This window comes from Pyrus communis, chromosome 16 (genome assembly GCF_041283825.1).
Source record: "Pyrus communis isolate YQ-2024b chromosome 16, ASM4128382v1, whole genome shotgun sequence".
Lineage (NCBI taxonomy): Eukaryota > Viridiplantae > Streptophyta > Magnoliopsida > Rosales > Rosaceae > Pyrus > Pyrus communis.
Window position 1 is genome coordinate 3329468 of NC_142580.1, and position 133390 is coordinate 3462857.

Here is a 133390-nt window from a genome sequence, read left to right on the forward strand (position 1 = left end):
TTACAAGTTACTGCTATCCCCATACAGCTCATACTAACTGAACTAATAAAACCGGAAAAGACTTCACATACGCCCCCCATGGAGGATGCTAGAAACTTTCTTTAGCGAGGCAACCTTAATCTCTAGTTACGAATATTTTTTTTGTGATAGTAAAATATCTTCTTTAATTTCATTGCATTTTTTTCTTCACATTTCATGAAGTCAAATTGAAGGCATTTTTTTCATAATGATCGCTTATTACTATATGTATTATTTGAAAATTTCAACTGATCAATAGAAGGAGCATGAATCATATGGCAAATATGTTCTCGGGCCCTTTGGTAAGCATCGTGATTTTTACTTTGCACAAATCTTAAGTGGAGGCAGCTACTCTCAGTGAGCCTTAGCTACATCAGTCCTTGTACGTCCTTGCAAGGGATACTACCGTAACATCCCGGACCAATGATACAAAGTCTGGAAAACTGCCAAAACCCTAGACTCCAACATTCAAGCAGGCTTCAATGTTGAGGAAGATAAAAAAAGGCAACAGAAAAACTAACGTCTGTAAATAAATTGTAATAAACATCAGGTCTGATCCACAGAATCAATCTAAGAATGCAAAGACAACAACAAATTAAGCATCCTGAATACAATAGGCATAGCGAACCTAGGCTTTTGTGTGCTGCATCACGAGAAACGACACTCGAACATGAACCGAAACACTAATCCAAGACAAATTTCAGACATTCTACGGTTACCATTATCAGGCCGTCGCTGACAGGTAATTTATTCATAAATCAGAAAAATGACGACCGTCCTAAGCTTCACGATGGCATTCAATAATCTTCTTCCTCTTCTTCCTCTCTCCAGCAGCCCTTGAGAGTTGATCGAGGAGAACTGCAGCGCTCCGTCTTCAGGAACCTATGGTAGACAATGGCTCCACCCAGTCCAAGCTCTTCGTGGCTGCTCTCTTCGCGACAGTATCCCTTCAAATCCACGGAACAATGTTGCTGGAGTGACTTGCTAGCAACATTGGAGTGCACAGCTAGGGAGAACTCTTTCGGTTGGAAACAAACCAATACCCTCTCAACCAACTGGTTCAGGTTTACATCTTTCAGATCATATCCAGCGGTTTCAAAACTCGCATAACTGAAGCCATCTTCTGGTGTGACGTGAATGGTCGAAATTGCAGCTCCTTCGATGGAGTTCATGGAATACCCACAGGGGTCAAACTCGAAATCGCAAATGTCCGAATCTGGAAGGATCTTTCGGATACCAGATTCGGTTGTCATCGCTGTGGCTGAGCTCGATTGGGTTTTGTAGAATACAGAAGCCTTTCCCCTGTCCAAACCAGTCATGCACATTTCGAGTGTGTACACAGGTTCGACCAAGCTTGCTGATTCGGCAGTCGCCGAATATACATGCCATTTCTGAGGTCCGTCTGACCTGCCCATCACGTACGCCCTGCTTCCTGACCCAAGCTTCCCGAAGTAGCTGTCAAGGACCGAAACTTCTTCTGAGAAGCTACGATGAGGGTATGTCTGTGCTCCTGGAAAAATGAAACTCCCACGAGTGTACTTCACAGATCTCACAGCAAGGGAAATGGTTTCAGCCAACTGAAGGACAGTCGGGATCACACGGAGCAACTTGGTTGTGCCACAAGTTTTGATGATCATCTTGTATGGATGAATAAAGAGGCTCGACTCAGAAAGAACATACGAGTCAACATCGTCATTCGACAATGACGAGACGATAGTGCACTCAGCTTGGTCAAGAAATTCATCTATCTGAGCTTTGGACAGAGACCGAAGACCCCTTCCTTCAGGGTCGAGAAAGATACTCGGCTCGAAAAATGTTATTTCTAGCCTCTTTTCATAACCTTCAAATCCAATAGCAGAACCCTCCATGGCCATACTGACTAACACGAGCGCTTACAGTTGCAAGAAGATCACAGAATCCAAAGCAGATTGCAGTTGCAAAGAGATGACAGTCGCAAAAGAGAGAAGAGAGGAAGATGTCGATTGAAGAAAACGGAAATAAACACCTAGGAAAGCAATAAAACTGATGAACCACGCCTCGTGGTTAAAAATCCAATTTAGGAATATCAGGATGGTTTGCGAGCGCACTGCACAAACATAGAAGCAGAAAGTTAGCATTTTTCATGTACAATTTAACCAGCTAGAAGGAATTCATACCCCAACTCTACAGCACAATAGCATACATAACAATACTAGTGAACCAACACTCACGTTGGAGTAGGCAGCCGATCTGAACTTCTTGATTCCACCGTTGGGTCGGATGTCTTCGATGCTGTAGCCGAGAGGTGCTTCGTAGAATAAGGATGATTTACTAATACTACTACTACTACTAGACTTTTTACCACCTTTGGACTCCATTAAATCATTCAGTTCTTCCTGTTCATATCAAACCAATAAAGATATCAGTAACCAGAAACAAAAGCACAGAAATTTCTTAACGTCAAAGCACGCAGAGCATGAAATCTATATCTTAAAGCTCAGAATCGAATTATTCTTGCAATAAACATACCACATTAGCCAAAAATTATAAAATTTATACTTTTAGCAATTATAAACTATAAATTAGACAGCAAAAAAGGGGCAAAATCTGGTAAAATTATTGTTTTCTTTACAAAATCATCATCATCATGAACAAATTTAACCCTATAATTACAGGCTTAATTCAACATATAATTATATACATATACAGATTATCAAAGCTTCGTCATTTTCCATTCAAACAACATATTCTAATCATCAAAACATAATTTTATGTAAAAAGCAACAAATTCAGAGAAAAAACAATGATTTCACTTACAAATATCCGAAATTGTTAGGCACTCTTCAGAGGACCGGACGATAGCTACCGACCTTCACGGAAACCCTAAGATTCGGGAATCGACACCAGAATTGAACGAGCCGGCGGACGGCGAGGTAATTGAGATCTCAAATCGATTTGGTACCGGATTGGAACGAAAACCCTAGGGATTTTGATTGCTGCTTTTGCTTAATCGGCCGTTTTGTTTTTCTGAAAACCAGACAGGTGTGGGGCTTATTTATAGGTGACGTGAGAGGGCTTCGACGATATGCCCACTGCGTGATAGTGGAAAGACGATACTAGCCCTACCTTGTAGAGGCTGCTGTGATAGGCTGGCGAGGAGGTTTCGTGGAAACCGCTGGGCCTTTGAAGGAGAAAAACCGATTCACGGTCATGCGTTATACACTCTTATTTATGGCTTTTTAAACGTCATAAAACAAATAAAAAATTTCTCACTTTATTATTTTGAAGTTTCGTCAAAATTATGGTTTGATTTTTAATTGCCATTTTGATACTTTCGTTAGTTTAGTCGTCAATTTTTCTGTTAATGTGCCAGGATTGTTGCTCATTAATATGATTTTTTTAGTTTTTTCGTCTCACTTTTGTACCTAAAGTTATATTTTACTCTGAAATTCATCATTCCGTTAACCTATACGTCATAAGCTCTATTAAAGCATAACGTGATACTTAACTAAACGATGATTGTACAAAAACGTGACACTGTAAGAATAGAAAAGTGGTTTGCAAAAATAATTTCTCTTACAAAATTATAACATTGTAAGTTATATCTAGGGAAGGCTTGTGCAAAGAGTCCAATACAACAATTTCTATTAAAATTAATTTTCGGTGGCTCAAATCTGTCGTTATGTTGTTTTTTTAAGGTCGTATTAATGGTTAATTTCATCAAGGTGCATAGAATTCTACATTAAATTTGACCGTGAATACTTTTTAGTCTTTTATTATCTTGAACCGGTTAGGACCCAAAAAAAAAAGATATCTCTGAACCGGCAAAAGTTGAGGATTTTGGGAATCGAGTTTGAATAGACGAAAAAGGACAAAAGACAGAGAGAGAATCAGATTCGCGTGGGAAGGCTCAATGTCCAGTAGCCAGATTTAGATTTGTAGGGGTACTTTTGTAACGACTGGATTTGTCTGTGGTGTGGACTGATTTAAACGGAGCCTCAAACCTTCTGACACGTGTTCGATTTCTGCAGCCTGTATCTTTTTCTCCTTTTTATTTATTTATTTTCCTTTTCCTCGGATAGCTACTTTCATTTCTGTCCACTAGTATTTGTCGTGCATGCCAACTTGTCTATTATTTGTAATATTTTTTTATGCTTATTTTTCTCCAATAATTAATATTTCTTTAAAAAAATAATTACTATTTCTTTAATAATTTTTTGAGTCCCTCAGTACTACAGTTTTGTAGTATTCTTTTTCACTTGGAAGTGAGAGATCTTAGATTCGAATCTCGTATATGGTGAATTCGATACCAAATTAGGCTGCACATTTTGTGCCTTAGCCGAACTTCTTCTCCCCTTAGTATAAGAATATCGATGTACTGAAAAAAAATAACTTCTTGAAATAATAGCCACCGGATAATGGGTTTTTTCTCTGCGATTTCAACAACTTACAGAAACTAATTTTCGACAAAATTAAAAAGATGTCGCACCAAAAGTTCCTTATTAACACTTTTATAAGCGGTATGTGGTGAATTCAGTAGCGGAGCCAGCATGGGGTCATTGGTTGTCCTTGATCCCAATAACTTTAAAAACTCTATGTATATTTGGTTGTATATTGTATTTAACCCCAACAAACAACTAAGGCAACCTAAATTACGACCTCCTCATCCTACTTCTTCTATTTTCTTCTGTCATATTTGTCTTCATTTTCTCTCTTCTTGTATGAAATGTTTTAGTTGAAAAGCTTTGAAAGTCTTCAACATTACTCCACAGTATCCTACATCCACCCTCGACAAGCATTTACAAGTAATAGTAGTTGTCGGCATATGTTGACATAAAATTTTGGCATATGCTGGCAGGAATTCGTAAGTGCCTATTATGTGCTCGACAAAATAATCCCATAAAGTTTTTTGGTTGATATTATAATCCTATCATTTGAAGATCCTAACTACGCCACTGATTGTCCTATTAGATGTGACGGTATTTTCAACTTGTTGCTGTGTGGAAATAAACTTTTCTCCTCATTTGTAAAAATTAACGAGGGAGAAAATGACAAGAAAGTAAGATCGAATCGATGAGGAATTCCTGCACGTGCTTATACAAATTTGTGTGAGATGTGGATTTGTTTATTGCATCCAACGCAGAGTGAGCTCATGTGTTTTGTCTACATATATTTGACCGCGCAAATTAGTGACACTAATTGATTTCTCCATTATATTTTAATCTAATTAGGTGTTGTTATGCATACTTCATCTAAATCAAGAAAAATGATGTTCTTGTTTTTAGGACTCCGGCAGCTCTATCCTAATCAGTTAATTATATATAATTAGTTTGAATTATTAGGCTTAATTAGAGATAGGAGAGGTTTGAAGCATGGAAAAAATCCATAACTTATTGTCTTGATTTTGGCATGCATGATATGTGCTAGCAATACAGTTCAGTACAAGTAGTTGGACAAAATAATGTAAGTATCCTCAAGTGTTAAAATACAATTAGTTAGACAAAATAATGTTAAGTATCTAATTACTTATATTATGACACTTGATGTACCGAATTATATTTATGTTACACTCAAAAATTTCTCACACGACACGACTGGGAACGCATGATTTGAAGGCATATAAGATGGGGCTATGGAGCAATGCATTATTTTGAGGTTGGTTGTGGGCCTTGGCCTCTTAGTGTTCTTGCATTTGGGCCCTTCTGTTTCTGCATCTTCTTGGGCAGTGACGCTCAAGTCTGTTGGTTCATTGGGCATCGAGCTTGAAACCTGAAGTTTGAAGTTGGACCAGTGCATTCTAATCGAGTTTAAATTTCTCTCACTCAAAACTTTATGTGACTTCTGCGTGCGTTATTTACTTGAGTGACACATGTTTTTTTGACGTAATTTATCTATAGTTTTAGAATTTTTATTGAAGAGATATGTTGAAAACTTAATATTGTTAAGTGAGATTTAAATGAATGATCATGTGTCAACAAACGAGATATATCACAGAGAATTTTGGATGCAAAAAATTTGAACTCATTTTAATCTACTAATAACTGAAGGAGAATCATATTCTATAACTTTCTATGCAAGTGGAGGAGAATATTCCCAGCAAAAGTGCACAGCGGACTTCACACGCACTTCACAATCTTACTTTTTTCCATCTTCCTACTTGCCAAGCCGTGTTTAAGGAAAAAATTGTCTACTGCATACTGCATACGCGACGCGGATTCGTTGCTTTAGTACAAGTTTAATTAGTAAATTAATAAAGTTAAATTACGTGACGTGTGCTATAAGAACAAACGAAATTACACCAGCTTCGCTTTTTCTCAAAACTTGTAAGATTATTTGCCAATGACATGGTGAGATGGAGACTTGCGTCTTTTAATTAGAATTGCGAGGTGTAGACGTAACAAGTTTCAAATTAAAGTAGGTTAACCAAATGGGGCCCAAAAGGAGGAGGCAACGTACTTAGGAAGGTGCGGATCTTGGGGAGAATATGTTGACATCCTCCTATCATCAACAAGAAGATATTTTTTGGGTTTTAATTTTGTAGATAACGAATTTAATGTTAATTTATTTTCATTTTTTAGCGTGAATATATTGTTATATATAAAAATAGTGTTTATTTGATCATTGACCACATAAAAAATCCTCATTTTCTCTTTGGTTTTCTCTATTCAATGGCTTAAAAAACAATACTCAGGAGTCAAAGTGCACAAGAATAAGGGAGAAGCGTGCCATTCTATTTCAAATGTATACGTTAATATAAAAAATGAACTCATAAACTAGGTGTAGTACGCAATTTTTTTATAGTGCGTTGGAGTACAAGATTGTCCGATTTTCGATCGAAAGCATAAAAATCAAGATTTAACAAATAAAAAGTTTCAAGGTGTTCTGTATTTTGAAACACCATAGAATTTTTAAAAACAATGTTACATGTGATGTTAGTGACGTGATATCCGCATAATTTGGGTTACAAGAGAGATTTGTCATTGTGCCGAAAACATAGCTTAATATATTAAATGTCATAACACAAGTGATTGTAGACTTAAAAAGCAAAAAATTCAATTATTTGTATCATGACATTTGATATACGAAATGTACTTCTCGCACACTGAAAAATTTATCCCGTTGCAGAGAGCTTTTTTTAAAGTGATTTTTGAGCTATGAGAATCTTGACTAGAACCCCACGTCTTAGGTTCCCACATCTCCCAAAAGTATTGAAGAAATAAACGGGGTGAGGAGAAACAGCTCATCACTGACACGACCCGACCACACCTCCACGCTCAGACCACGGTTGGCGTTGGAGCCACTCGGTCACTGCCGACGATCACAGATTCGCACCGCCTTATGATCCTTCCTATAAAAATTTGATTAAAAAAAGGTCACTTTACCCAGAAAAAATCTACATTTTCCCCTTTTCTCTTTTGTTTCCGGCCAGCCGCTCATTTGCAGAACAACTCCCTTTCTCTGTTGAACCAACGATCTCAAGTTTCAAACAGGTAAACATTTTTTTTTTAAATTTAAATTTAGATTTTGTTTGTTCTTCTCGCGTTTCTCTGATCTGCTTCATTTGTCTGATTTGCAATTGATTTTGTGAATTTAGATCCGTGCATCATATATATCTACCATCCCATCCTCCCATTTTTTTGGGTACTTAATTTTATTCACAAAGTTTAGAGCTTTGAATGTTTTCTTTCTGTTTTGGAGAAAATATCTACTGGGTTGTATTCTTTCATTGTTTCTGCATTCTGGGCATTACCTAGGTGAGATGATTAATGTGTTGAATCACAAAAATTTGAATTTGGATTTTCATGTTGATCCAATTATCTTGGGGGCAAGTTTACAAGCATGTATGATTGTATTCAGTGATGGGTTTGTTCAGATGCGTGGATTGAGTTATTTCAGTTTGTTTTGATAGCAGGTTGGTTGTACTGAGGCTTATTTGGATTTTGTTTCGAAGCGAAAAATCGAAGCTTTATTTGGAAGAGATGGGGTATATTGGGGCACATGGTGTGGCTGCTTTGCATAAATACAAGTACAGTGGCGTGGATCACTCTTACACTGCCAAATATGTCTTGCAACCCTTTTGGAGTAGCTTCGTTAAAATCTTTCCTCTTTGGATGCCGTAAGTTTCTTAATCTTCTTCTATGATTTTATTGATTACTGAGTGTTATGATTGACTGAAGTTAAATTTATATACTCTTCTCTTTGGCTTTAATTGGTGGGTAAGGTCATGAGTTTTCTGGTGTTATAAGCGCTTATGTTTTGTTCTCGAATTTAGGTGCATAAGTTTTCTGTTTTAGTAGTTTCTGCTGAGTTTATCTTGGATTTATGTTATTCACTAGTCTACGTTTGATACATTTATTTTAAGAAAACTTCCAAATAGACAAGGCTGACAAGCAAACATTTGTAGTTTGCACGTCGAGTTCGAGATCTTTAGCTGACTTACTTCATGTAAATTTACAAACCCAGCGATATGCAGCTCTATTTTGCTTAGAAGATGTATACTTCCTTTAGTTGATATTGCGGACTTACAAGAATGAAAATTCATAGCATTTATTTTTCTGAGACTAGATAATCTCTCCTTAACTGATTATGATTTTTAACATCACCTGTTTGTGATTTTTGCTGATGTTTGCTAACGTTTTTCCTTTTTTCCTTGGTTTCTTCCCACGCTTCCGTTTCTGACTTTTTCTTCAGGCCCAACATGGTAGAGTGACCTTTACTCCAAACTATGCTTAATCATTTTTTGAAACTGTTGCCTTTTCATTGATGATTATGCTTTATTTTTTGCCAGATAACTTTAACAGGATTCATGTTCTTGCTCACATCCGCTCTGCTTGGCTATGTGAGTGGTTTTTTCTTATCATCTTTTAATTTTCTGCTGTTAGGTTTTCCTGTTTATAATGCTAATCTTTTAACTCAAGCTTCACATTTAGTTTTAAAAATGTTCACATTTATCTTTTACTCGGGTTACGGTGTGCATGATGCTTAAAATGGGAATGTTATTACTTAGTAAGCTTCCCATGAATTTGTGTTATGTGTTTTTCCCAGATATATTCACCACGACTGGATTCAGCTCCTCCTAGATGGGTTAATTTCACTCATGGATTGCTACTTTTCTTATACCAGGTTTGCTTAAATACATCCAAGCAGAGTTGCCTTTGATTTTTCTGCGGTGTCCTCTTTATTGTTACACATTGCTATTCTATTTCTATCTTCATTGTCTCATTTTCTATCACTTTCCTGTTTGACCTTTTTCACAAAAATCTTAGACCTTTGATGCCGTTGATGGGAAACAAGCAAGACGGACAAATTCGTCAAGTCCACTGGGGGAACTTTTTGACCATGGTAATGCACTGCTATCATGTTTTTTTTTTTTTTTTTTTTTAATTCCTTCTTCTATTGCCTTTGTACATTCACAATTGAATATTGATGATTTATATTCTGGCGGATCTCAATGAATTGCAGGTTGTGATGCCCTTGCCTGTGCGGTATGTGTCTTCGTCTTTTCTGGTCATTTGGTACCCTGGAATTCAAGTTTCTCTTTCATGTTTTATATGTGTTTGTTTAGTTCGAAGCATTGGCCTTTGGAAGTACTGCGATGTGTGGAAGATCTACTTTCTGGTTCTGGGTGATTTCAGCTGTTCCATTTTACTTTGCTACTTGGGAGTCGTAAGTTGTCCAGCTGAGTTTGATTTTGTTATTAGTCATTCGGGAATATACCAACTTTTTTTTTTCTTGGGGAAAGGAGTGGGGGAGTGGGTTGATTCGATATGCTAGCATATAAGTTTGTTCACTCCATGACCCTGCAAAGAATATTTCATATGCAAAAATAGAATGTGTTCTGATTTATGACTTTGTTGATCCAGTTACTTTACCAATACCCTAATCCTTCCTGCTGTTAATGGACCCACGGAGGGTCTAATGCTGATATATTTTGCCCATTTTTTCACAGCTATCGTTGGTAAACTCCTAATTTCATTCTGCTACTCAACTTGTATGTACAGCTTGAAGATAACTTCTAAACCAATATCTAAAAACTCTTCTTTTCTCTAAGTACATTTATTTCTTTACATTTTCAGGTTCTGAGTGGTGGGCTCTACAATTTGGAAAGTCTTTGCCTTTTCTGAGTTGGGTCCCCGTTCTTAGTGGTAAGGCTGAGCCTAATTTAATTGATACCATACAAGTGATATTTGGCATCAAACACTACATTTTGCGAGACTTCACTGCATGCTATATTTCCATATTTAATTTGCAGTACCTATCTATATAGAGCTCAATGTCTCTTTGAAATGTATGCGGTTTGATTACCTTTTTTATATTTGTTGTGGATGACTATTTCTTTGGCTGCTTCACAACATATACTACTTCCATTGCAGTTGGTCTGAAATTTAATTCCTTTTTTTTTACTTCAGAAATCCCAACATACAAAGCTGTGTTGTATCTAATGATAGCTTTTGCTGTCATCCCAACGCTCACATTCAAGTATGTAATTTTCTGTTCCCTAATTTTTTGAAATTTGAGTCTAACTTTCTCATGTGTAATAATTCTTTCTGTTTTTTCTATTATAACTTAATCCTGAGCTCTTAATACATGTATCATGACTTTTTCAAAGTTTACCACTTCCCCAAACTATTCATGTGTCAGAGGCTCGGAGATCACGTATAAACTTAAGAATAGTCCTTTGAAGGCCATTAGACACTTGGACCTTATGTTGGATTATGCTTGTGTGCAGTGTGTCCAATGTTCATAAGGTTGTTCAAGCAAGGAAAGCAAGTATGCTATTGGCACTGGCAATGGTATTGCTTTTTTCTTTTGGATTTTATGTTAGCTCTAGACACTTGATTGGCCTAATAATGGGTGTTTCATGTTGTTTCCTCTCAGATTTACCCTTTTGTAGTCCTTTTGGTAGGAGTTTTGGCATGGTATGTCTTTATACTTTGCATCCACCCCCGTTTTTTTCCCTTAAAATTCTTGCTATTGTTTTATTTCTTTTAAAAAATGGTTGCAAAGTAGTAATAATTTATTTGCAGGGGTTACTTGTCACCAGCTGACATTATGGGGAACTATCCACATTTAGTCGTTCTGGGAAGTGGGCTTGCTTTTGGGTACCTTGTGGTAAGATATCCGTGTTTGTTTTTAACTGTATCTTTTGAAAGTGTGGTTTGTCCATCTCGAATGTAATTGCTTACTATCGGTGCTGTGAGTGTGCTAGATTTCCAATGTCGTTCTAAGGGGTTTTGTAGACAACCAAATTGTTTATTCTACCATTGTTGTTGAAAGGAAAGCTCTGTTTTGGCAGGGAAGATTGATTCTTGCGCACTTGTGTGATGAGCCAAAGGGTTTGAAAACTGGAATGTGCATGGTATGTAACAATCCCAAAACTGCTGGAAATTTACGGTCTGTTGAGTGTGTTATTCTGGAAACGCTGAAATAGCAGCATCATATTTCTCAGAATTGGTTAATATCGACAACTTCTGCATGGTTTTTTTTTATAATTCAAGACCAGATTATATTACCAACTTCAATATTTATTATTCTGTGCAGTCATTGTTGTATCTTCCATTTGCCATTGCAAATGCACTCACAGCTAAACTGAACGATGGGTATGTTGTATTTGATATAATGTCGTGAGCTCTTTAAGTAAAAACGTGATTCTTCTGTTCTTGATAGTCTAGATGTTTCTGATTTCTTGAACTTCTGTGTACCTTTTTGTTGCAGAGTTCCTTTGGTTGATGAGAGCTTGGTTCTTCTTGGTTACTGTGCATTTACAGGTATGGCAATTTGTTATGAAGGTCCGCGTATTGGAAATACATGACACACTACCATTTTTATGGATGTAGTACGTACTTACGAATTTCATTACATGGCACCATGCCTCATGGCTGAATTTCACTTTTTTTTCTGAATGCAGCGACGCTCTATCTTCACTTTGCAACGTCAGTCGTTCACGAGATCACAACAGCCTTGGGAATCTATTGCTTTAGGTGAGAATGTGTGTTTCATTCAAAATCGAAGCATGTTACTCACCAAGTCCAAATAATTTTTTGACCAATACAGCCTGAAATTTGATTGAGCAGTGTTCTGTGCTCATTCTTTCACCTAGACGACAGTTTGCTTCTGTTCACCGAGTTTTGTTCCTTTTCTTTGGAGTGCCAATTGATACCGTACTTTTGATCCTAACTTGCGGTTTCTTGTTGAATTACAGGATAACTAGGAAGGAAGCTTGAGTGATGCTGGTGTCAACTTTAGGGTACCTTTTATTCTCGGTTCATGTATTGTTACGATAAATATAACATTAGAAATACTGACATTGCATCCATTTTCTCCTTTCTCGACGTCTTTTTCAATTTTTGTTTCAGCCCTGCGGGCTAAGTCGAGAATGATGCAGCTCGAGCGAGGTTTCTCGTCGGTATAATTTTGCTAAGATGAGCGCATAGAGTGATTAAAATCCATTTCAATTCATTCTTGCTGTTGTATAAGATTACGTTTTGTTTCTTTCCGAATAGAGTTACCGATTTAGGCATATTTTCTCTTCGCTTTGATGCATCATTTGAAATTTATGCAAGTACCAAGTTTGAGCATCCGATGGTGTCCGCTTTTTCTTCTCTTTCACCTCCGTCTATTCGATGATAACAAAGGGAAAAAAGTCGCAAAATGCGAGCAGTGGCTATCGACGTTTGCCTGTTTTCGATACAAAACGTAGTTTTATGTTTACATGACAGGAATGTAATCAAACAATGACGACTAATGTGACGATACGTGATACTGAATCTTCGCCACGGTCTCACTTACAGAAACGAAACCAAAGTTGCGGTTTTTTTTCCGACCTATAACATATGGGAAGTCAAATTATATAGCCTTCTCCAGCCATCTTGGCAATCGTAACGATGCTTTCATCCCGAGCCTCGTAAGGAACACGGAATACAATAGGTGGAGCAAGAACATGAAGGATCCGCTATTAATAAACACCTGTTACAAATATAAAGCCTTAATACTTCAGGATATAAAGAGCGTGCGTGTGCGAGAGAGAGAGAGAGAGAGAGAGATACCAGAGTACCAAATAAGGCATAAATCGCTTCCATTGACGGGACTGAATAGATGCCCGATGCAGTAAATATGAATGTTAGGGAAGCATGAATGTTTATAGTGATCTGCAAGCAAACCAAATCACAAACAAAAAACATATCAAATCTCGGTACTGCATAAAACGAATATCAAACAAAGGATAATTAATTACCAAAGCAAGTATGTTTTCACTTATCAAGAATGACAATATCAAGACATACCCTACAGCACCCAGTGATCGAACCTGCACACATAATAAAACTGTTACCATCAACTAAAGCGCTTTAACTGGTTAAGAGACAACCACTGCTTCGAACAGATTCAATGAACTTTGGGGGATAAGGGAGAAAACATTACAATTGTGCACAAGAAAATTGAAAGACACCAGTTTGCTCCTAACCTGAGAAATTGAAACATAACAGTTAAAACTGAAGTAGACTCACTGTAAAACCGTGATGTCAAAAAAGTAATCCGTAGCCACTGCGTAAACTAATTTGAATCACTTCATACCTCCATAAACTTCCCATTGTAAAACCAACCAAACCGTGCTTTAGCTGCACAAGATAATTAATTAGCATGTTAAGTGCAAATCATACGGTTCTCACCAAAATTTTTAAGAAAAAAAAGTTCAAAGTAAAAGCGACAGTGGCTAGAACAACAATGAACTAGCCAGTCCACCTTGGTCAATCGGTATGGATCACTAATCTGGAATGGTTTGAGAACTATGAAATTATCTCAGCTATTCTATGAGAGGAGAGATTCCCAAGTATTAAGAAGCAACTTTTTTGAACACGAAGAATCAGAAAATTGTCATACATACTAATTCACAATAATGAGAACAACAACAGGACAGATAGCACGCTCACCAAATAGGTTAAAGCTTTCACCGGACCAGACAAGACTAGCAATAGCATAGTTGTTGCAACCTAACACGATCAGAAAACAATGGCAATTATGTAATGAAAACACCACATCAATCTCTAAGTTTAAACATGGTGGGTCATTGATGATCACAAACCATAGTTTTTCTTCCAGTAGCGATGCCCCACCTCATTGAGGTGATCACTATCGGCAGCGAGAAGAAGCAGCCAAAGTAATCCTGCACGAAAACCAAACCTTTTTAAGATAACCTATACTAGAATGCATAACCTCTCGTTAGCCCTATGCCTCTTAGGCTCTTATCATTACGTCTTCCACCACTAGCAGGCGTTTTCCGAAAACATCACAGATAATCACAGCGAAGTTCTTGCATAACCCAACATGAGTACACTAGTTACACACTCAAATTCATACCAAAAACAAAAGAAATTGAAAAATTAACTTATGAGGATTTAAACGTTAGAACCAAATAGCTATCATACAGTTCAAAACTTGTTTTTGTATATCTCTGCAACCAATCAAAGATTGAAACAATGTAGCCTAATACCAACTGAAGAACTACAAATATGAAAAGGCTGCTCCTTTATAACGCAAGAACAGTAACAAAAACACCATAGATTACAAAATCTACAAAATTAAAACTGTTAATTTGGGTTTTTCTCTAAATTATCAGAAAGCCAAATTTCAGTCCAACCCAACGAACCTCAATTGCGAGAGAATTGCTGAGGAAGTACACCAGGCCAGTGAGAGCAGCAAACATGGAGCACTCCACCAACGCTAACGTCTTCTTATAAACGACGCCGTCCGGCGACAAGTCTTCGAGCTCGGTCGAAATTTCAGTGCTTTCTTCCTCATTTCTACAAAGCGACGACGTTTGGATTCCTGCTGCCCTGAGAAATTTGCAGGGGGGGTTGGATAGCAAAATTGGGGAAGACGAAAAGGGGTTCGGCTTGGGGGAAAATTTGACAGTTTGAGAGGTGGGAGAGAGAGAGTGGAGAGGGGTAGTTTGGGAAATGAGGAAAGGTGGGGGGAGGTGGTGGACTTGCAGAGGAATCATGGAGATGGAGGTCACAGAGAGAGAAGCTCGAGAGCGGGAGAGAAGCTTTAGATTGGGCTTAATGGGCCGTCAAAATTTTGGGCTGGTTTAGTCCGGTTTGGGTGTGAATCTTTTATATTTATTTTAAGGGTTCTATGAGCGTTGTGCACCCCATAATTTGATCAATGCACTCATTACCTTATTGCACTGATTTAATAATTTAAAAAATCTTGTAACAAAAAAATAATTTACAGAAATCAAAGAGATTAAATAATAGAAGGAGCAATATAATTTTTTGGACATTGTATGATTTGTATCTCAATCATTGGATTCTTGATGAATTAGATATTGTAGTTTTACACAGTAACATTAGCTGAAAATGTGGTATGAATAATATTATTCATTTCACACGAGCTGAAAATTCTTTTCAAACAAAACATTAAAAAAAATTGTTCAAATTGAATGTTAAAAAATTATTAAATCTTTGCTTTGTTGGATGTGGGGCGCACAGGAAAGGATATAATTAATAACGAGGATTTTTCGAGGTAAGTCGGAGTGGTTTTGAATGAAGATAAAATGAGAGATAATAGGTTAAGGCTTTTGGGCATGTGAACTGAAGACCTACAAATGATTTGATTAGAAAATACGACTATGAGACGAAGTCTCTGGACAAACAGGGTAGACGAAGATATAGGAAGACTTGGAAATAGACTTTAAGAAAAGGTATGAGCACTTGGAACTAATGGAAGACTTGACGTAAAATCGAGCGTAATGTTGTTCTAGAATTTATATAATCGACGTCAATTAGTAAGATAAGACTTGATTATTGTTGTTGTTGTAGACTCTTTTTCCTTTTTATGAAAAATGAAAATTTATAAAAAGGAAATTTGGGTACAACGTTCAAGCTAAGCATTGAATAATTAGGAAAAGCTTGGGCAAAAGCACATGGGAAAGAAAGTGCATGTCAGACAAGAAGCATGTTTCTATAAAATCTGCAGGTAAAATTTGTACCTAATCATAGGCGTATTCAAAACAAAAGCAATCTTATGATCCCAAAACATCATTAATTTGCAGCACAACAAAATAATTATTCGAGGCAGCAGAGCAATGGAAAACATCATGATTACCACAATTCCAACATTCTCTTGTTTTTTGTTAAATTAAATTAAAGAAAACATTCTTTTGGTATATAATTGTTTGTGTCCCAATCCTTGCAAGGGGATCTGCATGCCTTGGGCGTGCGACCTTTGCTATTATTTCCACCTCCATTTTTCTTTCTGCTATTGGTTTTGTTAGAGAGAGGAGAAATAACATTGGAACGGGATGTGAGTGTGACAGTATCTAAAATCAATTATGTGATATATATGGCTAAAATTTATCATGTGTCGTCAAGTGTTTTATTTTACTTATATAACATCGAGTGATTGTTTTAGAATATTGCTCCTTTTTTGTAACATAACATTTAGGTGGAGGAGAAGCTACCCCATCCTGGGGCTAGGACGTAACACAAGCCTTTTTTAGGACTTAGAGAGGGGGTCTTGGCCCCTTTTTTTATTTTTACAGATCGCCAACTAAGATGGATTGTCAGCAAAGTGACTCGAACCTAGGTTTTGGTCTACCGAAGAAAATGATCCTTACCAACTCAATCATCCCTTGTTGGTTAACATTGCTCTATTTTTTAACATTCTAGTTGCATGTAAAATTTTCTCCAACTCAAGTGTAGGATTAAGTTCAACAAAAGTAAGACACGCAATTTGACTTAATGAAGTTGTTTTCTCCGTCTTCCATTTGTTGTTTTCTTTCTGTTTTCTTGTGTGCTTCAAATTTAGGTAGGACTAAAAGGGATTTGTACCTAACTCATATTCCAATTCCATGTCAAATCATTTTCTAACAGTTAATCAGATGGAGATTGAAGCTTAACCAACTTTATTGGACTTCTCCATAATTAGACTCAAATTCCAGGTTTGAAATGCAACATAAATTATAAAAAATTTCGTGCTTGTGACAATATGTCCCGCAAGAGGCACTAATTAAGTGAAATTTATTTTCACTAATTAAGTGCAACATAAATTATTTTCACTAATTAAGTGAAAATAAGCTTCTTTATTTATTTTTTATTTTTTATTTTTATGAAAATTGAGTGTCGCTAGACTAAATTATCATAATTATTATTTGTAGGATAAAATTTTGAGTAAAGTTCTAGACCATGTTATCCGTAGATCAAATCTTACAAAAGTGTAATACTTATATTTACTAGGTTTAGCGCTTATACTAAAAGTTTATCACCACATAAACACAAACAGACGATGAAGATCGATCCAAGGAGGAACACGACAAATTCTGATCACATACGATGATGCCACATGTAAAAGGTTGTGATGATGAAATAGTATGAATGTGAGTTTACACACAAAAAAGGGTCCCGCGATTATGTTCATGAGTTGTGAAGAGACGTGAATGTGAATCTCAGCTACTCCAACCCTCCACGGCACGTCAAACCCCATTTCATTTGCTTCTGTTTTTCATTGTTTGTTTGATGCATACACAAACCGGAATCACAAAAAATAACTTGTGAAAAACGAATTTACTGTCATATAATATTTTAGTTTAGTAAACAAGAAGTCAAAATGACCATAAATCGGTTTTATAGAATTCATCTTATAACACTCGGGTGTGAATCCATCTTGAGGCAAAGTTGATCAACTGACCCACACAAGCTGAGAAATCTTACATGAAAAGGTGGGTGTTGCCCTTTGAACCTTGAAGGTTATCTTCCAACTGCTCTACGAATTGCCTCTATGAGCTTGGAGAGAGCACTGCTAGTCTCATGCTTCTATGTGTGTTGCTATGTGCATTTGTTGATATACTCACTCGGCATATGTTGATATTTGTTGGTATGCTTGCTTAAAAGCTATTGACATTAGTCGACGTACCCATTCTAAAGTTTTTATCATCTATCGATAAGCGTGCAATATGACTTGACAAATAACTTCAGCTTTCCAAAGCTCGATGCAATATTAATTTGCATGCTATTTCGTCAAAATTTTTGATGCGGCTTTCTTACTAACCCCCAATAATATTTCCTGATTCCGCCGCCCATTACAATCAAACGTGACTGATGCAACCATTATAGTCGGCATTCAACGTATGGCTTTGCGACTTTGAAGCCTAACCAGGTTTTAGAGCGTAGCATGCTTCGCATCAGCATGGATGCTAATGCAGCCTAACGTATCATTGTCGTTTATTTTTGTAGTAAATGGTGTCAACGACATAGGTAGAGTTGTCGGTGGTACACGTGGGCAACATCCACAAGAAAAAGACATGGGAGGAGATTGTGTCTTGATGAATGATTGTAGAATGTCAAAAGCATGCGGACAAATGAGTATGCGTGCTTCACTCATGTTCCACTCTCACTTCTCTTATGGAATAAACAAATTTACCATCAATTTAATTAGTATGGCACTATGATTTATACAATTGAGTAATATTACGACCAGTCGTTAATTAGTGTCACATCTCACATCAACACTCAATAGATAAGATTGATTCACACGCGAGAATATTATCTTAATATAATTTATAATGGAGTTTCTAGTTGCACTCACACATAAATAATTTTTTACTGTCAAATGCATGTGAAATCCATAATGCATCAAACACGAATAAACGTAAGTACGTGACACAATCCTCCAGTATAATTTACCAGTTAATTGAAAAACAGGTAAATCTTGCACCAATAAAGGAGAGGGGGGGGTATGAAAACCTTGAGGGAAAAAAAGAAGTTGACGAAACAGATTGAAAAGCTTGATGGATTTATAGACCTTATGATCTATAGACTTTACTTGCAATAAGAAGCATGGCTATATATCTATAATTTTATATGTCGAGTGAAGAACGGTGGCTTTGGTGGGTCTGGTAAAGCACTGAACTGATGGTATAAACAGGATTGAAATCCTTTTCGAATTTTGCACTATGGAACTCGCGAATCAAATAATTCGGATCGTTCAATTTAAATTTTGTGGTTCCTCTTTTAAATTGTCTGTATTGCTCGAATCGTGGGCCTCTAGAGTGTGAGATCCGAAGAGAATCTTATAAGGTATTAGCAAATGCACGCAGAAACAGTAGAAATTTATGAAAAAGTAACTTCACTGATTTTACTCGAGTTTGCTGTAAAATTCACTTCCCTACACAATAATGCCTGCAGGGGGGGCTTTAGTGCTTTTCTTGCATCACTCCTTTTTCTTCCCTCCCACTGTTTTTCAGGAAAGCAAAACGTAAAGTTGACGCCTCCTACTCCCTCCCATCTATCAATTCAATCCAATTCAATTTCCCATTCAATCACTCCAAAAATCTCACAGCCATTCTTGGTTTACTTGAACTTCCCAAAAAACCCTCCTCACCATTCTTTCAAATTCAAGTCCCGCATAGCTTTTTGGAGCTGGCATTCGATCTTTCTTCAAAATCCCATCAAAATTTTATATTTTTCTCACATACCCTTTTTCTTTTGAAGCTTTATCTTCTCAGAGATCGAAGCTTTATTATTGTTCCTTGAAGTGGCGGAGAAGCCATGAAAGAGAGAGGCAAAGCTGTGGAAACAGCTCACGACAATATCGACATGGAGTACTACTCTTCGTCCGAAATGCCGTGTCGAAGACACCCAAATTCGTCTTCCGTGGGGATATGCGCATTCTGTCTAAAAGATCGTCTACTCCAGCTGGTCTGCTCCGACTGTGGCGAGCAGCGCCTCTCCTCCTGCTCCTGCTCCGCCGTCTCGTCAAACCGCAACTCCACCGTGGAGGTTGGCAGCGTCGGCAGAGTCTCGTTTCTGATCGAGAACGAAAAGCACGAGTCTTTACAAAAACCCAACAAAACCCAAGAGAAAGAAGACGTCGTGGTGCTCCGGAGAAGCAGCAGCAGCTGCGTCGAGATCAAGAAAAGTAATTTTTGGAGATTTGGGAGGTTTTTTCGGAAGAAGAGATCGGAAAAAGATGGTGGGAATACGAGTGTTGGTGGGTTTGATGAGAAAAGTGAGATGTGGCTGGTGGATCATATGGGGGTGTCGAGATCAAGGTCTCTCTGCAGTTTCAGAGGTGGGGCACTCTTAGGATCGGAGGACGGCGGGGAACATTTGATGGTTTCCGCCGCCAGGAGCTCCATTTCTGCTGCGAGAAGCTCGAGCGTTACTACTGCCGGAATGGTTCTGGATTCTGGAAGAAAGAGTGGATTTAGTGAAGGGAGAAAGAGTGGATTTAGTGAAGGTAGAAAGAGTGGGTTTAGTGAGGGGAGAAAGAGTGGATTCAGTGAAGGGAGAAGGAGCGGATTTAGTGAAGCGGAGCCGAGAAAAAGCGGTTTCGATGGTGAGAAGAAAGATGAAGTTGTAGGGTTTACCGGGGCAACGAAACGCGTTTTTTCGCTGAAGGAGAGTGATTTCGGTATGGATGAATCGGGGTTTATCGATTTGAAGCTCGATTACGCGGCGGATTCGAAGCCGGAGTTTTCTGGCATGAGGATGAGGAGCATTGCAGATGGAGAGACTGTTTTTGGGAGCATGAGAAGGAGTGAGTTTGTGGGAGGTGAATGTGATGAGGGATCATTTGGTATTTACAGGCATGGTGGTTCTTGTAGATTGACAGTGGATGAGAGGGGGATAAAGAGGGGGAGGAAAAGTTTGAAGGGATGGAGGTGGATTTTCAGGCATCATCCAAGCTGGGGAAGTAGTAGGAAGAAAGATGAAGATTTAATGTTCAAAACTTAACTGTGTCTTTCTGTGCTTTACAAAAATAATGTTTGTTCGTTTGATTTTCTTGAAGCCCTCCATTTGTAGTTAGTCACTAGTTACACATTTACTGCCAAGATTTTCCCCTTTGTATTTATGTTGATGTTGGTGAATGCTAAAAGGATGTAGCTCATACTAAATGAGACATTGCAGAAGTCGGTTAGGTCAGTCCGTCGAGACAGGTAGTCCGTCTCATCCTCATTCATTACATACCGCCTTGTCCAAAGATAAATTAGGTTTGCAGAACATAAAAACAAAGAAAGAAAGCAAAGGTCTTGTAAATTTTCAGCTTATATTGATGCTGCTTTACTGATTAAATGGTATTAATTACTTCAGATCAGAGTGTTTTGAAATATTTATGTGTAGACCGAGTAGGTTTCAGAAATGCATATATTTGCCTGGATCTTATAAAGTTGTAACCTTTGGAATTTCAGGGACACCAAAAAGAGCATGTCCCCTTTTCTTTTTCTCCATTTATCAATAAAGGATGGTTGGCCCAAGATAAAATGCATAGCCAGAGAAAGAAGAGATTGTCTTTTTTCAACTTTTTGATGGATGCAACCAGGACTTGCTGTAATCAGACAGGGACTAGTCACTGGTCCTCATGCGAAGTTGAATGTTGGGTCACACTTGCATAAGATCCATTGTTTTGCTTTGGAAGCAACAACGGAGTCTTGTAGTTGAAGAATTTGGGTTGGGCTGTTTGACCACCTAGCTTGTCGACTCTCTTACAAAAGAATGGCTCTCAAGGGTCCAGCACTTAAACGTCTAGACGAGGCGGAGGCAGGCTTAGGTTTTTTTTCTTTAAAATTATGAAATTTGTTATATAATATATAAATAAATATTTATTCATGTTTAAAAAAAAATAAAATAAAACATAATCGTATTAGGATACATAAATTACAAAATATAATACAAAATAAAAGTTATAAATTTTTTGTTTAAGTGAAAGTCGCAAGTTAGGCGGAAGCCTAGATAGATCTAGGCGCTATTTCTTAGTTTTTAAACGCTTAAGAATTTATCGTGACCGTGTTGAGCCGCCTAGCGCCTAAAGGCTTAGGTAGGAATTTTTAGACCATTCATGCAACTTTTGATGCATACAGATTAGCTGGATGGTTGAATTGCCTACTGAGAACTAGTCCGACACACCCCACAAAAGAATGACCTTACTGTATTGGGGTACTGTTCAACCTTATGCAAATACAATTTTTAACGCACACGAATTAACTGGATGATCCAATTGTCCTACTAAAGAATTTCTCATCCTGTAAACGTTGAACTTTTATTGTTTAATCTCTTCTAAGAAAATTCTTGAGTCCAACTTCCGGACCACATAACTCGTAGAACACACCTTACGAAAGATACTCGACCTCACACGTTTGTTTCTACTACCATGTAAGGGATGCCGCAAGCAAAAAGCCTTCCTCACAAAAGAACATGCCCAATTCCGGAAAAGGGTCCGGCCCACTTTCGGAAAAGAATCCTCGCCGGATCCTTTTTTAAAGAATTCAATGATCGTGATCGTTCATCGTATATCGTGCGATCAGTTTTCATTATGTACTATTTATATTTAATTTTAAATTTTAAATTTTAAAATGATTTCTGACCGCACGATATACGATAAACGATTACGATCATATGATTTCTATGATCCTTAAAAAAAAATCCGGAAAAGATTCTCTAACCCCAATTTCAACCCACAACAACACCCTTGGCTGCATGCGTTACACGCCTCATCTTATCAAGAACGGAGATTTTCTCACCTAATAATAATTGTCAACATTCAATGGATAAATAAAATATTCAAATAATAATCAAACAAACATTGACCAAGTCAAATGCTAGAAGTCGTTTACCCTCCAAGACAAACTTATAAAGCACAAGAAACCATTTCCCTTTTTTTTCAAAAACAAAGAGAAAAATCAGACTGAAATTTCTGGAAAATGTATGTGACAAGGCGTCTGTCGATGTACAAAAAGTCTCCTGCTGATCTCTCACTGCCTCCGCCGGAGGGTCCAAACTCCGGCATTCTTGTCATCAAAGACGAAGAAACGACATGCTGTTTCGGGTTATCGAATATCGATACGATTAAAGAGCTGCCTCTCCCTCAGAACAAGAGCCTTGAGCTTTACTATGCCGTTGGGTTTTATCCCAACAGAGAGCTTCAGTTCCACAGTGTTTTCTTCATCCCAGTTCTTGGTCAGCCCCTGTCTTCCAACCGCTACTATGCAGTATATCCATTTGGGAAGGATAGAGGGTAAGTTTTTTTTATTCGAGCGATATTCTAATTAATGTAATTTAAATTACTGTAAGATGAATTCGAACACGACTGGAGAAGGATAGTAGAGGATATATCATAACATTTCGTTTCTAAAAAGACACATTCTTGGTCGACACACTGCCTTTGCTAATTGACGTAATGAGGGAGAGTTATAACTTATAGCATGATTTTGTTTTGCAGGGAAGGGTACACAAGCGCAAGCGAGTATTCCATGGACATGGAAACATGCTGCTTCGACAGCTGCACCAACGATGTACTACCGCAACGTTTTGATCCCAATAACATGTATCAGCAATACAAGATTAATCTTCACAAAAAGGTTATCAATATTTCAGGTGGTTTTGTGGCCAGATCAATGGCTAAAGATGGGTTCCCTCCGGAGGCATTGTGGAGGAGAGGGTGGAAACTCACAAGCTCAACATCGCCCGGATTTGAACTAGGTGATGCACCGGGCCTAGACACCGCCCTACGTGCCCGTCTCCCGGATTTTAATTTCCCACTAAAGAATGTGGTTGTAGGGAAATGGTACTGTCCATTCATGTTTGTTAAGGAAGGGACACCGCAAACGTTGATAGACATAAGGAACAGATCAATGTACTATGAAATGACACTTGAGCAGAGGTGGGAAGAAGTATTTGTGAAGGATCATAATTTTCAGTGTGGTGAAGGCAATGCTGCGGGTGTGGATTTTGTTGTGCAAAGCGAAGTGGTTATGGTTGGAGGGAGGGAAGGCAGGTGTGATGAGAAAAATGTGGGGGATGATGGGTTGGTGTTGTATAGGAGTTTGAACAATGTTGGGCGAGAGACAAGGGTAGGGGTGAGTGTAGCAATTTATGAGAGGATGAAGTGGGAGCAAGGGAGGGTTGGGTGGGTGGGGGGAGAAGAAGGGACAGTGAGAGTTGAGAGGGTTGAGGACTATGGAGGGGTGGGTGAGTGGAAGAAGTTGGGATTTTTTGTATTGGTTGAGAGGTTTGCTTTGAAGAGAATGGATGGGAACTTGGTTTTTAGTCATGATTTCAGGCACACTCATCAGATTAGGACTAAATGGGAATGAAATTTTGTCTTTTTTTTTGTGTTCTACATATGCTATTTTTGTATCAAATTTCAGATTTTGCATCCCAAACAAATTTTCAGATGGGGTATTTGAACATTGTTCTAGCTTATGGACTTAGTATGCCTTTTGAAGTACTTTTTTGATTTATGAAAGTGTAAATTTACTTGTATATTACAAACCCATTGATCTAAGAAACGCATTTGAGGAATGTTCACATAATTTTGATCAATGTTGTTTACAATGTCCCATGTTCACACAAAGTGTACATTTACTTATGATCTAATATACAAAAGTAGATAAAAAAAATTTGTCCGACAGTTGAATCAAGTGGACTATTCTACACACTCGCACAAGTCTAAGGTCATCATATTAGAGTATGTACCTACATAGAGTTAAGTGGTACTTAAATATAGAGGATTTCACCTTGTGAGTAGATTAGACAGTTCACGTGATCCGACTATCGGAAACAAAAATTTCTCCTAAAACTGAGCCTGATTCTTAGTTCGAAGCCAGATTTGTTACATCGTCATATAGTTCAAAATCAAGAATTCATATGGAAATTTCTTATTGACTAATAATTGTAAGAAAATTCTTGAATTCCTTGCAGTCATAGACTCATATATGACTCATATGGGGCCCAAACGGGCCAACCCCACGAGCCTTGGGTGCAAGTGTTACACCTACACGCCTCAGCTTTACTATGACAACCACATATTGTCAAATCTTATCAAGAAGGGCGATTGTCTCACCTAATAATTGACAACATTCAACACATAAATAAAATATTCAAATAATAGTCAACAAGAGCAGCAAACAATTGACCAAGTCAGATTCCACAAGTCAGTTTACCCTCAAAGACAAACTTACAAGAAACCATATCCTTTTTTTTATCTCAAGAACCGAGAGAAAAATCCGAGTGAAAATTTTTCTCATTGCCACCGCCGGAGGGTGCAAATTCCGGCATCATCCCAGATGGAGTGCCAAAACAATAATTTGTTAGTGTAAAGTACTATAATTGAGAACAATGTTTGACTACTCAAATATGAGTAGGAACTTCTACTCATAATTCTTTGTGTTTGAATTACAAAATTTTGTGTCTATGATCAGAACCGTTCATATTACAAATCACTTTGAAAAGACCATCTCTGCGAAAAAAAAAAAAAAAAAAAAAACTAAGATCGTTTAATCAATCTATTGTAGAAAATATATAGACGGTTTGTAATACTTTTACCAGTTTCGTTCATTTATTTTAAAATAATTAAATAACTAAACAACCTTAATTTAAATTTATTTTTTGCATAGGCAATTATAATATGTACAATTTCGATCATATACACAATGTTTTTTAAATACGAAACAAACAATTTTAAATAGAAACTTAAAAAAAAAAAAAAAAATACAGTAGAATAGTTGCAAGTCATTATTATAATTATTTTTCTGATAGCTATAGTTTTTTTGTTTTTTGGTCCGATGGTTTAATCTTATCTTTGATTTGGTCGTGTATGGACCCAAGCAGAGAGTCAGAAATTGACAATTTGCAACAGAGATATGTTATCCACACATCTTATTTTACTTTTCTCATACATTTTGATAATTTCTGTCTGTTAATCTCTTTTAATTTATCCGATCTGATGATCGAAAATTAAAAAGATATGTGAAAAGTAAAATGAAATGTGTGAATATCACATCCCTTTACAGTAAATGCCAGTAAGGTTCGTACACTTCTCAATCACTCTAAGCTGGAAAAAGTCTTCGGCACAATGTGTGTGGGTCCTCTATCGTTTGTAGCACCTTCTTAGAAGGGTGCATTGAGCCTTTAAGTAACAGTACTTATCTATACGAGGATGACTTCCGTTACCGTGACACATGCCAACAATACAAAGGTGTGTGTAACTTTGTGTTCGTAAAGTTGACACAAAATATCATAATAATATTATAATCGTATCATATAAGTAGTTATTCTCTATATACCACTAATTTTTCAAATATTCTCAGCAGCAAACAGTTTTCTGAATTACAGTCACCTAAACCATAACTAGGAGTTTACGTGGCTAGGACTCTAGGTAAGTTCTCAGGAAGTTTCTGACTTCGTGAATTCTATAAATTAAAAGTCTGCAAGCAAGTAATTTCATCAAAGCAATTTGAAAGTGAGCCAGTCTTTCTTTCCTTAAACAGTTGTCTTCTTTAATTTGGTCACAAAAATGTATGTGACAAAGCCTCTGTCTGTGTGTAGAAGATCTCCTCCATCACTGTCTCTACCACCGGAGGGGCCAAATTCTGGTTATCTTGTACTCCATGACGACGATTCAGTTGAGATAAACTGTTGCGGATGCGAAGATGACCGCGTCAACGGCCTGCCTTTCCCTCAGAACAAGGATCTAAGAGTTAGATATAACTCAGATGGCGATGATGTTGCATTCATTCCCGTGATTAATCAGCCCTTGTCTTCCAATCGATACCATGCCATACTTCGAAGAGGGCGCCATAAAGGGTATGCATATAAATTAGATTTTGATCAGTCCTTCATGTAATTAATTTTCACATAACGGTGTTACTGTCGCGTACGAAGTTGTACATTAAACATTGATACTGAGAATTTAATTTGCAGGGAAGCATGCACAAATACGAGGGAAGAGGACACGGATATTGGCTGTTGCGGAGGTAAGAGTATTCCAGATGCTAAACCAAGGCCATTGAATCCGTCAGACATATATCAACAAATTGAGATAGTTCAAAGGGGGAGCGACCGCAGTGAGTTTTTTGCCAAGTCTGTTGATCCAGATGGTTTTCCTCCTTACTTCTTGAGGAGGAAAGGGTGGCGCGTGGGAATGAGCAAGCCGCGTCGTTACGAATTAGGTGAAGCCTCGGGACTCAACTCCTCGCTACGAGCAAGCCTTCCCGGGTTTGAGTTTCCATTATCACATGATTGCTCTGAAGTTGTGTGCGTTGGCAAGTGGTATTGTCCTTTCATGTTTGTCAAGGAAGGAGGGGTGAAGTTGAAGGACCAAATGAAATATTCTATGTACTACGAAATTAAACTTGAGCAAAGATGGGAAAAGATTTTCGACAGCGTTAATGAGGACGCTGGAAGCAAAAAAAATCCTGCTGTGTTTGTGGATGCTTTTGTTCAAAGGGAGGTGGTCTTTGTGGGTGGAAATGAGGCTGTTTGGGATGAAAGAAATGCGGATCCGGGTGCGGGTGACATGTTCATGTGGTTTAAAAGTTTTGATGGCGCGGGACGAGAAACAAGTGTGGCATTGAGCATGAAAGTCGTAGAGAGAGTGAAATGGGAGCAAGAAAGAGTTGGATGGGTTGGCGGGGATGAAAGGAAAGTGAGGGTGGAGAGAGTGGAAGAGTTTGGGGGGACGGGTGGTGGCGGGTGGAAGAGATTTAGTTGTTATGTGTTGGTAGAGAGGTTTGTACTGAAGAGAATGTCTACGACTGGAAGCGCAGCGGTACTACTCGCATATGATTTCAAGCACACTCACCAGATTAGGAGCAAATGGGAATGACAGAAATTTGTTTACTCCATGACTGGAAAGAATGGACGGGAAGTTTGCTACATGTACTGATCATCACATTTGGTATCGAAATATCCACTTTGTCCTGTTTTCGTGTACAGACTATCATCGTTTTAGGTGCGTTCGTCTCCACTGGTGAATGGAGACTTGCGTATAGTTTTAATGGATTGCAGTACTCTTCTTTTATAATGTTTCTTGACAAAATCATGAGCAGTGTATAAATAAGGAGTGTTCCCATTATAATGTCTTCAATCTCAGGTGTAGCACAAAACTACAAGGGAATACATACAATGTATAGATGTACAATGTCTCTACGTATGGATAGAGACTCATTGAAAACTACAAAGGAATACATACAATAACTACAATGGCTAGAAAAGGAATACCTACAACGGCTCGGTTGAATGGCTAGAATATGAACAATAAATATTATTTAGCACAGGGAAAGAACACAACACCTTTGCAGATCAATCTATGGCATGGACAGAGCAATCTTCGCTTCAGTTGTCTCAAAATTCAAGCCCACACAAGTTCGAGGTCCCAGTCCAAACGTTATGAATGCGCCTACGTTATTGTTAGTTGCTTTCAAAACCCCTCCTGCGAATCTGTCTGGTTTGGACAGGTGGACATCTTGCCCCCATATTTGAGGATCTTTTCTTTTTTTTTGGAGAACTGGAAATGTGTCATAACCAGGGCAAAGATGCCAAGAGTACATAATGAGGCCTACAACGAGGCAAGCAACATAAATTAAAACCGGGTAATGCAAGGGGGATGAAGGAAACAAACGCTGCAAGCAAAGCTAAACGCGTCACCCCTTCCATTACCATAACCAAATTAAGGAGGGTAGGGTAGTCCATCATTACATAAAACATGAACCAATGAAGATGGGAGCCTATCGACCCAAGTAAGGTCACACGTCTCCACACCTCTTCACGACGCCAAGTGGTGCGCCGCCATATTGGCTGATCTTGGAGTCCAAGACCAGCGACAGTCTTGAAAGGATACCCCAAGCAACTTGCACCTCGTCAGCGTTGGAAAAGCCTCCCACCTGCCATTTGAAATCTTACCCTTAAGACAAGGAATTGAATCAAGGGAGTCAGATTCAATCACCACATGTTTCATACCCAAAGTAACACCCAACTCTGGTGAAGTGCAATGGTCGAGACAACCAATTCGAGATTAGCAGGAATGATGAGCTTTCCCGGTTTAACTTCCCTTTCAGCTTTCCTTATAAGAGAAACCGGAGGGGTATATAACCTCAGAGATTCATTGATGATCATGGTCATCTGCATGGAAATGGAAAATAGATAACATAATCAAATTTTCAAACATGTTGTCACAGCGAAAAAAAACAATACCTGTTCTTGATATTCTTACGGTTCTCATTTTGGAAATGCCATCGTGATGTGGAGTTTGTTTGCCAAATAATTGTATGACCTCCTTCCTGGCTTCCTCTTGCCAACCCGCATGGAGCGCCAGAAGTAAGACAGTCCAAGCTAGTGGTTTCTTGTCCAGCAAAGTAAATCGTCATGAACCGAACCGTACGGTTTTAATAATAAATTTATGAAAACCTGCACCGAACCGAACGGTCGAAATTTTCCGATTCAGATTTCGGTTTGAGATGGAATCAGGCCGAACCGAACCCTGCTCCCCTATGTGTGCTTATAAAGAATCAGGAGTGTCCGTCGGTTTAAAACCAATGGGATACAGCGGATCCGCATCCGATCAAATGTTATGATAACTTCATACATCAATTTGGACTTTTGGATGATGCTTGTTAGAAGTTATAAAGATCAATAATAATATGGTTATGATAATTTTCATGAGCATGACAGGATTGTACGCAGAGGAAATTTTATTGATAACGAAAAAAGAAATTACACTTAGTTAGGAAGGACATAAATCTTAACTCTCATTAAACAAGACAACAAAAAAGAATATGATAAACCTTATCCCTCTAGAAACGAAAACAAGAAAGATACGAAAAAAAAAAGAAAAAAGAGAAGACATAAAACCTAACCCCTCTAAAATAAAACCTACAGGTGTTCTTCATGTTTGTACGTTGATAGCATGTTTTTCGAAGATTTTTACAATCGTGCGCTTTGGATTATGTATAAGTTGCACTAACTATAATCTACATTCAAATCCACAAGCATTAATACACCAAGCAGTACAAGAATTATGGGCAATTCTGGTCTTTGTAGTTCAAAGTGAGCGTATAGCACTAACTGAATTCCGTGTTGTGGACGAACGATAAGATACACAAAGGGCAAGTGAGGGAACTTATTGAGAATGAGTCCTATGTTAATGAGATGAGGGACTTTGCTTGGGCTTACAAGTAGTTGAGTTTCTCTCCATATTGCTAATTAGTTTTATGATGGAACCTCAAATTTATTTATGGTATTAGAGCAAGTTGTCCCACGTGTGAAGCCAAATAGCCACACTCGCTCCACGTCATCCTTTGTATTGTCCGCGTGTTAGGCTTGAAAACTCGTCACACGTGAGGGGTGTGTTGAGAGGAAAAAACTCGCCACACGTTATGGGGCGTGTTGAAAGGGAATCCTACATTGATAAGACGAATGACCTTGTATGAGCTTATAAGAGGTTGAGCTACTCTCTATAGTGGCAATTAGTTTTATGGTGGAACCCTAACTTTCTTTACATAGATTGATAAATATCATGTTGAGAGTGTGTATCCCACCTTGAAAATTAAAGGACCTTGCATGTGTTTATAAAGAATCGGGTGAGGAGTGTACGTTGGTTTAGAACCAATGGGATACGGCAGATCTGCATTTGGATTTTTTTTTGGGTAAAAGTTTGACTGTAGCAAAGCTACAGACAAACTCCCTCAACTTTTATTAAAACAAGCCCAAAATTATAAGCAAACCAAAGGTCATACTTACAACTATACACAACCAAAAAAGGGCCAAAACCAAAAGAAAACCAGAAATAGGGCCCAACAATGGTGAAGCCCAAAAAACACACAACTGTCGAGAAACTTCTATTGAAATCTCCATCACCGACAGAGATCCAGACTAGCCAGCTGAAGCGCCATCCACCACAAAGTATCGTCACCGCAGACACCACCGCCAACCCATAACAACAACCCGATCATAGCCATTAACAAGAGATAGTCAGCACCAAAGAGGGATTAGCCAACTACCAGGAAGAAGCTCGGGGAAACCCACGAGCAACACTGTCGAAAACGATAGATAGCAAGAAGAATGTGGTGGTGTTGGAAGCACCTGAGTCAAGAAAAAAAATCCCAACTCTACACACGAACTCAAGGGGAAAAGAGGTTGAAGATCGGACTGAGGGAGAGATGGGGAGAGGGATACCGACGGAAATAGAACAGGACAGGCTAGAGAGAAAATTGGGGAGAAACATCAGGAGAAGCGAAAAAAAAAAAAAGAAGAAAAGAGGAAAGTGGACACAGTAGAGAAGGGGAAAAGAGGAGAAAACAAAAGAAAGAGAAAAAGGGCAACCGACTCCAACCAAAACTAGAGTCGGCGCCAGAAATGGTGGGCAAGATGGAAACCCTCACAAAAAGGGGGGAACGACTCTCACGGAAGGAGAGATTTTGGACTTTTGGATGGTTCTTGTTCGAAGTTATGAAGATCAATAATGTAATACTATGGTTATGACAATTTCCATGAGCATGACAGGATTGTCTGCAGTTGCCGGCCACTTCCATATGTTCTACATAAACAATCATTCCTCATGATCTTTTTTTTTTGGAAAGCCTCGATACAAGAGAAATTTTATTGATGACAAATTATACTTAATTAGAGAGACATAACTTTATTCTTCATAAAATGAGACAACAAAAACAAAATACACAAAAAAGAAGGGGGGCAGAAACTTACCCCTCTAGAAATGAAAATAAGAAAAATACCAAGAAAAAAAAAAGGACATGAAACCTAACCCCTGTAAAACCATTCTAAAGGTGTTCTTCATGATCTTACTTGATAGCATGTTTTTCGAAGATGCTTACAATCATGCGCTTTGGATTATGTATAAGTTGCACTAACTATAAGCTACATTCAAATCCACAGGCATTAATACACCAAGCAGTACAAGAATTATTGGTAATTCTGGTCTTCGTAGTTCAAAGTGAGCGTAGCACTACCTGAATCCCGTGTTGTGGCCGAACGGTAAGATACACAAAGGGCATGTGAACATAACCCGGGGAAAGGGTGAATGTGTATCGTTGAAGAATCATTGACAGAGTAAGCTTTGCTTGAATGGTGGCAAAGTTCAAACCCACACAACTTCGAGGTCCCATTCCAAAGGGTAAGAATGCGCCGGCGTGGTTGTTAGTTGCATTAGCAACCCCCTCCGAGAATCGTTCTGGTTTGAAAACGTGCACATCTTGTCCCCAGATTTGAGGATCATGATGAAGTGCTAGAGGTGAGATAATCAATTCAAGATTTGCAGGTACAATAACCTCTCCCAGTCTGACTTTCCTTCCGACTTTTCTCGGAAGAGAAACAACAGGGGAATATAACCTTAGAGACTCATTGATGATCATACTCATCTGCATGAATCAAAATGAAAATTTGACAACGAATCGGGATTTCGAACTTAATCGAAGAAATATTTCTGCCACTCGGACAAGCAGGATTTAATTGCGTTTTGAGTTTCTCACCGTTTTTAGTTTTGCAATGCCATCAGGATTTGGAGTTTGCTTGCCAAACAATTGCATGACCTCCTTTCTTGCTTCCTCTTGCCAATCCGTATGGAGTGCGAGAAGAAAGACAGTCCAACCAAGCAAAGTATTAACAGTTTCCTGTCCAGCAACGTAAAACGTCTTGCACTCATCAACCAAATTGTCCACCGAAATCCTCTGTTTGTCATTGGCATCGTGATGAGCTTTTACAAGTAATCCAAGAAAATCACTCCCATAGCTGTCGTCGTCTCCAGCAATTGCCTTATCTTCTCTTTTCTTAACAATCTCTATGATGGAGTCGCGAACTTCTTTTTCCAGTTTCTCAGATTCGATCTCATCGCTAGTTTTGAATAACTTACTGCAATATTGATCGAAACACTGAACATGAGAACATAATTAAACCTCCAAAATTCTTGTTGTGAATACTTCACTGCTGTGCAACAGATGGGTGAACAATCAAAGTAGAATGAATAAACGTTAAACGCTATTTGCGATTTAGTTAAAAAGAAAGTTACCTGATGAAAGGAACCCTGACTTTGTAAGCATTTTTGTATATTAGGAAGCCCAGCTTCATCAACTTATCGAAAATGTCCTTTCCTTCTATATAGCTACTGCCAAACGCTGTTTTAGAAATCACTTCTGAAGTCAACAATCTAAACTCTTCAAACACCTCCATCTCCTTTCCTTCATAATTTTTCCACCTTTCTAGCATCGTCTCAGCACTCGCTATCATTGCTGGAGCCATACCCTAATTTAAATATAAAAAAATACCATCATGCTGTTAGCAGATTTAGCTTCGATTTGCTATTCTTCTATTTAAACAGTCGACACAGATATTACTATATAGTACTCTTCTCAATAAACTATCATAACTGTATAAACTTACTTTTAAGCTCTCTCCATTGAAGCCATGAGTGGCCAACTTTCGCAATTTTGACCATTTTTCAACTTCGATTGTTGTCACAAGGCCATCTCCTATGAACTTCCTCACAAAGCTTAAGGGATCTTGTTTCGGATAAGCTCTCTCTTTGTTATTCAGAATCTCTTTGCACAACTCGGGTTCCGTAATGACCAATTGACCCTGAGAACCGTGCCATTCAAGATAGGTCTTCCCTGTTGATAAGAAGACCAAAATTCATCTCGAAACTAAGAATACAGAGCAATAGTTAACTAATCGAGATTGCTAGTTACCGTATAACTTGGTCCAAGTGTGGATGTGCGGTTGAGCCACAGAGAGAATATCATGTGAGAAATTTTTCGGCCTGCTTGTAACTTCATTGATCATCTTGGTGACTTGTTTGGTGTTTCCATGGATAAGTTTGTACGGCGGTCCTTTGATTCCTTGTGAAGCCATCAGCTTCTGTATGCGCTTCGGAGTCCACCATAGCTTGTGGATGAGAACTAAGATAAGGAGCACACATAGAAAGCTAGAAAAAGTTACCATTAGGCCTCCCAAAGAACTCATTTTTTAGCTGTATCTCTGAACCTAATGAGGAGGTTTCAGTTCTCCCAAAAAAAAAAAAAAAAAATGAGGAGGTTTCAACACCTCTCGGTTTTAAGGTTTTCTGGCCTTTGTTGTTAGCTTTTGTTTGTTAGTTCTCATGCTAGTTTAGACCTATGATGCCATTTGTTGGAATTTTGGTTGTTAGTTGTGATAACCTTTCTAGGTTCATTATTATCCCCCATTAACATTACCGATATTGTTTTTAACTTAATTACCTATCGCTAGGTTTGAGATTTTATTTTAAAAGGTCTCGGTAAGATTATGAATTAAATTTCCCATATATAAGTTATACTGTATATTGTCATATGCTAGACGTGAGATTCTTTTTTTTAACACGCCCCCTCACGAGTGACCCTAATCTAGAGTCGTAAGGGAAACCAATACCCACATTGGAAACTTGTTAGGTCATTATACCAGCGGCTAACGTCAATTCGAGAGCACGGTCGGTCTCTCTGAACCTAATGACGAGGTTTCAACACCTTGCAATTGTAAGGTTTTCTGGCCTTTGTTGTTAGCTTTTGATTGTTAGTTGATATGCTAGTTTAGACGTAGGGTCCCATTTGTTGGAATTTTGATTGTTAGTTGTGATAACCATTTTAGGTTCTATCACGATCCACCACTAACATTATTGATATTGTTCCATGCTTAATTACCTATCGCTTGGTATGATGTTTTATCTTAAAAGAACTCGTTAATATTATGGGTGAAATTTCCTATATGTAAGTGGTGTAAACTTGCAAGTGCACAAGATAGTCGTAATATAGCGTTTTGCAAGTCCAAGTATTGTTCCCACGAGGATTCTAATTCAATCTCCAATTTGATAAACTAAACCAAATCTAATTATATTAAAGACACACAAACCCAAAAATATAAAATATAAACCCAAACAACTAGACTCGATCTTAATTAATAAATCAATCAAAGATGTGAAGAGTTTGTTGTGATGATTTTATAAACAAATAAAAACAGAACCATAAATAAAAATAAAAATAAAAATTAAAGAGAAGAAAACGTTGTGTTTTAAAGCAAGTGATGAAAAAGTCTAGGGATTCAAAATCAACCACAGGCAATCTAGTTTAGGTTTCAATGCATTCAATGGATCTTTCGATTCTTTAGATGATAATTCCCGTATCCAAGTCCTTGTCAGGCACATTAGACCATAGTTTTCCTTATGTGAATGATTCTCTTCTAGTTCAGGCAGATGTCGTATATCCTAATATGTAATCTATCCTGGTTAAGGCATAAATTCATCAAATAGGACTTTTACGCTTTAGAAAACAAGGGAACCAAGCAAACCATTATTCTTTGTCAAGCAACAATGTAATTTACCACACTTAACCACAAGAAGCTAATTGAATTATATTGCTAGTTCAGCCTCAAATTCATCTTACAATCTTACTAGATGCAAAGTCCTAAGGTGATCAATCAAAGAACATTTATTAAAGCACTTGAGTTTGATTTCCCTCTCTTATCATCGTTTGTAATGGTATAAAAGAACGAAAACGTAAGAAACGATTATTATACACAGCGAAATTAAGGATGCTTGCTTGCTTTCGTGTAATTAACGATGCTTGAAATTATGTTTCCTAGTTTACAAACGATGATAAGAGAAATTAAGGATGCTTGCTTGCTTTCGTGTAATTAACGATGTTTGAAATTATGTTTCCTAGTTTACATTAAGCATCCTTGAGAAATTAACGATGAAATTAAGTAACTTGATGTAATTTCTGTTGGCACATCACTCTGAAATTAAGGATGGTTTCTTGTGATTAAAATTCAGGATGATGTGCCAACAGAAATTACATCAAGTTACTTGTCTAATTACTCTAATGGTGATCAAGCATTAAGTAAATTAGATATTTTAAATATGATGATTAATAATTCAAAGCAAGCATGCATCCATTCATGAGCAAATTAATAAAAATCACATATTCATGCTAAGGCTCGTGGCCTCCCCCTAGCAACAGGAAATTAGTTACGTAAAATCCTATATATTATTAAGAAGAAAATGATTGAAAACAACTATAAAATAAAGTTGAATCGTCAAAAGCTCTCTAAGTCGAGTTCTCCAAAGTATTGCATGTGAACTCTAATGGCTAATTAGCCTTATTTATATTACTACTACAAGTAAAATACTTCTTAGAAAAAAAACTAGGAAACAAAATAAGTTAAAGTAAACTAGGAAACATAATCCTAATCAATTATGAGAAATATGTCCATCCATAGATGTTTTGTGCAGAATGGCCCATCGTCATAAACATCATCTTGGATGCCAAAAAGCTCAAAAAAGTCCAAAACATCACTTTGACATCTTCGCACTCTGATCCTTTATTTATTCGCTATAAAATTATAAATTAACGGCTCATCATAAAAATCTGAAACTTTGACATGAACATTTTGAAGGACTCACGAATATCCTCCAATTGGAATCACTTAATACAAATGAACAAGATGCCACTTTTGTCCCAAGCTTCTTCTTACTCGTCTGAATAGTTACTACAATCCAAAGAGAAATCATCACCAATGACATTGCAATACATGGTTGCTTTCAAAGTGTTAAAAGTGGTTTCAGATAACTAAAAGGTCGCTTCTAACAATATTTGGCATAAAAGCATAAAAGTGATTCTAGAAATAGTTGGATTTTAACAAGAAGTTTAAACTTGTTTGCAAGAAAAGCGCTTCTAGACTGCTAGCATAAGCGATTATGAATATAAGTGCTTTCTTTTACTAGCATCAAATGCATTCAATATGACTTTGTGCTTAACCACAGTCATATATGACTCCAATTTTTATGATGCAACGGAGAGAAATCGAGTAAAATATAAATCAAAAGTTACAACATTTTATGTGCACTCGCATTGGAAGATATAGCCTAACATGCATTCAAATTCAAAGTCAAATTTGAATGAACAAACGAAACAAACGCGAAATGCAATGCAATCAGTATTAATATGGCAGTTTCCGATGCTTGTATTATATTTTGCTCGACTCTTGAAATTCCTCAGGTCATTAATAAATAAAAAATAATGCACTATATATGAGAATAATAATCTGTATTAATTCTACAAATACAATTACATGCATATATACAAAAATGGGAGCGAAAGAAAGCTGGGAAAGTTCAAGCCCTAGCTCTATGAACGAGAATAAGGAGGGAAATGAGAACAATGTGGCTGGTCTTGTTGAAATAGTCGTAGTTTTGGCTCTCGCTGCGTACGGTGCATCCGATGTTATTGTTTCGTGTTTGAGCCAACGAAGACGATGAACGCTCCGGGGAGGGACTTCCGATTCTTTTGGGGATTATTGAGCGCGACCCTTCTGCTTATTTTAGGGACCTGCGCAAGTAGCAAGTGGAAATATGAATAAACATTTGTAGAAATGGTGGACAGTCCTGCTTATGTTTTGTTGATACATTGTTATGTTGTATTTTCTCTGTCTCTAATCTGAATTAAGCGTTAAATCTTGGAGATCGTTGAATCATTCAAACTCATCAAATAAATGGACAGTTCATCATGAATATATTACTTGGTACTTACACCGTTTACTGAAACATGGTTATTAATATTATAGAAAACTAGAATTTAATCCCTAAATAAGATGAAGTTTAGAAAAATGTCTTATACAAAATTAAAAATTGATTTTAGTCTCTAGAATCCATTTAATTCCAACATATGTATTCAATGTCTCTTTTTTATTGGATAATTTTATAAATTTTAATTTTAATTCTCATTATGGTAAGTATCTTATATAAGAAAATATTTTCGTAGAGATTTTTCAGTACACTTATGTTTTTGCATATTTTTTATGTGTCACTAATTCATTACAGTATATTTAGGTAGGAACATTTTGGTACACTAGGTTAGTATAATATGTTTAGATACAAACATTTCAGTACATTAGTTTAGTATAATATATTTAGGTACCGACATTTCAGTACACTAGTTTAGTATCATATAGTTAGGTATGGAATTTTCAGTACACTTATGTTTTTGCATATTTTTTATGTGCCACTAGTTCACTACAATATATTTAGATACGGATATTTCGGTACACTAATTTAGTAAAATATATTATGATACAGACGTTTAGGTACACTAATTAGAGGAAGTTAAATAAAATTAATGAATTAAAATGTGTATAATAATAAATTTAAAATTTAATGCAATGACATTAAATAAGATATCTATAAAACAAAAATATAATATGAGTTTGAATTAAGTACACATTAAGAGACTAAAATCAATATACAATCTGATACCAGATTTTTATTAAATTTTAATCGTCTTAAAAGATTAAAGTTCAAAAATACAATTCTCGACTTGCCAATCTATTTGTTTACTAACACATGGAATTGAAAAAATTTAGCTTGTTAGTTACTAGCACGTGGATCAGGAATTTGAACCAATTCGAAGGCTCGTTGTTTGCATATTCATTTGTTCTTTTCATTTTCATTCCCAGATTCTAAATTTCTCTTGTTTCAAATAAGTAAACAGTGCAAAATATTATTCTTAAAGGTGCGAACGAGATAAACCATCCATAGATGTAGGTTTTAAAGTGTAAATAAGGTGTTGAAGGAATATTGAATGAGGTTGCATGAAAGCATGTCGAAAACATTGTCAAGATACAAAATTCTGGATGAATTTCTAAACATCGAGCAACCGATATAGTTCCAACCAAAATTGGATACAAATTTTTTACTATGAATACATTTATAATAACCTAAACGTTGCACAAAATTTGCACCATAGAAACTGCCTTCATCTGTCTCCCTTAACGTCTGCGATGCAAGGCCGCCATACCTGCAATCAGTGAGCGAGCGAGTGAATTCCCGAAGCACCAACATTAGTAATCTATTACCTAAAAAACGTAACGGGAAAAAAAAATATCAGAAATGCTGCTAATATTGCCAAAATATTACCTTGACCTTGAAGGCAAAAGTCATGAGAAGGTACTACGCAACCAAAACAACCAAACTCATCGCCTTCTCTTCTTGCCTTTGCCTTTGCCTAATTGCCCAGACTTCATAGCGTGTTCTTGTTCTTGTAGGAAAAGTCGTACCTTTCCATATTTCTCAGCTTTTTCTTCTTCCATCAGCGCCTTATCCCTCGCCTTCACCTCGTACAGGAAAGAATTATCCTTACGCAGTTCACGAATAGCCCCTTTAGCTTCTTGCTTCAAAAGTTTCTTCATCTTTCTTCTCTCGGCTCGTTCCCGATCTGGATCATAGTCTCTGCCCTTAACAAAGCTGCATAACAAAATATCATTCAGCGGTTACTCCAGCAATACGTTCAAGCACTACCCAACATAATAACATTATGACAATTGGGTACGGGAGGTAAAGATAAATTACTTCTCCTCAAATTTCGGATTGAGCATTTTGATAGCCACTGGCTTTTGCTTCCGCATCTGAAGTGGTTGCCGCAGAATGTGATGTTTATCTGCTTTTGTCTTAATCAGTTCAGCAACATCTTTCAATCTGTCTGTTAATACTTGTGGCATATTCTCCTGTTCTGCCACTTCAAGCAACAAGACTGAAATTGGCAAAAATATTTCGGGAAAAGAACTGAATCCTTCGTAAATGATGACAAACTCACGTAGAGTTTCAATCACCGTAACCAGCACACTAGCCCTGAAAATTAAAAGTTCCAACTTTTAAAGTCGTAAGACCATATGCAAACTTTACAGTATTGTTATTACACAATTAGAATTACAAAAGCAATAATCTGGTGGTGGCAAATATCAAGTTGGACCAATTTTGAGGATCATTTATAAACAGCAAAACTGAACAGTCTGCATAAACCCTAAACAACATACATCATGTGGGCACTTCCACAATGTATCATTGAGTAGAGTAACCATTTCCTAACCTGAAATTGTCAGAGCTGAAAAAAGAGGAGTCCTCCGGCAGGTCCACTATTGTGAGAAAATTCAGAGGATCGACCTGACCTACGGATGCATGTATACATAAAAGAGGCCTGATTGCTTTTAATTCCATAAGATGACAAAACTGCAAGAAAACAAAGAGAGGATTGTTACTTCACCATATAACTGTAAATTAATTTCCTTCCGATGACAATAAAAACATAAGGTGCCGCCAAATATAAAAAAATTACGTTACAAGGTACAGTCATACCTGAGAATTTTGACTTGCCATTGGCTTTCTGTCTTTAGCTGCCATCAACAATGTTGTAAGAAACATGACTGCTTCAGGACAGAACTTCCGAGATTGTTTGGTGATCTACATAATACATTAATTAAAAGAAAGAACTGGGAATTGAAACTGTTGGACAGAACAGTAAATCAACCAATTCATATAACTACGAAATACATACACTGAGAAGCATAGAGCACAAGAAAGAACCAACTGCAGTATCACGACCAGACACGATAGGACAACGAGCCAGATATTCACACATCAACAGTGTTGCTGGAGTCATGACCACATGACGAAAATCAGAGCATGGAAATATCAAGGACCAAAGCCTCAGAAGAAATAATGTCTTTGAAGAAGGCCAACAACTCTTTTCTGTAAAAACAAAACAATGACAAGAAGTCATCACCTTAGCAAGAGCAAACTTGTCACTATGCTACCAAATAAACAAAAAGCTAAAGATTTCAATTTGGATTACCTGGGTTCTTAACTGTCTCACTAAATTCTGTCCGAGCCCGTAAAATTCTCTCACGAGCACAAATTGCAGCGAAGTATGGAGTCTCCATACTCATCTCAATCAATGGCTTAACCAAAAAATTTAACAACTCCATATTCAGTGGCTTTTTATTTGCTAATATGGCAAAATACTGCAGAAGTACACCATAAAATACCTGGAAAATGGCAGAAACACTCATGAGTACTTGGCAAATATAATTAAAACCGAAGATGTACATCTTCACTTGACTTTTTTCTTGAATTAGGTCAGATATTAAATCCGACAGTACAGAATTGTTTTTATTTGACACATAATTTCAAAACTCATTTCCAAACATAGAAGCAACAAACAGTTTCATACTTGCATTTTCTTCCGGTTTTCTGCTGCAAGCTTGATTGCATTGCTTTTCCGGATTCGATTGATAATCAAGACAATGTCAGCATTAGAAAGATTATCCACCAATACACCTAATTCTTCGAAGCTTTTTGGAGCTTCAATTAGGTATGGGAGGTCTGATTGAGTAGAAGGTCGTTTACCGTGCTGAGATATTTTCTTGGCATCTAAAAAATCACCCTCTTTTTTACCGGCTTCAGCAGCATCAACTTTTTTCATTTTTTTCAGCTTTCTTGGTTCCATCTCTTCTTCGTCAGCATCATCATCCTCTTCATGTGCTTCAGACCCATCTTCTTCTTCTTCCTCCTCATCCAAATCATTTCCAAGATTATCATCATCACTTTGTTCCCAGTCCTTCATAAATAGACTCTTTTCACCTAGATTAATATCTTTATCAGATCCTTCACTGTCATCCTCAGGACTTTCTGAATCCTCAGAAGCGTCGCCTTCTTCACTCTCAGAATCACTAGCATCATTTCTTTCTAGAATCTCATCAACCCAACCCTTTTTAATCCGTGGCTCTTCATCAAGTGAGAAGGAATCACCAAGATCGTCTCCAGATATGGGTCTTGGCTTCTGGTTGGATGGTTTCTCAGCATCTTCATTGTCATCGTCGCTATTGATGTCAGTGGCAAGCATCCTCTTCTGTCTCTCTTCCTGAATTGTGACCCAAATTCCAGTGAGCGTTCAATTTCATGCTAAAAAGGTACAAATGAGATACAACATTCAATTTCTGAGTTTTTTGTTCCACTAAGTAAAGGGCATGTTTACTTATCACGAATGGACATCCTAGGTATGGGTATCATTCCCAACATATCTTGTGTTTACTAACACACAAGGAGATAAAAAAAAAAGAGGGTCCCCATGTCAACCATGTATGGAATCATCAAAGAGGGTTGTTTAGATCATACCTGAACAACCAGGTATCATTCCCATTCACGACTTCTCCCAATTAAACATGCCCAAAAGGAAATGGAAAGCCTAACGTTCAAAAAGTTGAATATAATACATTTTGTTGTTACAGCACTAGAATCAAATTGTACTAGAGATGACACCAGTTAACACACACACACACACACACACACACACACACACACACACACACACACACACACACACATATATATATATATATATATATATATATATATCAAATGAAGGATATATCTTAGTGGCCAAAAGCATATACACTGCATATGCCAACACTCTACTATTATTTACTAATATGGACTGATAATATTGCAAATGACTTAAAAATTTGCACTATTCCTTGATCATGAGGAAGGAACTACAATCATGTATGTACCAGTGCTTCTAATTTGGACATAAATTGATACCAGAACATTGAACTTATTAGCAACAATATAAATCCTCAACTTAAAGCAAAGGCAGGTGCATTGGCATATCAATTAGCATGCACATGACATGCATGAATGCAAAAAAATTCATAAATTGTAACAAAATAAGATACCTCTAAATGCTCAAGCTGCTCTCTCTCCTCTTGTGCTATCTCTTCAGGTGTCTTTGTCCTGTCTGAGGGTTGAGCACGGCTAACCATGACTAGGTTGCCAAAAGTTTTGAAATACGAGCGGGATTTTTCCTGCCAAATCCAGAAAACTACATTATTTTCCAAGGCTATACTAAGTTAAACATTTAGAACTACAGCTTCACACAATATATGTACAGAAAACACACAAAATACAAAGGATTAAATTAAAAATCGAAAATTGGAAACAATATAAAGTGGGCCCATGACACACAAATTGTAAATATCAAGGAATTAAAAAAAATCTTAAATAAAAGAAAAAAATTAGGAAAAAGAAAACCAAACCGTAGAAGTTAGAAACCAATGAAGGACCTTCATGGAAATACCTGTTCAGAAAGCTCATCCTTCTTTGAATGCTCATTCGGAATCTTCATCTCTGGTTCAGCAATTTGTAACAGTTTGGAGGGCACTATAGATGTGAAAGATTTGTCCAATTCTTGCCTAAAATCTTCTAGTTCTTCCTTATCTTTTGCTCTTTCTGCCTGGAATGGATCAAAGGAAAAACAAAGGAAATCATAACTAAAAAAAAAAAGGTTTCCAGAAACGCATGTAACCATTATCATCAAACAAGTTAATGCCATAAAGAATTAGAACCCCACCCTATAATATTTGTCTTTTGCCATAACCTCCTTCATTACTTCCTTCTTGCTTTTAGGTCTCTGTAGTATGAAAGCAATGAAACAAATTAGGATCATTTATAAGGGGAGAGAGAGAGAGAGAGAGAGAGATAAAAGAATAGATTATAGAGGGAGAAACAAGAAACAGAATTACTTTAAAACTACAATGACTTTCTAAATTCTAAAGGGAATTAACTCCTCTAGTAAGTCTGAACATGGTGAAACATCATACAAAGAGCCAAGTAGCGAAGCAAAAATGGTAATTGAAGCGATCAAGAAATGTAAATTAAAATCCTGAAATACAGGTACAATACCTAAACTCTAACAAACAATTTTTTGTATGTGTATATCTAAAACAATCTTGAATTAGGATATCACACAGCAAAATTCAGATAGCAGAAAAGGCCTCACATTTTCCTCTCCTTCCATTAGATCACCGTCCATTTGATCAGTCATGGCTAATCTTTCTGCAGAGAACAAGGTAGGCACCATTAGTGCAATTAGCATAATCCTAACAATCAATCACCAAATCATAGGGAGATGCACATGTTTCCTACAACGTAAAATCACTGAAAAAACTTTGGTTAACATCAAAGTCTGCTATCATTTTGTGGGTTTTTACTTTCCTTTACTCCATATGAGCAAGAGTTCCTTCGGATACTTGTGAGACAACAATAAAGCCTAGTCCAGAAAATAATACTAAGTATGAGCCAGAATTGTCCAACTCAGCCATCAACCGCACGTACTTCTCTCCAAACATTACAGTGGAAAATCATGGACATGTCAATAGCCAAATATCAATTGCTCACTGAACCCTGACTGATGCATTCTAAATCTAACTTGCACAAATGAAACGAAAACCCTACTGGACAAACAAACAACACAGACAGAAGTATCTCTATCCATACTCTTAGTTTTAGTGGTTTCTGTGCCGTCGTCTTCATCTTCAGGCAGCCCATCATCCTCAAAATCATCCCTTTCAGATAATGCACCAAGACTTTGAAATTCAAAGTCGTCTTCTTCTCCATCTGATAAGTTATACTTGCTTTTCTTGTTCGTCTTCAACTATTTAAGAAAATGAAGAGAATAACAAAATGAGAAACGAAACACCTTAGTAACAAATTACCCATGATTCCATGAATTAAACTGAATAAAGTTCTGGAATAGAGTTTATAATTGCATATAAAGCTCGAGAAAAGTAAAGGAAATTTAGATATCATATGTTAGATATGTACATTTTAATGAGGTAAGCTTTGTACAATGAACTACAACTGTTTACTATTTCCCTATATTTCCTGGTAACCAAACAGAAAACAAAGCTGACCCCAAACAATGGCAGAAATTCAGAAAATGAACTTACTTGACGCTCGCGCTGCGCACGCCGAATGGCCTTATCGAACTCGTCCAGCTCGTCATTATGCTCCCCAATTCGCTTATCAACAAAGACCGAAGCTTTATTACTCTGCTCGTACTCCTTCAGCAGCGTATTCTTCCTCTGAGCCACCAAAACATAAATAAATCAATAAAATCACAAAATATGAATTAAATTCAGCAAGGGAGTGACGCAATTCAGTACCTTTTCAATGGCGAGAGAGCGGGAGAGGCCAACTCGGCGCTCTTCGCCTTTGCGCTTTTTGCCGAGAATGTCGAATTTCCTCCGGGACCAAATGGTTTCGAAGGGGTTAGGTTTTGGGGGGGCCTGGTGCTTCATGGCGACGGCGTTCGGACCCAACTTATTCTTCTTCTTCTTCGCCGCCGCCGCCGTCTCATGGTTGTGATTGGTGTCAGCTCTGCCGGGTTTTGGTGATTTGGCCTCAAAAGGGTTGGGTTTCGAGACGGATTTCTGGTGATGTCTCTCCTTGTGTTTCGCCATTGGGGACTGGTGTGAGCAGAGAGGAGATGGCGGTGGTTTAGGGTTTAAGCATTCGAGGAAGAAGGAGGCGGGGCTTAGGGTTTTGAGGGAAGTTTTGTTTGTCGGTTGGAATATGGGAATTTGAGACTGACGGGCCGGGTTGGGAACAAATCGAATCTGAGTCGGGTGTGGGTTGATTCGTTTGAGCCCGCCTCACTTATCTGTGGATTGTTTGTTAAACATTGCTTTTGATGAATGGTAATTAACATTTGTTTTCTCCATAAACAATTGTGGTGTAGGAGACTGGACTTAGGGTTTCTAATAAAACTACGGGATATAATATGAGTGGACGACAAAATTAATATATCATAGACCTATAAAATATAATTTTAATAAATAAATTCACGTGTTATAACATAAATAAATCGATAATATTAAAATAAGTAGTACCAAAAACATATTGACTAAGTTCACCAGATTAATATATAGATAATTTGAATTTTCTCTATATGGTGGTTTCCAATATAAAATAAGCTTGCAAGGGAAGGTATATGAATCAGAAGAGTTATTTCATGTTTCCATGTTGGAATTGTAGATGGAAGATGGAAAGTATACAGAAATCGCTCCTAAACCCTGACAAAGCTTTGAGAAGGCGCAGCAGATGAAGGGCCCTGTGTCTTAGAACTGACCTGCAGCATATATTTCAGGTCTATATCGGACTGAAATAAGTGGCATCTCTTCAAAGAAAAGATATAGGGCCTATCAGCAAGCTTCTTTAATTTATGCCCTTTTCCATTTTCTAAGCATGACCGCCTGCTCGGGCTTTACCAGAGGGCAACCATTCTTTGTCCTTCCATGCATATCATCTTTTTCTTTTTCCCATATATATATATATATATATATATATATATATGTATGTATGTATGTATGTATATATGTGCAAACTATCTGATCATAATCATACTTACACCCATATAATTTGAAGATTTGAAAACATCCATTGCAATACTATTGATTATTTCCGTCAACTTCGTCAATTTTTCTAATAAATACGAATGTAAAATAAGAAATTTCGTCGCCTTCTAGATCCCATGTATGTCACCAATCATGTCCTAACTAAGGGAATATGTCCCAAAGATGCTTTAGTGTGAGGTTAGCTAGGCCTTTAGGTCCTTTACTGATACTAGAGGTATGAAACTTAATAAAAGGAGTCGGGGGACTCCACTGTCTCTCCAAAGCAATAACAGACTATTGGCCAGAATAATTGCAGTAACACTTTTTTCATTCACAACCACCCTTTTATTTACAAACAGACGCAGAAACAATCATAATTTGCATGCAGTGAGATTAGACTATCATATATATATATGCTCTTGTCTTGGACTCTTAATGACTTAATTAGGCCAATAGCCAGAAATCTTTCTGGCGCTTTGTAGTAATCAAATACCCTCCAACCTTCCTGCTTTTCCTCCTCACAGCAACTGCCATGCAACTGGCATTTTGTATACAGTACTCCACCACACCGCCGCTGCCGCCGCCGACCCGGTTGCCGGCCCACATCATCAGCAGATGCCATGTAGTAGACTTCTTTTTCTGCCCCAGAACAAGCAGTCCCACTTCTTGTTTCTTTGCCTCTTCCAGTATTGTTGGACCTTTCTCCTTATTCCCTTCCACCACCACTGCAACCTCAATTTCTACCTCTGGTCTCTTCAACTGACACATGTTCCTCAAAGAGTGGACAAGTGCATAAGCCCTTGGAGATGGAGCTCTCTCCTTGCTGGCCTCCTCACCTTTAGCTGTAATAAAATAAGTAAGACATTATCATAAATTTTACATAATTTGTGTGTTTCTTACAAAAGTAATCTTAAATCGGGCCTTAAGTCATATATACTTTACTCAAAATATCAAATTAGAGTTCCATAAAAGGGAATTGTTATTAAAACGTCAAAATAGTCATTATGCACCTGTTTGCATTAAAAATGAAAAACAAACGAGCAAAAGACGACGAGTACAAAAATACTATTTTAGAGTACTAATTAATAACAATTCTTTATGAAAACCGACAAATTAATAAAACAAAAATAAAATGTCCAACCTTGTTTTGAGTTTGAAGATTTGGTGACATGAAGCAGCACAATTTTATCCTGGCTTTGCACAGTGTGAGAGAGAGCCCATTGGATGGCTGCTTTGGCTTCAAGGCTGGAATCAACCACAATCATGATTTTCCGAGCTATTATCAACCCAGCTTTTTTAGGGTTCTCATCACCACCACCACCAGCTGCTTTCACTTTCTCTTCTTCTCCAACATTCCCAGAATCCTCAAATTTTCCATCACTACTTTTTTTAGCGACATCTGAAACATCTGGCTTGGACTGTATCGGTGGTGAACGAACCCTCACGTGTGGCCTAATCCTGTTTAGGCAGAAATTAGGCAATTTTGTGCCTATTTTCCCCATTTTTCCTGAGATGAAACTCAATGGCTTTGAGATGCCTATAATTCTTATATATATAAAGAGGACTGAAGCTGAACAAATTTCTAGATGTTGGTCTGGGGGCCATGGTGTTAATTTTATTTCTGCTTTGCGTTTGCTTTATTAGTCTTTTTATTTTTTTTTATTTTTATTTTTTGCCGTGTAATCATGTTTGTTCGTTGTTTCTTCTTTTTTTACCCCCTTTGTGGGTGCTATTTCTGAACGTGCTTCTCATGAAGCTGTAGGGCCATGCAAGGCTATGTGGCATGTTAGGGTAATCAATTTATTTTTCAAAGCAAAATAAAAAATACTATAAAAAAATAACAATATATTGCTCACATATCGACAATTTTAGTAACAAATAATATATCATGATGAATATTTATTTCTTTAATTCATATAAATGATTAAACAACGTCTGATTTGATTGATTTTTTGTAGATGAATAAATATCACTATAGAATATTTTTTGTAGATAAATATCAAGAACTCTACTGTGTTAGGTGAGATGTTGTTTATATAATTTTTGTGGGGTTTAATTTTCATTTTTGTATTCCTAGTAGTGCTGGCATCCTCTTAGAGCAATTATTAATGTAAGATATATCGAAATTCAGATAAGAAAATTATAACTTTGTGCAGAAAGGCTTTTAGTTATGCATTATGTATCTGCATAAACAACTAGCGTGGCTCAAACGCAACCAAAATCATCATTGTGAGAGAAATCAAATTTTACACACAAATCCAATAATTTTTCACGCATTAAAAAAGGTTTATAAATCATTGAGCATGAAAGCTCAACTGCAGTTCATACTTTAGCATAAAATTTTCAGAAATTACAGTGGGATTTCTTGAGGTTGGTCTATATTTGATGCTGACTATAATTACATGCATGTATGGATAGAACTATATGACTCATGAATCATGATGATTAATAACAGGTTTTATAATTTTCGGCTAACTGTAGAAAAAATTGCACTGGTTAGAAGTTTTGGTTACAGCGAGATCATGCTCAATACGTAATGCATATCGAGCTACGACATGATAAAACAAGTTAATGGTTGTGCTTGAAAACAAATTTTGTTTGTTAAAGTGCTAAATCTTTCATTAATTAGGATGCTAAACCACTTTACAGAAAGAAAGGACGTGCCAACCTCCATTTTGACTTCCAATCTCAAAACAGCCAAACAGTACAGACTTGTGAAAGAAAAAGGGTTTTCTGCATGTCTTATCAAAGAAAAGTGGCCAAACATAATCCTGTTTAAGGCAATTAAGCGAGTAATGTTGACTTGTCACTTCACAAATTTGTTGATTCAACTTTGAGTAGGTTAAAGCTCCGATTAGTTCACATTTGTCGACATTTTTCAACAACGATAACGTGTTACGTAGTATTACAAATTTACAGTCACATAAAAGTTTCTCATCACAGGAGTTTCAGTCATCACACAAAATATGGTATTTTATGGTCACTGAACTGTTGTAAAACACGCGTCTCCTTCCTATTTCTTGACTAATTTTGTGACATTTGTCTTGGCACTTAATCGGAATTAACACTGTTAAGTTCCATTATAACATAACAGAAAAGGAAAATAATAATCTTATTAGATCCTCTATGCAAATTGACCGCACCAACGACGATTTTGATTTAGATGGTTTGTCCGCCAATTGCGAGCGCACGCCACCAAGACCGCCCACCCTGCTGATCTCTTTCAATCTCAACATGTGGGTTTGCATCACTAGCAATCTTCGCATTATTGTTAATCTCTTTCTCGAAAACTTTGGAAAGATTGGAAAACTTTGGATTCAGATCTGAAGTTGCAATTGCCTAAAATTGTAGAATTTGAGTCTCTAAGACTCTAATGATATCCATCATTTTTTAAGGTAAACAATAATAGTGAAAATTGGTGTTGTACTAGAATCAACCTGGGACCGCAGCAATGAACGGAGGAAGAAGCGTTCGCTGAAATGTATACAGAAGCCGATAGAATGATGGGATTATCATTATTTTTTATTTCAGTTATGTTTTAATGGGCTTAACAGTGTTAATTCTCTATTAAATTTCAAGACAGGTGTCACAAAATTAACGAGACATGCATGGAGAAGACATGTATTTTGGGGGAAACGCATCTTCGCCGGATCATTTTCCTAGAAATCTTAGGTATTATGTAATCGTGATCGTTCATCGTATATCGTGCGATCAGAAATTATTTCTAAATTTAAATTTTAAAATTAAATATCAATAGTACCTAACGAAAACTGACCGCATGATATACGATCAACAATCATGCTCACAAGATCCCAACAAAAAAGAATTCGACGAGAATCCTTTTCCGTATTTTGGGGACATCATCCTCTTGGTAGTTCTCTCACACACATTTTTTTTACAAGTAAACGGTTAAAATTTAATTTGGTAATTCTCTTGCACACATTTTTTTTTTTGCAAGTAAACGGTTAAAATTTAATTAGATATTTAGATAAATCTCCACCATTCATTACTGTTGAATATTGAGCAGGAGAGAATAGCTCGTTATTCTTATCATGTGCCAATTCGGCCTGCCCTCAGTTGGTTGCGCCCATATCGTAACAGGCTTCAAAGTAGGTTGCAAAAACAGTTGGGCTTCAGCCTGAACCAAAAACCAAAGAGAGACTTGCATAGGAAGATTCGATGTCAGCAACCAAAGCCCACAAGAAATCTTACCTCTTTTGTTTTCTGAGTCTGTGACCTTTTTTTTTGGAACTTTAACAAAAAACTTTTAGTACTATTCATTTTAACCGAAAATTATATTTTTACATTAAAAAGTCAATTCTGGTACTATTCACTTTACTTTTTATTTTGTCATTATGGTTTAAACTCAAAGTTTTCAAGTCATTTTCTTTATTTTATTTATTTATTTTTCTGGTAAAAGAAAACTTTGACCTTTTAAGTCCTATTTTAAGCACAACTCTTTTTACCGCTTCTTTCATTTTTGTTTTTAGAAATAATAGCGTTAGTGAGGGGAATTTATCAATAATAGCAAAAAATTCACTTTTAATTTCAAAAATATCATTTTTTATAAAAACTTTCAATTGTATTTAAAATCTCATTTAAATAGACACAAATACACTTAATTAAAGTGGATAATGATCCAGCCAGAACTGCTGCATACAATTTGCATCAAAACTACGGAAGCAATTATTTTCAACTACAAAAGCAATTTGAATAAAAACTACATAAGCAATTATGTTAAAGTTACATTAGGTAATTTACATAATAACTACATTGCATAAACACTTGAGAAAAAATAAAAATGTACCCAAATACATACAGACCCATAGCAAAGAACCACAACTCAACGACATTTAAGTCTTATCTATTTCTCTCCCAAAAATCAACGAAACCAAAGAACCAAAAAAAGATACCGACAGAAATATGGAATAAATTAAAAAATAAAAAGAAAACGTAGATGAGGGAAAATGAAAAAAAATTAACCATCTACACTTACTGTCGTTTAGGGCTACAAAAGTCTCCACTAGCCGCGATGCCTCCACCATGGCTCCACTATTTCTTAGATTTTGCCGTCAGAAATTCATCTAATAGGTTTTGATTTTTTTAGTTTATTGGATTTTAAAGTTTTAGGGTATTTGTGTCTATTTAAGTGAAATTTTGAATATATTTGAAATTTTTTATAAAAACTGGCATTTTTGAAATTAGAGACTAATATTTGGCTATATTTGATAAATACTTATATTGTTAAATGTTAAGAGAGGAACTCTTTAGAGATTGAATCACATCAAAATACATAAATATTATTGTTTTCTACCGCAACGCTTTTTTAATGTTGTTTTCTGTTTGGTTATGTGGAATTTTTTAATTGTGGACAGAGAGTGAAGCCTGTCTTATAGTCTTTAAACTCTCACTCATTCAATACTATATTCCTTTTAAATAAATTAGGTGATTTTTTTTAGAACAATTTAATCTTTCAATGGCGTTTCTTTTCTACTTTTTTTGCCTCTTAAATATTTAATATTTGATTTCCTAAGTTTTGTGGCGTTTTCTTTTCTCTACTTTTATTGTTGCAATCATCATCTTGATATGATTTTTTTTCCCTTTTTTGTAATGATCAATGCAGGCTGGGGACTGGTTAAGCTGATTCAAAAACTGAAGGCGTGGCATAGGTTCTGATTGTTCTTGCTCCAAATCAGAAGATCCTATAGAAAAAAACGTTGACAATGCCAATATAGTGATGTGGGCTTCATTCATAACTTGTACAACAAAGTTTATTACTTTCCGTAATTCGTTAATTCTATCGGCCTCCTTGCGACTTGCAACTTGTTGGCTTTATGGTATAATCAAACATTCAAAGGTCTTAATAAGTTCAATTGACATCTTAATATTTCTGAGTTTCTATGCGTCTTATGATTTATCTCGGTTGAATCCATTGAATCAAGTAATGAAATCTGATAATCATCTAATTAATATCTATTTTTAGATTGAGAAATAGAGACCACCAATCAGCAATTGGAGAAGAGATTATTCATCAATTCATCTAATTAGGTTGCAGAAGCATCTTCAATACCCAATGGGGCACCTCAGATTGCACAATCTGGCACTACTACTGTTCAAGTCCAAGTTGTCCAGCCCCCTCCACGCAAGAGGGACTAAATGAAGGGTTAATATTTAATAAATCAAAACCCTAACGAGTCCTTAAAGAAGTCATCATCTGGAAAAGAAGCCACAGGACTTACTTATATCTATGATTTCTTAGAATGTGACGACGAATGTCCCACATGCTTGGAAGATGATAATTAATTCAGTGAAATCTGGTTCCTTGTGGCAGAATATTAGTGAAATATATGTGTTTAGCCTTTTATTATCTGACTTTAGGATATAATTATCTATGCTGAGGGTTCCTCTATTTTTTGTAACGACTGCAGAATACACAACTGAGAATCTAAAGACAACCATGGAGTGTTCTCACCATTACCACCTTTCTTGTATTTCTGAATGGATGGAGAGAAGCTCAACCTGCCCAATTTGCACGTTAAGAGTAACCCTAATTCAGAAAGTGCCTAATATAGGGTAGTGGTAGAATCTCTTTGGTCCATAACTTGCCCAAGTGAAAATTATTGTCCAAAACATACCTAAAATATTTGGATTTTGAAACTTCTTCCAACTAAATTTAATCCAATCGGCAAACTTTGTGTTGCATCAGACCGTCGAAAAATTGATTTTCTAGGTGATGATATTTAGTGAAACGTCTTGAGACTCAACAGAAAAGTAGAGCCTTTTTTGGTCACCCAATCATGTAGATGCATATTGAAAGGCTGGTCACCGTTGTGTGTTAGATTCTTTTATTTATATATGCTCCTTGAACTAATCCCTTGTTCGATTCCTTTTGTGCAATTCTTTCTTCTTGAAAGAGTGAGGCTGTAAGTATTCTATAAGTTTCCGGCTTAAAGTATTTGTCCAATTGAGCAATGAGTTATTACATCAGTTACTGTTTCTCATGAATCTTGTTGTTTATTTTTCCTTTCATGTGCATACTTACATTACATGTATCTTAATCAAGCATTAAACTCCGAAACCCTAAACGAAAAAAGAAAAATCCTAAATTCTTCCGAAGTCACCTCAGTTATAGATACCAAAATCCTAATTTAATAAATGCTTTTTATCCAAAATAATTTATCAGATTGGCATAACTCCTCACTTTGGTCACTGAGATTTAAAATCGATAGAATTAGTTCCAGAGATTGTCTACCATCAATCATTTTGGTCATTCGTGACAAATTTCTATTAAATTGAAGAAACCATCCGTTCAAATGAAGGAATTGATTTGACAAAAATATCTTTAATTTAATGGAGATTTCTCAGAGAAGAGACAAATAGATAAGAGTTTAGCTCGCACATAGAGTTTGAAATCGATACAGACAGAGAGTTTAGTTCACACATTTACTCAATATTTCTCAGGTTTTTGGCATGAATATAAATAGATTTACAGAACACTTTAAAAGTTCAATTCCTCATATATTGATGGCTGCAACATACCTAAAGCAGTACGTTCAGGGTTGGTCCAAATTTACCAAGAAACCAGAAATTTAATACAGAAATAGCACACATATGTAGTTTTGTTTTCTTTCCATTTAATTCTTCCACCTTTTTCTACCGATTGATCATCAAGCAGCAAAGCATCCGAGATGGCATTCATATAATGGTTCCAGAGTCAGGTCCAGCTGGTTCCTCCTCACTTGAAGGAATTCATCTTGCTGCGTCCCCCTGCATATCATATCGTATGCATTGCATAAAAACAAGTTAATTAGGGTTGATACCAAGTTAATTAACTTTCTTAACTGATTCATCAATACTGCTTCGTAAAACATATTTTATATAACAATATTAACATACTAAGAGCATCTCCCTTATGTGTAGCATTCATACATCTCTTATTGGCTGAAAGCTCTCCAATAATTTAGTGAGGATTTAATACTCATCTTGACCTGCAGATTTAAATTACATTTTTTTTTTTACAAGATGAAATTTACATCTTCCATTTAGAGCAAAAACCACATTTCGATTTCCCAAAAATGTAAATGGAATGTAAATGTGATTTTTACATCTCAAAATTGCATCTTTCCATTGGAATTGCTCTGCTAATAAATAAATGAAAACTTTAAAAAGACAAATTAACAGGCCCCTAGAATTAAGAATTTTACGTGGGAAGAATAATCACCCATTGTTTAGACATGGAAGTGGCTGTGGAAGCAGGTCAAGGCCATGGTTCTGCTGCTCCCAGTTTTGAACCTGGGGCTGAGCTGCAGCCTTCTCCTTCTCCTTTATCTATTTCCAAAATTTATATGAATTAAAAACAGAAAAACGAAAAGAAAAATTATCACGTCAAAAACCATCCAAGTTAAAGCCAAATATAAGCCCCAGACCACACCCTAGCTGACTCAGTGATAAAATAGTACAAGCATATTATTACCTTCTTTGCTAGCAAGTTATTTTCCTCCTGTATCGCCTTTCTCTGTCACAACGCACAAGATCAAAAACATTTGAATGAGCTACCGAACATATATCATCCACAGTACCCTTTCTCTTTCTCTCGCAGTCTAAACGTATTTACAACAGAAAAAAGAAAAAAAAATGCTATAGGTGCCCTTACCTTTCTCTGAAGCTCAGAGATGGATTCATGCATGAGTTGGTTCTGAAAGAAATTAAGAGAATACTTTAGTGTCATCAAACTCAAAATTAGTCTAGTGTAAGTACAAATGCACAATTAATAGAGAGCGATTCTCATTAGTTGGCATATGTGAGTACGTACTTTTCTTAATCGAATTTGTTTAAGAGCGGTGTCAAGCTGTTGCTCCAAATTTTGGATTTCCTTGAGATTCAAGGAATCCAGGTCTTCTCCTAAATAGTGCCTATGGTTTCTTTGCAAAACCTCAACCTTAGCCTTTAGTCTGGAATATTCAAAGGTCCAGTTACCCTGCGCTTCATGAAATTTTTCGAGTAATTAGTTATAACACTATCAAAATAAGGCGTAGCAGTTAATTAGTATTCGGAGATTGATGGCATGGCATGGCAAACCTGTGACTCAAAATCTGGTTCGACTAGCTGTCTTTCGGCGTAAGAGTATCTTTCATAGCGTTCGAGGATTTGCTCCATGCTGTACATGCATGATCAGCAATATCAAACATATGAAAAGTAGTAAATAGTATCTAGATAGAAGAATGCAATCTGCTCCTCTATCAAAAAAAAAACCACATCTTAATGAATTGATTGATTAATAATTTGATTGAAGTTATGAAACACTTTGAATGGAGTATATTCATATGATTAAGAAAATTAATCATGATCATCATCACATGAAATAATGTTGATTAAATTACAATCAATGCCGGGCAGTACAAACCTTGGAGTTGCAATAGTCTTGCACTTTTTATTCTTGTTTTCGGTTTACAGTCGAGCAAGCAACTCGCATGCATGTCATCTCTAACAGGTTCCTATACTACTACAGATGTGAGTGCGTGTGCGTATGTAAATATAATCAACTTGGAGACTGTTAATAACTTAATATATAGCTATATGTACATAATTAGCAAAGATACTGTTATGTATAGGACAAGTTAACCTATGTGATGGTCGCCTAGCTTCAAATAATTTGAGCTTCTGTTGAAGACTGTATTATTTAAATAAATATCTGAGATTTACTACACCAGGATTCTTGTTTTCTGGGTTTTCCTTTCATTTCACTTCAGATATTCTATAATTAAACCACAATATTCAAACTATATTATGTACTTGGTCTGTGCCATCGCCTTCGCTTTCTCTCAGGGGTATTATATATTATATATGTTAGTGGATATTCTCCTGCAGGGATTCTACTTGCTGCTGCTTGCACTCCTCGTTTGATGTTTTTACTTTTGCTGACAAAATTTTTTCTGCTTACTCATTACCATATATTCTAGAATCCATTAATTTAATTTAATATCACTAACAAAGATCAGAATTAGTAGTGATATATTATACTATAGCAAATCGCTCCTTAATCAAGCAGGTAAGTTTAATCTCTTCACAATTATTAGGTTCAATTTAGTACGAAAAACTATCAAATAAGTACCGATCAACATGTTTCTTTTGTCAGACGCAACCATTAAATTTTAGACACGAGTAATTTTTCCAAAAAAAGAAAAGCACAAGAGAAGTACGCCTAGCTATTTTATAATTACAAAATACTTTATATCAAATCAGCACCGCTTTCATCGATCTTCTAATTACCTTGCAGGAACGACATCTCAGTTGACCAGCATCAGATTATGACAAATTAACAACTCCAGTTACTTCATCTACAGTCAAATTATAGTTAACAGAGTTCTACCTTAGCACAACTCAGGGTTAACCATGGACCAAATTATAAGATCACATGTGTATAGTACAACCCTAATTACAAGTTTGTAGTAAAAGAAAACAAAACAAAAATATGCGAAAACAGAAAACAAAACAGACTAACAAAGCAAGGTGTATGAATTTTTTTTAGCTAGGTTTAACTCGATCTCTCAAGCAACGTTTCTAAATCCTTTTACTTTCTTATAGATACAAATTTCTCGCGTACCTTCGAAATTTTCGGAAAATAAAAATTAGTTTTTTTTTCTTTGGTGGAAATTTTAGCTTGGTTTTAGTAAATAAAATTCGAGAGGAGGAGATATAATGAATTAAGAAATCGTATACCATGAATCTGTGGCGTACTCAAAGAGCTTGCCCTTGTTGGAGAAGACAATCAAAGCAACCTGAGCATCACACAAGACAGAGATCTCATGAGCCTTTTTCAGCAGCCCAGTTCTTCTTTTGGAGAAAGTCACCTGCCTGTTGATCTTGTTCTCTATGCGCTTTAGCTGAACTCTACCTCTCCCCATGATTAAATACTTATGGACTCTCAGTTGCCACTCAACTCTTTCAACTGCTTGTTCTCTGATTTTCTTTCTCAAAAAACCCAAACAACCAAAAAAGAAAGACAACCCAGAAACTGAAATACTAAGCTGTGCTATTTATATGCAAAAAGAAAGAAATACAGTTATAAATTAATGGATTTCTTCTTCTAGCCAAATATCTGAACGTGTCTGAGAAAGTGTATGTGCTAGTAGCTGTCTGTACACACATTTGATTTGATGATAGATAAAGCGGTTTTGTGAATACAAGTGGTTTTGGGAAAACCGGTGGGATTTCTAAGGAAGTGTTGTCGATTTCTGATTGGTTGAGGTACACTATGTAGTCGTTTTCTCTCTTTCCAACAGGGCTAGTAATTGGAACCACAATTTTATTTTTCTTTCACACTGGTGCAGATCGCTACTTACTGGCTTCTATTCGGACTCAAAGAGTCTCAGGCATGCATTGTACGGACGGCCTTCAGCATTACCATTGCCTTATTGCTTGACGCGTAACCAGTGAACGTACGTACGCACAGTGCCACATTTTATCCAGTGAAAATTACTGTGATTCAACCCCATTATCTAGGGCTAAATTTATTATTTAATAATCTATGGTTAAAATTTTAAACCAAAACGATTGGAGCAGAAAAACCGTTTCTAGGTTAAAACCTAAATTTAATGGGCTAAATATTTTTAGATTTTAGGTCAGGGTTGGAGATGGTCTTAGTACATGGGAGGTTGAAAAATTGTTTGTTTTTGGCCAGAGGAATTATACTGCTCGTTGGTGTCCCACATTTCAACAATGTGTTCATGATCTTTGTCCAAAAAAAAAAACAATGTGTTCATGATCAGTTTGACACGAAGACAATATTTAGTTGTTGATCTCTATCTCCTTTACGGTTTATATTATTCAAGATATTGATATACACTGTTATAGTCTCTTATGAACTGAAAATAATTAAGCTAACTCATTTTTCCTACATAAAATGAGGAGGGGATCATTTGGTTACCATATTGTTAGTAAAATATATGTATTCATGTCATGTTAACATCGTGTTATATATATATATATATGAATAATAAAGAGCTGAAGGAAGTTGAGACTATTTTTGTTATTTTTGTTAGAAGTGTTTTTATTAAAAACATGTATAATATTATTATAAAAAAAATCCTAGTGCGGAAGAATGATATGTTTTTGTCTAGAAAAAACTTTTATAACCTACAAATATTAACGTTTTCCTTCAAATGTAATAAAAAATAAATAAAAAGATACGTTTTTTATTGTCAGAAAGGACTTTTAGCCATTTTAAAAGCAATTTTAGATTCTCAATTAAGTTTTAGTTAATTATTTGTTTAGTAATCTCAAACAGATTTTAAGATGTGCCGTCTCTTTCTAAGTGATCATCACTTCGCTTTTAACATTTATCTTATCTTATTTTCTTACGTAGTTCATCTAGCATGACTATCTCGACCCACAAAAAAAAATAAAAAATAAAAAATCTAGAATAATTATATGGGGTTCAAAATTGTTTCCCTAACCAAAGCATAATAGGGAGGACGCACCAACCGGGCATCCATTAGTAGTAATAGAGTTGTAATTGAATGATTCAATTGGACCCCAACCACCCTGCAAATTGAAAAGAGTCCGCCGTTTATGGCCATGTCATAACCACCAACTATAAGTATGGCTTTACATCTTCGCCGTCCTCCACCACAATTCTGAAACCCATCACGATCTCTCATCAAATTTTAAACATCCTTTTACATCTCTTGGACACCCCAACAGTGAGTTATGCTCTTTCTTTTCATCGTCTTCATCTTTGTCCAAACACAAGATCATACATATTTAGATTTTGTTGTTTACTACTTGGAAATAACTTCTTTTTTTCTTTTTTTTTTAAGATTCAGCAATTTATTATGTGCATGATCTCATAGTAGTAGACAAGTTTATATATTTATATTATATAATATATCCCCCAATTTAGTACAATTGAGTAATTTTCACCATCCCCTTCATCCATGCCACAAATAGGCAAAGACGGCATGACACACGCCGCAGCGATGATTAGATGTTGCCATGCGTTCGCTCATTTGGTAATACAAAGGAATTTTATAGGACACAACAATCGTGATGAATTACGGTAAGTGTTCAATTGTGTGATCAGCCTCACAAAAATCACACAAGCATTTCATACCCATTGGTAATAGGTAAAGTGAAAGGGCTAAAGGAAATTTTTAGGGCACAACTTTCCTGATGAACATTAGTAGGGCACAAGTGTTCAATTGTTTGATCTGTCTCACAAACACCACACAAGCGTTTTATACTACTCATTGGTAAAAGGTAAAATACAAATGAAATTTTTAGGGCACAACAGTCGTGATGAGTTCTTGTGCGTTAGTCTCACGAATGAATGAACCCTTCTATAACATTAAACGATATGAGGTAGCAAATTATTAATAAGTGAAACAACACATGATGTTCACCACTTTACTCTTTGATTGATGCATGATTCCTCTAAATTCAGAGCATCCAACCAGGGATGAATCCCCGACGACTTTGTTCCGAGGACGTTGCTACATTCACCTCATCATTTGTTACTGCTGGAGTACTGTAGCTGTAATAGTTAATGACCACTTTAGATGACAGCTAAAAAAATTAAGGCAACTGAATTTTATTAATTAACGTTGCCGAAAAATTTATACGCTTGACAAAAATCTCTATAGACAAAAATCACTATAAGATATATGGTTACCCGATCTGCAATGTATTGTTGAATTGCAAATGCCCAGGGAATCCCTCTAATTGAGCAGCCTGGTGATTGCTATTCCATGATCGTTGAAGGCCAGCAGTACTTTCTTCCAACTGCAGAACACGAAAATTTACACCCCAAATTGACCAAATCAGTTATCTGAAAAACTTATTAAATGGAATAATTAACAAGATTCAAGAATCCGTATGAAGAAACAGTTAGATAATAACGTACAGTTATTAAAAGAAAGGCCTCGATCGTTTGCTGTTAGCGATTGGATTGGAATGAATAATTACTATATTCAAGGCACATTGAAGGAAGGAATGAAAGATAGTGTCCAACTTGAAGATGGAATATGACTCGTGAAGTAAACTTATATATTTCAATCCCCAAAATGGTAGGATTAGAAAACATATGTCATTCATATCTAATCTCCTTATTACCCCTAATATGAAAAATCATTCACCTTTACTTTCAATATCCCTTGAGTTTTATAAGTTAACCAATCCATTTCAATCCTAAGAACCAAACGAGCGCAATAGTGCTTTGCATTACTATAGTTATACAACTAAGGATAGGAAATCTATATGATGAGGACTATATTAGATTTTGCCTTGAAATGTTGTAATCAATGAATAGCTAATTAAGATGTATTATACAGCATGATGAATTTCCATTGCATGAAAAACAAAAATGAATAATGGTCAAATAGCTGAGAATGCAGCAGTAGTTTGGTATTACGTACCTTCCTTCTCAGTCCAGTGTTTGCTTCCAGCAGCATTTCTTCCTGCACAATTAATTCTTAAAAGATTTGGTAACTTATATACACACATATATTATGTGTATACATACATACATATATATATATATATATGTTGTTTGCAAAATACTTACTTTCCTCTGAAGCTCAGAAATCTGAACATGCATAAATTGGGTCTGCGAACAAATGAAATGTAAATCGAGATTCTCTGTTAAGATTTCTTTTAACTAACTCCCCATCTTTTTCACGCTTATGGAACAAATTATGAATACCTTAGTGCACCTGATTTTCTTCAATGACATATCGAGTTGATTCTCAAGCTGCTGAAGCTCCTTCATGCCTAAATGAACCAAATCTTCCCCAAGAAGATGTCTAAAAACATGCCAAGTAAAAGTTTTCATGAGCAAAATCTTTGCATTTGTCATGCGATCATTAAACATACTGTCTAATTTTATCTACAAAAGTTCTAGTGCAAATGTATCGCTATATACATATATGTGTGTGTGCAATATATATCATCGATATACGTAATACCTCTGCGTGCGTTGTAGGGCCTCTACTTTCGTTTTTAGCTTCAAGTAGTCTTGGTATCTACTCTGCTTGTGAACATGCATGGCACAAGTTCACCTAATGTCAAAAATCCGTAGGGCAGGATTTTGTGAAAGAAATTCCATTACCAATAACATAAAACTTAAACCAACCCACGAATTTGTCCCTAACAGATTGAGAATAATTGAATAATGGATAATATAGGTTGCTTTACCCAACTTATGTCATTGCAGGTAATAGATGTATCCATCTTAATTAAAGCTAATTACAAATGAGAAACTATCGGTAACCTGTTCGTCCTCAGCAGATTGACTTGCTCCCAGTTCTCCATAAGTGCATCTTTGATACCTCTCAAGCGTCTTCGCCAAGCTGAAATGAAAGCAAAGCAACAATTATAGGACAGTGATCAGAATGCAAATTCAAAAGAGAAAAGAGCGCATGCATTTTGCACTGATTCAAATGCCAGTAGAGAAAAGCCCAAAAGCATGCAACAAAATCTGGGAGCAAGACATTTTAATTAATTTTGTAGTTCCAAGTTTTTTTAATCACAATTGATATTACTACTCTAAACCACATAAATAATAGGGAAACATTTAAACCAGGGACGCAGTGAGTTGAAGAGGAAGACATTTCCACCAATTCACAACCTTGGCAATTTTGTAGTTCCAAACTTAAGAACAAATTAAAGGGATCAAACGGCCATATGATTTAGGGATCAAACGGTCATATGATTTCAAATTTGAGTGATTTTGATATAGATGATCTTTAAGGGAAAACCTAAAAGATAGACGGTTATATCATAGAAATATATTATGGAGTTGACCCTAAGAAAGGGTGCCAAAAAATGTATGTCCCCCCATCCTAACCTCTGTGTGTGTGTGTGTGGGAATGCATATAAACGATCTTCAAATGTATACATTTGGATCCAGAAATGATTTCCAATTCGAATTATTTTATGTATGGATGAGCTTCAAATGAAGCTTAAGAAACTGAATAGTTTCAATAACTAAGTTTATACAGTGGAGAAGCCCATGTAGGAATGCAAATATTGATGCAAGGTGCGGCTACACCTATATATTTATTGAGATTGTCATAACTTCTCACTTTAGTCACTGAGATTTAAAACCAATAGAATTAGTCTCTGAGATTGTCCAACGTCAATCATTTTGGTCCTTATGTGAAAAATCTCTGTTAAACTGAAGAAACCACCAGTTCAATGAGAAGGGTTGATTTGACAAAAATACCCTTAATTTAACAGAGATTTTTCATAGAATGACTAAAATAATTGACAATTTGATTTTAAATCTGAGGGATCAAAATGAGGAGTTAAGCCAATCTTAAGGACCATTTTGGATAAATAACCTTAAATATAGCTGGAAATGTGGATTGCAAAGTATTTAATGAAGGTATTTGAAATATATTACAGGATCACTACAAAGACATAAACAGTAGATTTGCAAGATAGAGATTCTCGGCCTCCCTTCCAATAAAATCAGATAAGCTCTCCCTCTAACCACAAACCCTAACTTTGCCAACCTTTAGTCACCGGTCCCTTGCTTAGGCTTGGACCGGCGGCAACCCCTCCTACCTCCTTCTAGCATCCCCCTCTTCCTCGTCTTTTCACCCCTTGCTTCCTACCCCCCCCCCATCCTCTTGCTGCGACCCACACATTTTTTTCCTTTCTTTCCGTGCCCCCGACCCATTCCTCTCACTGCTTTCTCTTTTTTCTCTGTTCCTTGGTCTGCCCAACGCCTTTTCCCCTCACTCTTCTGTGCGCAACCCGTTTTCATGGCTTTGTTGTGATCCTCTGACCCACTTCCCCAATTTTATTGCCATACAGGGCTTCTCCCTTGTTTAGGGCTTAGATCTGCAATTTTGGGTTGGTCTTTAGGTTGTTTTTGTGGGTATTTGACTTGCTTTTTTAGGTTTTTTCCTTTTCTTACTTGGTTTGTGGCGGTCATGCCTACCAGAAGTTTTATTTATTCGAGTTCGTGTAGCTTCTGTTTCTTAGGTGAGGTTGCACATGGAGCGTTCCCGGCAGCGGCTTCCTGGGCACCCGCAGTGATGATGTGCATATTTGCTAGCAAAATTTTCTCTCGGTTGTTTGGACTTCCTGAGGGCTCTGCCCTTGGAACTACATTTACCATCCATGTCGTTGCCACTATTTCTTGCCATAACTGCGACCTACACCGTTACGAGGAATTTCTGGCGGCTCTTGGTGCTATCATGTTTTATGCAGGTTTTTAGTTGTGGTGGCGTTCCGACTACTTTTGTGGCTCTGGCTGGATCCCTTCCACCCCACCCTCTGAGTTTGTCTCGTCTACAGCTGGCCTCGCACACCTTCTAACATTTCTGCACGTGCCTCTTCCTCTGTTACCCATGCCTACTGCTAAATTCCAGTTGCATCTCCATTGTGGACATGTCACCTTGTTCTTTTGTTTTTTTAGTATAGTTTTTATTATTGGTATGTGTTGCTTCAGTAAGTGGTTTGTGTCGCTTCTGTAATTTTGTAGCCTTACTGTCTCACGATGGTTTTGGTGCTTGGTATGTCACGTCTTGTCTACGGGACATATCAATCTCGGGATTCCTCGTTCTAATGGTGTGATTTGTGTGATGGCCGTATAGGGGTTTAAAATTATTTGTAATTTGTGCCTATTACCTCCAGATCAAGAAATTGATCACTGGAGCATATGTACCCATCTGGCATCTTTGTAAGTGGATGGTTATGGTAATGAAATTCTATCGTTTCTGTCCACAAAAAAAAAAAAAAAAAAAAAAAAAAACAATAGATTTGCAAATGACCGCAAGTAGCTCTCAACCACAATGGTGGAGAGGAGAGTTGCCCTTGCATCACGACGTGGGTTCAAACCCCGTTGACTTTCTGATCTAACATCTGATCTAATAAATCTATCGTTTGACAAAAAAAAAAAAAAAAAATTTGCATATGACCCCCTCCTAATCATTGTATCCACTAATTTAAAGTCCCTCCATTTAGTTTTTTATAGTGCATTTCTAGTTATATTTAGCCTAACTTCCTACTCCTCGTCCGAACATAACCTTGAGGTATTATAATTATTGCCAATTATAGTTAAGACATACATTCAAATATGATTCTACACAACCAGTAGCTCTGATTATGATGTATGATAACATAAGATGTCTGAGTATTTGGCAAGAAATGAATTCCCTTAATAAGTTGAAGAGTACTTAAAGAATTTATAACCTAGATTACTATATATTGAGGTGAACAATTTTGAAGGATTATATTTAGCAATGGACTTGCACCAGTTAAATTTTTTTTACAAAAAATAAAAAATAAAATTGATCATATCCATCCTATCATATTTTTAGTTATTTAATTACGACCTTCTAAATTAAGTACTGATTTAAAGATATGATAATACATCTAACGAATTTTAGTGCAATTTTACAACAAGCCTTCCCCTATGATTGTATGAGTGAAAGTTAAATCTCATGAAAAATGAAGAACTCATCTCAAATTCGACAATGAAAAAGAGCATAAGCAAACAATTCCTCTATTAATTCACCCTTTCCCTCCCCAAATATGCATCCAAATCCACTAAAATTTAATTTCCAAGGAATATATTTCCCACATATATATTATATTATAATATATTGTATATATTCAGAAAATAGAGATATTTACCTAGGGCCGCTGGAGAACTCAGAGAGCTTTCCACGGGTGGAGAAGACGATGAGAGCAACCTCAGCATCACAAAGAACTGAGAGCTCGTACGCCTTCTTTAGCAGCCCTTTCCTTCTTTTTGCAAATGTTACCTGTCGATTTATCTTATTCTCGATCCTCTTCAGCTCCACCTTCCCTCTTCCCATTCTTCTTTCAACTGGTAATAATATTTAAAATATATTTCAGTAATATTTTATGTTTTGTGTATATATAAAATTATAGCTAGTATGGTACTAGGTTTTCCTTTTTAATATTCGCATTCTTTAGGGTAAGCTAAGTTAGGCTTTTGAGAGAGAGAGAGAGAGAGAGAGAGAACTTTTTGAGGAACTACCTTGTTGGGTGTTCCTTTAGCTCAACAGAGGAAAGAATCAAAGAATAAGCAGGAGTGTACTATGTCCTGTTGGATGTTATATATTTTCCCTTCTCATTCACGACCGATGGAGTGTTGCTTTCTTTCTTTTTTCAGTTTTCTTTTGGAAGATGAAGTACTAAGGTCATTCATAATTTAAATGTTTATTACATAAAAATGTGACAGCAATGTCTAGCTCCATCTTAGAAATTACCAACTTTAGGAGTTTTACGTGTCGGTGAGGAGAAATTTTGGAGTCTGGCATCCGGACCACGTGTTTGTGCGACCCCAGACACAATAAAGCCAACATACCCCACGCCTTGACAGTGAGGCTCACCACTACACCATGTAAAGATCTCACACCACCCTACCTCTGAGTCCCGGACAGAATAATTTCTCATGGATGAGAGAATGGCTTGGGAACCAGTCAAACCAAAGCTAACTCAAACTTCACCAAAAAACTTATCTACATAACCATCTCTTAAAATTCAACTCAAGTCACTTAGATCAATTTTTTGGTGAAGTTTGAGTTAGCTTTGGTTTGACTGGGTCCCAAGCCATTCTCTCATCCATGAGAAATTATTTCGTCCGAGACTCAGAGGTAGGGTGGTGTGAGAGGGGAGTGAGATCATTACATGGTGTAGTGGTCCAACTAAAACTCATCGGTGATATTGGTGGTGGACCTTTATGAGCCTTAGAAGTTTATCATGGTATTATAGCAGACTATTTTTCAATACGTCCTTGGCCCGATTTATTGAGCTCTAATTTTCCCTCCTTAAGTTCGGCTTTCGAAAAATTGCGCTAGCTCTATTTTAAAGATATTGAATGACTGGACATTGAAAAATTACGTTGGCTCTAGTCCTTAAATGATGACTGGTTTCTCGAAAAGTTTGGTTAACTCCAGCATAATGACTTGACCATTTCTCGATAGGGGAATTGGTTTCTCTTGTGATCCCATGTGGGGCCACTCGTGAGGGGTGTATTGAAGAATAAGATTTCACATCGTTCATATGACAAAATAATATACAAGTAATATATGAGAGTTTCTACCTCTAATATCACCGAGACCTTTTGTGATGTAACCCAACACATAGTAATAAATGATTAAGTTGAAATAATATCGGTGATATTGGTGATGAAATTGCATGGGTCTATAAAGTTTATCAGGTGTTCCATTTGTAAGAATGCTAAAACAATAATGGTACATATATATACACAAAATACTGGTACCTCAAAGAGTTTTTGTCACCGTTAACAAAACTAACGCCTCTTTATTCAATAAAAAAATGAATAGTAAAGTGAGATACAACTGATGAGTACAGGGGTGTGCTATCCACACATTCTTTTTTACTTCTCATACACCTCTTTTTACTTACCACACACCTCATAATAATTTCTGTCATTTGATCTTCTTCAATTCATCTAATCTGACGATCAAAAATTAAAAAAGTGTGTTAAGAATGTATAAATATCACATCCCAATAGAATAAAGTGAAATTTCATATATTGTACTGCGCATAGCAAAAAATAATCCTAATTAACTTGTCGAGGTTTCCCTGTACTTCTAGAAGACTCAAAACTCCACTAAAGCACTTGTTCTCCATGATGTGATTAAGGATAGTTTGCTTCCTTCTGCATTTTATATTTACACACACACACACATACGTGTGTGGTCTAATCTTGGATTAAGATCTACCATCTCGGTCTGATTTTTTTTGGCTTGGTATTGTTACCAGAACATATGAAGTTAACAGAAGATTTGATGCAAAATCGAGCATAGTGACTTTTTATGATTTATACAACAAAACTCACTTAGTTGGATAATGCTTTGTTGTTGTTTTTTTAAGGAAAGTGTTATTCACACACCTATTTTTACCTCACCACACATCCTTATTAATTTTTTGTCATTAATCTTTTTAGTTCATTCGATAGGATAGCCGGAAATTGAAAAAAAATATGTAAGAAGTAAAAATAAATATGTAAATAATACTACCCTTTAAACTTAGCAAAATGTTATTGGCACTCCAAACTTTCTATATTTAGAAAGAAAAATACACTTTTTAGAAGTGTAAAATGAGATTTTTAATGTGTCAATAACACTTTACCATATAAACCCCTGAAAATATGATCTCGAATTTGTAATTTGGTTGAACTGTTACTTTAATCCAAAAGGCGTTGGTTTTTTATTTTCTTTGAGGGACCCACACTATTCAGATATGATCAAAATACACAATTTTGAGTCGTCGGAAAACTAACGGTGAGATCTTAAAAATAAGGATCTAATAGATATTCATAATTTTGTATAAAACTCATATCATTATAGTATATACTATTGTAGTCAAACTCCAAAATATAAGAATACTAAATTAAAAAAAAAAACTATATATGACGCGGTTGGACATCGTAAACATGTTGTCATTATAAACAAGGATGGTGCTATAACACACTCATTTTTTCTCTCACATACCTTTTTTTAATTTTTATCTTGATTTTTAGAAGTACATGAGAGATAAAATGGAATGTGTGGATAACACAACCCTAAACTAAATACATGAGGAACACTTTTTTTTTTTGAACAAATGATATTATCTAACTAAGGGGAGGAAGATAGGTTTAGCCTCACAATTAGCTAGTAATAATGTGGTTCAAATTCGCTTTTAACTCACTTAAAAGCACCCATAATATGTAAATGGGATCGGGGATTGTCATGTAAGGTCATCTTCAACCGACCCGACCAAATGGTCGTATGGTTAAAAATGGTTCTGAATGACACGAAAACCGTCTCCAACCAAAGACTAGGCCAAAGGGTTTGTGGGCCCCATCAGGCCCAAACCCTAAATCAGGCCAGCATGCTGGCCATTTCCAGCCAGCCAGCCCTCCAGCTCAACCCATTTGAATGTCAACGGCTACCTGGCATCAACATGACGCCAGCCAGCAGCGGCTAGCTAACGTCATGCTACCATCAGGTTACCGTTGGAATTTGAACTTTTTTTTTGCACAAATTAAAAAAAAAAATCTAAATTCTTTTCCTATAAATACCGACACTATTCCTACAACATTGAAAGCTGAAGATAAGAAGCGCCATGTAGATAAGAATCCTATCTAAAATATGCACAACCAATTATATCTCGACACGTGGCATTCGAAATCCTATCTGAAAAATTATTAAGATTACATAAAGATAAGAAATCTGGAGAGTTACTTTAGCGATACATGTCACTCGAAATCCTATCCGAAAAATTATTGAGATTACATAAAGATAAGAAATCAGGAGAGTTACTCATGTTAGCGACACGTGTTACTCGAAATTCTGTCCAAAAAATTATTGAGATTATATAAAGATAAAAAATACGGAAGCTTTTTGTGACATCCCACATCGCCCAGGGGAGTGATCCTTAAATGTATATTCCCGTCCCTACCTAGCACGAGGCCTTTTGGAAGCTCACTTTTGGACAGTAACAATTCAATAATTTATTTCTCTTCTTTGAACTGTTGACATCCTTTCATAGTCCTAAAGCACTCATACTTAAGTTCCTAAAGCATCTCAAATCCAATACACTTAAATCAACATATTGTATTATGTGTTCTTGCATGAACGTCTCTTTTATGAACTAAATGTTCATAAACTAAATTGAACCTGTAGTTTCAAATTTAGTGCCTTTGAAACCCGAAGTTATCATAAAACAAATACACCCATGTAAACCTAACGTTTTTCATGAAAACCATATCTTAGAACTCGAATGTTCAAACTTTGATGCTTCTATGATCGACCCAGTTTGGTCTCGATCTATTGAATTAATTAAATGTGACATGCAGTCCAAATCTGACAATTAGGAACGCTTAAATAAAGGATGATATTTGAAACGACCATGAAGCATGAGAACATTCTTCATGATGCATGAACCCCCTACATTTATATTTACCTTCCGATATATATATATATATATATATATATATATTGAAGCCCAAGGGAGTGATCCTTATATGTATATTCTCATCTCTACCTAGCACGAGACCTTTTGAGAGCTCACTGGCTTTGGGTTCCGTAGGAACTCCGAAGTTAAGCGAGAAGGGGCCTAGAGCAATTCCATGATGGGTGATCTACTGGGAAGTTGCTCGTGAGTTTCCAAAAACAAAACTGTGAGAGAATGGTAAGCCCAAAGCAGACAATATCGTGTTTCAGTGGTGGAGCGGGCCTGGGAAGTGATTCGCCCCGGGCCGAGATGTGATACTTTTCATTTGGGGACAAGTGGCACTCAAAATATGTTTAAAAATATTATTTTAATATGGTAGTTTAATTTAATTAACCATATTAATTTAATTAAAATAATAAATTATATTTGGCATATAATCCTTTGATCCTCTCATTTGAATATAGTATAAAATATAATTTAACAATATTTATTAAAATATAATTTCTTGCAGAACTATCATTTAATCTTCCTTCGATTGGAAATAACCTAAGCGATACACATCAAACGGACTCATGGACTGGAATGGACTGGCCTTATCCACCCAGAGGACCCAGACCCAATGACTAGACCACCTTAACACGTGTCAGACGCTGAATCACCAATGGTACCCAATTTTGAACAATTTGTACTACAATTATTGAAATTTGAACTGAATTGGGCCGTATAAACATAATTTTAAAGTGGTTTAAGCTCCTTTGAGCCGAACGGACCCAAATGTCTTTAGTTCATAAAAAGATGGCCCAATATCTCTAGTAGAAAAATAAATATGGGTGCAAGATGACTACTTTATATTCCTATTAACCATTTTTTTAACCACCTTTAATCAACATTTGTTTCATTAAAGTGATTTCGAAAGAGGGAGAAATCGAACTTAGAACATTAGGTGAAGAGGTGAATATTCTTAACCATTTGAACTATATGTTCTCTGAATTTTTTATCATCGAGACTTAATATTAACTTGTGCATATATGGCCAAAACGCAAAAAAAAAAAAAAAAAAAAAAAAAACTTGGAGTTTATCTACAATGCCTATATGGCCGACATCATTTTCAATTTGTACAAGAGGACACCAGGTGCTTCTCTAAGTCATGTTGCCCAAACCAAGCTAGGAGACACGAATGACGTCTTTGTTGGGAATGGTCAGCAATTTTGTTATTCAAAGTGACATATCAGAGCAATGTCTTTCCAAGCGACAAGAGGGTTGGAATTTTGATAATATAATGCATATACTTTTTAGGTGGTTGAACACTATGTGTGTAGTTACCATGACCACGTATTTGAGGGATCCCCTTCCGTGAGGGATCTTTTAAATAAGTTTATTGGACGGATTTTGTGTGAGACTCATTTCATATTGTAGTTCGACAATTTAATCATTTATTTTTTAGGTCTTTCTTCAAATGTCATTTTTACCAAAAATAAATCCTAAATCCGATACAATTTGACCGTTGGATTAAATAATGAGTCATATTGGTGTTTATTTGAATAACTGAATTCATTTATTTTCTTCACTGCAATTGAATATCTTAATAATTTTAGATTTCTCTGAACTTTTGGAAGGAAGATCTACGAATGATGTACTAAAATATTGACGGTTTAAATCATTGAAAAAAGTTACGAAATAAGCTACCAAAGTGTCTCTTAAATAAAATTATTTGCGGAATCCCTCAATGGAATGAGACTATATATATCATTCTGTGAGATATCTTGAATAATTTTGTTTGCACGATATTTTCTAGTGTATATTTCGTAATTTTTTCAATGATTCGAAAAATTTATATTTTAGTTTATCATTTGTAAATCCCTTTTGTAAAAAATTAAATAAATTCAAACCCATTACAACATTCAAATAAATGAATACGGTTTTCAAAGAAACATTAAGGGTGGGTTTGTTGCACTGGACTATCTCGGACTGGATTAGCTTCAGGGACTAAGCTAGACTGGCTTAGACTAAACTAAGTTGGACTGATTTAGTGAAGCGTTTGATGCTGTGTCAAACTAAAAAGCAGGACTCATATATTATATTACTTAATCTATATTTAAAATATTTTATTATTCATTTAATCTATATATACTAATATTTTATTATTAAATTATCTTTTTCCTTTCTAGAATCATCTTCCATCTTTTTATTCTGGTCAAACTCTTAGTTATCTTCCTTCTCATTTTTTTCCTCCGGCCACTGCATCCCTCCCCTCTCCCCTTTCTCTGCCCTTCTCTGTACCACTGTCTCTTTCCCCTTTCTCTTTTCTGTCCCGTTTCACCTCCATTCATTGACTCCTATCCATTTTTCTCCTATTGACTTCAAATTAGTCTGGCATTCTTCTTTTTCTTCAAATTATGAAACTTGGTATTTATTTTGTTTCACCTGAAACGGCTTGACACATGAGCTACGGGATAGCGGATGGATATGAAATTGTGGAGATTGTTTTCGGATTCTAAGTCCTTGAGGTCAAGATCGTTATCTTTATTTTCTAAGTCTGATTCGAGTTCAATTGACGAAAATGGAGAACCCAATTTAGCATATCGAATCAACTGTTCCTTTGTGAAGCAAATAGGGGAAATCTGGGTTGTGGGTTCGTCATGGAGCAAGTAGGGAGTTGGGTTGTGGGTTCGTCGGCGTGAAGGCAGAATTTTGGTGACTGGGTTTGCGGGACGTTGGTGACTGGGTTCCTATAGCTTAGCACGATGAGGAGAGAGGGAAAGAGTGTGGTGGTCTGGTAGTGTGATTTCGGAGTGAGGATAGAAAGCTAGCAACGCAAGCAATAGCAGAGAGAGATCTTAGCAGTCCCTTGGTTATTGGGGGGTCTTGCTAAGACCTCTTAGCGAAGGGTTTTGTCTATGCGAATCCCCTTTAGTCTCATTAATGTTAATCCCAACACGGAACAAACAAGGTATTGGACTAATAGTTAGTCGAGTCTAGTCTAGTCCCACTTAGTGAGGGCAAACAAACGTCCCTAAAATGTCTATCATTAAATCTAATAGTCATATGGTTTTATAGAGCAAGCAAACATAAAAAAATACACGCTAGATCATTGGGGTAAATTGTAGAGTAGGCCTTATAAGAACCCTCAGTTGAAGTTCTATGTGTGCTGAGTTCTTCTTGCCATATAACTGTTAGATTAAATGATAGACAACTAGTAGAAATGATCACTTTTTGACATTTGGTTCTAGAAATGATTATATGTCGTTATGTCATTATGTCGTCGTTGTATGATCAATATGTCATCGTTATTAAAAATAATCATTTATACATCTAAACGTCAAAAAATGATTATTCCTACGAATTGTCCTAAATTCGTTCATCTACAGTATTTTAAAGATTCAAGTTGTTGGGTTCATTGCACTTCCCACAATTCTTATCTTATCTAATTATCTCTTTATCTTCTCCAACAAAACTTGTAATTGGGTATAGCCCAGATTGATTTTGATTTTGAGAGGAGAATATTGCTTGCCAGCAATGAGACTTGTGGACACTATGGCCTGTAGGGTGAGAAATGGGGGACATTTTAGGGTTCTGTCCCACGCTGTCTTAGCAACTCAACACAAGGTTTTGTTTAGTGGGGACATCAATTGGGCCTTTGTTCCCCTATAATCTCAAAACTCTAAACCTTGTTAATGGGTATTTTAATTAATGTATTGGGGTGGATCATCTTAAGAAAGCCTTAATATTTGCACTAGTTTTGAACTTTGAGGTTTTTCCACCATATATTGGTGTATGGGATATGATCCGGTGTTTGAATTTTGAGGTTCTTCTATTATAGATTGTCAAAATTCTACCATGCAAATCTAACCATCCAATGCAATGGATGGCAAATTTTTTATGACTTGGACTGCAAGTCACACACCATATGCAAGTTTACTGAAAAATAATTTATCCTCATCATCTTTGTGTCGTTAGATTGTAAATCAAACATTGATAGCGTCAATTCTTGTCTAAATGTTTGCCTTGATTCACAGTATGGCATGGCAAGAAGTAAGCAAACTTGATATTCTACTGGTACCTGATATAGGTGATTCAAACTTTCAAAGTCTCTAGTGAAAGGGGCAGAAGAGAGCTGAAACATAGGGCAAGAGATAGAGATGGGACTGATGGGAAACGATGACCATGATAGGTAACTTTTAGAATGCATGGTGCACAATAAAAGAAAGCTACAAAACATGTTGAGGATGAATCTATCAGATTATGCAGGATTGGCTAAGAGGGAATGCAGACGCAGCTATTGTACGAGTCACGACAAGCATATTGTCTGCTACTTTATGACCCATTTGGCAGTACAGCATTCATGCTGATCCTAACAGTCGGCCTAACATGCCATACTTGAGTTGGCTAGACCAATCAAATTTGAGTTTCACTTGATGTAGGACAACGGACCTCAGATATGAGGCAAATAGAAGTTACAAGTCCTCCTGGAAAATGCAGAAAATTAACTTATCTAGTAGTGGAAAATGACTTTAGATTTATCATGCATGATGCAACCACGTACCATGGCGAGATAAGTGAATCCATTGATATTGTGCATATCATTTTGAAAAATGATATTCGCCCTTCTTTTTTTTTCTTATGTACATTTTGTGTTTAAATAAAAGGAAAACTAATAAAAAGGGTTTGAAAACTTTGAGTTTTAACGATAAGGACAAAATAAAGGGTAAAGTGAATATACCAATATTGACTTTTTAATGTAAAAATGTGGTTTTTCGTTAAATTTTCCTTAAATAAACCCGGCCCGTGTGAAAAAGAATTTGGGTGTGTTTAAATCATTTCTGTTATTTTTTTCAAGTAACTGGATGAGGTTTAGTTACTTTCAATATGGGACTTATGAGTTCGACTATGGTGCACAAGGATGGAGGCAGCTAATGCCTACTGGGGATTGCTGCCCTCACTGAAGTTTTGTGTAGAGAAAAAGAATCACGATGCTCACTGAACTTAAATTTATCGTATTTAAATACTTTAATTGATTAGTTGAAATTTTCAAAAAATATGAATAATAAGTTATTATTGTGAAAATATGTCCACAAGTTGATTTAATGAAATTTAAAACGAAAAAGAAGAGCAATCAAATTATTGAAGAAATTTTGGTATCATAATTTTTTTTTTTTTTTTTTGCTCAAGTATAACTGGAAGTTAAGATTGCCCCTACTAAATAACGTTTTCTAGCTCCGCCCCTGATTTGGCATCAGAAATAATGACATAGTGGCCGTCCATAGGATAAATTTTCCATTGTGAACAGAATACGAGTGGTGCACCACATGTTTTTGTATAAGTGGTGGGAAATTTTATTTTTTAAGTTATTAATTTTTTAACATACATATCTTACACGTGATGTACCATCCCTTATACCAATCTGAAAAATCTCTCCATCCGTAGAACTAAACTTTTTATTCGCTGCCAAAGATGTTTATAGTGGGACCAGATAAGAGAGAAACAATCATAAAAATAAAGAGGAGTTTGTGATCCTCAATTTTCATGATTACCCTACCGATTCTTTTGCCACCGTTAATTTTACACTTAATTTGGGCTTTTTTTTTCATGCAACCTACCTTTTTATTTTATTTTAAAAATAAGAATCTATACACTGAAATAGTTGGAAAATAAATGGAAGTGGGTGTGGCAGCTTCGTATTCCCCCTAAATTGAAATGTTTTATGTGGAAGACATTGCATCGTGCACTTCCCACGATGGCAGCTCTTTACAATCGGAAATCTGCGCCTTCACTGCTTTGCCCTTTATGTCATTCACATGAGGAGTCTGTTGAACATTTGTTTCTTCTATGTCCATGGGTGAAAGCTATTTGATTTGGGGGTGCTTTAACATATCGAGTTAATCCTCCGGAAATTACATCGTGGGGTACTTGGCTTTTGGCTGTTCTACAGAATCATGTTCTTTCCAAGAATGACTTGATGCGGGTTCTTTCTCTCATTGCATTTTCTTGTTGGCACATTTGGAAAGCATGGTGTCGTTTCCTTTACCAACATAAAGCTATCAATTCGTTTCAGGTCCTCTTTGCTATTTCCACCAGTGTGGCGGCTTTCCTTGATGCGAGGTAGGTTTCCTCTAGTTGATAGGGACGACACCTATCTCATAGCGAGGGACAAGTTAGGTGGGTGCCGCCAACTCTTCCCTATGTAAAAATAAATGTTGATGCCAGTTGGGATGTTGCTACGGGCAATAGATATGCAGGGGCAGTGGTGCGGGATTTTTTGGGGAATTTCTTGGCAACTCGTTGCACCAAACTTAGAGCAACTTGCGTGGATTCTGCGGAAGCCTTGGATGTGCAGAATGGTTGTGACTTGGGTATCTCTTTGGGTCTCACTCATGTGATTGTTGAATCGAATTCTCACAACACTATATCCTTTTTGCAGGGTTCAATTTCTGAGGGCAGGTGGGAGGCTTTTCCTATTTTAGCGAAGTGTGTGAAGCTTGGAGAAGCCTTTCATGTATGTCACTGGTCTTAAATTCCAAGATCAGCCAATTTGGCGGCTGACCATTTGGCGTCGCGAAGGTGTGTGGAGATGTGTGATGTGTCTTGGGTGGATAGGCCCCCATCTTCATTTGTGCATGTTTTAAATAAGGATGGCTTACCTTGTCCGCCTTAATTTGTGAGGGAGGTGCCAGGGGAGACACTTTGAGCCTTGCTTTTGAGTGTCAGGTAGTCTAACCCCTGTACTTCCTGGTTGTATTTGGGGATTGCTGTTGTTTGGCTTTCATTGTACTTTTGGGCATTGCCTGGTTAATCTAGCTCTGTTTGCCAAAATAAAAAAAATAAAAAAATACGTATTGAACTTGTTATTCACAAATATTCGAATTTAATCCATCACATTTATAAATGAAGAGAAATATCTCTAAACCGTACTAGTCAATGATATTGGTGGCATACTAGTCAAATTTAAGACATCACAATTAAGTAAATTGCCTAAGTCAGCTTGTCAGTCAAATTTCATATTTTTTGGGATCCCTAAGGGCTAAAACACTATTGGTGACATACTAGTCAACAACAACAATAACAAAGTTTTATCGCACTAAGTGCGGTCGGCTATATAAATTCTAAAATGCCAATGCGCTCAGTTTTGTGCCAAATTTTCCGTTAGCTCCAAGTATTTCATGTTTTTCTTAAAATCTTTTTCCAACTCTTCCTTGGTCTTCCTCTACCCCTTTTGCCCTGAGCTTTGAGTAATGTTATTCATACCATGTTTTTATACCATATTTCTATACCACCTTAGGTGGCATCTGATGTGGATAGCCACATCATTTGAAAAATTTGCAAAACCCAAGGAAAGGAATGAGAAAGACTCCTCATATACCACAATCATAATTTAATTAACTAGTTTTTCTTAATTATTAGTTTATTAAATAATGAACTAAATTTAAAAATCTGATTAATTCAAATGATGTGGTTGTCCACATCAAATGTCACCTAAGGTGGTATGAAAATGTGGTACAAAAATATGGTATGAATAACATTACTCTTGAGCTTCTGTCTTCTATTCGCTTCTTTTAATTAAACCATACTAGGAATCTCTCATATTTCTTATCAACATCCTATAATTTGGGTTGATTAATTAAACCCTAAATTGATCTTACTTAATAAATGGAACCATGAAGATCATCCTTGGAACTTGGACGCGTGAGAGCTTGAAAATCTTCTAGGTAATTGATACGTCAAAGTTAGTGTTAATCGTTAGATATTGACATCATGCAGAATGCAAACCAAGGTACGTACGTGTGTGTATTAAAGCATCTCCAAAAGAGATGTCAAAATTCTAGGTGGAATGACACTGTGTATATTTGATATTAAAAGTCTCTCCAACCGAAATGTTATTTGCTAACTGGATTTGAAAACTTAGTGATTTGATGTCAAATTTATTTTTAATTCATTTTAATAGTGGGTCTCTTATTCCACTAACATTTCAACCAATAAAAATTTTATTTCAACATTTTTTTAATAATTACAATCATTTAAAGCTCTATTTAAATAATAAAATAACATTTGACAATTCGGTTAGAGAATTACAAAATTTGAAATAAAGCTTCTGATTGCCACATCAGTCATCAATTGTAATTTCTTAGGTCCTCTCATATTTCTTATCAACATCCTATAATTTGGGTTGATTAATTAAACCCTAAATTGATTTACTTAATAAATGGAACCGTGAAGATCATCCTTGGAACTTGGAAGCATGAGAGCTTGAAAATCTTCTAGGTAATTGATACGCCAAAGTTGGTGTTAATCGTTAGATATTGACATCATGCAGAATGCAAACCAAGGTACGTACGTGTGTGTATTAGGTCCGTAAACATGCACGCGTGCTCGCACCCACACGCACACTGCCGGGATGCCCCAAACACCAAGGAATGGGAGATTGTGTGCGTTTTTCTCTTTTAATGGGCGGGCCAAATCAACTGACTAAACCGAGGGGCTCCAAAAGAGAAAAGTAAAAGATGAAAGTTGTGCTGAGTGTCTACTTCTTTAGGCATTAAAATTTAAAAGACCTCTCCCTCAATTCTTCTTTTCTCCCTGGTGGGACTTGGACAATAGATTTTTCTGATAGAGACACAAACAACTTCTTTGGATACTTCCCTTCGTTTTCCATAGAAATCCAAAGAAAAGTTTGTCTAGTCATTTTGAGTTACAGGTTTATCCACTGAGATGATATGTATCTGCCACAATTTAGACAAAGATCACATCACCCTAGTGCATTGGATTGTCGTTGTGCATGCTTTCTAAGAAGAGTAGTGGTAGCGATTATTCACGCACATGTGATTTATAAGCAAAGTATTGTAAGAATTATTCGTGCACTGACTCATGTGCGCATGCGTAATAACCGCACATACATAATATTCTTCTTATAGTGGCAAAGTTGAGACTGATCAACCAACTAATCCTTAGTTGATTATACTGACACTGTTTCGTATAGTTTCTAAACCAACTTCTATTAGGAGGCATTAGGGTTCAAATTCCAATCCTTGTAACTATTTTCTCTGAAAGTAAAACCAAGACTCCTCTAAAGAGGAGGAGGCAGACAGATATTAGAAAGCCATATAAATGAGAGGAGGCAGCAAAATATTACTGGGCCATAGAAAAATCTAAGCGCGTCAAAAATTACTTGGCCAACAATAAACTTTCGTTTTATTTTATTAAGGAGTGACTTCCAAGCTCACAAAAGTTTGGTGGCATCTACCAAATTCTCCAAACCTATGATGATATGCACAAAAAAGTCAGCAAACACTACATGCCTATAGTCCCCATAGGCCATGGCCAACACCCCACTTGAGAGCCAATTCCCCATCTCCTCATCCTAAAGATTAGAAGCCCTAGAATCCAAGGAAACACAGGTCTTCGCCCTTCCCCACCATCCCTAGCGCAAACTCCTCTGGTTTTAATTAAATCACCAAAGACTGATCATAAGGATGAATTTTAACGAAAATGTTACTCTTACTACATATTTATATCATTATTTGTACTATTTTTCTAATAAAGATAGGATCCACATATACTAGTGGACTCTACTTTTATTATTAGAGATATGATACAAATGATGGTAATATGTAATAAATGTAGCGTTGAAAACACTCAATAAAAATGACCTGTCTATACCATTAAAAACACACATGATATTTCATACTAGTAATACAATGTCATGAGTTTTAAATTTCTCACATAACATTATATTATTAATTTGGAAAAACGTCAACTTAGTGCCCTCATTTCATATAAGTCATTGTCCATTCCAAAACCTCCAAATAGAGAGTTGAAATGCATATTTATATAGACTAAAAAGCACATGAATTGTTGAATATTTTAAAGAAAAACTAATGAAAATGGCTTGAAAACTTTGAGTTTTAATGATAAAGATAAAATAAAGGGTAAAGTGAATAGTACCATGATTAACTTTTTAGTGTAAAAATATGATTTTTCGTTAAAATGAACAATACCGTGAACTTTTCGTTAAAACTCCCTTATTTTAAAGCCAGCTTCCCCACTACTATCAATCATTTCAAACCCATCAATCTCTCCACAATCTCACAAAACCCTCCTTTTATGCTAACATCTCACAACTACTTCCCTCCCCATAAATACCTTCAACACCAGTCACAAATTCAAACAAGCATTACCTGCAAACCAAAAAAACCCCATATTTTCAAATTTTCATAATACCATAAACTCAATTTCAAAATTTCACAGGTCTCAAACATGTCTATTATTAGTACAGGGGTGCTCTCGGCAGACCCTGGAGCTGATAAGATACACAAGAAATCGTTCCACCACAGGAACGACTCCGGGGAGCTCGATGTTTTCGAAGCTGCAAGGTACTTCTCAGGATACATTGAAGCTCCCAGCAGCCATAACAACAACAACAACAACAACAACAGCAACAGCAACACTTCGGCATTTTCGCAGAGGATGATGAAAGAAGACAGATCGTCATGGAGAGGAGGCAGAATCAGCCTTGATATGCCTATAAGACACATGCTCCATCATCCTCAGCAAAACCCTAATCACCGTAACCACGTGGTGGTGGAAAAGCAAAACAACATCAAAGACAAGAAATACAAGCAGCCGAGCTCTCCAGGCGGGAGACTAGCCAGCTTCTTAAATTCTCTATTCAACCAATCAGCATCCAAGAAGAAGAAGTCAAAATCCAGCGCCACGCAGTCCATGAAAGACGAGGAAGAGAGCCCAGGTGGAAGACGGAGGAGGAGGAGCAGCATTAGTCATTTTCGAAGCTCGAGCACCACGGATGCCAAGTCCCTGTATTCCTCATCGAGTTCAGGGTTTCGAACACCTCCTCCTTATAGCCATGTACAAACGGCAGCCTCCAAGAGCTACAAAGATTTGAGAAGCTATTCGGATAATCACAAGCAGCAATATCAACAGCAGCAGCAGCAAGCGGTTTCTTTATCGAAGTACAATACGAACTTCGATGAGAAAAGATCATCAAACAAAGAACTGACTTGGTTGGATCATGAGAAGTTCAAATTATCGGAGAAGTATAAGATTAGTTCCGAGCTAGATCACAAGGGTTTGCTCAAAAGGCTAAGTGAGGTTGTTGACGACGAGGAGGAAGATGAAGGTGCAGAGAGTGATTCGAGCTCTGATCTTTTCGAGCTGCAGAATTATGACCTGGGTTTTTACTCGAGCGGCTTGCCTGTGTACGAAACTACAAATGTGGACAACATCAAGATCAGATCAGGAACACCAATTTCCAATGCTTCGTCCTAAACCCTAAATTTGTGTTAGATATTATTGGATTATGCATATGTGGTTGAGAAAGGAAATTTTAATTAAATTTTAATTAAATTTCAATTAAATTTCCTACAATTTTCTTTTTAATTACTCTCATATTAAACTTCCATTGGCCTTTTTTTCTATGTATGTACAGTTGAGAATGTTTCTGCTTTTACTTTACTTTTGGCGATATATATTAAGATTTTTAGTATGCTTCGACATATCCTAGTTTTTGCTACTTTTTTACTGTTAGATTCTTATATTTCATGACTAATATCTAAGGGCTAGAAATCTATAAGATCCACTAGAATATATTTAAAAAATTTGGCATAGATCAGCATTGGTCACAAATGTTTATGTGGAGTGCTGGAAAATCAGAAGCCTCAGAAGTGCAGCAGTTTTGGTGGGGCTTGACTAGATTAGATTGTGCCATGCCGATTTCGATGATCAGAATTTTATATGAGATGTTCCACTACTAGATTCATGGAGAAACAACGCATCATAACTCACACCATGTGAAGTTCATTCCTATTACTTTTCATTATCACTTTGTACAAAGAAGCGCAATCATGTTTATTGTTAATTATTTTCGTGTGGGTTCACAGCTCTGCATGTTTGATATGTGCATGTAAATATTTTAGTTTTGATTTTAAAAATTTGGAAATATAATCGCTTAAGCAGTTTCTCAATGCTTGAATCTTCTTCAAGTGGTCAAAATTGACTAGCCTCTTCGCGCAAAGCTCGAACCACCCTCAACCCCCCTCGGGTTGTTGAAATTCTAAAACTCTGTAAAAGTTCCACATGTCCAGAGTTTGGCTGGTTTCTAAAATTCTCCATAAATATACAAAGTATATATTGTTAAGATTTGCACAAGCTGTGTATAACTATTTCTGGAATATGAGATCTAAACTTTGGATTCAATGGGAGCAAGAAAGAAGAAAGAGAGAGTGCTGCAAAATGGGCTCAATACTGCAACATTCTAACCGTTGCAGCTGACTGCTCAGATTTCGTCCCATCAGCATGTTTTACATCAATCTTCATGACCATTCAAGTCATAAGCCATGACACATGAAATTACAGGGTATATAAGCTCTGCAACATGAAAATTGATCTAAGCCTTTCGCTTGGCATATGAGAACAAGTGACTACAATCAAAATATGTTACACAAGAAGACAAATACCAATTAAGTTAACTTATTTACAATAAATTAGTAAAGCAATTTAACTCTTAACATATATTTTGTTTAGTATAAGTGTACGTTCACTATATATGTTTAAAACCATCAACTTGATACAAAAATTTATTTAGACCATGAATTATTTACACTAAAGAATAAGAAAAAAAACTGAACTTACATACACGGAGATTAAACATGAACACCCTCATGTCACATATTTCACTTTAACATACATGCGGGACATAGAATGGATAGTAAATTGATTTTGATTTCATGGAGGTATGGGAAAAAGCATTAAAGTTTAATAAGATCCTTACTGCGGGAACATTTTCTTCTATCTTTTGTCAGACTCACGCTCGAATAATTAAGATAAGATGTTGATATACATAATCAAATTCACTTCTGTCTAATCAAATAATCAACAGTAAAAGGCAATTAATTAAGCCTCACACTATTTTCTCAGCATAACGACATCTAGATTCTAGAAAAAGCCAAATTAACGCCCTTTTAAGATCAGTTGAGGACAATTATTCAACACTAATACAGCCAAAAGTACTTTTTTATATTTTTCCTTTATATTTTATTATTTTCTTGGTGCTGAGGCAGCAAGCGCATATTTTATGATCCAAATGGTTAATTTGCAATTAAGATTTAAAAGCAGCCCTAACAGGTTAAATTAAGAGTATTGTTATACTTCTCTCAATTTTTGATCGTTGGATCGAATAAATTGAAGATGATTAATAGAAAAAAATTAATACAAGGGTAGAGAATGCAAAAATGATTATGTGAACAATAATATTCTAATTTAAACCACTGAGGGCAAGTCAACTGTGACTAGCTGGGGGCAAGGTAATGTCAATTTGGAGAAGGATATGTCTCCCATCTACCCACCGAAGCAGGTGAACCGGTGTATTGGCCTTTCACTGGCTCATCCCTTGATGCGTCTAGCTAACTTAAAAGACAATTAATCAAGCCATGATTTGCCAAATTCGAAGGCTGCATCACATACTCGTAGGAGAGAAACTTTGGGACAACTCTTAAATGGGATGGTATTAAGTAAAAAAAAATACAAAGAGTTTTATATATTTGTGAGAAGTGTCCTGCACATGGCGCAGTTCGGCATCCTTACTCATGTTTTAAAAAGTATGTTCGTGTCAACAATATAATTTTTTGTTGTAGAATCTGGTTGACCCATGTTATGAGTACAATATACACAAAAAGATATATCCTTAATTATAATGCAGTTTCTCTCATACTTGTATCTGTATAAATGTGTGAACACAACGCATGTTGAAGAAAGTATTAAAATTGGAGCTTGGGATTGATCATGAATCATGGCCCTTTTGGATATAGCCTTTAAGAAAGAATGAGGACTGAAAAATGATTCATAGGCAACGAAAATGCTTATTAAAGGGCAAATGATGCATGGGGCACCAAAAGGTCCCAACCAAAGCATGTAACTGTAACTACCAGAGTGAGTGGAAGGAGGGCCCATACTTATTACTCAAATAAATCAAATGTTACACTAATGATAAACATCTTGCTTTCCCTTGTACCCAATCAATTCTCCTTTCTTTTGTAAAAGGCATCTGCAAAGTAAGAACCCAAGCTCCCCATAACCACTTCACAATAATGGCATTATCCCAGTATCAAATCCATGCTGGCTCCACTTTTTGAACCTTCCCATACACAATTAAATGCGAGAGAAACTTACGGATAACGTGTTACTTACATATTTTTCTCTCTCGATCTCTCATCACGAACGGTTAGCAGATAAGATGTTACTCAAAAGGACAGGAAGAAAGAATGTAGAGGCATGAACAGAAGACCAAGCACATGAGCCTCCAGAAAACTTAACCCAGCTAGCTAGCTAGCTACATATTCCATATATATAAAGTTTCAAGATGCATTAGAATCTTTTGATCGTTGTGTGTTTTTCCAACCACTTCTGGTAAACTAAAGCAATGACAGTCGACATTGTTAATTTATTTCCACATGTGGAAGGTTCCTCAAGGCTCCAGCCAGCTACAAATGTTTTGATATCCATAGCCAGTTACAAGCACACATGCAATATCTTGAGTGCTCAAAAGACATGCCATCTTTTGGAACTATAGGTCAGGAGAATTGAAAGAGTTTGATAGTTTGTCTAGCTATCTTATGACTGAGACATTGCAACTGCAGACATAATATCAGGTGTGAATTTAAATATGAAGACCCACTGTAATTGATTTTTGGCCTCAAACTCAAATTATGTACAACAATTTGTATTAATCGTAGCAAACAAGATAGAATGATCATTCAAAATTTGACATCACGTAATGAGCGAGACACTCATGTTATATCACATCACCGGATAAATTATTGTTGGGAAATCTGAATGCACTAACATTTATTGTATTTAGATAGTATCCAATTATTTTAATTAAAAAACTGATCGTTATCTAACCGAATAGCCCAAAAAATTTCAAAAATCAAAGAAAATAATACAACCACAACCCATTATCTGAAACTAAAGAGAAAAATTAATTAAAAATACTTCACTGACCTGGGTCCTGGCCATCACAGCCTTTGTGCATTCCAGATAGCATCAACTGCTCTCCTTTCCTGATCTTCCTCATAGCCCAAATTGCCCCACAATATACGGTCATTCCCTTCTGTTCCAAGTTCCAACACATCATACTTATCCATGAAGGTAGGGCACGGCCACCCATTAGTTCAAATGTTCAGTGACAAAATTAGGATTTTACCAAAATTAGGGTTTGATAGAAAAGAAAGGTTCGATTTTGTTTTTATCTTTTTCACAGGGGACTTATCACGGACGCCGAAGAGAGATGGATAACTGTCCCGACCTAATGTACCATATATGAAAAAAATAGGCTATGTTACCTGAGCTTTTGGGCACGCGCAAATTCTACCCACAAATTTGTGTTAATATGTCGTGGCAAGTATGCTAAAACAGAGCCGGTAACCTTAACAACTACATCCATGAGGTATCGTTTGGTATGTAGACGGGACGGGGCGCGACGGAACGGAACGGGACGGGACGGGACGGGACGGAACGGAACGGAGCGGGAGCAAAGATGCCTTCGGATGGAAACAAGGAGGAAGAAGAAGGAGACGGAGATGTTATAATTTTGTGTTCCATGGATGTGGAACGAGTCGTTTCAGGGGGGGTGAGGCGGAACGAAAATTCACCCAAAACTCATCCTGTGGAACAGCTCGTTCCACCCGTTTTAGGCGCACCAAACGTGGGACGGAACGCCTTGTCCCACTCTATTTCGTCCCGTCCCACGTACCAAACGGTACCTGAAGCTCGCATTCGTATAAGGAGTTTCAAACTTTTTTAGCTTTCCGCTACATTAATTCCTTGGGGTTAACACATTCTTTTTTTAATGGGAAAGTCTCTGTGTGTGTCGGGTAAGAAGGCACATTGGATGAAAGCATGTAAATATGCAATGGAGTTATCACTTTTTCATGCAGGCCGGATGGTTACTGGGTTTTTAGTGAAGTCCAAGTGTGTATGGATGTAAGCTTTTTAGTCACAGAAATTGGGCTGAGTAATCCTCTCTAGTCTTGGCCCGTGCGACTACGCACTCTCCCAAAACCACATGAAAATTTGCCAATTAGGCCTTTGTGACACATGTTTGGAGTCCTTGACATAATGCCATCACAATGTTCACTAGTACCTCTTTCTCCCCACAAAATCAAACCGGCCTCTCATCATATAAGAAACATCATCTTTTTGCCACAAACAAATTAGGGTTCGTGTAACAGTACTTTTAAAATGAATAAAAACGTTTTTAATAAAAATAATTTTAGAACCAATTCTTAGTAAAATGATAAGTGAATTCTGAAAAAATATTTTATTACTTCATGCAAAAAACACATAACTGATGATTCTTACAGAAAGCATTTTTAAGTGCTTTTAGATACCAAAACATTTTCAGCCATTTCAAAGTAGTTCCAAACAAACCCTTACACACTACAAACATGTTCAAATCAAATGTTCCAAATGACAATTAAGAGGGGTGTATAAAAAATAAAAATGAGCGTTTGGATAGCACTACTGTATGAGTTAATCTAACTATTTTTGTTGTTTGATTTTATTTTGTATGTGTGTGAATAGCACTACCGTATGAGTTACTCTTTCTATTTTTGTTGTTAAATTTTTATTTAAATGTACAAAATAAAATTTAACAAATAAAAAACTTGAGGCAATTATAGATCATAGGGAGCAATTCTGATTGGTCAATAAAAATATGTTTCAATGTGATTTCTTTTTTATTTTTCCTTTGTTTAGTCAATTTATCATGATAAGTGAAGAGGGATAAAGTCATCTTGTGTTGATTATTTTCTAAATGTAAATTTTCTAATTCTAAATGTGAAAAAGGAATTAATTAATTAATCAAATTTTGTAAAGCTTCATGAAGTGCTTTATACACTCTATATGCTCCAATGCGGAAGAGGATCCTTTTCGGATCTAATTTGTGGGGATTTTAAGAATTCTCATATCCTACCCATTTATCGTACATCGTACGGATAATTTCTGTTAAATACTTTTTGTATTTAATTTTAAATATAAAAAAAAATAAAATAATTTTTAATTACACGATATACAATAAATAATTAAAACATAGAAATCTTTAAGATCTCTATAAAGTAGATCCTATGAAATCCAATTCCCTCCTATGCATCGAAACATTTGTAAAAATATCAGCGTACACACCTAACACATGAAAAATAAAGGGGTGTAATATCCAAACATCTCATTTTACTTCTCACACACGTTTTTAATTTTCGACCGTCGAATCGGATGAATTGAAGAAGATCAATGGACAGAAATTATTAAGGAGTATACAAAAAATAAAATGAAATGTGTGGATAGCACAATTCAAAACAAAATATTTGTGCTTTGGTCATTTTCAAAGTTTAGTTCATATTCGTTTCGAGTCCCATGTTCCAGCTTTTCCAGACTGAAAGGGACACGCGTCACATATCCACAGCATAACACGATGGTTTTCTGTCTTATCTTTTGATTCTTATCCCGTCACCGTCTGTCAACCTCACAGTAAGCTACACGGTAAAAATGTTAGAAGAAGCTACTTTTTGTAAACAGTAAAATCTTGACATAAGCAATCATTAATTGCCTCATCTAATTTAGAAGATTAAGAGGCATTCGTAGGTGAGAAATGTAGATTTTCTCAAAACGAGATATTTTACAAATTCTTTGTCATATAATATTTTAATGTTAATTTGTGTTTTCTAATTTTTTGTTATATAATACTTTAGATTTTCTAATTTGTTGTCATATAATACTTTAGCTTTTCTACTTTTTCTTCCGACATTCAATCTATCATTGTCACTTGATGTCCTTCCGACATTCTTCACGTGACAATGACGATTGAATGTCAGAAGAAAAATTAGAAAATCTAACGTTAAGGAAGAATTCGGCTAATTAAAAGAGTTTAGGAGTGTAATTAACTAAAATTAAAGTTTAAGAGAAAAATTAACAGCACCTTAGAGGGTGGTCCCCCTTTCTCGCATAAAAGCAATCAGAATTCAAATATGCCGCGTTTTACTAGGAAGGATCAAACTCAAGAGATAAATTAATGAATATCTCCAAGATTAATTACAACCTTCAGTGAGTCATGTTAGTTTTGACTAATCAACCTTCAAAAGAAGTTGATATTTTGATTATTTGACAAATGATTAAGTGCCACACACCGTCTTTTGTTAATGATAGACTATTCATTAAAATACATCAAATATAAGTGATCGAGCATTCTTTGATTGTTAAGGGATCACGAAAATTAGTAAAAAAAATTCAAGTGATAAGGATAATATTTTTGGATTAGTTAATTTATAATGCATATACAATCTTCGATTTCCTTAATTTAATTAAAAAGTCTAATTAGAAAATATTGATTTCATGATTGAAGGAATTGATTTCATGATCGGACATGTCCAATAAATAATTTTTTAATAAAAAGACATGTCCAATAATGCTATAATATATTGTTTGTCGGTGCGAAAAAACATTATGTGTCACACCTTAAGATGTCCCATGTGAATGTGGACAAAGAGGCACCAATTGCATAGAGATAGAGAGGCATGCTTGGCAACATCAGACTGTCCCCCATCAAATGGTTCACCAATTCATAGATGAAATGGGTCACATCGCCACTTGCCAACAAATATGTTATGTATCTAAAATTATAATTCAATACCAATAGAGCCACATCCCTTAGCATTTACCAACACTTTGTATAGTTTTGTAAATGAGGTTCCTCTTCGGATTCTTTTTGTAGGAATCTTAAGTATCTTCATATTTTAATCGTTCATCGTATATCGTGTGGTTAATTTTTGTTAAGTATTATTTGTGTTTAATTTTAAATAAACAGATTAAAATGATCTCTAACTGCACGATGTACGATGAATAATTGAGATGTGAAGATCCCTAAAATCCCTACAATTTGAATCTAGATGGAATCCAAATCCAGGCAAACTAGCTATTCAATTTATATAGATACAAAGCCGATATACCTTTATTTTGACACCAAAAACCTAATTATGTTGTTGCTCACCTCTCTCATGTCTCTCTCCCATCAATTGAATTAGTACTAGTCGAAGAAATGGAAATTCTAGCATTTGGTTGATGATAAATGTGAAATGAAAAAAAAAAAAACAAGAGGGATTGTTGTTGGGAATGAAATTCAGTTATTTGGACTTATTTTCACAAAAAAATAGAGAGATGAATTGATATAAATAACCAATTCGATAATGAAGTTATCGACAATGAGATCAAATCTATGGAACTTACTACAATACTTACATATTCAATACAATCATCATTTGACGGTCATATATAATTCATATGAAAATATATGCATATATATTTGATACAATCACTATCTAACTGTTGAGATGATGATTATATTAAATATATGTAAATTGTAGACCAACACATGGCATTCGGGCACTAAAATGTAACAATTGAAGGTAAATTCCTTTTTTTATGTACAAACTATTAACAATTTGGACCATTGATTAATTGATTGGATACAAATCTCACAATGTAATAACATATAAAGTACTAGTTTGGTACTGATGTGCTTTTATAAAAAGTGGGTATAAAAAAAGCTATGCTCAAAAAGGTGTTTGGTAAACACTTAAAAACAACTTATTTTCACAGTTTTGAGTGAAAAAAGCTAAAAACGTGAAGCAACAAAAATGAGCTTATTCTCATAGCACAGCATAATCAATTTTTTTTTCAAAGCACAACAATACCAAATCAGTCAAAAGTACAATTTGATGAAAACACAAGTCAAATTCAAACCCTTTAGAGGACTAGGGATGGGCAACGGTTATAGTGGACGGGTAACCGCGGTTATTTACCTATAACCGTTTATGCTCATACCCGTATAACCGTTTACCCGTTGGGTAATTGTCTAAACGGTTATACCCATACCTATAACCGTTTATAAACGGTTAACCATACCCATAATCGTATACCCATTTTACTGTAACCGTTTAATATCCATTTACCCATTTTAACCCGTTTATCTTTTTTTTTATTTTTTAACCAATACCCCTTTTTCACCCGTCATGTTTTTTAACAACTTGAAAATTAAAAAACAAAAAATTGTTATATATATATTTTTTTTTTGACAATTAAACACCGTTATAAATACATTCATCATAAATTTCCATATTTTAATTTTTTAAGTCCTTATACCATTCCAATAATTGAAATTACAGTTTACGGACGATATTTTTAATTGTTAACAATGAAGGTAATATAATATTTGCAAAGTATTATTGGGTTACGAAAATTGTTTCGAAGACAAGTCAGTCAATTTCATGGTTACCAGTAAGGAATTTAAATTAATTTGGCGAATTTCTTGTGGATGAGAATCATCATTCCTGCAGCAGTGTTATTGAGAGAAGGACCGATGAATTCCTTGCTAATTTATTGGGTGCTAAGTATTATTGGACCGAGAACATGGTTTGTGTTAATTTTACATATATAAAATAAATGGATAAACGGTTACCCGTTTATAACCGCGGTTAATATTCATAACCACCCATTTAAATTTCACGGGTAAATGGTTATACCCATAACATTTTATTTATCTAAACAGTTACCCATAACTGTAACCGTGAAATTTAAATAGACTGGTAACCGCGTGTATTTCGTCCATCCCTCTAAAGGGACACATAATTAAATGAATTGATTACCTAAATTAACTTTAACCCCAATTGTTTGGAGGGAAAATGAACAAAGGGGAAAGCAAATCCTCCACTTTGTCCCTGTAATAACAAGGAAAAGAGATGGACAAAAATGGAATTTTACATCATTTTAATTTTCTATTCTTAAAAACTAGAAAAGACCTCGAGGCATGCTTTTGGTCAGTCGTTGAGAATTCTGTTGACTCACAATCATAGTGTATCTGCTTCGACCTCACCAAAAACCTGGAAATTATTCTCTCTCTCTCCCTCCCTCCCTCTCCCTCTCCCTCTCCCTTTCTCTCTCTCTCTCTCACCACTCGCTCGCTTCGTGCCTTGATTCTTGTTGGTTTCATTTGGTATGCAAAATCCATCCTTTTCAGATGTCTTTTTTTCCATTTTATATTCTGTTTGGTTCCCGAGAAACTGTAGGAAAACGAGCAGAAATTTTTCAACAGCCATTTTGTTTCGCATATATAATTTTTTAGTATCGAAAACCCACAGACGTGAAATGGGTTTTAAGTTGTTTCTTGAAATGGGTATTATGTATTATTTTCTCTGCTTCTTCAAAAATTGAAAAAAAATGTCATCTTTTCACTGCTTCTTCTTACTCGTAGTTTTTTGACAGAAAAATTTGAGCTTGGACATTTCATTTTCTTTGGGTGATTTCAAATGTGAAAGTCGGTGGAAGATGTAATTCTATAATCTGGGTATATTTTGGTTTGAGTTTTGAGGCTCTGTTTGGTTGCTGAGAAAATCGATGAGAGCGAAAGTATGGAATGAAGCATTAAACTTAATTATCTCATAAAAATCAAAATCAAAACTTCCCCTTTTTCTACTTTGTTCCTGTGATTGCTCTGCAGCCAAAAAAAGAAATGATTTTCTTGTTACTACTTAATTAGGGAAGCAGTGGTTTCATCTTCTTGTTTGATGGGTTTGTTTAATTTCATGCAGTATCCTGGCTGTGTTTTTTCTTGGCATCTCTAAATTTTTTATTAATTGATGTTTATTGCTTTGATTGTTGATATTATTTGCCTGCATTTCCTATTCTTGTGATTTATTTAGAAACGGAAATTAATGGACCTTTTTCTTTTGTGAATTGTGGTAGGAATTTAACATTGCTGCAGAAAACTGCTTGAATTAGATTCTGTTTCTACCTATGGAGTCCTGGAGTTTTGGTTCAGAAGAGAAAGGGTTTTTGTTTCCGGAAGAAATCGATATACCAACTGATGCATTTTCAAGGAATACTAGAAAAGCATTCCTGGACTTGGATGACAAAACTTGCTTTAATTTTGGCAAGGAATCAGTTGACAGCGTGGGGTTCATGGATTTGGGGTTCCCTGATATTAACCAAGGAGTGGAAATCTTGAATGGTGTGGTTTGTAATGATTCTAGTTATAATTCTGTAGCTTCACCGAGTTGTTTGATTAGTTCAAATTCATCTTTTGGTGAGGGAGAATCCGGGTCGAAGTTTTCAGGCCCTGTGACTGAATGCAGTAGTATGGATTCATCAATGATTGCTTTGAAGCTAGGGAGCTTGGCTGATAGCAGAGGTGGGCAGAATATTCAGCATTCGATTTCTACAGAGAGGTCAAAAAAAGCTGGCAATGGCCCGAGGAGTTTGTACCATCCCGCTCCCACCTGCCAGGTACATGGGTGTAACATGGATCTTACCTTCTCAAAGGATTACCACAAGAGGCATAGGGTTTGTGATGCTCACTCCAAGACTGCCGTAGTGATTGTTAATGGAATCGAGCAGCGGTTTTGCCAGCAGTGCAGCAGGTGGTTTTTTTTTCTTCTGAATTTTGCCTATGCATTTACTTTTACTTTGCTTGTCCTTAAATGTTTATAGAATGTTATACTGGCATATGATCATAGGAAGATTAGTGTTAATTCGTTTCCTAATTTTGTATCCGGAATAAACCTGCGAATCCCAGTTCTTATTTCTGAGGTTAAGTGCTGACTTCCTATGTTGATCATGATTTATGAGGAGTAAAAACATGTCAGTAAGTATATATGAAATGTGAAATAGAGTTGAGGAAAGTTATTTTGCAGATTCAGAATTTCACCTCATTATTGGTCATAGGATTTGGCACATAGTAGGATCTCATACGCATTGTGAGGGATCGATTCCCAGACACTCCATTTGATGATTGAAAATCGTAAGAAAAATATAATTCTTTCTCCACAAACAAAAGAGGAAATTTGTATCTTTTTTATTCAACTTCAGCTTCAGCCTCGACCTTTATATAACATTTATGAGATTCCATGCTTTTTTTTTTTTCTTTTTCAAATGCGTTAGTGATACTCAAATAAATCCTAGGACTTTGATTGGACAGTGATATGATCTTCTCCCAGTCCAAATAGGAAGCTCTCTCTAACCTCTACACGTCTAAGATTCCGTGTGATATGAACTAAATGAGTTTTTTTGAGCTTCAGAAAATTCGAGTTTTATTTGCTCCAGTGTAGGTTTTCAACTTTGACATGGTTTTAATTGACATGTGATTTTGAATATCAAAGTGCTTAATTGTTACAAGTGGTTTGAAGTATGAACAAGGGCATTTTTCTGTGATTAGGTTTCATCTTCTTGCTGAATTTGATGATGTGAAGCGCAGTTGTCGTAGGCGCCTAGCTGGCCACAACCTTCGCCGAAGGAAGCCTCTACTAGATACCCTCGATTGTAAACCGCATAAGTTGATCCGGACATGTCAAGGTATGAACATCCCCGTATATTCAATCTGCTTGTGACACGCCTCGCACTAACCCAGCTGAATTTATTATTTTCTTCTAAAATGTACTCTCTGTTCTTCTTTAAATCTGCCGCAATGCTTACCAAGCCAGAACTTTGACGGATTTTTCACCGATGGAACTTTCAGTAAGAAGGAAAAAGAAATCGAAAATGATCCATGTTACTTTTGTCACAAGAGGACTAAACAGCCTTAGCATTTTCGTAAGATCGCAAGATTCTAGAACCATGTTTGATGCATATAGTTTCATAAAAATGGTAATGGAATAACCTTGCTGTCTGAGCATGTCTGTGGTTGGAATTTAGAGATAAGAGAAGATAACTTTTATGCTATTCTTTTCTCCCACTACATGTCTTTACCTATAATATGCTATTTTGAAAGAAAAAAACCTTTTGAGCTAACAAGGTTAAAAGGGTGTGGCCACATCAGCCACCCACAGAGATTCTTTCAATTCTCTCCATCCACAGATTTTTGTGAAGTTAGTTTTGGAGCTTCTAAAAGGAATACACAGCATAAATCGGCATTAAGGATTAAAGCGTGTGCAAACAGTATCATTCTCAAAACATTCGATAAGAACATAATAAAAAGGCACTTGTTATGCAGATGAATATATATCTTCTGTCTAGGAATCCACATTCATACAGGAATCGTTTATAAAAGTATCTATCTTAAAACACTCAAGAAGTAATATGTGATCTGTAGAACTAATTGCATGATAGGATGACTTCATGAACTATGTTTTTTACGGTTGGCTTTTATATTGTATTTGCAGGAAACGGGTATATGGGAAGCTCCTTTCCGAAGGGCACACCCTCTGTTTTTTCGGATAAACTTCCAGATGGCTGCATTCTGTATCCAGAATATGAGCAAGCTAACCAATATGGAAATGTCAAATCTGAAGACGGGTCAACCTATGGTCAGTCTGTAACACCCATACCAAACAGGCAGTTTATCCCAAAATCATTCCACCATCTGCCTGGCCTTGGCAAACAGTTTGCTCCAGGAATTCCCTCGTCAGGAAATGAATACTCTATCTTTGATACAGCATCAAATACTCAGAAAGCATTTGGGGCTTCAAACTCCAGCTGTGCTCTCTCTCTTCTGTCAGCTCAACCGCATAACTTATCAAGCAATTCAGCCGGAGTTCAAGTGCCTAACCCCCTGATCAATCAAAGAGCCTATCACTGTTTTGGTCAACTTAATGAAAAGACTTCGAGGGTAAACTCCATGGAAAATTGTGGACGAAACAGGACCTACCCGTTTAGTAAGAAATCTATGGGAGCCAACCACATGGAATCAGCAAACATTTCTGATTCTAGTCATGCTGCTGACTTCCAACTTCACACAGACAGGGCTTATCATGTGTCAGATTGCTTGAGTGCCAAGTATTGTGTTTCTCCTGAATGCGGAACAACTTTTGATTTGCTTCAATTGTCATCACACCTTCAGAGAGTGGAGCATGAGAGGAACTTTCTCCAAGTAAAGCAGGAAAATGGAAAATTCTACTGTTTCCCGACAGGCATGCAAGCAACAATGTGATTATGTGAGTGTTTCCACTAATTAGAATCTCTGTCCTTGTTTCTTTTATCACACCTTGTCAAGCATTCCCAGCTTGAAAAGTTCATCCGAAATTGAGCAGCAGCATAATAGAGATAAATGTTGTATGCATTAGGGATGAAATAAGAACCATGAAATTGCTGGCTACATCTCCACGTTTATGTAACTTTATGCAGGATATTCGTGCGGATTTGATTAAAAACGGTGTTAACGAATGTGCAGGTTGCTGGAGGCAGTTTGGATCTTCAGCATCAGAATTCCAACATTTCCACAGAGAGGCTGGTAGAAACTTTAGATACCATTGGTAGCAACACTCTGTTCCGAACGGAAAATATAGCTATCTAGTTTTGATGTGGTAAAAGGCTAAAAGCTATGTAAGCTGGATTTTTGTAAGTTGCTATAGATGCCTTTATGTTAATTATCTGCAAACTTTTACGGTAATCGAGTGATTTAAGATATTATTACACTATCATTGGTCCAATTTACTGTGATGGTGTTCAAATTGCACCTGCTCTCTCTCTTTGGGCATATGGATAACTGTGGTTGATTTTGTGGAAGATATCATGCCTGATCATCGAGAAATTCTAAGCGGCAACTGCGATATAATCCCACACTAATATCACTCTGATCACAAAACATATACTTAAAAAGTGCACTATCCGTCAAATAGAGATTGCCAACTGATAAATTAGTGACATGAGTGAATCTCAAGTTAATTAGCTACATTTTTTTTTTATATAAAAGAAGGGACCAGCTGATAGCGAGGTCATGGTAGTCCAACCTTTCACGGGTCGGAAAGACTAACATAGGCATTTCAGCTTCTTCTTGAGCACCATCTTGTGATTCACAAGTATAGAAAATTGAACCCATAATCAATCGTGTAAAAACTTAAAATTTGCCCCAATCATTGAACCATCCCGTGGTAGATAATTAATTAGCTTCCTTATCGTCGGTATCTTTGTTTAATAGTTAATTATCATACAGTTGTGCTGCAGCATGATGTCCACTGTAGTTTTATACATTATCCCAAACCCTAGAATTTGTGATCACTTAACTTTAAATCACTTCCAATTAAAGCAAAAAAAGTAGAGTGGCCAAGGCTCTTATCCACCTTTCGAAGTTGAAAGCCACCAACCATTAGTGCTCACTATTCACTAATCACTCCTTTTAATTAATTATATTTATGCATTAATCTATGAGATTTGGAATGCAATCATTTGACACGTGACTAGGATCCTGCTTATTTTATATAGCACAAAAATACTCAGGAGACTCTCAAAGTAAGACTCTCTATAAATTCTTTGTCACCTCATAGTTTAACATCAATTCTCATGCTAATATTATAAAATATTGTGTCAAAAAACATGAGGTGACAGAGAAACATGAAGAGTACCACTTTTTGAGAGAATCTACTTAACATTTCTCTTATGTAACAATATGTGTGTGTGTATAAAATTTATACATACAACTCGGACATAAAGTATGAAGGGCTTCGTCTTTGCATTTGACATGATTAAATCAATAATGTTTAGACTAAGGAGGAAGATTAGTGTGCATGTTCGTGTGCATGTGTGAAAAGTACTTAAAGCCAATGTCGCGACTCATGTCAAGGTTGTAGCAATCATTTGACATCAGGAATGACGTCGTTTAAAGCCACTTCCACCTTGACGAACGCTTATTGATTAATCGAACCTGGCACTCTGAGAGATGTTTCAAGGTCAAATTTCCAAACTCGTTGATAAAAGTGGTTTTGAAACCAAAACCTCTATACTCGAAGGTTTGGGGCTTTTTAGTTAGCATAGCCTCAATGGACCAAGGGCCGAACAGGTTACCGAAAAGAAAGGCCGAGTACAAGAATCCCTGCTTGCTAACCAATCTGTAAATGGTGAGGCCTCTTTGCCAAACGATCAAAAAAAAAAAAAAAATCTCATAAAAAAAAAAGTGCTTGTACTCATTAGAAAGTGCTTTTAGCTCTCACAAAAGCACTTTCAAATAGAAACTTATGGCTTATTTTGGAGTGCTTTTAAAATGATTGAAAATGCATTTAGAGAATATTTTTAGGGTGATCCTAGAGAGACCAAATTTTTAGATCATCTTTTATAGATCACATGATGTGATGAGAAATGGTTGGACTCATTTTTAAATTATCAACAAAACAGCCCAATTATCAACTGTCACATTATGTGGTCTACAAAAAATGGTCTGAAAATTTGGTTTCCCTAGCATTTTCCATATTTTGTTTGTTCCAAATGTATTTGAAGTGTTTCATGCAAGAACCATTAGTTATTTGCTTCTTGCATGAAGCACTTCAAGTACTTTTACAAGATTCACTTGTATTTTTACTAAGGATTGCTTCCAAATATTTTTATGAAAAGCACTTTCACCATTTTAAAATCGCTTCTCAAACGAGCCCTTAGTCTCCCAATATTGCTGAAAAATAGGGTTACGTGCTCAAATTGGGTAATAGAATAATCAAAGAAAATAATTCATGGGTCTTGCACATCAAATATCTTTCCTATGATTCGGTATTAGGGTTTCACGAACATTATAGTTTTATTGGCACGTTCTTGGTCCCTAGTTTGGCAATTCAATTTCAAGTTCATATAGATATTGTTAGGTTTTTCCAGCCCATGATAAGTTGTCCTAAGTCTATAAGGAATTATAGTCTTAAGAGGATTAAATTGTTTTCCCAGTTAGAGTTGTTTTCCCAATTGGAGTTAGTTTCTCAATTGGAGTAGGATTTATAATTAGATTCCAATTAGGATTAATAATCCTTATTGAAGAAGACCTTTATTATGTCTATATAAAGGGGCTATTATACTAGTTTTGAATTTAAGGCAACAAAATAATAAATTGTATACCACTAAAGGGATTAGAGCGAGAGAATATTGTGAAGTGTGTGCCAAAGAAAAGAAAAGAAAAGAGATAATGTATTTCTTATTCTTGTTCTTTTAGGTTTTTCGTCAAGTCCTATTTCTAGAGATTTGGCAAGATTATTGGTTGTACTCATTATTGATATAGTGAAAGATTGTTGTTGTTGTCCCGTGGACGTAGGCACATATTGCTGAACCACATAAATTCTTGGTGTTATTTATCTTGGTTATTTGTTTTTCAATTTCCGAAGTTTGTTCTATTTTTCCCATTCTTTAATGCGATATTCTCAACAAGTGGTATTAGAGCCAAGTTTGGCTGATATCCGTTTAGAATGGAGGGTGCAATTATGATGAAACTCCCCCGCTTCAACTGGGTTACATGGAAATCAAGAATGGAGGACATGCTTTATTGTAAAGATCTCCATGAGCCAATTGAAGTTATTAATAGCAAGCCAGCAAATATGTCTGATGCTAATTGGACCAAGATGAATCGTAAAACTATTGGCACGATTAGACAATGGGTGGTTGAGAGCATCTATCGCCATGTGTCTAAAGAAACTGATGCGCAAGCTCTTTGAAAGAAGTTAGAATTCCTCTTTGAGAAGAAGACCGCTGCCAAGAAAGCATTCCTTATCAAAGAGCTTGTCAACATGAAGTATGTGGAAGATGTTAGTGTAACTGAGCACTTGAACAACTTTCAGAACGTGATCAGGTAGCCACTATGGGTTTGAATATTGAAGAAGAGCTACTAGCACTGTTATTGATAGGATTCTTGCCAGATAGTTGGGAAACCTTCGTCCTAACTGTAAGCAATTCGGCTTCTAATGACGTACTGTCTATGGATGCTGTTAAGGATATCATGTTTAATGAAGAAACAAGGAGAAAGTTTCAAGTGCAGGCGCTAGACACCTTTTTGTGACAAAGAAAAAAGGCAAAAATTATGGTGAGACGAGATTCATTAATGGTGGCTGCCACTATTGTGGGAAAAGGGTGACATGAAGAAGCATTGTTGTAAATGGAAAAAGGAACAAAAGGATGGGAACAATATTGTAGGTTTTGTGACTTGCGATGAAGAGCTTTTTTAATGCAGATGATTGATGGTTTCTTGCAAAGAAGTCTATATTTGCCTTTGCCAATGAAAATGAGTAGTTCGATCAGGGGGAGTCTGGTCATGAAAACTTTGATCAATGGGAGTTTGGTCAAGATGAGCAATCCTATTATTTATTTATTTTTTGTATACCTTCCTCATGGTCTGGAGGGGAAGATTGTTAGGTTTTTCCAGCCCATGATAAGTTGTCCTAAGTTTATGAGGAATTATAGTCTTAAAGGATTAAATTGTTTTCCCAATTAGAATTGTTTTCCCAATTGGAGTTGTTTACCCAATTGAAGTTAGTTTCTCAATTGCAGTAGGATTTATAACTAGATTCCAATTAGGATTAATAATCATTATTGAAGAAGACCTTTATTATGTCTATATAAAGGGGTTATTGTACTAGTTTTGAATTTAAGGGAGCAAAACAATAAATTGTATACCACTCAAGGGATTAGAGTGAGAGAATAGTATAAAGTGTGTGCGAGAGAAAAGAAAAGAGATAGTGTATTTTTTGTTCTTGTTCTTTCAGGTTTTTCGTCAAGTCCTAGTTCTAGAGATTTGGCAAGGTTATTGGTTGTACTCATTATTGATATAGTGAAAGATTGTTGTTGCTGTCCCGTAGATATAGGCACATATTGCCAAACCACATAAATTCTTGGTGTTATTTATTTTGGTTATTTGTTTTTTGATTTCCGAAGTTCGTTATATTTTTCCCATTTTTAAACGTGATATTTTCAACAGATATCAGTGTTTAAGATAAGTACTCTTGAAACATAAAAAAATCGTAACTAGAGATTTGGAAAAGGAAACTAGTCACTTGTCTCTTAAGAATGTGTCTTGAAGCCATCGCAACTTACCAGACAAACCCAAGACAAACCCCTCGGCGAAAGCAAGGAGCACAACAATATGCACAAAAAATTCAATAAAATTAGCTCAGATGTATCCTTTCTTTCAAGTTTGTCTCTATGCAAAGGTTATTAAGCCACCTATGTTATGGTTATGTAAGGTTTAGTAGTGATTGACTCTTCTAGCAATCGTATTGACAGCGCAAGGCTTCGGATGGACAAGATTCACGAAGTTAGGGTTCAACCAGAAACTATATTAACAAGAGAATTTAAGTTCATTAACCAAATTAGAATACTGATCAGTCATTCTAATTTAATACAAATTACCAAACACTAACAAAAACTACTCTTAGTACGGAAGTTAAGTTCATTATCGAAGAAACAAAAAGTACGGAGAGTCAAAGTTCTAAACACGAATTAAACGAGTACTTAATCAATTACATGCACGCTGAATTGCTAATGAATGATGACGTAGTTGCTAGGAAGCAGCTGCGGATGATTAATTAAGATCTCCATGTAGTCATGGCGTTTTAGGGTTTTGGCAGCTCGTAGTTAGGATGTTCTTGCCTGCAAAATCTGAGCCCTTGAAAGCATCAATCAGAGAGGAAAATTGAACCCAACTTTCTTCATGCCACGAAAAATAGAAAATGAAAGAAAAAATAGTGATTGAGAAACAATGTCAATATATAAATAGATAAACAAGATATTGTCTCTTACGTTGTTGTTAATAGCTCCCAGAACCTGATCCTGCAGCTGAAGATTGACCGGGAATGTACCTAGCCCACTACAATACAATAGAAATATATTGATACAGCTAGTTAGAATATCTTTCAAATTATAAACGACTTCTGGGCAAAAATCCATGTGTGTGTACCTGAAACCCTATCAGCAGGAAAAAGGAAACTTACATTTTTTGCAGCAGCACTAAAAGCTTCACGATGTGGAATCTCTGGGTTCGCTGCTTTGATTCTCTGGATCTCATCTCTATCAAAAAACAACGATGCATTTGGATATGTATGATATCGATATACATAATTTATGTAACTAAGTACTTTAGTTAGGGCTTGGTTGAAGCACCTAATCATATTTTCTTAGAGTTTTCGATTATGGTGACATGATGTTTAATTGATTCAAACTATATTTCACTTCATGCTTCTTTGATTCATGAATAAAGCCTTCCTCGTACCATCGAGGTTACTCAAAAATATATAAAATACATACAGTGATGTCAATGTCAAAGAACAACTTAAAAGAAAAGTAAATTAACAGTATAAATTAATACTAATTAATTAAGATGGCTAAGCTTGTATCTCCTTACTTCATGAATCGATTGTAGGCAGATGGAAGTCTGTGTTTCTTCTCCGGTGCTGCAAGACAACAAACATATTGACATTTATGATAAAGAAGAGTAACAAGTCCTTTAATTATATTTAAATCTAGCTATCATTAAATAAAGGGATTGACTAAATAAGCCTTATTGAAATGTGGTTGTAAACTTGTACGTACGTTTAACAACAAAGGGTGCTTTGGGGGATGGTGGGTCGCTTGATACCGGTGACGATGATGTGGAGGATTGGTCCTTCTTGAAGTCATTGCAGCAGCCCGCCTGCTTCTAATTCCAATATTGATCACTTTCCTTAGTTAGCAACATACACACAAATAGAGATAGGGTTTTCTTAATTAATTTCTTCTGTACACTGCTGGTTTCTTTTACATAGATATATATAGGTGGCTATATATCACTAGGGTTTTCTTATACTGTAGAAAAACCCTAGAGAGATATATCACTAGGAAGATATATATATATATATGAAAACTTTTACCAAACGCAGGTTTGGCGTTCACAAAGACATGTGATATATGTATACATATAGTACTGATTACATATATGTCGACGGATATGATTACCTTCTTTGTTTTTGTATATCTATGATCGAGAGAAGCTAGTTGGCAGAGTAATTAGTAATATTTACCTGAAGAGTCAAGGAGGTGGGGTGATCAGGAAGGCATTGACCTTGGAGTGGAGGTCTGGTGCTGAGAAAAGAGAGGTTACTGCAATGACCACATTTCACTGTTACTGTGTCCATGAACCGTTTGCATGGAATCCCAACCTACAGAAACATCCAATTAATTAGTTAAAAACAAGTTTCTTTTTCCTTCCAAAACTATATACATGTTTACAAATAAGAAACAGAAACTAGCAGATGAGAGAGGAGAGAAAAGTAAATGATGTTAGGGCATGATTCTGAAAGTGATACTTGTTGATAGAGAGAGAATGCGGGTTTTATTTTAAATATAGCTAGTCAACATATATATATGAAGGTAGACAGCCTGTATATGTATATGTGTGTGTGTGTGTGTGTGTGTATCATGCATATACATACACACACATATGTTTGATTACCGCAAGAACAGTGTTGCAGAAGTTGCACCGAACATAGCAAAGGTGCTCAGATGGCTGATTAATGAGGTCCATGGTAACTTTCTCTTCCATGTTCATGTTGGAAAGAAAAAGAAAAGGCTAAAGTTTGAAGATGGAGAAGAAGAAGAAGAAGAAGCAGAGGAGGTTTGTAAGATGAAAGTTTGGGGTTTGTGATGAGATGAAGGGCTGACTAGGAGGCACTTATAGATTGGGACAAGTAGCTAGGTTAGCTAGGAGGATAGCGTCAAAAGGAAATCTAACGTTACTAGTCATCATCATCGTACTACTTCTGCACTTAATTGCAATGCAGAGACCTCAGTTGCACGTACGTATACGAACTACAAACTTTGCTAAAAAGACATTGACTCAATATCTCCCCATTTTCTCGAGAAAAGATTCTATTTGTGCTCCTATTTTATTTTACCTTCTTCCCAAATAAATTTGGTTGGAAACAATTAACTAGTTAGCAAATTTTTTTTGGTAATAACTAGTTATATATAGCAATTAATTTACTTTCTTTTCAAGTTAGAGTTTCTATATGTTTCCTGTTTGTTTTCAAATTAATTAAGTCTTTAATTAGTACACTTCTTGTAACTCAAGAGAATTAAATATGTCAAGATATGGTCTTTTTGAGTTATGAAGTTGTCCTAACAAATTATAGTGTTCTTTATTTTCAGTCAATGGAAAAATAATCTGAGTTTCTAATCGCTTTTTTTTTTTCTTCTTTTTCTCGTTGTTTGATTCTTTGTACAATATAGTGGTAATGTTCAAATCTATGTGAGAGATTTTGGTCTCCCCTTTATTATCTTCATACTTCCCGTTTAAGTTCAATTACCCATCTTAGACTTAAGCTTATTCAAGTTGATTAGGACAATTTGCTACTCTGTATGCATTACTAATTTACTTATATTCAAATCTAGTAGTTTACACAAATTTAAGGAATAAGATTACCCGTCAAAATTAGTATATTTGTCTTCTTCTTCTTTTTTCTTCCTCAAGTTGTCAACTAATCATCTATTGATTTGATTGATGCCTTAGCCAAAGAAAAGGGAACAATTTCATGCATTGAGACGGACGAAGTAACCTAATAAAGATTCTCGAGACTGAATATGAATATAAAATTTTATTATATAAATCATCATGCTGTGAAAAAACATTAGTGCATGATATTAATATTTGAGATTATATGATTATATATCGTCACATTGAATGGAGAGATTTTTCAGGTGCTCGGACACGGATGGTACACTATATGTTATGCAAGTGGAGATTTTTTTTTTCTTTAAGGGTTCCTCCATTTGCATAATGACATACTACTCCATGTCCCGTATGCATTGAAAATCTCTTTATTGAATGGTAGAGATGCAATCTTATAAAGCGAATTATTAATTAAATAATTATACATTCGAAACAAAACGTTTTAATTGAAATTTTTATTCTCTCTCCTATCTCATTAATTCTATCTTAATCTTTCTTCTCCCTTATTTCCTTTCGTCCTCTGCATATCTTAGACTGTCTCTTTCTTCTCCATTTGTGATCCTCTGAAATGAGTACACTAATGCCAGAAATTATTTGCAATGTCCAGAAAATGTGATGACGTTCCTGGCGTTTACCAACAGAAAAGAAAAAAAAAACATAGAGTACATACAGAAAAAAAGTATATACGGTAAATGATTTTTTAGAGGATTGCAAAGTTCTCATCTTGCAATTTAAAATTCAAATAGTTGAGGTTTTATTATGTTGACCTATGAATGATGTGCATATATAAATTTGATTGAGTAATTTTGAACGGAATGGGCCAAAGACAAGGATTTTAAGAAAATCCCAATAAGAAAAAAAATTGTATAAGTAAATTTCTCATTGTAGTGTAGATATAAGTTGAAATAGATATTAGTGTTTTGCAGGATTTGGTTGGTACTTTGTAGTTTGTACAATGTACTTATGCGACTATCAAGATCGATCAGTGGTGGAGTCAGAGTTTTTAAATAATGAGATCATGATTTCGACTGAAAAAAAAAAAAAAAAAAAAAAAAAACTTCATTGGACCATTTCATTTAGCATATGGCAAGAACATGTCTATTCTTGCCAATATTTGTTTAAGACTTATGCTAACAATGTTAACAATTACTATGATATGTAGAGATTTGTCAAGGGTGGATCACATATTGGCTCCACCACTTATCAAGATTAGCAAAAAAAAGGAAGGAGAAACAAATAATGAGATAGCAGGGAAGAGAATGGAGAGAAAAAAGATGGAAAAAGATGCATAGGACGACAGAACTGGAGAAGAGATAGTGGAATGAGAAATTAATAATGGAGGTTGGGATTAATGAAACACAGTTCATATGATGAGAGAAAATAAAATTTTAATTAAGAATTTTCTTTTCAATAAATAATTATTTAAATTATAAAAATAAGTTATATTAATCTGATTACATCTCAACTATTAAAGTATATAGATTTAATCACCCCCATGTATATTATATATACTATTTACCCTGCAGTATCCCACAATAGAGGACATGTCCCATCCAAAAGATTGCTACACAACAAGACCACCAGAGAAACAATTTGGAAAATAACATTTAGCCATTTTTTGTGTTATACCCTACTGCCTATTGACATCTATAGGAACCTAGGACAATTCACAAAATGAAAATATTGTCGGGAAATTTTATTTTTCAATTTGAACAATGCTTGGTTACTCAACGATGAGTAATAACTCTTCTTAAAACTCTTCATGTTTGAATTACAAATGTTTGTGCTTTTGATCGAAACTGTTCATATTACAAATCACTTTGTAAATATCATTTCTGCAAAAAAATGAATTAAAACTAAAGTCGTTTAGTCAATTTATTGTAACAAATACATAGATAGTTCATCATGGTTTTGACAATTTTGTTCATCTACTTTATATAATTCGAGGACTAAACGACCTTAGTTTTAATTGATTTTTTGCAGAAGCGCTCTTTATAAAATGATTTATAATATGATCATAAATACGAAGTTATATAGATCGGCAACGAATGTTTTGAGTAGAAACTCCTACTTATTTTTTGAGTAACCAAGTATTATTCTTTCAATTTAGGGTACAACTTTGTGGGGATTCAAATTAAATTGGACATTTTTCAACAAACATAAGAAAGTATCTCAAGAGCGATAGCTATTTTTTTCCGATAAGAGAGAGATAGCTAGTTGATGAACATTAGACATAATATACATCTAAGACCAACTATTATCCGCATTGTCACATAGAATTAATATCTCCACTGTCCCAGAATCTCATGAGTTCCACATCATGTAAGAGATTAGATAAATTGAGAAAATAGCTTCGTTTATATTGTAACAAGTAAGATGCTAATGTGAACACATATAACAGATTGCATGGTAAATAAATTTGGCGAGTATTGTTCATGCATCTATAAACCCTAATCATGCAATGCGACGACAACCTATCTAGCCTGTAGTAAATATGAACTGGAATTTGGAGCCAACCAGTAACCAGGCAGCTAGAAATTTAATGAGTTGAATGAATGAAAAGTTAGAACTGAATGAAGGTGAATGAATCAATGAAATAAATCAAAGAAAAAATTGAAAAGGTAAACATAGCATAGCTATAGTAGTACTCCAGTAGTGAAGAGAAGAGGTCCTGTCATCCCTTCCTTCTTTTGTGGGTGCAATGCCAAAGTTGGAAACCTGAAAGAGACCAGTGCTGAAATCACATGTCACTTTCCTCACTCACCAGTCCACAGTGTGAATATTGAATTTAGGAGATAGCAAAAGGCAAATCGCTTGCCAGGACATGGGTTGTTTATAATTATATCTGCGTCTTTTTTATGTGATGGGACGATTCCCTCGGTTTCCCAAACAGGAAATAAAGCCATTTTTACACTTGAATCTCCAGCTTTCTTTGCTCGTGTATAAAACTATTTTCCCAAGGTCTCCTTTTCCTTTCAATTTTCTGCATGCCTGCATTTTCTACTTAATTTAGTCCTTTCCATGGGAGTAAATTGCATGCCTGCCTCTGCAGGCTGCAGCCCTCTCTCTCTTGTGCGTCTTTCTGCTTCTCCATGATAGCCCTTTGTATGTGGATTGGACGCCGCACGAGATTCCCATGTCATCTTTGAACCTTACCAAATTTCCACCACTTACCAGACCATACCCTTCTGGCTTCTGGTTGAGAGATTCTTTATTTCGTGTAACAAAGATTTAGTTATGTTATCGTTATAGTCTAATAAATACTTGGGGTGTGTTCAAAAAGTAAATTACTTGTAGTAAATTGGTGACAAATATGACATGAGATGAGAATTTCTTCTTCAGGTCGTCATGACTCATGAGTATGATCGATCTTGTTCCAATCCAACTTGTGGTTCCCTTCCTTAACATATTTGGACACAATCATTGGATGCATGGCCACCTCCAAATTCTATCTCTATCGGGAAATTCAGATTAGACCCATCTCAGCACCATATCTTTCTAGGCTCCAGCTACCTAGATGTGGTTGTCTTCATGTGTACACTTCCCTAACCTTTAGGGCGCCTTCTCTCTCATCCTAGTTGTTACGTTGATTCATTTAATAATACGCACTTATATTTATTAGTCCATTCTCTGACACTTTAAAAGTTTTTGTTAGGGTTTTGATTAACCGATCGGTATCAGAGTTGTAGCTACAGGATTACCCATGCTAGGGTTTCCGATCTTCGACCAAGAAAAAAACTAGGGTTTGTCCAATCCGCGTACCCGTGTCTTTTGCCTACAGGGTACACAGTTGGTTTTGGAGTTTTATATGATTGACAAGTTTGCATGTTAATTCTCAAACATGTTGAAGACTTATCAACACGAAAATGCCTTATCCACCCAAACTTCATATCTTCTAACTTAAAGCTTTTCCGGTGTTCAAGTTCGGCCGGCACCCTTCATCGCTCTTGGTTGTATCACAAAATCAATCATATCAATATTGTTCCCATCCGGGCTTAATGAGATTTTTAGGATTTTTGAATTGATTGATTTGGAATGAATTTTTGCAAAATACAAATTATAAATTGACAATTATAAGTTAAAGTATGATCAATTTTTGGAAGCTTCTATTTTAAGACCTCTATCTTAGTAATTTTCTGGCTTGCCATTAACCATATATGATGAAAACGAGGCCCAACAACCTACTTATAAAAGTAATCATATATCCGTGTTTATTAATTAACTATCAGTTTTTACATGTATGAGCTGATTTATGTGAGTCAATCGAAATGGTAAGGAAATCTATGTTAACTAAACTTTCCTCATACTATACACAATACAACCTAAATTAAGCATGAGTGATCAATAAATTATCCAAACTAAGCAACTCACAAAGGATTAAAGTGGCCATCAGCAATTTCTTAACCTGGCACATACCTAGTACGACGACAATGGGCAATTACTTGAGCCAAGGACAATTTGTTTTTTTCTCTTTCTTTCTTTTTTCATCGCTTTTTATCAATTGAAAAATAGTAGTATATGGCGATGAACACCTTCCTACCATGTCCAATATCTTTATCTTCATGGTCGTGGCCTTTTCTTTTTGTCAGAAGGTAGAGAATATTTATATAATAAAGTCCAAACAAACAAATTACATCGTACGTAGCCTTAGAAATGACGGACAAACTACATGTTTGTGGCCTGTTGGTGTAGAAGAGACTTGGCTCAGTATATCATGTAAAACTAAAGGATTTAGAGTAAATTTCAAAATACTTTGTGATTCTACACGAGTAATATTGACAAGAAAACAAGATACAATGCAACATTAAAAAATCAAAACAAAACACAGGAAATACCGTAAAAAACCAAAACAAAACGATTTATATGTCAAACTCGCATCCAAGCAAGTTGAGCGTTAGTCATCTCACCTATAATTAAGTAGACACAAATACTAGAGACTTTAGCATTAGTGAATTTGAGTTCGTTCACCAAAATAAGTGGTTAAGAGTGTTGGAAGTTACTAAATTTATCTACTAGATTTGGCGTTCGCAATTTGGTAGATTTGGTTTGTTTTTCATAGTTTTGATTAAGATTTCCATTATATATGTTTCTTTATTTATTATTTTTCAAATTTATTGTAGGATTCCGATCGTTTGTACTTATGGAGAGAATGGGAGCTTTTCGTTCCAATTAGATTAATTAAAAAGACGAATTATACTTTATCAACAATGTCGTTGTAGTATAGTGGTAAGTATTCCCGCCTGTCACGCGGGTGACCCGGGTTCGATCCCCGGCAACGGCGCTTCCTTTTTTATATTCGGCCTCGACTTTTATGAACTTTCTCTTACTGTCGGTCACCCAATGAAAAGTCACCCACCAATCAAATGGTTCTTCTAAACAGGCTTTTCTCGTTTTCACCCATTGGCCAATCACATTGCAGGGTCACATATCAAAATACAAATTCAGGTGGTTTAAAATTTTAATTACGGCTAACTACCCTCAAATATGTAGTGATTTTCAAAATGTGTCATATGGGCTTTAGTTATTTCACATTGCACCATAAGATTTTATTATTGTATGAATTACACTTTTTATCTATTTGATCGTTTAATTCTTAAATTAATGAGTTTTTAATTAATTTAGTACAAATATGACTTACATGCTAACCTATTTACGGATTTCACTTTCATCAGATTATCAATTTAATGAATATTCAAATAATTCCTTAGAAAAATATGAATTGATACAATATAAATTCATTACCTTTCTTCGAGGAGCAGGTTGAATAGTTAAAGAAAGGTCTGGGATATTTCCTATTTCCGAAACTTTATGGCCCAATTTGAAAAATATCTCAAACCTGGAATGTATGAAATGTAATTATCTCTTTTAATTTCTTCAATCTCCAAAAGCCCTCTCGTTTTCGTTCCCGCCACAAACACGTCCTCCTCCCTCTCTTTCTCTGAAAAATATAAATTAAATATTTTGCCGCTAATTTACTGTCGCCTTTTCGAAAGCTCAGACCTAAAAGATGACGAAGTCTCCGAAAGTCCCCGGAGAAACAAAACCCAGTGGAGCGGCGGAGAAGCCAGACGATCTCGAAATCACATCCATCGGCTCCCTCTACACCGGACCTTGGGACAAGAAGTACTGGAGCTCCTCCCGGGTTCGATTTTCGTCTTTCCCTCCTCTTAATTTCGAAAATCTAGAGTTTAGGTTAGGGTTTGTAAGATTTGATTGATTGAATTAAATTAGGATGAGTAATTAGTTTAGTGATAAAGTATTATAAGACTATTAAGTTGGTGATTATTTTCAGTATAATCCTAATTTTAACATGAATTCATGCTATCTTTGAAATTTTGTTGAATTGTGTTGAAATTTTGTAGGGGAAAGATCGGTATCCGTATCCGGTTGGGTATCAGGCGGTTCGAGCTCACAATGGGAGCACATATAAGATGGAGATTCAAGAAGGTCCTAAAGGACCTTTATTTTCGGTTTGTAGCCAAACCCCTGCAGCTTTTGATTGTTTAATGATATCTTAATGACATTCAGTTTTTCGGTTGCATATTTTGATTTTATGCTTGAATGGAAAGGTAATTTTTTAAATGTGCAGATTATTTGTGCTGATGGACAATCCTGTTCTGGGCAAACCCCAGATATGGCATGGGAGAAATTTCAGAAGACATTTTTTCCCCGGTTGAAGATTTGGCACGGGAAGAGGTTTTCATGCAAGATTGATGGTGTGGAGGTAGAATTTGATTCCTTTTTCGTTTGTAGTGTACTTCGGAATTGCTTTTATTGTAAGCAATTGGGTTTTGTTGTTACTTTGTTCTGTGGACACTCCTAGCAAGAAAGAAAAATGTCTAAGTTAATTACCATGAAAAACATAAATGTCCTTAGCAACATTAAGATTTTGGTTCATCTGAAACACATTCACTAGTGACACAGTAAACTATGCTATGTGACAACTTATTGTGTTAGTCATCTTCTACATGTTCAGTTAATTTCAACTCATGACTCAACTCTCCATAAACTAGTCCTTCTGATATAGGTTATTTTATTGTTGTACAACCTTAGTTGATCTCGTCCATTGGAATGGCGCCTTTTCGGAATCTGGTCAACCTCTATGCAGGATGATATTTATTATTTAACCATTCTGTCTGCGAGAGAAGCATAGGATTTCCTTTCTATTTTACTTCATTCTTCACATGTTTGCTGAAATAAATCAAACAGAAAATGATAGTAACTCAGAAGATTGATTTTTTTTGTGTTTTAAATGCAGTTTTTTGGCTTCAAAAATCCATTTGTCCAGAGGTTACTTCGGGAGATGGCAGCAAATGTTAATGGAACAGCAGAAAGGAGTTTGTTACCTTTGAGCTTCTGTAACAGGGCCTCTGGAACAGATGTCGATAATCATTCCCCAGAGCCATGTTCATTCGTGGCAACACCACGAATCACAGGGAAGAGAAGTAGGAGACGTGAACTTGTAAATTCGAATTCATTCAGTTCGGCTAGCATTAGAAGAAGCAGACCTGAATATCTGGCATCTGTAGCTGAGGCTTCAAAAGGGAAGAAGAGATATCATAATAATGGGAAGAATGCTGTGAATGAAGATGACATTTGTAAATATCCGAAGGTATTGCCACCATTACCTGCTCATCAAGAAGAGAGTGAGTTTTCAGCCAAAGATATTTTGCCATTAGATTTTGCTGGCGTCTCCAATCATCTCAGGAAGGATGCTGTTCATAAAGACACAAGGCTTTTTACAAGTTCTGGAAATTGTAAATCTACTGGGCTAGCTTGCAACTTGTCTGCAAATGAAGATAAACCTGTGAGCACATTTTCCGTTCTTATTCATCTTCCCCCCAAACCCCAAACGAAGCTGAAAATACTTCACTATTTTATTGGTTCCTTTTTGATTCGTATATTTTTGTAGATGCTTGAAAACACAAGTTTTCGCATATGCCCAAATATTTATTTGCTTACATCACTGCTTACTTCAAACTAGGCTTCTCTATGCTTGTTTAGAAAAGATGTCCATCGTCATCAATTTTGCTTGTGTCAGACTCACAGTTCTGTAGTGAATTTCTGTTGATTGAGACATTCTCAACTTCTTACAGCTTGATAGGTCTCAAGATGCGGATCCAATGGAACTAGAAGACAAAAATGTAGATGCTACAGTGCCAAAAGATTCCAAAGGTCTTACTGATGTTGGCCTTTATGCTCCAGATACCCTTGATTTAACACAGGGTAATCTTAACTCTCCATTTGTTTCATACTCTGTAGTTCCACTGTGATCACCGCAGCTTGTGGCTTCAAGTAATGGTAATTGATCATCATCTTTCATTTTTGTCGTCTTAATGCAGATAAGACTTCTGATTCTGCTCCAACCATCCAGGATAGAAGTGCCTTGAAGGTGGTCATTCCTGAAGGGTTGCTGACAGAATCACATCCAAAAGTCTCGCCACCATTAGTGCATTTAGTACCTGCTCATCACGAAGAGAGTGACTTTTCCGCCAAAGATAGTTTACCACTGGATTCTGTTTGCTTCTCCAATCATCTCAGGAAGGATTCTGCCCATGAAGAAGCCAGGCTTTTGGTTGGTTCTGGAAGTTGTAAATCTACTGTGTTAGCCAGCAACTTGCCTGTAGATGAAGAAAAACCTGTGAGCTCATTTCCCTTTTTATTCATCTTCCCTCAAAACCCCATAGGAAGCTGAGAACACTTCACTATTTTGTTGATTCCAGTTTGATTCACATATCCGTGGAAACCTTTTGAAAACACACATTCTCACATATCTTTAAATATTTGTTCACATCACTGTGCTTAGTCCAAACTAGGCTTCTCTAAGCTTGTTCAGAAAAGTTGTCCATTTGTCCTCAGTTTTGCTTATGTTATGGTTCTGTAGTCGGTTTTCTGTTGAATGACATACTCTACAGCATGACAGGTATCAAGATTTCGACCTGATGGCACCAGAAGAAAAAAATATGGATTCTACAATACCAAAAGATTCCGAAGCTTTTACTGATCTTTGTGCTCCTGATACCTTAGATTTTACACAAGGTAATCATTAAATATCCGCTTGTTTCATAGTATGCCATTCCATTGTGAGCACCCCAGATGGTGGCTTCAAGTATTGGTAATTGATAATCTATTCCACTATTTCGGCATTAAATGCAGATAATACTTCTGAATCTGCTTCAACTATCCAGGATAGAAGTGCCTTGAATGTGGTCATTTCTGAAGGTTTGGTGACTGAATCACACCCAGAACAAGAAACAGACGCTTCTAAACCAAATGCAAGTTCTGAAATTAATGATTTTGATTCAGTTGGACAAGAAATGGCCAAGTCAATGATGGCATTTCTTCTTCCACAAGCCATTCCTTTGCTGAAGAAGGGTTCGAGAAAGGAAAAGGGTACTGTTAGCCCTTCAGAAATTCTGCGTTGTATGGTGAAATCTCAAGAGGAAATTAATGAAACCAGTGCTCCATCCCCTGGTACTTTATTGAACGTTATTATTTTTACGCTCGGCCCTTTTATAGTTGGTTGATTATTCTTTTCTTTATACTTGTAGGTGTAATGCTTTCTGCAACTAAAGATGCTGAGGAAGAAGGGATGTATATCCTAAATAGCGATCTTGGTTCAATTGTTCCAATAAGGTCTATTGTTCCTGACAGTTTAGAGGGTGATCAATATGGTGACCGTGTAGTCAACCACATGATATGTTCCTCTGATAAGGCTGAAGCTGATGAAGATAGTTCTGATGATGCATGCCTTCTCAACAGTTATGGGCAAGTTGTTTCTGTTAATAAGCATAAAAAATCTTTAGATAATCATCTTGAGATCAATGGAAGCAAATATATCTTTCCCTATAAGGATGTATGCATGGATTCTACTGGGAGGCTTGAGGAATGTGACACATACATATCTGGGTCTATACCAGTTTGTACATCTCCTCATAACAGAGTCGTTTCTGAAGAAATCAGGGATGAATTTGCTAATAGGGATGGATGCTCACTCGGTGTTATCCAATCTAAGCAAAGCAATGAAACTTCAGTTAATCTCCCTGAAGGTAATTTTTTTACACCAATTGTTTCAGTTAAATTTTATTTTGGTTCCCAAATTCTGGGATATGTCTATCTAAAGTACTCATTTTCAGTCTAGTTGTTGAGATGAAGCGCCTTCTATTTCTACTGGCCTCGTAAGTTAGATAAAATGACATGACATTTTAGTTTCTTCGCCTTGTGAGTTGTGACAATTTGTTACAATTTCTTTACTCTGGTACTTTTTTTTTCTATTATCAGGTTATGAACAAATTAGTGATCCGAACTCCATAATTTTTTTTTCCAACTCTATGTGCACTGTTTCTTATGAAATTCTAGCTAACTCAAGTACTGATTCTGGTTATTCAACGACAGATGTAATTGATGATAACCAAAGAGGCATGTTGAATTCTTCAAAAACATCAGAGAATGAAAATGCTGATAAGAGAACTGTTGCAGAAATTGGAAATGAGTCGTTTACTAAAGTTTCAAACTTAGTATATACCAGGAGGAAAGTTCACAAAGGAAACTACAGTGCTCCGTTCTCAGAGAGTATAGTATGCAGAAATAATGGTGATATTTATGTGCCTGAATCATACCCTTCCACAGAGACTTTGCTTGCGTTGGAGACTTTGCAAATGGGTTCTTCTGATGACACTTCAAATAAGATAGATTCATTCTGTGCTGAAGCCAAGATTGGGGGACATTCCAGTTGTTTGAATGCAGAGAAACCTTCCACAATATCTAAAGGTCCCATAAACAGTAGTGTTCCTGCTGCATTACAAGATCAAGCATTATTTGTTGCCTCTGGAGAAAAAGATACTTCGTACTCACTTGATTTGCCTGTTTCACGTGTAGAAAACCATGTTGACAAGGATGTGGTTGAACACGAGAACCTCCTCAAGTTAAACAACTCTGAAACATCTCAGAAACAGGGGATGAGCATCATTCATGATCACAATAGTATTCCACATCATTCAGACTCGAAGTCTCACAGTATGGAATTTAATAACGAACTAGCGGGCAATCTTGAGTTTGTGGGATGTTATTCCCATCAAAGTCCTGTTTTGTCAGCATTGTTGAGTGCAAAGGGGACTGAAACTTACGTTTGTGTTTTATGTGGCCATCTGGTTGACAAGGACGGAAGCCTATTCATCTACAAGATACAAATTGAGGGACCACGTGTTGGATGCCCTTCTTTTGTTGGTCACACATCCGTAACATGGCCCATGCGAAAAGACTACTTTGGTAAAGTAAGTTCTTGTATTCATTTGGCTTGGTAGACTTGTTTGCTTTATTATCAATTTTTTTGACATATGTGTTTACTCTTTGCCAGATTTCTTTGGAAAGATCCAGTTTGCAATTCACTCCAGATGGGCGATGTCTTGTTTTACTTGACAGCATTAAAACACCTTACTGCAGGTTAACCATCTATGCAGATTTTTAAAAAGTAATGTCGTAAATTAGGATTAAAGTTACTAATAAGGATTCCTTTAAATATTCTTAGGCAGGGGAGTATTGATTGTTCATGCTCCACATGTACGTCAAACTGCTCAGAGGAGAATACAGTGAAGATTGTGGAAGTAAAACTCGGTTATGTTTCAGTGGTGGCAAGATTGAAAGCAGTAGACAGTTTAGAATGTATATTGGTTTGTAAACCCAACAATATTGTTGCTGTTGGAGAAAGTGGGAGACTGCATCTGTGGGTTATGAACTCAATGTGGAGGTGAGTATCTAAAACCTTTCTTTCAACAACTCTAATACAAGTGTGGGTGTCAAACTTTGTAAGTGTTATTTTCAATAGAGTGGGAGTATTGTGTCAAAAGTCCAGGTATTTGATTGCTGGTGCAGATTTTGTACTAGATTTACCTTTAATACATCAACCACTAGTTCAGTGGGGAAACGTGGCACTTGCTATAAGCCTATAACCTTACGCAATTGTCTATTTGTAAGTCGTGCCATGTGCACACTTTGTGTTCTGAGATATTTTTCCCCTTTTTTCCTAGCCAATCGATTAAATCTGATGGTGCACCACAAATTGCGTTACTGATTTTCATGTTTGCCGACAATCATTTGCTGTTTCGAGTTGTTTCCATATCTTCTGTTAAACAAATTTTAATGGGGCTTCAAATTCCTTGTTTGCAGTGCACGGATAGAGAATTATGTTCTGCCAGCCGAAGATTGCATCTCCCCTGGAATAGTGGAGTTGAAGGGAATTCCAAATTGTACTCATATAGTTGTTGGCCATAATGGTTGTGGTGAATTCAGTCTATGGTATGCCTTTCTTAAACTACTGAGGAGGCCTACCGCACATAAGAGTCTTCTTTCATAAAGTAAAATATCACTGGTTCACTGTTATGTGGAATCATATAGGCTTGATAATTGGTCCTAATTGTGTTACCTGATCTGGATTATTTAGATAAAAAGTTTCCAGCCATTAGTTCTGTTGTCTGATTCTATCAGCTTTCAGTTCGCCTGTTATATGAATTTTGTGTATAATAGGTTATATGTTTGTTATTGACCTAATTTAATATAAAAATTTTGGGCAATCAATTTCATTCTATGTAAAATTGATTAGTAGTAACATGCAACGGCATTTTCTTTCAGGGATATTTCTAAACGCATCCTCGTGTCAACGTTCTCTGCATCAAGCACTTCAGTCTGTCAATTCATTCCTATCAGTTTGTTTACTTGGCAAATACAGTGCCCTGTTTCCGGCTACTCTGATATAGAAGAACACCTCAAGCAAATGATGCCAGCCACATGTGATGGCCAATTTTCCTTGGAGGGGGAAGACCTTGCTGTCTGGCTTCTTGTCTCATCATCTTCTGATTTTGATAGTCAAGACTATATGTCCGGTGATTGTGACTTAAACCCAGTGGGAAGGTGGAGGCTTGCTCTAATGGTGAAAAATACGATGATATTCGGAAGTACATTGGATCCAAGGTGTGTTGACCATTTCGTGCACTGGAATGGAATTCTTCAACTATTTTTCGGGGCGTTGAACTTTATGAAATTGAGATCAGTTATTGCCAATAACTAATCGACTGATTTCATATTAATCTGGTATTTTCTATGCTATTTCAGTTCAGTTATTGGTCTTAGAACAAGTAGAGTAGAAATTTCTGCTTTTTTCGAGGAAAGTCTCAAGGATTAGACATTGGTAAAGATAAACTTGAAATGCCTGTCTACAGGTGTTTCTCTGATGATTAGAATGTATTGCTGATTATTGGACATTACTATTTTTAAACAATGAGAGGGTACAAACCTTTCCAGAATTGAGAATTCAGCTGTTTTAACTTTTAAACTCTCTGTACAGAGCTGCTGTTGTTGGTGCATCGGCTGGTCAAGGGATCTGTGGTACTAGTGATGGACTTGTGTATACGTGGGAGTTATCAACAGGAACTAAACTTGGCGATACGCATCATTTTAACGGTATGCATCCGCGATTACTATCTTAAAGAATAATGTCAGAAAGCAGACGTTGTCGAACTATGAACCCTACAATAATTGGTTCTAGAAACAGCCTTTCATCCACGGCAGATTTCATTAGTGAAACATGCATCAGTATATGACTTACATTTGCTGTGCTTTTGCTTCTGGTTGATTGCTTCATTCTGCCTCAGATTCCTAATATTTTATAGATGATAGTCATGGTTCAGACGAAACTGATGAATCATTTTACTTATTTTTTTGTTGAACTGATGGTTTTTACACTATGTTTTGTGATGGTATCAGGTGGCAGTGTTTCTTGTATTGCTACCGATGACTCGAGGTCGGGTGCTGTGGCCGTAGCTTGTGACAACCAATTGCTGGTTTATATGCACTCTGAAAAACAATCTGTAAACTAACAAGCAAACAAGTAAGCTTTTTGTGATCTTACACTTGATGCATGAAAGTAGTCCATATATGTATCAGCGTATCTTACACTAGTCACGGAAAAAAATTGTGGGGGGCAACAATTTCTGCATTATATCAGCCTATCTTTGTCGGGCACTCTCAAGTTTTTTCGAAACCCTAGCCGGAGCATGATCATCGTAATCCATGGGAACATTTTCGTGAAGATGATTAGCCGGAACATGATCGTTGGCGTCGGCTAATTGGCTAATTCATCAAGGGTCGGCAAAGAATGAATCAGCAAGACCACTTCAAAGCAAAAGCCACCCTATATGTAATTAAAATCCTATAAGAACAAGAAAAACATGTAAAGTCCGACTAGGAAACCTTTTAATCCAACAGAAAAAATATAATCTCTGCCTCTATCACACAGAAACCCTAGACTTCCCCTAACAGATAAATGACCATGACAGAGAACGGCAGTGCAGGCGGTGTTGAAGCTAACAACAGCAATGGCTGTGATAAGGAAGAGGAGGAGCTCTCAGTTCTCAGAGGCGGGCCAATATACGTCCCCAATCTGGTAGGTCGCCTCACCAGCGTCCTTTGTTTCAGCCTTCCATTATCTAAGAAATCCAGGATTTAGAGGCCGAAGTATCTTCACATTCGTCCCAAGTTTCCAACAAAGATATTTGGGTGGACGAGCTTAAGATCTTCACTGATAAGGAGCTGGTGGACATGGTTATCAAGGTAGCGTTTGAGGACGATGAACAAGAAGGGAGAGCACAAGATTCTGAGACATCAAGCCATACAACTTGTGAAAAGAAATCCAAGAAGAGAAAACGAGGAAAATATTATAACCAAGCTCTGGACGAAACTTATATTGCAAAGGTGGGGCGTATAAAAAGAATCAAATAGAAGCAAGACGAAGACAAAGCAGCCGTGAGACGCTGCATTCATTCAATTCAAACCCCAATTCGAATATCCATGCAGATCACGCCGCTACGTCCTCTAGGGCAGTTTATGATAAGATGAACCCTAAGATATGCAAGTTCAACTGTGAAGATAAAAATGTCAGCCAGCATTCAGGATTACTCCATGCCTGTGCACTATCCAGAAGTTGTTCTTTCAATTGGGGTTTACCATAACGTGCGAAAACGGATGAAGATCCGAGAGTTGTTGGTTCTTAGACAGCAAACTTTAACCGAACTGAGGGATAAGATCTACTGCTCAACAGACAATGCGATGCAGAAGGCCGGTCAACATGATCCTTCGGGATACTTCCTTATCGAAGACATTTTGCAACGATCTTAGGGATCCATTTGCAGTAGATTACAGCGAACCTGTACTCTGTTGGCTTAGAAACTCGAATGACGAGGCTTTCAGAAAATAGAAATGCCTTGTAACCGGAATGTCACAAAAGAAGAAGCTAAAAGCAACTGTAAATGATGTCGCGAGCTCTGAATTGCCAAGTTTCAGAACCCTTGACATGCACAAGACTTGGGTTTGTGACTTCAAATTCCGACTCGACGTTGAATATCTGTACTGTCAACAGGGAGATTGCAGACATACAATCGTAATTAGAGACATGAGATTGCTTCATCCGCAAGACATACGAAACAAGGCAGCTTAACCATTGCTCTTATTTCAGTTGAAGTCGGTTGCACGAAAATGTAATGCTTGTGAAGTATTTAGAGCGACAAGGGTGACGGCCGACGACCAGTGGGCTCGTGAGAACCCGTCTTCTGCGATGACTGCTATCACCGTGTTCACTATAAGGATGGTCATCTGTTGTATGATGACTTTTCTGTGTTTGATTATCAGCATGATTAATAGGGTTTGTTGATAATCTTAATCTTAAACAAAAACCCATTAATTGGGATCGTTGATAGGGTAATGTTATCCATACATCCATTTTTATTGCTCACACATCCCTCCCAACTTTCAGTCGTCAGATTGAATGAATTAAAGAAGATCAATGACAAAAAATTAATAAGGGCGTGTGTGAGGTAAAAAGGGTGTGTGAATAGCACGATGGTTGTCGATAATCTTGCTCTTAGACATCCTGATTACTCAATAAACACAATGGAATTGTTATTAGCACTTTAAAAATCTTGTTGTGCACACACAAATGTATTTTTCTTTTAAATATAGAAAATTTGAAGTGCATAATGAGAATTTGGAAGTGCCTAACAATTTTCTGAAACAAAAACTTGCCACAATGAAAATGAAAGACACGTGTATGAACAAAATATTGGTGATATGAAAATGAGAGATTGTCGATGCCTTCTCAAGTATGAATCAGATATCCAATTGCTTGCATTAGAAGAATATCCCAGTGAAAAATTTGTTGATAGAGTTGGTCTAGATTGGTGAGACATTTCACCCGAGAAAATTCCAACTGCTGCCTTCAGTAGGATTCTGGGCCACGTCTCAGTCCTTCTTAAACATAAATTGGATATCCAATTGCTTCGATTTAAATTATTTGAAAGATGTCTTTTTTTTTTTGGTAAAAATTTGAAAGATGTCTTTTATATATATATATATTAAATTTATCATTTTATTAAAAAAATAAAAAATAAAAAAGACAATCAAACCGATTTCTTGATTCAGTGGGCTCCCATCCAAGTAATTATGCAAGGAAGAGGATCTTCTTCAGATTCACTTTATAAGGATTCACACATCCTAGTTCATCGTACATCGTACGATAAGTTTTCGTCAGATACTATTTGTGTTTAATTTTAAATAAACAAAGATAAATAATTTCTGATTGCACGATACACGATGAATCGCTAAGAGGGATCCCCATAGAATGGATCCGGATGGGATCCAATTCCATTATGCAAGGCATGTGGAAAAAAAAATATTATTATTATTATTATTTTTACCAAAAAAAAAATTTATAAAGGAGCAAGTCCGATTAAGCATCATAGTTAAAAATAGGGAACCTTAACGAAAGCTTTTGGTACTGTTTATCTTAACGAAAAACCATATTTTTATACTAACAAGTTAACTCTGGTATTATTCAATTTATCATTTATTTTATCTTTATCGTTAAAATTTAAAATTTTCAAATCATTTTCTTTAACTTTTTTTTTTTTTTTTTTTAAATATGGATCACACTGGAAGCCCACTACAAATGGACTAGTCCAGTTCGGATTCTGCAACTTACAGAACTTATGAAATTGACCAAATTACCCTTCCACGCACAATCGACGTGACCTTTCCGTCCACCTATACCATACATAAACAGTCAAAAGAGTCAAAGACAAATCCCGCTTTCCTCGTAACATCGTAAGTCGAACCCGATTCTTTCTTACTATCTGCGTTTCTTCTGTAACAGTAGTGCCTCTCTGCTCCGCCACCAAGAGCCAGCAATGGCGGGAGGAGCTGCTTTCTCCGACGCAAAACCGACGCCGATCCTGAAAGACGAGCTCGACATTGTAATCCCGACGATTCGAAACCTGGACTTCTTGGAGATGTGGCGGCCGTACTTCGAGCCCTACCACCTGATCATCGTCCAGGACGGCGATCCGTCGCGGACCGTCAGGGTCCCTGACGGATTCGACTACGAGCTCTTCAATCGCAACGATATTAATCGAATTCTGGGTCCCAAGGCCTCCTGCATTTCCTTCAAGGACTCTGCTTGTCGCTGCTTTGGGTACTTGGTCTCGAAGAAGAAGTACATCTTTACCATTGACGACGATTGCTTTGTAAGAATTAACATCCCTCTCTCTCCCTCTCCCTCTCTAAAAAAATGAGATTTTAGATTCAACCGGATGGATCTTGAAGTTTTTTAGGAAATGGGGTTCGGGGTTTTTATGCGTTTTGTCAATTTTTGTCAAATTTTGGATTTCCGAGTGATGAAATTGCGATGGTTTTTTTAATTTTTTTAATTTTTTTTAATTGGGATTGTGGAGTTTACACCATATAACTTAAGCATTTTGGTTTTGATCTGGGTTTTTTGTGTTTTATGGAAACAAGTTTTTGATGTGTTATGTAATTTCACGTTTGTCCAATTTGTGTTTATCTGTTGGTATGAATTATACGTAACGTTGTTCGTGTTACTGCGAAAAATTTCGAAATCTCGCATTTGTTGAAATCTGTATCTTTGTATGCAGGTTGCGAAAGACCCATCTGGGAAAGAGATCAATGCACCTGAACAACATATAAAGAACCTGTTAAATCCATCAACTCCTCTATTTTTCAAGACTTTATATGATCCGTACAGAGAAGGTGCAGACTTTGTACGCGGATATCCTTTTAGTCTCCGTGAGGGTGTTCCAACCGCAGTTTCTCATGGTCTCTGGCTCAACATCCCGGACTATGATGCTCCCACCCAGCTTGCCAAGCCTCTGGAAAGAAACACTAGGTATAATGAATGATCCTAAATAACACAAAAACTGTACTAATAACCACTGGAAAGCCCTTTTTTCGTAATTGTGTGTTCATTTCTTGGTAAAATGTTTTCAGGTTTGTTGATGCAGTTCTGACAATACCCAAGGGAACTCTATTTCCTATGTGTGGTATGAACTTGGCTTTCAACCGTCAACTGATTGGACCGGCAATGTACTTCGGACTCATGGGTGATGGTCAGCCAATTGGAAGATATGATGATATGTGGGCTGGCTGGTGCATGAAGGTAATTTGAATTGCTTATTTAGTTCTGTATCTTTAACCCTCTTTATCTTTTTGTACTTACATACTTTTTCTAGGGGAATTTAGCACTTCAATCGTGACATTGAATTGGATTGTTGTTCGTAAGGTTAAACTTTCTTGTCGTTAGGATTATTAGGAAAGGGATCAGCGTCGGATTTATATGTTGTCGAGAATGAATTAAGATAACTTTGCATGAAATTCAAACATCCGTTTGATAACTTACAGACTTCGAGATGATAACCTGAGAAGTGTATTGCAATAGTTTCTCTAGCTCTTGACGAATACCTCCTACGTTTCTAGGTGCACTCTCTGTTTGAATCTATTGCTTGTCAATTTACTCTGATGTCGGAGAAGGTTTATCACATCTATATGCTTGTAGGTTATATGTGATCATTTAGGATATGGAGTCAAGACTGGTCTACCCTACATATGGCACAGCAAAGCCAGCAATCCATTTGTCAACCTCAAAAAGGAGTACAATGGTATCTTCTGGCAAGAAGAGCTGATCCCTTTCTTCCAATCTGCAGTCCTTACAAAAGAATGCACTACTGTTCAGAAATGCTACCTTGAACTCTCGAAGCAAGTCAAGGCTAAGCTTGGCAAGATCGACCCATACTTCCTCAAGCTGGCAGATGCCATGGTTACTTGGGTAGAAGCTTGGGACGAACTTAACGGATCTGGAGAAAACTCTTCGAAGCTAACCAACGACCCTGAAAAGTAGACGTTGATCAACAGTAATTTAAAGTTGTGGTGCTACCTATCCTAATATTTTGTTGTTGCATTTGGATTCAAGCATAATGAGATTGAAGTTTGGATGGAAGATGGTTAATTGTCTCACAAACAAAAAGGTTAAGCTACAAAACATGTAGCTGTGTTCCTTTTGCTTGTAATGGCATTCCCAAGTAGAAATGTGATTGAAGTTTGTTTAACACACGTGTGAGTTAGGTCAATTCATCCAGTCTCTTGCACTCGAGTTCAAACCTCATCCTTGTAAATTAGTGTAGTATGGCCCGGCTCATAGCATGGATCACGATTCATGCATCGTGCACCTCTTGGTCTACGTTATGAGCCGATTTATTGTAAAATTTTCGAAAAGGCCCTACCCGATAAGAATTCTAATAAAATCTTTACAAGAAGATGCGTTAGGTAAGAAGAATAAACATCCTATTTGATTATAAGTTGGTTTCTTTGTTAAATACAGAGAGTTTTGGCTCAGCCGAAATAGTTAGAAAGTCAAACAACCTCCTCCGCACGCAACCTATTATTGTACCGAAAACCTCTACCACCATACAAGTCCTCCCGAATAAGATTCAACCAACAGAGAGAGAATATCTGGTATAGGTTGAAGAAACGTGCAGCAACGAGAATCTCTGAAGTTGGTTGAGCGAACACAGAAAGATGCCGACGTTGACGAAGCTGTATTCAATGCAAGAAGCGTCACAGCACAAACTGCTGGGTCGTCATCGATGGCAAGGTATTTCTTGAGTTTCTTCAAAAGAAACACTTTGAATATTCCAACTTTTAGGGTTGTTTGTGTTCAGGACGATTCAGTGTGTCCTTAATCTATAGGTCATAAACAAGGTCAAAGAAAGAGACTTTGGAATACTACCTGCAAAACCCATGTTATATTTTCATCGATAGTTTACTTTTTACTGCTGTAATTCCTCTGCGTTTCTCTGTTTCTGGGTCAAGCTTCCTCCTCTTCACTCATAAATTTTTACCTATAGATAGTACAGTTTGGTTGGATTGGATTGTCATCAGGAGTGATCTGTCATGTGTGCTTTTGCTATTCATAATCTTGTTTAAATTACAGATGAGTAGTCTTGTGGTATAAGTAATTGATTGTGATTCGCGACTCTTGCTGTATTCTGTCTAAAGTGTAACTGGCTTTTGTACCCAACAATTGGCCTAAAGAACTCTCTTTCCATCAAACGAACCGGTGACTAGTTTAAGCATACGTCGTGTTTTATTCATGATGCTTGCAGCCTTTACTGTGCTTGTTGCATTTATGAATTAATATTCATGTGAGTTTTATCTGTCAAATTTGGTATGCATCTCGCCATCTTTTTTCTCCTAAATATCGGATATATTGAGTATGCAGAATGGGGACAGCCCCATCACTGCTGGAGGTTTTTCATCCTCCAAATTATGTCTTGATCTGTTTTGAAATGATCAATTTGATTGTCGATGCCATAACGAATTTAGAACTTAATTTTTCGTTGCTGGTTTGATTTCTCTGTTTTGTTTTGAATTGGAGAACTAAAATTTGACGTCAATCTGAATGATCTGATCATAGTGTATTGGTTAATCCCAGGTGTATGATGTGTCAACCTATTTGGACGACCACCCTGGTGGAGACGACGTACTCCTGGCTGCAACTGGTGCATTTCCAAGCTTCCTTTCTCAATTGTTCGAACATTTTGTTTCAGTTCAGATAATCATTTTAAACAACAATGTAGATACAAACACAAATTTGTAATCTGACGTGTTGAGATTCGATTTCATTAGGACGAGATGCCACCGAAGATTTTGAAGATGCTGGGCACAGCAAAACTGCCAGGGAGGAAATGAAAGCCTTACGTATTGGAGAACTTGACACCACTTCCTCGGATATTCCAGGGCTAGAGATTTTCTCCGAGAATCAGCCACCCGGCTATCCCAAGAAGCTTGCCAATTTGACAAAGCGATACTGGATTGTTCCAGCGGCTGTTGTTGGCATCTCCGTGGTTATTGGAGTCGTGTACTTGCGCAAGAAGTGATCATCCAATACAATTTTGCCCTTTTCATACAACTCGAAGGGAAAGTTCATCACAATTTTGAATGGGAGGCGAGACAAAGCCAACAATGCTCCTTGCTTTGTGAGAGTCAGGGAAATATCTTTTCAAAATTGTATTGAGGAATATGCATATCGTGATTGAAAAATTTTAATGTATGGATTTCAAATATGAAATTTATTATATGGAAATTGTATGTCATTGAGGTTAGGGGAAATCCATGACTTGTTTGTTTGTGAGTCTCCATTGTTTTCAGGAAAATTATAGTAAACGTCTTGATTAACCCCTTTTTAAAACCAAATTTATCCACCGCACTGTGGCGAGTCAAAAATCCTTTGAGTACACTAGGCACTAAAACACGCCGAACTCGGAATGTTATTTTTATGGCTAGCTACTGTTCACATGTTACTATTCACACGCTCATAAATCCTAAACCCTGCCTCTGTGCGCCTTGGGCGTTCCAAGGGCATGAGTATGGGTTGCAGCTAGTGCCTGAGCTCATTGGATTTAGGTTGCTGTTGCATCTACCTGTGTCTAAACCATCAATTTTATTTATTTTATGTTTTTTTTATTAAGATTTTCTTTTTTCCCTTACCATAACACCAAATTATCATCTTCATGTTCTATAAAATATGTTTTCAGTGAAAATTTTCTTATAATCCATGTCAAAGACACTCGAAAAAAAGATATAAATATAAATAAAGTAAGGTAGGAAGAAAGAAAAAATTCAATGGAAAAAGGAAAAAGCAATAAATAAAATAGAAAATTAAACAATCGGTACTTACTTACCGATTGTAAAGAGAATTTGTCGCTAATTATGTAGCGCCCCAAATTCATTGAAATTGCAAGGGTGGTAGCGATTGTTACTTGCACTGGTCGCTATCTTCATACTGATCCCTCATTTTCAAAATTTTATTTCTTTATTTCTTTATTTTTTTTAAGATTTTATCGTTAACTTTTTGTTTTGGCATGCATGGAACCAGTCTCATTTTACATGCGCAGGGCTGGCCTCGATTTGTGCCAAGTATCCCGCCTTATTTTTTGTGCACGGAGCTCACCTCGTTTTGCGTGTCAGAGGCCGACTCCATTTCCTTAAGAGAAGCCTACCTTCTTTTGCATGCCATGGGTCGTCTCATTCTGTGCGAGCTGAGTTTGCCTCCTTTTTTGTGCATCTAGCCCGCTTAACAGCCATGTTTTTTTGTACATTTTTGTTAATTTTTATTTTATTTCTTTTCCCATTACAACAAACTATCATATTCATGTGTTTCAAATTCCGTGTGTGGAACCCGACTCGTTTTCTGAGCACCTAGGAGTTCGCATTGTTCTACATGCACAAAGTTCGGCTCGTTATATGTGCTTGGGTTTGCCTCATTCTGGATGTGTGGTGTCCGCATCGTTTTGCATGATAGAAGCCCACCCCTTTTTGAGTCTATAGAGCCCACGTTGTTTCACCGTGCACGGAGCCATCCTTGTTTTTCGTGCGTGGAGCTCGCCTCGTTTTGCATGCCAGAAGCCCGCCTTGTTTTCTGTGAGCGGAGCTCGCCTTGTTTTGCGGGCCATGGTTCGCCTCGTTCTGCAGGAGCTGAGTTCGATTCGTTTTACGTGCGTTGAGCCTGCCTAACCCTTTTTTTTTATATGCAAATTTTTGATTTTCGCAAAATATTTTTCCTAAGCATTAATTTAAACTTTTTAAGGAATTTGTGAGCAGTTTTATGGTTTATTAAGCAACAAATGTAAATTTAGTTGAATATTTTAGCCGAAAACTAAAAAAATATGGTAGTGAGGCTCTACACTCAAGAATCTCAACGGAAAGTCTCACCTCAAATTTCAAAACTTTACAGTGAGGCAAAGGTGAAAATAAATAGATTGAACGGTGATTTATGTACGAATTTGCAAAACTGACTAAAAACCGTAAGTGTTAATCCATGTTTTTTGTGAAAAACGAATTTTTTTTTATTTTCTCGAAATATTTTCCGTTAGCATTAAGGAAATCTTTATAATGTATTTGGAAGCGAATTTACGATTTATTCAGCAACAAGTGTATATTTAGTAGAATATTTAAGCCGAAAAGTAAAAAAATAAGAAAAAATACATAGATGTAAAATGTATATTTAGTGTACAATAGATTTTGCACGGTAAAATATATTTTAAAGAATATGAATATGATAGTTTGTTGTAATGGTAAGAGAAATAAAAGAAAAATTAACTAAAATGTACAAAAATGGATGAAATTCTTGGGGGTGCCAAAAAGTCACATGTGCTTCAAAATATATTTTTTCCAGACGTGGAGCCCAACTCGTTTTTTGAGCACCCAAGGGTTCACCTCGTTTTGCGTGCGAGGGTCTGGCTTGTCATATGTACCTAGGTTCGCCTCATTCTGCATGTGAATACCCTACATTGTTTTTGAGTCGGAGGTGAAAATAAATTCGTACTTAAATCGTCGTTCAATCTATTATTTTCACCTTGGCTTTTCTTGAAGTTTAAAAATTAACGTATGATTTTCCGTGGGTATTCGTTAGGGTGGAACCCATTTTTGACAATGTTTTGGACAGTCTTCCTTAACGCTCATTGAAATATTTCGCAAAAAAAAAAAAAAATTTGCATTTTACACAAAAGATGTGACAGTATTTGAATGAAGTCAGAACATGCTAAACTGTTTAGCAAAGTTGCCATTTTGAACTCTTAACCCACAAGATTTAAACCTTAAACCTTTCATTTATAAGTAAATAAAAATAACACTAGACAATAAATAAAAAAAAACCACTAAACCTTTCATTTGTATACATATTTATCATACTTTTTGGACAGACAACAAAGATGAAGGGATTGTTATTATTTTTGCTCAGCTATCTCGATAGATGGAGAGAGTTTTCAATGTGCCGCAAAAATATATTGGCTATTTTCTCCCTGCCAGTTTCAATCCCAGGACAAATTGTATTCGAACATAACTCAAATCCAACAACGCACCAGGGAACTGACGACAGATATCTCCAAAATAAATATTTACTAGAATTATTGAGAATACTGACTGCATTTTTTGAAAAAAAAAAAATGAAGTTTTCATTTCTTGTTGGAATTCTCAACATAAATTGAGAATTTTGGTAAGACATTATAACCGTGCGGTTGATAAAGTCACCCCTATAAAAAGTATGAAATTATTTATATTATGATCTCAACGACTTCAAAATGGTCTCACATGATGTGGGAGCTATTCTAGCTACAACTTCATTGAAATTTCAAAAACCACACAAGATTTTGTTTCAGCGCCAGATATTGAAAAGGTCATATAACTCAAGTGGTTAAGAGCATTTCACATGAGCTTGAAGTCTTGTATTTGAATCGCCCTCTCAGTATTGCTTATATTAAAAGAATACAAAGACATGTAACTCAAGTAATAGCGATACACATCTCGTATTTTATCAACTATGAATGAAATACACTAAAATGTTCTTTATCGCATGTTTAATGTTCATTGGATGACGAGAGTATGTATTTTGAATGAAGTTAAATATGAACACGACAAAAAGTTTAAAAAAGGAAAACAAAGGTATTTTAGAACACCTCATATTTTCAATATTCAAATTCAAATTCAAATAATCATTTGTGAGGTGCCAGAGAATCATGAGAGTTTCCATAGCATTACCCACCTCCAAAACCCTATCCATCTTTGGTCTATCTGCCAGTTTCGATCCCAAGACCTATTGGATTCGAACAGTTCTCAAACCCAACAAATGTACAAGGGATCCGGCGACAAAAATCTCCAAAGAATTACACTAAACCATAACAAAAATATTGGGCCTAAAGCCCATAACAGCACATTCATATAGAGGCGGCCCACAGAAGAAACAAGAAAGAAAGGAGGGAGACTGGTGAAATCCAAAATCTCAAATCTGCAGAGTTACCCGAAAATTTTCTGAAATGCGAAGATTTGGGGAATGGCGCAGCAAGCAGTGCAGAAGAACACGATGTACGTCGGAGGACTGGCGGAGGAGGTGAACGAGTCGATACTCCACGCGGCGTTCATACCCTTTGGGGACATCAAGGACGTAAAGACGCCGCTGGATCAAGCCACCCAGAAGCACCGCTCTTTTGGGTTCGTCACGTTTTTGGAGAGAGAGGACTCCGCCGCCGCCGAGCTGTACGGCCGAGTCCTCACCGTCAATTACGCCCTACCTGAGAAAATCAAGGGCGGTCAACAGGGTTGGGCCGCCCAGCCCAGTAAGTCCTCTTCCCCTTTACTCCTTATCTCTTCCATTGTTGGTACCTGTGTGCGGATTTGACCAACTTGTGGGCGGATTTGACCGTACGCTTGATTTGTTTAGATGGGTTTGCTTGATTAATTAATTATCTGGGTTGGCTGGGATGTTTTGATCCTTGGGTTTTGGTGTGTTTTGGGTTTAGGGTTTGTAATTGATTTTTTATTTTCTTTTGTATTAATTTGCCATTTACTACTACGATATGTTAGTATTCTTATTCGCTTAGAAGTTAAAGGTTTTAAGTTTGAATCTCGTGAATGACATATTCAATATTAAATTAAGCTGTTCATTATGTGGTTTTAGCCGAACTTCCTCTCCTTCTAGTGTAAAAATATATTAATGTACTAAAAAAAAAAAATTTCCTGTTATTAAGCGGTTTGGAGGATGTTTGGAAGTTATTTTTAAAGCAAATTAATGAAAAAACTTGAAAATTTTGAGTTCTAACGATAAGAACAAAATAAAGAGTACAGTGAATACTACTAGGATTGACTTTTTAGTGTAAAAATGTGGTTTCTCATTAAAGTGAATAGTACCGAGAGTTTTTCATTAAAGTTCTTTATTTTTAAATAGTTGGAAGCCAATTTGGTGAAAATGTTTTCTGAACCAATTTTCAGTAAAAATACAATTAAATCCTTGTAAACTTGTCAAGCTCTCTTGTAAAACTTTGCTAAACGAAACGAAACTGATACTCGATTCTTAATCTCGTATAGACGGGCATGCTCCGATGTAATAGGGCTCATCTTCCTCTCCTTGAAAGTATGAAACCGAGCAGGATTAATGAATATCGATCTAGTTCGGATACTCGATTTCTGCATCTCTCGACTACACGAACTTACACTTGGTTGCTCAAGAGCGTTCTATTAGAGAAATGATATCCGTACACCCCTTAACACTTCAGCTAACTCAACGACTGAAGATTAATGCACTAGTAAACACGAAACTGATTACAATGCCAACATTAAGTTCAAGGAGAGACTCAACATAGATGAATTGAAAAGGTACGAACAACGCATAAACTAACCATGAAACAAATTATCTAGTGCAGGAGGATTTTGAAATTCATGTTCTGACGAGTAATGAAAACTACGCGATCACCTCTTGTTTCGAATTATTGCACATTAATCATCAAGCTCCTCGTCAAACTATTCACCTTGATCAAACGGAAAAAGGGACTCGAGTCAGAAACTATGGCCTCTATTCGCGGCGGACAACAGGCCGTGGAGGCAAGATTGACTCCACAAACTTTACGCTTCTAATAGTCTTTGCAGAAGGTGCCATCGAACGTAAAGAGGGATACAAGTCAACAGTTGAGGCCTCTATTTGTCGAGAACGAGGGGTGTCGAACAATAAACAATTCTTGACACTTGGGAATGGAGGCAACAAGGTCCCGAAATTTTCTGGACGAACAAAAACCTCAGCAGATGCAGCATCACCAAAACACAATCTTACTTCTTTGGAGCAGTCAAAATTTGCAAGAAAATCTCAGTCCAAGAAAGTTTGTGGATGGCGAATGGGATGAAGGGCCGGGTTCTTCATCGTCCCAAAAAAGAGCGATCATAGCCATAAATACCTGAGGAGCATTGGTAGAAATTACATGGGGCTTCAAATAACCCGAAAACAAATACCGTCGAGATTTGGAGTATCAATTGTGGCCTTCAGAATAAGTTGGTGGCCTAATCCAGATAATCTCAAGACCTTTAGGTGCTGAGTAGAGATGTTGATGTATTTCAACTTGTGGCATTTATCCATCAACAAAATCTCATGGATGGAAATGTCTGACCAACGTCACATATTCCAGATTTATAGCTTTCAGAACTTGAACCCTACGAGCCTTGCAGTGCATAAGTTGCAAAGTTTTGAGACTGGAACTTGGAACAACAATCACCCAGTTCAGCATGCTTGTGGTGGCGCTAAAAGAACACGAAGTTAATGACAAAGACTTGATGGAAGGGCAACCAGAAGACAGAGCTTTGTTTCTGGAAGATGACAGCTTCCAGAGACATAGCTTTCAAACAGGGAAAAAGGCTTTCACCTTCAAGAGCTTCAAGAAGATCCCCATTGTCCCAAGAAACGTCGTAACTCCTATTAATAATGCCACCTAGTCTCACGTACTCCAAAATGAGACTAGTTAAAAATTTGGTAACTTTAACGAAAAGCTTCTGGTACTGTTCACTTTAACGAAAAACCACATTTTTATGCTAAAAATCAATCTGAGTACTATTCACTTAACCCTTTATTTTGTCCTTATTGTTAAAACTTAAAAATTTCAAGCCATTTTCATTAGTTTTCCGTAAAAAATTTGCATTCACAAGGGTTTGGCTCGGCATGCAGTAGTAGTATCCGATTTGGTTTTCATGAATCCTCCCATGATCATCTAATTTTCTTTGAGGCCGAAGGCTGATATCCAACGCTTGAACGCTTCTCTCCACTGCGAAACTCAACCACTTGTCTGCGCTAGTGGCGCCTATAAGGTCAGGGTTGTATGATGCGATGCGAAGCCTGAATTTGTCCAGTGAGACATTGTCTCTTTGACAATGCTCATACCGTTTCAAACACCTTTCCACGAACTTGACGAACAATTTTGCACGTCGGAGATCATCTTCACACCCGGGGTTGCCTTCATCATCGACGTCAAAATCTAATACGGGGGCTTCCAATGACGAAAAGTGTGCCCACTGCATGGACACAAGGCTCAATCGGACACAAAATTTAGCGGGAACAAGCTGGAAGAATTTTTGAATGACAAGGTCGGGCAGGTAAGCCAGTAGTGAAATGCGCCCAGCCATCAGCTCATGATCCAGATTTTCGCCATCTAGTTCCTCGTTAGTGGGTGTTTTTGTTTCCGTGCCGGCTACAGGTGGCGGCGCCATGTAACTTGCCGTGGTTGATGCTGCTGCTGCTTCTCCGGAGATGCCGAAATAAAAACTCCACTGAACCTGCAAAACTGGAGGAGTCGATCAATGCTTTTTCGTGTTGATAACAAGGAATCCCTTTCCCAGAACAGATTTAGGGTTAAGGGTTTGATAAGGAGATATTAAATTTTTTAATTTTGGTGTTATTACGGGTAATTAGATTCCTAAGAGCATTCCCACCGTTGAGTTTGGCTCGGGGGATAGGCTCCAAAACAAGGGCCCAAGGGCCGGTGGGAGGGCTCCAGCGTGGGCTAGCCCGATGGAAGGGGGAGGCCCGAGCTCTGGGCCCGTGGGGGATTGCCAGCCCGAGAGCCCGGGGTGGGCGTGACGTCAGGTTGATGCTAGGGTGGCGTCATCGCAATATTTAATTTTTTTTTGTGTCAGGCGCGTGCACCCCACCCGCGCGTGGGAGCGCGTCGCCGACACAAAAATCAGAAAAAAAAAAAAAGAATCTGTCAGTTACCGTTGGGAAGCCACGTGGCTTCCCACGGTGCGTTAGATCTTAACGGTCACTTAATTTGGACCGTTCAATCTCAACGGTAAAAAAAAAAATTAAGTCAGATTTAATATCCACCTTTCGATCTGAGATCAACGGTGGATATTAAAATGCTTTATAAATTAAAAAATAAATGAAAAAATAGTTTTAAAAATCTGAAAAGTTACCGTTGTGACACGTGGCCCAATCTGGAGTGTTGGAATTCAAATTTTTTTATATCCAACGGCAAAGATTAATTAATTGAATAAAAATTTTAAAAAAATTGTAAAAAATTCAAAAAAATATCTGAAAAATCTGAAAAAATTTGTAAAAAAAATTGTTTTTACTTTTCTATAAATACCTTCTCATTATCATCTACCTTACACAACAATTTCATATTTTCTCAACTACTTTCAATCACATTCCTTTCTTTGTCTCAAAGTTTGAAAGTTTGAATCCACTTTCAATCATATACTAAGAATTACATAAACATAAACATAAAAAAATTACATAAACATAAACATAAACATACTAAGAATTACATAAATATAAACATAAAAAAATTACATAAACATACCAAATAATAAAACACACCAAATAAAATAACATAAACATACCAAATTCAAAAAAACACACTAAATGAACTTAATTATCTTCAGCTTGTTTCAATGCCCACTGGTGTTCTATCAAGTTAATTTGTCAGGCATTGTGCATGTCTGGCATTTGAAATGCAGTATATCGTTGAATGAGCCTTTCATTGTAACGTCCATCCCTTTGTAATGACTCATGTTGCATGGGCTCATCGATGGCGTCATGAGCACAATATATACGTGTTCTTGAATTGTTCATCGGGTCTGGCTCATATTCATCAACAGCTTCATAATCGTACTCATCTTCCACAATCATGTTGTGAAGAATGATGCACGTCATCATGATGGATCGAAGCGACTTTACATCAAACAATCTGGCAGCACTCCTGACGATCGCCCAGCGAGCTTGGAGGATACCGAAACAACGCTCCATATCCTTCCTGCACCCCTCTTGACAGCTTGCAAAGTGTTTTTCCTTTGCACTCCGCGGACGTGGCACTGTTTTGACAAATGTTGACCATCGCGGGTAAATGCCGTCAGCTAAGTAGTATGGCCCGTCGTACATACGTCCGTTGACCTAATACGTAACTTTTGGTGTCTTTCCTTGCAGGACATCGTTGAACACTGGGAATTGGGTAAGGACGTTGATGTCATTTTGAGCTCCCGGGACCCCGAAAAAGGCGTGCCAAATCCATGTATCAAAAGATGCCACCGCCTCCAGAATGATACTTTTTGCTCATTTTCTGTCCTCGTAAGCGCCTTGCCATGCACTTGGACAGTTTTTCCACGTCCAGTGCATACAATCAATGCTTCCAATCATCCCAGGAAAGCCACGCATCTCCGCCTTCTTCAACAGCAGCTCCAAGTCCATGTGTGTAGGTTTGCGGAGGTACTCAGCGGTGTAGATAGATTCGATTGCTCTGCAAAACCTCATCAGGGACTCAAGAATGGTTGATTTCCCCATCCTCGTTATCTCATCCACTTGATCTGCAGATACTCCATATGCAAGCATCCGCAAGGCAGCAGTAATTTTTTGCTTAGACAGTAGACCCATAGCACCAAAAACATCTTTTTTTTTGCATAAAATAAGAATCATGGTTGCAAACAGCAATCATGATTTTGTTGAACAAATGTCGTTCCATTCTAAAACGACGTCTAAAGTACGTATCAGGAAATGCACTATTAGGAACAAAATAATCATCCAAGAGTTCCATACCTCGTCGTTGCCTGCTTCTATCAAGGTTTCCGGAACGGCTGGGCCTGCAGATCTGAGCCGCAGCTTGGATGACTCGACGGGAATGTGAGGCTCTACCCTTTCTTACTTCGTCATCTCTCATTTGACGCTCCTCATCATCTTCCCTCTCATTTCTAACCCCCTGGTGATTGAACATTGCTTCTGATTCGTTAAACAATTCTTCCTCTTCCTGATTGAATTCCCACATCATCCTTGAGGAAGAAGAAGAAGACATTGAAAGAAAGAAACAGAAACTATGAATAATAATACAGATTTTTGTGAATAAGGAAGCAGAAACTATGAATAATGATAAAGATCTTGAGAATTTTGGTGTGAGATTTGTGAGGATGGATGGTGGATTATATAGAGGATTCAAATAGGATTAGGTTGTGCATAATGTCACGTGGTATGCCGTCATTTGTTACAAATCTGATGGAAATCTATCCTCAAAGATTGTGAACAGATTATGACACGTGGCATGCCGTCATTCGTTAAAAATCTGATGGAAATCTATTCTCAAAGATTGTGAACAGATTATGACACGTGGCGCGACGTGATTGGTTAATAATCTTATCAGAAATTCATCACCAATAATTGTATTATTTTGTATTATTTAATAATACTTCGGATAATGACACGTGGCGCAACGAGAACGATTAAAAATCTTATCCGATATTACAATTAAAATTATTTTGTATTATT

The 133390-nt window shown here is 36.5% G+C and overlaps 17 protein-coding genes, 1 non-coding gene and 2 pseudogenes across 33 annotated transcripts; 12 read left to right on the forward strand and 8 right to left on the reverse strand.

Annotated features, from left to right (window-relative positions):
* Positions 1-521: 521 nt before the first annotated feature.
* LOC137730743 (S-adenosylmethionine decarboxylase proenzyme) lies at positions 522-2098 on the reverse strand. The gene has a single exon (XM_068469702.2). It carries the CDS (start codon positions 1890-1892, stop codon positions 816-818), a length of 1077 nt encoding a protein of 358 aa, XP_068325803.1. The 5' UTR covers positions 1893-2098; the 3' UTR covers positions 522-815.
* Positions 2099-7118: 5020 nt separating this feature from the next.
* Positions 7119-12575, forward strand: LOC137730744 (choline/ethanolaminephosphotransferase 1). Of its 7 annotated transcripts, none has more exons than XM_088687456.1 (19): positions 7119-7487; positions 7910-8698; positions 8786-8836; positions 9043-9120; positions 9264-9339; positions 9460-9482; positions 9563-9663; positions 9861-9988; positions 10074-10142; positions 10407-10476; positions 10727-10790; positions 10876-10916; positions 11025-11109; positions 11294-11356; positions 11539-11597; positions 11713-11765; positions 11906-11978; positions 12200-12244; positions 12354-12575. In XM_088687456.1, exons 2-18 carry the CDS (start codon positions 8696-8698, stop codon positions 12219-12221), a joined length of 1059 nt encoding a protein of 352 aa, XP_088543582.1. In that variant the 5' UTR covers positions 7119-7487; positions 7910-8695; the 3' UTR covers positions 12222-12244; positions 12354-12575. The 7 variants fall into 7 exon arrangements, with proteins under 7 accessions (XP_088543582.1, XP_068325804.1, XP_088543579.1 ...); XM_068469703.2 differs by having other exon boundaries at positions 9861-9955; XM_068469704.2 differs by having other exon boundaries at positions 7349-7487; positions 7910-8113; positions 8689-8698; positions 9861-9955; positions 12200-12517.
* A 58-nt stretch (positions 12576-12633) lies between these two features.
* Positions 12634-15087, reverse strand: LOC137730746 (uncharacterized). Its single transcript, XM_068469705.2, has 8 exons — positions 14642-15087; positions 14078-14158; positions 13926-13985; positions 13570-13613; positions 13417-13459; positions 13232-13303; positions 13044-13145; positions 12634-12963 (listed from the first exon to the last, which is right to left on the reverse strand). Exons 1-8 carry the CDS (start codon positions 14993-14995, stop codon positions 12844-12846), a joined length of 876 nt encoding a protein of 291 aa, XP_068325806.1. The 5' UTR covers positions 14996-15087; the 3' UTR covers positions 12634-12843.
* Positions 15088-18993: 3906 nt separating this feature from the next.
* On the forward strand, positions 18994-21085 carry LOC137731314 (uncharacterized). Its single transcript, XM_068470412.2, has one exon. It carries the CDS (start codon positions 19542-19544, stop codon positions 20727-20729), a length of 1188 nt encoding a protein of 395 aa, XP_068326513.1. The 5' UTR covers positions 18994-19541; the 3' UTR covers positions 20730-21085.
* Positions 21086-22641: 1556 nt separating this feature from the next.
* On the forward strand, positions 22642-24304 carry LOC137732568 (uncharacterized). The gene is made up of 2 exons (XM_068471885.2): positions 22642-23007; positions 23212-24304. Exons 1-2 carry the CDS (start codon positions 22694-22696, stop codon positions 24083-24085), a joined length of 1188 nt encoding a protein of 395 aa, XP_068327986.1. The 5' UTR covers positions 22642-22693; the 3' UTR covers positions 24086-24304.
* A 1872-nt stretch (positions 24305-26176) lies between these two features.
* LOC137730721 (uncharacterized) lies at positions 26177-27858 on the forward strand. Its single transcript, XM_068469680.2, has 2 exons — positions 26177-26576; positions 26694-27858. The coding sequence occupies exons 1-2, from the start codon at positions 26287-26289 to the stop codon at positions 27595-27597; spliced, it is 1194 nt and encodes a 397-aa protein (XP_068325781.1). The 5' UTR covers positions 26177-26286; the 3' UTR covers positions 27598-27858.
* A 3529-nt stretch (positions 27859-31387) lies between these two features.
* LOC137730720 (cytochrome P450 CYP749A22) lies at positions 31388-33907 on the reverse strand. Its single transcript, XM_068469679.2, has 5 exons — positions 33467-33907; positions 33162-33388; positions 32791-33023; positions 32255-32633; positions 31388-32143 (listed from the first exon to the last, which is right to left on the reverse strand). The coding sequence occupies exons 1-5, from the start codon at positions 33738-33740 to the stop codon at positions 31715-31717; spliced, it is 1542 nt and encodes a 513-aa protein (XP_068325780.1). The 5' UTR covers positions 33741-33907; the 3' UTR covers positions 31388-31714.
* A 4419-nt stretch (positions 33908-38326) lies between these two features.
* LOC137731009 (nucleolar-like protein) lies at positions 38327-45129 on the reverse strand. Its single transcript, XM_068470046.2, has 15 exons — positions 44559-45129; positions 44343-44477; positions 43891-44047; positions 43394-43449; positions 42965-43024; positions 42692-42847; positions 42291-42419; positions 40787-41476; positions 40409-40601; positions 40112-40305; positions 39913-40017; positions 39647-39786; positions 39130-39408; positions 38698-39024; positions 38327-38578 (listed from the first exon to the last, which is right to left on the reverse strand). Exons 1-14 carry the CDS (start codon positions 44853-44855, stop codon positions 38754-38756), a joined length of 2862 nt encoding a protein of 953 aa, XP_068326147.1. The 5' UTR covers positions 44856-45129; the 3' UTR covers positions 38327-38578; positions 38698-38753.
* A 969-nt stretch (positions 45130-46098) lies between these two features.
* Positions 46099-47379, reverse strand: LOC137732453 (uncharacterized). Its single transcript, XM_068471762.2, has 2 exons — positions 46930-47379; positions 46099-46630 (listed from the first exon to the last, which is right to left on the reverse strand). Exons 1-2 carry the CDS (start codon positions 47288-47290, stop codon positions 46233-46235), a joined length of 759 nt encoding a protein of 252 aa, XP_068327863.1. The 5' UTR covers positions 47291-47379; the 3' UTR covers positions 46099-46232.
* Positions 47380-53285: 5906 nt separating this feature from the next.
* On the reverse strand, positions 53286-56953 carry LOC137732456 (agamous-like MADS-box protein AP1). 3 transcript variants are annotated; one of them, XM_068471766.2, is made up of 7 exons: positions 56508-56953; positions 54867-54945; positions 54601-54765; positions 54442-54483; positions 54262-54303; positions 54010-54116; positions 53286-53555 (listed from the first exon to the last, which is right to left on the reverse strand). In XM_068471766.2, exons 1-7 carry the CDS (start codon positions 56690-56692, stop codon positions 53456-53458), a joined length of 720 nt encoding a protein of 239 aa, XP_068327867.1. In that variant the 5' UTR covers positions 56693-56953; the 3' UTR covers positions 53286-53455. The 3 variants fall into 3 exon arrangements, with proteins under 3 accessions (XP_068327867.1, XP_068327868.1, XP_088543564.1); XM_068471767.2 differs by having other exon boundaries at positions 53993-54116; positions 56508-56926; XM_088687438.1 differs by having other exon boundaries at positions 55192-56797.
* A 1983-nt stretch (positions 56954-58936) lies between these two features.
* Positions 58937-64933, reverse strand: LOC137732457 (agamous-like MADS-box protein MADS2). The gene is made up of 9 exons (XM_088687439.1): positions 64801-64933; positions 64431-64626; positions 61054-61132; positions 60749-60810; positions 60487-60586; positions 60349-60390; positions 60200-60241; positions 59458-59567; positions 58937-59319 (listed from the first exon to the last, which is right to left on the reverse strand). The coding sequence occupies exons 2-9, from the start codon at positions 64613-64615 to the stop codon at positions 59226-59228; spliced, it is 714 nt and encodes a 237-aa protein (XP_088543565.1). The 5' UTR covers positions 64616-64626; positions 64801-64933; the 3' UTR covers positions 58937-59225.
* A 13854-nt stretch (positions 64934-78787) lies between these two features.
* Positions 78788-80098, forward strand: LOC137732221 (protein BIG GRAIN 1-like E). The gene has a single exon (XM_068471521.2). It carries the CDS (start codon positions 78981-78983, stop codon positions 80007-80009), a length of 1029 nt encoding a protein of 342 aa, XP_068327622.1. The 5' UTR covers positions 78788-78980; the 3' UTR covers positions 80010-80098.
* Positions 80099-89594: 9496 nt separating this feature from the next.
* Positions 89595-94204, forward strand: LOC137731938 (squamosa promoter-binding-like protein 6). Its single transcript, XM_068471200.2, has 5 exons — positions 89595-89778; positions 90528-91201; positions 91996-92132; positions 92939-93709; positions 93946-94204. The coding sequence occupies exons 2-4, from the start codon at positions 90579-90581 to the stop codon at positions 93703-93705; spliced, it is 1527 nt and encodes a 508-aa protein (XP_068327301.1). The 5' UTR covers positions 89595-89778; positions 90528-90578; the 3' UTR covers positions 93706-93709; positions 93946-94204.
* A 4586-nt stretch (positions 94205-98790) lies between these two features.
* Positions 98791-101283, reverse strand: LOC137730520 (protein DROOPING LEAF-like). 2 transcript variants are annotated; one of them, XM_068469513.2, is made up of 7 exons: positions 100939-101283; positions 100508-100645; positions 100041-100140; positions 99853-99901; positions 99443-99518; positions 99252-99318; positions 98791-99110 (listed from the first exon to the last, which is right to left on the reverse strand). In XM_068469513.2, exons 1-6 carry the CDS (start codon positions 101032-101034, stop codon positions 99259-99261), a joined length of 519 nt encoding a protein of 172 aa, XP_068325614.1. In that variant the 5' UTR covers positions 101035-101283; the 3' UTR covers positions 98791-99110; positions 99252-99258. The 2 variants fall into 2 exon arrangements, with proteins under 2 accessions (XP_068325614.1, XP_068325613.1); XM_068469512.2 differs by having other exon boundaries at positions 100041-100143; positions 100939-101157.
* A 5860-nt stretch (positions 101284-107143) lies between these two features.
* On the forward strand, positions 107144-107215 carry TRNAD-GUC (transfer RNA aspartic acid (anticodon GUC)). The gene has a single exon. It is a non-coding gene; the product is annotated as a tRNA-Asp (tRNA).
* Positions 107216-107759: 544 nt separating this feature from the next.
* On the forward strand, positions 107760-117715 carry LOC137731315 (DNA binding protein). Of its 6 annotated transcripts, none has more exons than XM_088688004.1 (17): positions 107816-108076; positions 108297-108404; positions 108524-108658; positions 109193-109741; positions 110031-110160; positions 110277-110575; positions 110850-110973; positions 111091-111408; positions 111486-111983; positions 112330-113207; positions 113291-113376; positions 113462-113680; positions 114100-114228; positions 114562-114900; positions 115274-115389; positions 115693-115816; positions 116265-117715. In XM_088688004.1, exons 1-16 carry the CDS (start codon positions 107942-107944, stop codon positions 115803-115805), a joined length of 4176 nt encoding a protein of 1391 aa, XP_088544130.1. In that variant the 5' UTR covers positions 107816-107941; the 3' UTR covers positions 115806-115816; positions 116265-117715. The 6 variants fall into 6 exon arrangements, 5 of the variants coding, with proteins under 5 accessions (XP_088544129.1, XP_088544130.1, XP_088544131.1 ...); XM_088688005.1 differs by lacking the exon at positions 116265-117715 and adding an exon at positions 115934-115973; XM_088688006.1 differs by lacking the exon at positions 116265-117715 and having other exon boundaries at positions 112330-112704; positions 112813-113207; positions 115693-115927.
* LOC137732187 (snRNA-activating protein complex subunit pseudogene) lies at positions 116119-117715 on the forward strand (annotated as a pseudogene).
* A 1339-nt stretch (positions 117716-119054) lies between these two features.
* On the forward strand, positions 119055-121376 carry LOC137731411 (putative UDP-arabinopyranose mutase 1). Its single transcript, XM_068470519.2, has 4 exons — positions 119055-119501; positions 119910-120160; positions 120262-120430; positions 120827-121376. Exons 1-4 carry the CDS (start codon positions 119166-119168, stop codon positions 121166-121168), a joined length of 1098 nt encoding a protein of 365 aa, XP_068326620.1. The 5' UTR covers positions 119055-119165; the 3' UTR covers positions 121169-121376.
* A 129-nt stretch (positions 121377-121505) lies between these two features.
* Positions 121506-123438, forward strand: LOC137731412 (cytochrome b5-like; annotated as a pseudogene). The gene is made up of 3 exons (XR_015957953.1): positions 121506-121921; positions 122762-122828; positions 122956-123438. The product of XR_015957953.1 is annotated as a cytochrome b5-like (transcript).
* A 3718-nt stretch (positions 123439-127156) lies between these two features.
* Positions 127157-127501, forward strand: LOC148689838 (uncharacterized). Its single transcript, XM_088687845.1, has one exon. It carries the CDS (start codon positions 127157-127159, stop codon positions 127499-127501), a length of 345 nt encoding a protein of 114 aa, XP_088543971.1.
* Positions 127502-133390: the final 5889 nt, after the last annotated feature.

Bases quoted from the DNA above. Each gene is read 5' to 3' on its own strand.
- LOC137730743 (XM_068469702.2), bottom strand. From the start codon at position 1,892: ATGGCCATGGAGGGTTCTGCTATTGGATTTGAAGGTTATGAAAAGAGG.
- LOC137730744 (XM_068469704.2), top strand. From the start codon at position 7,977: ATGGGGTATATTGGGGCACATGGTGTGGCTGCTTTGCATAAATACAAG. The intron at 10,917-11,024 runs GTATGTCTTTAT...ATTTATTTGCAG, and splicing joins TTGGTAGGAGTTTTGGCATG to GGGTTACTTGTCACCAGCTG. The intron at 11,979-12,199 runs GTGAGAATGTGT...GTTGAATTACAG, and splicing joins TTGGGAATCTATTGCTTTAG to GATAACTAGGAAGGAAGCTT.
- LOC137730746 (XM_068469705.2), bottom strand. From the start codon at position 14,995: ATGATTCCTCTGCAAGTCCACCACCTCCCCCCACCTTTCCTCATTTCC. The intron at 13,986-14,077 runs GTTTGTGATCAT...TGATCGTGTTAG, and splicing joins CTACTGGAAGAAAAACTATG to GTTGCAACAACTATGCTATT. The intron at 13,460-13,569 runs GTATGAAGTGAT...TCAATTTCTCAG, and splicing joins ACAATGGGAAGTTTATGGAG to GTTAGGAGCAAACTGGTGTC.
- LOC137731314 (XM_068470412.2), top strand. From the start codon at position 19,542: ATGAAAGAGAGAGGCAAAGCTGTGGAAACAGCTCACGACAATATCGAC.
- LOC137732568 (XM_068471885.2), top strand. From the start codon at position 22,694: ATGTATGTGACAAGGCGTCTGTCGATGTACAAAAAGTCTCCTGCTGAT. The intron at 23,008-23,211 runs GTAAGTTTTTTT...TTTGTTTTGCAG, and splicing joins CCATTTGGGAAGGATAGAGG to GGAAGGGTACACAAGCGCAA.
- LOC137730721 (XM_068469680.2), top strand. From the start codon at position 26,287: ATGTATGTGACAAAGCCTCTGTCTGTGTGTAGAAGATCTCCTCCATCA. The intron at 26,577-26,693 runs GTATGCATATAA...TTTAATTTGCAG, and splicing joins CGAAGAGGGCGCCATAAAGG to GGAAGCATGCACAAATACGA.
- LOC137730720 (XM_068469679.2), bottom strand. From the start codon at position 33,740: ATGAGTTCTTTGGGAGGCCTAATGGTAACTTTTTCTAGCTTTCTATGT. The intron at 33,024-33,161 runs GTAAGTTTATAC...TATTTAAATTAG, and splicing joins TCAATGGAGAGAGCTTAAAA to GGTATGGCTCCAGCAATGAT. The intron at 32,634-32,790 runs GTAACTTTCTTT...TCAATATTGCAG, and splicing joins GTCAGGGTTCCTTTCATCAG to TAAGTTATTCAAAACTAGCG.
- LOC137731009 (XM_068470046.2), bottom strand. From the start codon at position 44,855: ATGGCGAAACACAAGGAGAGACATCACCAGAAATCCGTCTCGAAACCC. The intron at 42,848-42,964 runs GTGGGGTTCTAA...GATCCATTCCAG, and splicing joins CAAAAGACAAATATTATAGG to GCAGAAAGAGCAAAAGATAA. The intron at 40,602-40,786 runs GTATGAAACTGT...GCCATTTTCCAG, and splicing joins AAAACCGGAAGAAAATGCAA to GTATTTTATGGTGTACTTCT.
- LOC137732453 (XM_068471762.2), bottom strand. From the start codon at position 47,290: ATGGGGAAAATAGGCACAAAATTGCCTAATTTCTGCCTAAACAGGATT. The intron at 46,631-46,929 runs GTTGGACATTTT...ATTTTATTACAG, and splicing joins ATCTTCAAACTCAAAACAAG to CTAAAGGTGAGGAGGCCAGC.
- LOC137732456 (XM_068471766.2), bottom strand. From the start codon at position 56,692: ATGGGGAGAGGTAGAGTTCAGCTAAAGCGCATAGAGAACAAGATCAAC. The intron at 54,946-56,507 runs GTATACGATTTC...ATGCATGTACAG, and splicing joins GAGTACGCCACAGATTCATG to CATGGAGCAAATCCTCGAAC. The intron at 53,556-54,009 runs GTGATTATTCTT...TATGATATGCAG, and splicing joins CTTCCATGTCTAAACAATGG to GGGGACGCAGCAAGATGAAT.
- LOC137732457 (XM_088687439.1), bottom strand. From the start codon at position 64,615: ATGGGAAGAGGGAAGGTGGAGCTGAAGAGGATCGAGAATAAGATAAAT. The intron at 61,133-64,430 runs GTAAATATCTCT...CTTTCATTTCAG, and splicing joins GAGTTCTCCAGCGGCCCTAG to CTTGGCGAAGACGCTTGAGA. The intron at 59,568-60,199 runs GTACGTAATACC...CGTGTTCTGCAG, and splicing joins ACACTGGACTGAGAAGGAAG to TTGGAAGAAAGTACTGCTGG.
- LOC137732221 (XM_068471521.2), top strand. From the start codon at position 78,981: ATGTCTATTATTAGTACAGGGGTGCTCTCGGCAGACCCTGGAGCTGAT.
- LOC137731938 (XM_068471200.2), top strand. From the start codon at position 90,579: ATGGAGTCCTGGAGTTTTGGTTCAGAAGAGAAAGGGTTTTTGTTTCCG. The intron at 91,202-91,995 runs GTGGTTTTTTTT...TTCTGTGATTAG, and splicing joins TTTTGCCAGCAGTGCAGCAG to GTTTCATCTTCTTGCTGAAT. The intron at 92,133-92,938 runs GTATGAACATCC...TTGTATTTGCAG, and splicing joins GTTGATCCGGACATGTCAAG to GAAACGGGTATATGGGAAGC.
- LOC137730520 (XM_068469512.2), bottom strand. From the start codon at position 101,034: ATGAACATGGAAGAGAAAGTTACCATGGACCTCATTAATCAGCCATCT. The intron at 100,144-100,507 runs GTAAATATTACT...TGGAATTAGAAG, and splicing joins CCACCTCCTTGACTCTTCAG to CAGGCGGGCTGCTGCAATGA. The intron at 99,902-100,040 runs GTACGTACAAGT...GTTGTCTTGCAG, and splicing joins AGCACCCTTTGTTGTTAAAC to CACCGGAGAAGAAACACAGA.
- LOC137731315 (XM_088688003.1), top strand. From the start codon at position 107,942: ATGACGAAGTCTCCGAAAGTCCCCGGAGAAACAAAACCCAGTGGAGCG. The intron at 113,377-113,461 runs GTTAACCATCTA...AAATATTCTTAG, and splicing joins ATTAAAACACCTTACTGCAG to GCAGGGGAGTATTGATTGTT. The intron at 114,229-114,561 runs GTATGCCTTTCT...ATTTTCTTTCAG, and splicing joins TGTGGTGAATTCAGTCTATG to GGATATTTCTAAACGCATCC.
- LOC137731411 (XM_068470519.2), top strand. From the start codon at position 119,166: ATGGCGGGAGGAGCTGCTTTCTCCGACGCAAAACCGACGCCGATCCTG. The intron at 120,161-120,261 runs GTATAATGAATG...AAATGTTTTCAG, and splicing joins CCTCTGGAAAGAAACACTAG to GTTTGTTGATGCAGTTCTGA. The intron at 120,431-120,826 runs GTAATTTGAATT...ATATGCTTGTAG, and splicing joins GGGCTGGCTGGTGCATGAAG to GTTATATGTGATCATTTAGG.
- LOC148689838 (XM_088687845.1), top strand. From the start codon at position 127,157: ATGGCGCAGCAAGCAGTGCAGAAGAACACGATGTACGTCGGAGGACTG.